This window comes from Nomia melanderi, chromosome 7 (assembly GCF_051020985.1).
Source record: "Nomia melanderi isolate GNS246 chromosome 7, iyNomMela1, whole genome shotgun sequence".
NCBI classification, from domain to species: Eukaryota; Metazoa; Arthropoda; class Insecta; order Hymenoptera; family Halictidae; genus Nomia; species Nomia melanderi.
In genome coordinates, this window is record NC_135005.1 from 10,329,419 (window position 1) to 10,463,273 (window position 133,855).

Here is a 133,855-nt window from a genome sequence, read left to right on the forward strand (position 1 = left end):
GCGAGACCCGGTGTGTCTTCCTTATAACACTTCGATGAGAGGACAAAGGGCCCCGTGTTTATTGAGCGGAGCGGCTCGGGCGCCGGGAACCGCGCACCCGAGTCTCATCGAACATCCTTCAAAGGGTTGAACTTCGTCGTGTAATTTCGTACCCTGCGGGGTCACCAACCGACGACGTCTTTCCCTAAGATCCTATTGCTCCTCGCTAATTTCGCGTGTCCTTCCACTGCAAACTTCTCTGTATCGCGTTTGATTCGATGAATGGAGTATTTCGTTGATTATGGTGAACTTCTGATACGTTCACCGATAGATGAGATAGGCGCAATTTTTCCGGTGTAGTGGGGACTAGAAGGTCCAAGGGTTTCATGGAGATTGTTTTCTGAAGCTATTTGTATATTAGAGATGCGATAAAGATTGATTTGTTTGGGTGTTGTTGAGAAAATTGAATTTTAATGGGAATAAAAGGCTATGGCAGTCGAACTTGGGTGATGTGGAGACTTAGTCTGAAGGAGTTGATTGATTTGTGTTTAAGATAAAGAAATGTCGTGTTAATGGTGGATAGTTTTCAAGATTTGCGAGGAAATTGTTTGAGATTAATATACTGAGAGTTAATACTGTTATATCGACGAGGTGATTAGAATAGTTTCACTGTAGTTCAAATTATTGTAAAGAAAGATACTACTTTGTACATAATTCTAGAATTTAATGACAAAATCCTACATCGATATGTGTTGCACTTAGTACAACTGAAACATAATTGTAAAAACAAAAAGATTATTACAACCACCCTACATCCTCCAAAAACAAACGAATCAACAGGAACAAACACCGATGAACAGAAATTACTTACAAACGCCGCCGAATAAATAAAGCGCATGAGGAAAAAATCCCCCAAAGACCGATAAACGAACATCAACGTCGCCCCCGATTGACTCGCGAGAACGCGCGCGCGACAGTATCAAGCGGGGACAAACAGAGACCGGGAAAAAAGGGGAACAAAAAAACGATCACGCGGAACCGGCTATAAAAGCGTATTCGTTGGAACAATTCTTGAAACACTTTCTACCTAAATAATCACTTATGGGCGGCGCGATTCGCTGAAAATCGATCAAAGAGCGAGAGAGGGAAAAAAACCGAGGGAACGGTCTCTTGATCGAAAATTGACACGGCGGCCATTCAGGATCAGAGAGCGTTCGTCGAAAACAAAACCGCGCCGCGCGGGACAAAACGTCAAAGCGACGCAAAATTCGAAACGGTCTGCGATCGAAAAAAAAGAAACTGATTCCGTTTTATCTGGCCGAGTTGAAAAGAGAGCCGAACGAAGAGAGAAAAGGACGGAAAGGGGATGGAGAGAGGGGTTGACCGTTGGTTTTTCGGGAATCGGATCACGCGGAGAAACGAGGCGTCGCACAGTGCGGCCAAACGGCCGTTTTCTGGACAAAACACGTTAACTTAAACAATACAAGTGATACAACAAAATGCTTCCGACAAAAGTTGTAAGGTATAGAGCTAAACATAAGCTGGTTACATTTCTTTTACATTATGGGCATATTATTAAATTTTTTCAGTGACAATGGATATTTTGCGTTTCGATTCAAACGTTATATAAATAGAGAAACGGAATTTATTTGTACAAAATTGTTATTTTTCAAATGAAAATCATTTTGTATTGTAGGGACTACTTAGCAACAGATTGGTAATCTTCAATTTTCGTTATGTGGTTAGTCGAATTTGTGAGTTTTGTCCGCAGACAGCCACATTGTGCGTCGAATCGACTGGTTTGCCTTCCACCTGTTTCGGGTCGAACTCGACTGTCGTCGCTTAGAGGGTGAGAGGGGCTATTACATAACACGAAATTAAGACGCCCCAACGACCGGCGAAATTACGTCTGGGAATTGGCCGACCTTTGAAGGAATTTTCAGCCGTGAACAACTCGGATCGGGTCCGAGGATGTCGGCGGAGATCGCGGAAACGACTGGACGGTCGATTAATCTGGACGTTGATGGCGTGTTACGGGGGTTGGAAATCTTTTCCTTTGCTCCGCCGATCGGACGGAGAAATTTGTGGACGAAGTAATCGCGTTAAAGTCCACTGATGGTTGTTCTTTAACTCGTTAACACATTGTTGATCGGTCACAAATTAACTCGTGTTTGCGTTTGCATTATAGTGAACTATATAATATATGAATAGTATAAAGTGAAGAATAGAATTGTTGTTTTCATACGTTAATACGTGTGTTTATAATTTATACGAAATTTAATATTGAAATATAAATTTGGTAATTTTGTTGTATTGAATGTAATGGCGACTATGAGTCGTCTTTCGAATGTAGAGGGTTATTAACCATTGATTGAGCTTGGTGACTGTTGATAGTTAGATTTCATGCCATGCCTTTTCGACAGAGTTTCCGTTACAGCCGCGCGACATTTTTAAACATTTTTTACGGGTTTTCCCTTTTCCAGGGATAAGGGACGAGCGATTTTTACAGTAAAAATTGCATTTTCCGGTCGAACGACCGGCGTTTTCCAAAAAGTTCCATGGTTTCAGCGCCCATCGTGGTTATCAAAGCGTAAATTACACTTTCTGCGTCCGTGGGTACAAACGGTAAGCGCCGCACGAAACGAAATTACGGAGGACCTCGCGGAAACCGAGGGCCAGTCGTTGAATTTTTGATCGCGGTTCTCGGTGAAACTTTTTTCGAATCCGATACCCGTTCCCTTCCTACGGGAAAAGTCTGCGGCGAGGAGACCCACTTGAAACTGTACAGAACCGTCTTTTTAATCCTTCGAGTGGAAATGAAGAGTCCGTGCTGCACGTGTTCTCCGCGCGAAGCTTGACTCTATAAATCATTTTACAAATCTGCCGTATCGTAATCAAGAATAATGTATTTACAAATAAATTTCATTGCGCCTATAATGTTTCAGTTTTCTTTATAACAGTTGTGCCCACAAAATTCCAACAAAATTAAACACCGTAACGGGAACATTTGAATCGAAATAGATCGTAAGGTAAGAGGTTAACACAAGTACCACCAGATAGGTCAAAATGACCCATTTCTAATTTATTCATTCAGAATTAGCGAGAAGGTAAAAGTATATACTTCTTTGAGAAATTGTTAAAAAAGCTGATTTAGTAATAGCTAAACTGAAATATAAGCTAATTGAAATCTTAAGAAATGCACACTTCTAATTTCTATAAAGATATTTGAAAAAGTCTGTTTAAGTGCTCGGTAGTTCTAGGGTTAAGCCTCTCTGGCAGAGAATCGAGAACGATGCAGCCAAGAAACATGTCTAAATACTTTCGTGGCGATAAACGAGGGAGTATCTTCGTTTTCGTTCATCCCTGGTCTCTTTTCTCCCTTTTCCTCTGTTTTTTTCGTCGATGTCGCCCATCTTTCTCCGGGAAAGGACGTTCAGAATGCTCGCGGAATATTTTTCAGCGGGCACTGTGAAGAATAAACGGTTCTTTCGAAGTCCTTTGTCTCCACGAATGGACGGAGAGGAACGTTTAAGAGAGCTCCTTCCATATTTTCAGCGAGTCGTCCCGCGCCGGGGGACAGACCGTCCTCGTTGTCCCACTTTTTCTTGTATTCCTCGGGAGTTGACGGGCGAACAGAAAGTACCTTACTTCTTTAATCACTTAGCGTCTCCGCGATTGTGTCACGTTTGCGGATCTCGGAATGGACGCAGGACTCGGACGGGAAAAAATTCCTTCTTCTTGGGAATTTAATCTTGAATTAAATCGTCGCTTGGAAATGCTTCCGCGGGATCGCCGGGGTTGAAAAGAAATTGCCGGGAATGGAAAGTTTAATAAACTTCAACGACGACTTTAAATTCTTCCTTTTTTTTTACTGTTGGTGTTTACGTTAATGTGTAATCTGTAATTTCCTTGGGAATTTGTTACAGTTGAAATTGTTATTATTTAATGTATTGTAAAATATTCGATGGAGGGTAGTGTGTGCTTTTAATTTGATCGAAACAAATATTGATCCAGCAGATTTGTTGATGAGGGAAATTTAAGTGAATTTTTGCTTTTATGTATGAATGTAGGAAATTGCTGATTGGTGTCACCTTTAATTATTACAACCCTCAATGTCTCAGTCTAGTAATATTAGTTATTACTACAGTAAATACTTTCCATTTTACGATACAAGTTTTCATAAACAAGATTTAATTAATTTAATTATGGAACACGAGTCTTTTGAGTCGTTCCCTTTGATCATCAACTAATCAACCGCGGAATGCACGACCTGATTTTATTCAACTCTTTGGAATATTACAGTGCAGTTATCAATGCATCGCTAATTAACCCATTATGCATTTTAATCAGCTGATAACCTAATTAAAATTCATCACATTTCCAAACATTTTCTTCTGCTAATGAAGCATTCAATATTTCAAATTTTCAATGCTTACACTAAAATAATGTTTACATTTGATCATTTTAGAGGCAAGTACGAATTTTACAAAATAAAATGGATTACTTATTCGCACATTTAACACGAAATTCTCCATTTCGAGGAGCAAAGAGTCTAGAGTGCCTCCATCATCGTCGCACAGAGAGAATCGATCACTCTCCTCTCGGTATCATCGTGTCTGTCCCTTCAAAGTGCATTTATCAGGCCAAAGATCGGCGCCAGCTAAATTCACAGCTCCCCACGAATCAAGCAATCAGAAAACCTTTGTCCAATTTAATCTCTCAGCGTGTAATGGTGAACGAAAGTTTCAGCAGGAATTTACAGCGCCAATTGCGAATATTCCCTACTTTATTCGAACGTAATCATTATCAATTACTCAATTCACGTAATGTAAATACATTTACAAAAGTATTGAATATATTTCCATTTTCACGAAAAAATTTGGCAAGTGGAAAATTTACTTTTCACGGGGACAGGTAGAAATTATTTTCAAGCTAATGATAGAAATTATCGTTACGTAAAAATTTTAAATAGAAATATCCTGATATGAGAGTACGAAGCGAATGTTAGTGAATAATACGTGATAAGTATTCAATTTTGCAACGAGTCAGTAGAGTGGCTCGCGCAGTCGAAGTTCCACTGAATTATTTAATCGTTATTAATATTGAATCTTCGTACAATGGATTTCTACGACCAACAAGCATTTCACGATACGTTCGGTGAACTACTTTAGTGGCCAGAGATGGGAGAAACTTTATTCAAAAGAAAAATAGCGTGTAAGGTTTTGTCTTCAATTTTTATACTTTTCAACAATCGTCTTTGAATGTTATTACAATTTAAATTACTTAAACATTCTTCACATACAAACTATAATTACAATATCTCCCATCTTTGTCTTCTATTGAAAGAAATCGCAAGGCAAGTACCGATTCAAAATATTGAGTTCTCTAAAAAATCTTGTCGCTTTTTTCAACAGAAAGCAAATCTCACTTTATCAAAATAAATTTAAGAAACCTATTCATTTAAAATATTTATTCGTATGTCACAATAGAAACGTCACATTAAAAATCGACAAGACTCTTCAGACACCCAAAAGGAAGAATAAAAACCAAACAAACACATACTTCTATTTCCATTACAACCTACGTCTATCCGCTGTTCGCCACTTTCCAAAAAATCGAACGGCTGACAAAGCCAATAGTACACAACAAAAACCATAAAAAAAGAAACAGAAAATAGAAAACGCAAGAACGAAACATAAAAAACCCCAGCGACCGATCCGACACCGAAGGGGTGAAAGTCACCATGGTTCGTGCAATTTTAAAGAATCTCTGACCCGGGGGCAGAGTGCCGTGAACGCGTACAAGCGTGCCAGTCGCCGGGACCGACGGTAATGAAAGCAACGTTTGATCATCGACCACGAAGTAATCGACTTACCGTCGCTGAATCTCTCCCACTCCCTCTCCGCACCCTCAATATTCCCCCGGCGTAGCTCTTCCCTCCTTCCTCCACCTCGAAGCGCAGACACACTCGCGAACTGCCCGGATGGCAACCACAATACTCGAAGAATCCACCCAGAACCCTCTCCAAACCAAAAAAATCCCGAGAAAGTTTCCATCCAACCCAAAATCCAACTGTACCTCCTCCACAATCCCTTATTCCCAACGCAACCGATCTGTCCGATGATCGTCCGGCGATCAGATCTCTCAAAAGAGCATCTCTGATCACGGAGAAAGTCTACAACCGATCCCCTAAAGTATCCTCCACCAGGTTAGATCCCGTGAAAATTCCGAGAGATCCACAGTATTTCGGAGCAGTATTCTAAGCCAGTATTCTAAAGGAACGATCACTGCTAGTCTCGAGCGTTAGACCCAGGTATCTAAGAGGCTCCTAATGCAGACACGTTCCCAGTTCACCGTGGCCGAAAGCGTCTGGAAGTCACTGGGTTAGGGGGACGAGGCGTTCCGCGACGGGGACACCGGGCGCGACTTCCGTTTCCCGTGGAAGCGCAGCCGCGACTGAGCCGCGGGCTCCGCGGGCCGCCCCGAGACTCCATCCCCCCCGGGGGCGAAACGCGGGGGTTGAAGTCCCGCGTCAGACTGCAGGGTGTCATCCTCGCTGGCTGCCTCGAGCCTCCGCCGATCACCGCGATGCTCCTCGTCGCCGCGCATGCTCGGCAAATCCACCCTCGCGACGCGTCTCGGGGGTGGACCACCCACTTATCCGTATGCAGACGCGGAATACGTGTGTGGACGCGGCCGCGCGCTCGTGTGCTCATCCGTTCCACTGTGAAGGTGGAGGGCTGGCAGTGTGGCTGCGCCCCTTTTCGCGTTGGTGTGCACGCGACACAGTGTCCCTGTGCCTCGAGTGCGCTCTCGATGAACGGGGGGGCTGCATCGGTGCGCTCTCGAGTGTCTGCGTTTGATTCTTTGTGTCGTTACCCGGGGAGAGTTGATTCTCTCTTTCTACCGCGCACACCCCGCGCGCCGAGTTCGCTGGTTTTCTTCCGCTCTTTGTCTTCCTTTTTCGGGTTAGGTCTGGGTTACGAGGGTGTTGATTCTTTCTTCTCTTTTTTTACTTTGCTTGGTTTATTCCCTTTGCTGCCGCCTCGCGTGGCCTCTTTGTCTGGGCTTGGCGGAGTGCGACTCTTCGAGGAGTTCGGGCGATTTGGGGCTTATGCTTGGGGGTGGATGTTTTTTGGATGTTGAGTGATGGCGATAGGTGTGACGGGGTCGATTTTGGTGGAATTTTTAGCGGAGTTTGAAGTGATTCTGTGTTCTCAGTCAGTTGTCCTCTGTTGCCTTTTAGCTGCTGATTTTAAGTTGACTTTGGCCTCTGAGACACAATTGTTGGTGGTTTCTTCTTTGCTTTTGCTCTTTCTTGGAAAGATTTACTAGCTATGTTGTGCAATTAGGGGAAGTTCAATCCTTTTGGTGTTTTTAGTTTGTCTATATATTTGAAATGTTATCGGCAACAGAAGCACGCATAGCAATAACAAGTTTCTTGTAATTTTCTCGAATGCAGGGTATCATTGAGAAAATGAGATCTAAATTTAAAGGAATTGAACAGACGAGGCGGTGTTAGAAAAGTAAAAATGTAATTGGGTCATGGAAGGCATGTGGGACGCAGCAGGGTATAAGGATTGAGAGATTGTTGTGGGTAGATGAGGGTAGAGTGTTGAATGGATGGTGTTTGATGTTGGTTATGGAGGTTGTGGTTCTGCGTTGGAATTAGGTGCTGGACCGTCTTTCTTCGACGATTTGATACTCCTTGGGGTAGAAATTGATGTTTGAACGGTTAAGTTGTTATGCAGGAAGAATATTACGTGCATCTATCTGACATATTCAATTAAGGTGTTCTGTGACAGTCTCAATAATTTTAAGAAAATATAGTGGCGGTTGAATATAGGTGAAAGTATAGAAGTACTAATCATAAGAATACAGAAATTTTGAGAAAGAATAAACTCAGGAAATCACAGGATTCAACCTGAAGTTAATGTAAAATTACGTCATAACATAAGCCAAGAAAAATATCTAAAACCATTATCTTATATAAATGAACAAGTTTCTGTTCTCTGATATCGCTTTTTAATTAACGATCTACGAAGTAATTTCAATTTCGATGTACAAAAATATTATGATTCGTGTTCCTCCCTATGGAGCATAGCATTACGACGTAACTATAACGACCACCGTCAAATTTGCTCCTTTCCAAGGGGCTTACGACTTCGGAAACTGTGAAGAAATTACCGTCCGTTGAAAGTGTTAAGTATGAATATGTATCCCGTGCGCAAAGAACAAACGACCAGGATTAGCATGAGTAGGATTGTGTCGAGTGTCTGTAGTCGGAGTTGTCAGAAGTCTACAAATGAGTTATTAATGCAGCGCGTGCTTGAGTGAGTTCTACAGGGGCGTGCGGCGGTTCAAAGATTGAAGAGTCACGTAGCGTATGCGCGTGATGGGTGTACGGTAAGTTGCTAGCGTAACATGGGCGAAGAAACGAGATACTCTGATGAGAGAATGGTCCTGGGATTCGGAAGTTGACGGGGGGACGTTGTTATACATTAAACTCTTGGAGAAATAGTTAAAACGATACGAACGATGAAATCTGGAGAGGTTGAACAACGGGAAGATTGTGAAACTCAAAAAGTGTACAGGTCGAAACGAAACAACAATGAAAAGTAGATAATCGAAATATGTAGTAGAGCCTTGTGACGAAGCTTCCAAATTGAATTTAACTAATACAAGTATCATTTGTTCCTTTTCAGTAGAAGTTAAATATTATCTTGGACTTGAAAATATATAATATTTATAGAAAGCATAAACTCACGATGGATATAGAATCTTTATTTTCTCTATTAATTATTAAGGTTTGCAGTAAACGTAGAATTCTTCTATTTTATGATTAATTACCAAGACTTACAATAAACGTAGAATCCTTCTATTTTCTGGTTAATTGCCAAAGCTTGCAATAAACGCAGAATTTTTCTATTTTATAGTTAATTGCCAAGGCCTGCAATAAACGTAGAATTCTCCTTTCCCCTGATTAATTATCAATACTTACAATAAACACAGAATTCCTTACTTTCTAATTAATCACCGAACCCGAGAATAAACACAGAATTCTCCTATTTTCCACTTAATTATCAAGTACAATACAGCTTCAACGATCGCAGTTACAAAAGAAATCGTGAATCAAGGGGTTAATATACCACCCTAAACACACGCGTCGGTCGCTATCGTTTCAATCGTCGCGTGTTTCGCGCGCAAACAACTCACGCAGACGATTACCCGCAGGTTGGCCAGTGTTTTTCGGGTTGGGGGATGGACAGGGTGGGACGGTGGGGGTTGGACACGCGCGAGAACGTGGAACGAGTAAAAAACGCGGCCGAACCGATGTACGCGATCGCAAAAACGGACACGGGGGATCGCTGATAGAAAATTCAAGGGTCCGCGTTCCCCGGGACACAAAAACGGGAAGCGACGGAAAACAGCGTCGACCGATCAATCGACGCGTGTAACCGCTTCGGCGATGCAGCTTCGGGGAGACTGACGAGAAAACAATTCGATCGCGCTGGCGCGGCAGGAGCGAAGTCGTACCGGGATTATTTGATTGATTCTCGAGTAGACCATTCACGCAAAATGGAGAATGAAAGCGAATTCTGAAACGGGTGTAGGGAGAATGAATTTTTCGTACGAGATGATTCACTGTGTCACGGAACTTTTATTTTCGAGCTTTATATTTTTCGCAGCGACGGTTTGGAAATGATTTGTTCGCGTGCCGAGAAGTTTGAATTCATTAGGTAATAGTTCCATTGGTAATTTAGAATGTTAATTGAATGTTGATGAAAACTTTGATTTTTAGAATGTTGTCTTGGCAGATCAGTTTGTTCAAATTGAAATTTATTGAAAATAAGAGTTCCGTAGATGAGTTGAAACCTTTCTTTAAAAGGATTTCATGTGGTTGTTGCATACTTGTTTATACGACGACATGAAATTTATGATTCAATTGTAAGTTGTAAAAAACAGACACCGTGTTTGTGATATCAGTTTAATTATCCTTGGTTCATTGTATTCATGAGGATTTTTGAATATTTTCGTTATATTCTCTCTGTGTTGAGTAAAAGTGTTGAGACGAGACTAGACACGGTCGCTTCTTTAACGCGATGTATCGATCACCCGGCCGCGGGTGTACCAAATCGATCTGTGACTCGTGAAACAATTTGGCTGGCGTACCGCGTTACATAACATCTGCGCGGTAATTCGATATTGATTCGAGGCAGCCCGCTAGCACGAATATTATTATCCGCAGGTAACAACAGGCTCCGCGATCGACCGTCAGTCTTCAACCGGAAGTAATCTTCATTTTAACAAGGCGCCCACTACGTTATCAGTGAACCGACAGAATTGACGATGCGGCCACATAAAAGTTTATTCCACCCCATTATCAACTGAGATAATTATATTTATACACAAAGGAACTGATGCTTCATGATATTCAGAAACAAACAAGCATCAAACGATTTCACACCTTCGTTAAAAATCTTCAACGTATACGATTACACTCATTCTACTACGAAGATAACATTTCGTATATTTCACAGTGGGTTGAATCATATTATCTCTGCATTCATAGAGTAATAAAGAACTACAGTCCCTCAGTATCAATAAAGACAATGGAATTAAGTGCAAACACACAATTTAAAGGAATTCGTAAAATTATAATCTCAAAATTATCAAAACAACATAACAAATTCAATACCGCTAAATTGTTTCAATTGTGGTCTTCACAATAATATTTTATTAAAAGCAACTCCAAAGAAATGTCTGAAGTCGATACACAAAGACCAAGACTCATTAATCATCAGACTATCATCTGACGCGTAGGAACGTTCGACAAAAACTTGCGCAAAGTTAACTTCACTTTTCCTGCGCAAAACCCGAAATTAGTATAGTCGCGAGTGCGTAACGCTGGCAGCGAACGTGTTAAAGCTCGACTATCGATAAAGAAACGAACGCGGCGGAGTTCCGATATTACTGGTGGTTCAATTTCGAATTCCGACTCGAGCGAGACGGAAATAATTCATCCGGTTCCGGCGTGTTTTCGTGCGACCCGCGGATTTATCGGGTCGCGTCCCTGCTCCGCGGCCCGTGAAACGTTTCGGCCGCGAACACGGTTCGGCCGAACCCTTAGTATTCAATTAATTACGGCTGGAATCGAAAATGCAGAAAGTCCGAGCGGCTTCGGGGTTCGCCTCATCCGTCAAACGTCCCGGAAAGTTTCGCTATCGGAACGGTGGTTAATGCAGTTTAAGCGGCGCGTCCAACTACCGCGAAAGTTTTACTATCGTCGCTGCTATTACACCGGATGGAAACGAGGATCCGTCGGCTGGGGAACGCCGGTTCTATTATTCCGGGCAAATACGTCTATCCGACGATCAAGTGCTATTCAACAATTGGTAATCCATTTCTCTCGCGCGCGAGCATTTTTCTAGGAAACGCGATATTCTATCCAAGTATAATGAAGATAAACGGTAACACGTAGAATCAGATCGGAAATCTTAAGATTCTATCGATTTCCCAGCGCTTTGTTTGGTCCTCAATAGAGAAGTGTTTTCTTGATCCTGAGGTCTTTCGACTTTACAAATCTACGTTTATTTCTTGAAGACATCTACGCATAGTCTAGGACAATCTAGAGCTGAAGATTACCATCTTTGTCTCTTGGCTGGATCGCTAAAGGTCTCATCACGATTTTTTTTTTCTTACAATAGCTTCATGCGATACTCTATGAGTTGAAGCCGAAGTTATTCTAAAACTAATCATTTCCACCTCTAACCTCTAATTGGGTCACTAGAGGCTTGATCACGAAGAGACCTTATCCCTAGCGCATCAAGTAGACTCTCAGCTCACTTTGGCCATAATGGTTATCCAAAGTTCCACCTACCTGTCCCTTCCATGATACTTAGCAAGAACAATGTAAATCAAACCAATACTAACAATTTCAGTATTTGTTGACTTGGTCGCTAGATGAAGAAGAGACCTTAACTATTGTTCTTTACTTTAACTGCAGAACCCTAAGGCACTGTCGATCAAGAAAAACCATCTCCATCTCTATATCCTTGTCACTTAATCCAAATAGTTACAGTTCAACGATAAAAATCACTGAATATACATTATTAACGAACTATTACTCGAATATCCGTACGAAACCAATTATTCGAGTACTTGCCTGGCTTAAGTACTGAATGCAATAGGCAGAGTGCATTTGTCAGCGATTAACCTATCAATAGAAGAATGTCCGCTTATTTTCTAATAATTTCACGGGCCATTCGATACTGGCGACCGTTCCATGCATCGGCCTGGATGGAAATCGGAGCCGGTTAACGGTGAATTATATTCGATCGCGCTATTCAACGGCGCGCCCGTAATAAATACCCCCGGGACAGCATTGTCTCTGGGCGCGTTAATTAAAATGCAGCTAATTGTAACACAGCGGCGGGCAACAATGGCCGAGATTCTACTTCGGTTATTTAATCCGCCGATAAATATGCGGGCTCGATTTTCGCGGGGCCGCCTCTCACGCGCCCAGCAAACGTGACCCGGGTCCGCGTTTGTCCCGCGAAAAATAGCGAATCCGTTCCGGAAAACGTTCCCTGAATACGAACGAGCGAGGAAGAAAGCTCGAGCACTCGATGGACCGGAAATGACGGCCATTATTCGCGTCCCAGATGCAGAATTAACCGTCGTTATAAGTAATTGAGCACTTTGGGATGGTGTCCGCGGGACCATTGTCTTCGAGCGAATTTACTAATTGAACGTAATCGTCGATCCCAATTTGCGAAGTCGATTTCTATGGCTCGGAGTTCGGAGTGAAACCGAAACTTTTTGCTAACGTTTTCGCTAGTATCGTTTGTTCGAACAATACGACTGTGATGTTTTGTCAAATGAAACATATCATTTTTGTGGAATACCAAAGATATTCGAGAGGAAAATTGTCATTATGTGATTTTTATGCGTTTATGTGAAATTTGAGAGTGCAAAGTTGCATAGAATGCATACGATAGGAAGAAGCATATAAAATAACCAAAGTGTAGTACTTTTTTATAATGTTTGGTAGGGAAAATCGTTTTCTATCATAATTATGGTTTTCTAATGATATTCTTAAAAAGTTGCACTTGCATAAAGTTCCACGATCTAATGATAAGAACATTGGAAATGTTTAAATTATTTTCTTAGATTCTCTCTTTGACCTGTCGAGGTAAGGTCGCTTCTGTTCTAATATTCTGGTCAAGACGGTTCTATTTACCAGTACATGTTTCATTTGTCCGATGGGAAACAATTGTCTTACGCAATAACAGTTGTGTTCTATCAATTGCTTGCATATTCGTGGTTTCTTCTGAAAATACTCCTATTCATTTTCGTTCTAGCAGAATATTATTGTAGTGATCATCTAACATAACTGCAGTTGTCTGCTCGTGATAAGGCTGATCGTACATTGTCCTGTTCTACTTACATAAATACTGTATCGTCGTGGAATGAACATCTATGTCAATTTTATCACAGAAACTTAAAACATTTTCAACGTAATATAAAGAAGCATTATAGAAGATAAAAAGTTCAGATTTCCTCAGTACTACATTATACGGTGTAATTAAATCCCCCAAAAAATGACTCACTAATAGAAGATTCACTAAAATATAATACACCTTTCAATTACCTTTCATGAACAAACCCAGTTACAACGAATAAAATTCTAAGCAAACATTCAGTCTGCAGTTGTAGCACAAACTTTCCTTTTATTTAAAAATATCCTGTTAGCTGTAGTAAAAAATCGAACTAGTAAACTATATGTCTCGCTAAATGTATCTACTGTAAAAAAATCTATTCAAATCTCTACCTCGATGGTATTCACAAAAAAGTATCAGAATGAAACAACAATATTCACTTCGATGATTAAGCATTTCTACAATATTCCAAATGAAACTTCAATGTTATCGAAAACTCGATAAGAACATTTTACTACATTCAACGATAATATCCTCCGAAAAACGCAACAATGTTGACAAACGTGTCGCTGACGTCGTCGAGAGCACACATTCCACTCGCCGGCTCATTGTTCTCTTACTTACGGTCCTCGTGTACTGTTCCGCAATCAAATCACCGAAAGCAACAAGTAACGCGGAAAAATACACACGGCCATCAAGCTCGCGGATATCGGCGAAGGGAGAAGGCGAGAAGCCGCCGTTAGAGGAGGAGCCGTCGAATCGCAAGGTCCTCGAGCATCGGTTCAACGGATAGATTTAGTGCCCGTGCTCGCGACTGGGATCGAGCGATGGCCAGCCGAGCGAAACGCGCACCCCGGGCCAAGTTTACGTATAAATTCTCCGAAACGCGGCGAGCGTGCTGTAGGGGACGAGAAGGTGGGCCACCATTTCGCAAACAGTTCGATAGTGGTATCGAGGCGAGCCCCGGGAGATACTCTTCCTTCTTGTGTATCGTTTAACGTTTCACTGTCACGTTTCTGTAGCTTTCGTTTGAGTTGAGAATTAGGTTTGTTGTAAATGAATGTTCTTAGTGGATAAAGAAGTCTAATTATAATATAGACTTTTCACGGCTCTCCGATTGAACTTCGGAATTGAATTTGACGTTGACAAATTTAATTGTTATGAGGGTGGAAAGTTTAGATACGATTTCGTAACTGTTGCAGTGGTGTTCTGTGAATGAAATTAGATCGAAGTTAATGCTCCGTTGAAAAAGGAAATTTGGAATATTTTCGGAGTGGTGAGATAAACTTAATTTGTATGCTTGTTTAAGGGGATATTCAAGTGTAATCTTTATATTGGATTTAAATTGAGTAAAGTAAAGGGTGGAAATAAGAATATAAGTATGTAAATCAATCATGATAAGAATAATAAATGTATTTCCTAATTTCATATAGGATAAACTTACGGAAGAAGCTGTAGAGCTATTGGAAAATGTTTTCATTTCATGTTTCACAAGAATAATAAATTTGCCAACTTTCCGTTTCGAAAATACTAACGTTCCATTTATGACTTTCGTAAAATATTCGAAGACACACGGAGAGATCAATGGAGCGAAGACGAAATCTTTGTGAAAAGAATTTTAATCGTTATTTCCGGAAGTTTTCGTTTTCCTTTGAAGCGGACAGTTGCAATGTGTCCTCCGGGGTAGCTAAACTTTTGCCACGGCTGGCCGGTGGATTTTATCTGAAAACAGGAAGCGAACTATCCTGTAGAAACGTGGCAAGCGACTTCACAGAAGATATGTATCAATTGCGGCAGATCTGTCCGACGATATCCCTCCGCCCGCGCTTCTTCTTTCCGAGGAATCGTATGAAGCGGCAACGAGCCGCGGAGCCAGCTTTCGAGGGCACGGCTTGAGGGAAAATGAGATAGCCTCGGACGGAACGACGTCGCGAAGGTATTAGATCAATCCATTTTATCCCCTGCGCGTCACGGTTTAGTATTCAGACTTTTGCGAAACATTGTTCCCATAATGTCATGTTTTCTTAATAATAGTACCATTGCTTCCAATGAAATACAAATGTAGAATGAATCGCAGCAAACTGGAAAATGAAGACCTTCCCTTGCCTTTCAAGACAAGAAAATTTCTAACTATACCTTGCCATAACTTCGAAATTAGTTTAACTCAAGAATTCACATAAGTATTAAGTTTTAGAAGATTTACTAGCTTAAAATTGTACAATCTATAAATTAGAAGTTTTCTAATATAATCGTTTTAACATCTTAAGAACTAGAAGACAAAGCAAAAATTTCCCAAAGCTAGTTTGCACTTCTTAGATCCAAGATATTATAAATTAAATGTTTGAAATTAGTTTCAAAAGTTTCGAAATTTAAAAATTAACATTTTAATGTTCTTACGATTCTCAAGAAGATTTTATGGTCTCTCTAGAGTCACAGTCCCAAAGCTTAGACCCCAGGGACTTCGGACCCAGCAGAGAACTTACGTCGATTGCGTACTCTATTCGATTTCCTTTTAAGTTCTCCTATGTACTCAATCCCTGTGTCCCAGCGTCGATCTATATACAGTCCTCGCTATCTATTGTCGTGTACATAGAGGACTTTGCGGAGCATGACGTTCTCTGTATCAAATTCCTAGGCGTTTGATGTCCTATATACCGAGGCAAGTCGGTCCTGTTTCGCGTCTACCGTGTCCACCGGCCCACATAGCCGTCCCTATCAAATGCGCGTCCGACATGTACGTCTCCGTTGCGCGTGAACTCCACGAACTACTTCAGAACAGCCAAGACGCATCAGCGAACTTCAATATTTGTCCAAACAAACAAACATCACACGACTTAACTTGGTAGACATTGACCATTCAAGGTCGCTCGAGATCTCCTCTAATCTGACTCGCCGAAACTAGACGTTGGGGTTCCCTGATGCATCAAACATGCATCAAACATTCGCAACATTGCCAATGACCTCTTATACGCATCTGTCTTACACACATTACAGTCTTGTGACATACTAGATTATTTTGAAATGTATCACTCTATATAAAATTATTAACCTGTTAACTGTGTTTAACGAGTATCACGTCATCTTAAAGCTTGAAATGATACTAATTCTTTTAACGATGAATTCTTTATTTTTCTCAGATCAACATGTAATTCTTCCTTCTTTTGCTTTGGTTGGAGGGATTTTTGAAACTAATTCCACAGTTAACAGGTTAATAAACAAAATTAGTGTACATATCTATGTAAAACAGGCAAAGATCAAATTCTTCACTCAAGACTTCGTCAAATCTCGTTAAACTCAGTTTGGATCATCTGTTGAGCTAGCGAAGCATCTGGCTACAAATGTCCTAGTTTATTTTTTAATTAAAAATACTATTAAACATTCGAAAACTTCTCACCAGAAAGATACAACACTCTCCGATGAGATATAGACCACATTCTTAAAAAGAAAGCTACCCTATTTCAACACTTCCTACATCGATGCATTACACACACCTTAATATTACATATAAGGCTTCCTAACCTCACCATATCAAGTCAAGTAATAACTGACACAGTAGTCACCAAAATGCAAAGGTTTAATAAATCAAAACATAGTCCAGCAACTATGTCATCATGCCACTCTCAAATTCAGAACCCATCAAACTCGAAAAACAATAAACAACCAGAACCAAGAAACTAAGAATCGAGTGCAAAAAGAATCAAACCAAGCGGAGAACTTTTTGTCAGTTTCATTCGCTGGTATCGCGCGACTCGCCGTTTCCCGGCGTCCATTTTACGATCGCGTTTCCACGAGAGGATCGTCCTGTACCGGCGCGGCTGTTCGCTCGTTTTTTTCCCTTTCTCCCTTCGTTCCGCGATCGTTTCGTCCATCGAGGATTAGAAAAGTCTCGTGCCAGAATTCTGGAATAAAAACGGCGAGCAAAGGGTTGGGGGCTGCTTCGGATACCCTCCACGGTGCTGTAACTGCGCGAATCCTCCGGAGTATCCTTAGGCTTCCGTTATCTCTGCCTGCCCGTCCCCCGCCTTGTCCATTTCAGTTCCCAGCGTCGCTCTATTCCGTGCCGGATTCAATCGAGCCCGGAATCTCGCATGGAATCGCGCCGCACGGTGGCCAGGCCCTTCTGGGACACTACGTTTAATTTTATGTACGTGGATCCCCTCGCCAACCCTTTCACTAGGAGACACCGTGAAACTGCCAGGCGTACGTGCATTTTATTTTTTTTATTTTTGACTAGGAGACTTCTGTCCGAGAAACGAAACGAGTTTCGAATTTGGGGAGAGGATTTCGAAATTGCAAATGGAAAACGAAGGGTAAAAAAGGGATGTATATTTTGTAGACCTAAAGATAATTTAGGTAATGAGGTGGGAATGGGTATATTGTTTTGATGATTTATGTTTGTGAAGGGAATTTTGTGAAAAATGAGAAGGTTTTTACGTGGTGTAGATAGTTGAATGAGGTGAAGTTTGAAAATGTTGGAATTCGTGAATTGTACGTAAAAAGGAAAATGTGTAAAAGGGTTAATATATCGGAAATGTGGACATTGTAATGGCGATAATGGGTATTGTAAGGAATATTTTGATTTGAAGGACGAAAGATAAGTGTGTTCATTGGATCGTATTTGAATAATAAATATTTGTTTCGCGGGGATCGAATTTTTGATGGAGAATTACAGTCCAAGGTAATTATGCGTTTCAGGAGAACAATGAGCGTGGCGATGCGTCAGTGCACAGCGTGGCCGTATATCGTTATTAAAAAAGCTTAAGGGGGACATTCTACGCATGAAAAACGTGGTGGTACTGCATTAAACAAATGTAGGTTTCTAAATCACACGTTTTTTGGAACATTGTTTTCTTCTGAATGGAAAATATACACGACAATGGGCGTCGCGCTCGTTTTACAGGCTGCTGTTTCTATTTTGGAAGCGTTCCATAGATTATTGTATAGTAATGAACGTGTTTGACGATACCCGAGAAAAACAGTGTTCACAAATACAGGTAAATGTTCACTTAAGGCCATTCATTTTCATTAAAGGTTACTAAAAAATTAAACTAACTAAAACCAATTCAACATTCGCATTTATAATGTATTAAACAAACTCTCCGTCGATTTGTTAAGCTTCCAATATATTATAAGTTGTAAAATTATTCGTACGAACTAGAATTTCACTGACTCGTTTTTTTAATTTTATTCCGTGTATTCGAAAACCTGAAAATTCGCTATAACCTATCGAACGAACTCCGACGATGAAAGACTAACAAGCGTATTCCCGACATGTGTGCGGGAAAAACTAACAAGAACGAGGGAGAGTTCCCGGAGAATGTCGAAACGGAGAAAGTGACTCGATGCGAAAACAAGAACACACAACCCGCGATAACAGCGTCCGTTCAATTTTCCGCGCACGTCTTTATTATTTACAGTTCATTTTACGTATTATCGTGGATCAATGAGAGAACGTATTCTGAATACCAACGAGGAAACCTCTTTCAAATTACAGAAAAGTATGAAGGACAAACACTCGCTAATGACAATCCAAATAAAACTATCATTAAATCCAACTGCAAGCTAACATCTCAACCTCTTCGCGGCACGAAATTCACCATTTCATTTCAATATTAATTCCACAAAAGTATTCCGTCAACTCTAACCAAAAATAAGAATCTCCAATATTAACCAATAAACTTAACCAGCTTAAAAAATAAATCAAAATTTGAACTCTTGTAAAATACACCTAACTCTCTAGAGAACAAAAAATAATGCTCTCATACATGAACCAGTAACAAAATTTCAAATTACGCAGAATTGCGTCATCAGTACCCGACACGTGAGAAACAACTCCATCACATGAAACAATTTTTTTGTGAAGAATTCTCTGTTTTGTAGGGCTACTAAAATAAAAACTAAGTCCGTAGTCTGGTTAAATATATTTATTACGCGATGTGGCTCTAACGAGGAACGGCGACTAACTAACTTTTCCTCAACGCTTTTCTAAGAAGGAAACCTCTTCAGACGAGGGCGTACGTGACCCAGGTCCTGGTGGTCCCCTCGGTCATAAATTAGTCAATGGGCCTGGTCTATCTCTCAGGCCCCCAAGTATTGACGCAAAAAAGGGCGAACCGTCTACAGTTTCAACCCCGTTCGTTGTGTCCCTGCACTAATTCGACGGCATCCAGTACAGTTAAATCGCGTTTCGAGCTACGTTCGTCGGCTCCGCTCGATGTCGATCCATCGTAATTCGGCCGGATCGATGGTCCCGCGAGATCCGTACCGGTATATCCGTAACGGGTCGAGATCCTTAACCGGGACAGATTGTTTCAGGCAATGGAGCAACGGCGAATTATCCAGCAGCCGGGATTCACTTTCTCGTCCGGGTTAAGGGTCGCGTTCGGTAACAGCTTAACGCGTCTACGAGCCGGTGAACAGCGCCGGAGGTATTCGTCGTTATGGTGTATAGCGCACGGCCCGGTAAACCACTGTCTCGTAACTTCATTTGACGCTAATACCGTGCGGACCGCGCGCTAATGCTATCTGTCCACTTGAGAGTTTGTTCTGTCTCGAGTGAACTACGCTCTACATGGAAATCCTCGGCAGCTCGGTGCTAATTTATTAATTCAATCCTGTGCACCGAAGTTTCCGAGCGAATGTGGCGTGAGAGAAATTTTTCTATATGCAGGATTGTTTTGTGTACTGAATACCTTGGACTATAGAGTTCGAGGATCGTGAATTATTGAAAAGTTTTATAGAAATTGAGAAGAACACTAGTATTTAGAGATGATATTTTAAAGGCAACCTAAGTCTCGATTACTCAATTTTTATTCTTCATTTTTGGTTTTTCATTTGTTCAGTCTTGATGTTCAGTTAAAAGATTTTTGAATATGTATGTCTGTCAATGTATTCCAACTATTGTTAAGACTAAATTTTATTGCTAGTTGAAAACTAAAAGAAACTATGTGATAATCCGTGCTACGTGTCTACGTCGGGATAGCACCCTAGAGAGTAAACACGCTGCCGGCGGAAACTCTTCGACAGCTTACGCTCCGGTAGTTGTTGCTTCTACTTACAGTAGCGAAACTTACAGGTATCTATCCTCAAGCGGACGTAAACCTAATAACTACTGTTCGGAGTTGTACTTGTATGGACACTCTGTGCTACAACTAAGTTTCTTTTCTTCTACTTTCGAGAGTGCAACTCGCAGGTGTCCTGATTCGAGTGGGTACAAGCGTACTAGCTTCTATCAGGATTTATTTATACGGTTGCAGGACAAAGTATAGCCAAGTTCTATACACATGTTTTCGACAATAATAAGAGAACCTTTTTGAAGATTCGCTAAATTGGGTGCGACAACTAGGATTTCACGTGGAGACGCAGCATAACGCTCGAATTCAGATAGGGGCGCGTATCTTGAGCAACCCACTCCGTAGGGTAAGGTCATTCACATGCATACGTTTATAGTTTATCGATATGGTCGGTAAGGTATTAGGTTACGATAGCTTGATGTGGAGTGGTTCCTATATTATGTGCTCAGACTATTGTCGTTCACGATTAAGTTGGGCTTGTGGACAGCTCCCCGTGTATTATGGCAACAGAGCAACGTAACCCAAAATCTCCTTGCGTGTTCTACATTTAGGAGCAAAGTGATAAACCTCTTGCTATTCACGTAATTCAACCCACTTCCCTGCTCCCACAAGGAAAAGAAGGAAATACTTTGAGTTTCAAATTCAGTTCCTAAGAACTAATCTTGGTAACTTTAGAAGTAGATTCCTAGAACCAAAGAGCACTAATTCTACAAATTCTTCTAAAGCATAAACAATTCCAAAAATAGAAGTAGATCCTAGGAGTCGAACAACCCCAATAATTACAAAAGTAGATTCTAAATCCTAATATATCCTAGTATCCAGTGATTCCTAAAACAAACGCCATCCACAATAAACTTGCAGCAAGACTTCAAACAAACACACACCTACATGAACGACATCCAACATCAATCAAAACAAGTATTTTCCAGATCACAAACGCCTCAGATCATTCTCAAGCACGAGAAGAATCTCCCCACCTCCATGTGTAACACCGTCACGGAGCAGAAAGTTCGTCCCTGTCAGGGTAGCGCGCGCATTAAAAAGACAAGGAAATCCTCGCGAGAGAAACGGCAGGGAGCCGCGAGCACGGGACAATTTTCCGCGCTATTAGAGCCGCCTAACAGCCACGCGACTGGCAGTTTACAAGCGGGACTCGCGCATTTTCCGGGGGGTATACATTACAAGCCCTCCGGGCGGTCGGTGTCGCGATATGCAAAGGACCGGCAAGGATTATTCTCACGTTTTCCAAAACACCGGCGAACTGCAAGACTCGACACGGGCGATATGCAGATTCCGGCCGTCCTCCTATCCCCCGCGTCACCCACTCGACGACCCCTTTTCCAGCGCTGGCCGCGCGCGAAACTCTCTCGCTTCCGTCGACGAATAACCCTATCTCCGGCCTGGTTCGCAGCAGCGCACGCCATTAGGCTTGTAACCTGGCCATCGCGTCAAAGTGGCGCGCGATGCGGTTGGCACCTCTGCCAAACGATAACTGTTAACCGCCCACTCACCCTCTCGCGACCGAACTCGTCTCCAGAGTTCGGCCAACGGAATGTAATCTGAATACGTGTTAAGCGTAATGATTAAAATGCAACTTTCTGCTCGATGGCGGGGGTGTAGTTATTAACCCGTTTGCGACAGGCATTAGTATGTGCTGATTATATCTAAATAGAACAGGAAATAAGAATATTGTGTATACACATGGTGATGTAAAAAGATATGGTTGTAGCAACAATGAGGCAAGACGCAGCGGTACGTCGTTCGTTGTGGATAGGTTAAAATGTTGCTTGTTGGGAGTGTATATTGAAAGAGTGTATCTAGCGAAAGCGTCTTTCCTTAGCATTGTAGACTTTTAGAGTGTCTACATATAGATAAAGATGTATAGAGCTATAGATTAATTGTGGGGATCTTGGAAAATGGAGAAAAACCGTTCCAAAATTATTCAACATCGACAAGATTAATCAATAATATGGCCATCTCAATTCAGTTGTGGATTAGTAACAATTGGACAATTTGTAACCGACTCAACTGTTACGTTTGAATCATCCTCTATTCTTGCTTAACTCTGTCTCCATTTTTTCTGGAAGTATCAGCGGTTTAGATCTAGGGAACAAATATTCGGTAAGAGTGTGTTAGGGATAGGGACGAAGAAGGTTATTTGATGAGGAAGGAAGGAACCGTTCGATGATGGGCGACGAGGGTAGGAGGGTGGTAGCGGACAGCAATGTTGCGGAAGGGTGAGAGATAAATAGACGAAGACGGGGTTGAGGGTGGATTTTTTCTCCGGCAGTAGTGACAGATAGATTGACAGGGCTGGGAGAGATACGGCTGGTTCGTGGCTTGTCCGAAAAATGGGGATGGAGGGTAAGACTCGAGGGTGCATACCTCGAGGGCTAGATGGATGGATGGGTTGCTCGTCTGAAAATCGACGGAGGAAGATTCTTTTGGGTTGAGTTCGCTAGTGGATACTGTTGCTCTTTCTTAAACGTTTTCGCGAGCTGCTGATGGGATTAGTTCCCCTTAAATGGGGGCAGATTCTGTTTAACACTAGAACTACCGAGCACTTAAAATGACTTTTGAAAATTTCATTAGAAAAACTACAAACGTGGATTTATGAAGATTTGAATTGACTTAAATGTCAGCTTAGGTAATACTTAATCAGCTTCTTTAGTAATTTCTCAAAGAGATATTCGTACCTCTTCAATAATCGCAAAAGAAAAAATCAAGGAATGGGTCATCTTGATCCATTTGGTAGTTCTAGTGTTAACGTGTAGGTCGTTGTAATTGTTCATAATATTTCAATCTTTGTATTTTAGACCCATTCAGGATAATATCGAACTAAATACTCGATATAAATTTTAAAGATTATTAAATATTAATATTCTCCAGTTGGCGTTAGTGTATACAACATTGGCTTCAATGGTTCAATTAGATTCAATGGTTTATAAAAACAAAAGTTCTTAAAGCTATTCAGCCTCACCATTTTGAGCGTCTTCCTTGGTCTACGTGGATGGAAGACGCCATGACAGTTCAGTCACTTACGGCAACGGTTACGGTCTTCCAAAATTTTTACTTTTATGCAAATAACCACAGTTTTAATTACCTTATTGCAATGATAAAAAGATTGTCTAGTGGACACTGATTACTATGAACTATTTTGTAACTTCTAACGCGCAAGATGTACACAATCTGCAATGTTTAATTGAAGAGCACAAAACGTCGTCCGCACTTCACAAACGGTCATTTTGATCTGCTAATGACGAGACATGACGGAGTTTGAATGTCCGTTGGAAAGAGGTGTCGCGTGATCAGTACGTTGAACATATCGAAAGTATCGAAAATTTTGGGTCACGTGATCAACACGTTAGAGGTATCGAAAGAATACGTCTCAACAGACAAATATGTCTGCCTTTGAAGTGTAGAGAGTGTTTTGTGTTTCTTAACTCCATGGAAAATTTGAAGCAGCTGGACGTTTGTGCAAAGGTAAATGTCCTGGAACATCGCGTGTGTCTGATGAATAAGCGGAGCGTGTTCGTGCGCTCTACCAACTTAGCTCAAGGAAGAAGTTAAACCAGGTGAGGCTTGACAACCTCAACGATTCTTCTCTTCTTTATAAGATATTTAAATTGCTGATTTCCTTTTTATGCACATTGAATTTTATTCCCAGTTCTACCTTAAAACACGTATACTAGGAAACGTCTGCTGTGAGTGAAAGTAAACCGTGACAAATTTAGGTTATGTCACGATACTGGTTATGAGTGGCTATTCCATAAACCAATACATCCAATCTACCTATGGAAATACATATTCGACTAAATTTCTAACCTCAGTGATCATATTTATTAACTCTTTACACTCGGAAGTATTGTATTTCGCAAAAAAAATACTTAACATTTTCTAAGTAGACAAAGACGATATTTTTCAAAATTAACTCAAACAGAAGTCACAAGTAAATTAAGAAACAAAGCTTTCTTATCCCAATATTTCACACACCAATGCATTATACACAGTTCAGTATTAAATATCAAATTTTATAGTTGTACTGCATCTAATGAAGTGGTGACCGAGAATCACCTCTTGAGTGCAAAGGGTTAAGACAGATAAAGAGTTCTACTTTTCATTTAATTTATATTACAAAATCTGTAATTGTACAATGCCAGTCAGATGTGTACTCTCTTCTGGTACTACTAAATAGGATTCTGATATACAGGACCACCATATATCCACCAATAAGTGTCACTATATTATCTTTATCAATCTTACTCTCACAATCTTACTCTTACCCCTCAACCCTTTACCCTCAGGGATAACTCTGCCCCACTTAATTCGATACAACAAAATTCTAAACTTTTACACATAACAATACCCTCCCTTCAACTCAATATATAAAACCCAGGAACAAAGGAACTCTCAATTTACATATATTCCTCGTTTAACACTAAAACTACTGAGCACTGAAATTGACTTTTTGAAACCTTCTTATAGAAACTTCAAGAGTGCATCTATTGAGACTTTAATTGATTCACGATTCAATTTGCATATTGCCAAATCAATTCCTTTAATAACTCCCAGAGAAGTATCTATTTTTTTAATAATCGCGAAAAGGAGAAATTTGGAATGGGTCATTTTGACCTGTTCGATAGTTCCAGTGTTAACCAGCCTCAAGGAATATCATCCACATTTCACAAAAATAACATTAAATAATCCAACCGAAAACCATCCAAGCACAAAAAGCAAACAATTCCGCCAACCATATAAATTAGCCAAGTCCACCCGGTACATGGCGCAGCGCGCGTCGCGGGGCCAGAGACCCGGGGTCGTGCGAATCGTGGGCGTTTGTTCGCCGGAGATCTACGTTTACAGCGGGATCCTCGCGTCTCTGCCGCGCGCCACGCCGCGCCGTTCCGTGTTCCGTTCCCCGACAATTAATCACCGGCGTCCGTGCGCCGGTGTCCGTCGCAGTTTCTCAAGCAGCTATCGGTGTCCGGTTCCGATTTGTGTCTGACCGGTGCTGTTTCTGCTTCTGCTGTCGGCTGGCCTGTTTACCCCGCGCCGGAAATATATCTTTCGCGTGCGACCCCCAGCCCGTCACCCCTTTCGTCTCGTCGTTTTTCGATCGTCCACTGGGTCACGAAACCGGTGGTCACCCTGCGCCCGGTGCTCTCGCCGGTCATAAAGCAAATAGATAGAGCAATTCCCTTTTCGGAATTCAGTCGCGCCATCGTTCATCGTCCACGGGCGAGAACCGTGCCGCAGCCGGCTATTTTCGAGCTTTCCACCCGTTGTCCGGTTGAAACGGGACCGTTTTATCATTCGATTTAACGCCGGCCGCCACCCGTTCACCGACACGCGGATTCGGACGGCGGGAAAACGTACCGGGCAGCGGGATTCGTTAAATGTCCTTGTTAAAATAAACCTCCGCACAGTGCGGGCAATGTATTGCTCGTTGAGTGCGGGGATTGATAGTTATCTTGAGTTCCTTGAGAGTTTTTGCTATTTAAGGTACTTGACTTTTGAGTTTAGGTTATGTCAGTCGATGAGAAGTTAATGCGGTTAAGTCCAGAAAAGAAAAATTGAGAAAATGAATGGTTCGACTTCTGAAATTTGTGTACAACATATTCAGAAGCTGTAAAAAGAAAGGTTTTCTGACCTAGAAAAAACGAAAGAATAATAACTATAAAGAATGTTATTTATTCCATGAAAATTTCGAAAAATCAGAGAATATCAAAATACGGACCGCATTGACTTCTGAGCCAGAACTTTGAAAAATGGCACTTTAAAGTGGCTTTAGAACATGAAGAGTTAATATTAGAAATCCGATGCCTTTGTGTATAATATTTTCAGTGAAATTTGTTAGTTTCAGTGTCTATCGCTATTCAATTATATTGTCCACGAACTGGTCTACTACAACTGAAACCTGATTTCAATGATCGTGAAACTAGGAATTTGATTAATCTGTTGTTCGTATCACGTCGCTCGAATTTTCATGCGCAAAGTGTTTCAAAGCGAACGAACAATCGATTGCAATCTCCATAGTAGATTCCTTTCGACCCGCGACAACATTCGTCCGCATTGGACACGCGTCTCGCGACATTATTGCCAGCGCAGTTCGTCTGTCCGCGTATTGGTCAGATATTATTTTTTTGCCGGGGGCTAGATGAGATAATGGCGGCCAGCGAGGCGAACGAAAGCATAACTCTGTCCGATAAAAAGCTTTTATTACCGGCAATTAGGATAAGCTTGCCCTCCGCCGCCTCTCGCCACCCCCACCCTCCCTTGTCCCTTCACTTTTTACGTTTTTATACACATTTCCTCGTTCTCCCGGCGTTCGACGAACACGTATCCGGCTAGCTTGCTCAAATACTTCGGGGGCACTCTCTATATTTTCCTCGCCACTCCAATCCGTGGATTGTTCAAACATCCAGCCATGAACGAGGAATTTTCAGACAATTATGGGAAACAGAACAATTTTTAAAATTGATAGCTCAGGTGGAGTTCCTGGACACTGAAAACACTTGGATTATTTTTAGAAGTGTTTAATGGCGATGAAACGCTTTATTTGATGCTTTTTATCGTGTCAAGAATATTTCTTCTATTCCAAACAGTTGTATTGATAATCTATTTAATTTAGATTGACACACTATTAACCAGTTTTCATTATTTTTGGATACTTGTGTTTAAGAATATTTTTAATGGATGTTATTAGAATATTTATCAATTCAGCCTTGTAGCTGGAGATTAAATTAATTCTGAACTAGACTCTAAGCTAAAATAATTCCAATAACCCTGCTGCGCCGAAATCTTGTAAGTCCCGCCGACTCTCGTTCGCCGCGCCGATAGTTACCGATCCGGTCTAGTCAATAAAATTGTTCGAAGTTCTAACTGTTCCTGCTGCAATTAAAGTTGAACGAACTTAGAAAACTTTCCAAGTATGTTGAAGCCGATGACGCTTGGAATATTTCGACGAGCTGACAGAATCGACGGAACTCCGTGAAATTTCCAGGTTTCATCTATTCCAACGGCTTTCTGAAGTATCATAAGTTCCATAGGTTTCGAACATAACCACGATGATTTCTAAGCTTCGTGCAACTCGAATTGCATCCGAGAGAATTAGAATTTCGAACGACTGTATTGACCCCTGAATATACTCATTCCGAACACGATAAAACAAAATTTATTTAAACATGCCTTAAGCTATATAATCTACTGCATATTGTAGATACCACAACATCAGCTCACAATTCCAATTTTACATTACAATTACAATATTAAACTTCGCCCCTAAATTTTCTCACAAACTCAACATTGTGGAAAATACCATACTTAAGCTACAATACAACAACAAACTTGGGAAACCTGTTCCATTAAATTTCCGAAACACTACCACAGCATCATCAATAAAATTTCACTTAAAAACCATCCCTGCAAACTATTCCAATTCCATAAATTCAATATTCAATAACAATTCCCATATTCCAATACAGAAAAGTAGCTAAAATCACTCTAACGGCCTCCGCAGTTCCTCACTCTCGTCCCGCTCCAAAAATCTTGAAAATAATGAAACTCGCTACGTAACTTCAGAAAAGAAATAAATTTTCATGAAATTATAAACAAAACTCACAGCGAGAAACTCTTCTTGCCCCTGTGCTCATCTCTTGTGCAACGAAGTGTACACATTTCCGTGCGCTACGAGGCGTCGTTATGCAGTGGATATGCCCGCCGTAATCGTTCCGGAATAATATTTTTGGCCCTGTTCCGAGATCAACGGGCCGACCCTCCAGAAACGCGACTGCAGGTCCGGTTCTCCTCCACGTGCGCCATCCGATGGCGATCACCGGTCCAAAACGGCGACGCCGAGACGTTACACGGGGAATTTCGCCGGTGTCTCCGTTAAGTAGGCCTTACGAGGCCCATTACCCGCCGGAACTACGCGTAACGGGCAAACGTTACACCGATGCCACTTTGTGTTAATAAGCCCCCGTCTTCCCGTGGACATCACCGGGGATGCAGTGTCCTGGGACACTTAGGGCGATAGGCTGTGGATTTGATTCTCGTTAGGGGACGTGATTGATAAGCGTCTTTGACGATGATGAGTGGGCAGGTGGAATTTTGTAGAGTACATGTTAGCGGTTAGGAGTGATTTAGGAGTTATGGGATGGGTTTGATTCATGGAATTCTGGTTGCGAGGACAGTGGCAACGGTTTGCGTGAGTTTTATTAATTTTAATTAAGAGTGTAAGTTCGAAATACTTGTTGAATTGACCCTTTGCAGTTGCGAGGTGACTTCCTTCAGTTGATTTAATATAGCAACATTCTAAAGTCGTATATTTAATATCAGTCTTCCTATAAAACATCGGTAAGTAAAATATTTGTAAAAGTTTCGTTCCTTAATTTCCATATGTTCGCTCGTTAGTCGTAAAGAAAATCATCTGTATCTCATCAGAAACATTGAACGTTTCAATTAAAGAACTTTCGAGTTCAGATCTGACAGCATCACCTCCACAAATCAAAGAATCCCTACAAAAGCATCAGAGATAGTACCAAACGGAACCAACAAACTACCTCTTCGCCCTGCGCCAGCCAACTTGTCATCTCCGCAGCACAGGGTGGAAACGAGAAAAGTGTTCGCGAGTGTACGGTCGAATCGTTACGGCTCGCACGGAGCTTAACGCCCGCGCATAAGTTAGCGGGCTTTAACAACAGCCTGGTCCTGTGGCGGACACTAGCAGTAGTCGGATCTAATAAAAGTTGGTCAGCGTGAAACCGCGCCTTTAACGAGACAGAGAGAAACCCTGGCAAAGAGAAAGAGGGGTGAGGAGATTTTCCGGTACAGGCGGCGGCAGAAGGCGGCAGCCCCAGTTCCAGCTTATTAAAAGTGAAACGGCCTTAATAAACAAGCTTGCAAAAGGTCCGTCGGCCGTTCGACGGGGGTCGCAGCAACGCGAAATTTCGAGCGACCCCCGGACCAACCGAAAACGGGCGTGAAAAGCACTCGATACCGGCCGACGATTACACCCGGCCCCGCACCCCGTGTTAGCGTCCTTTTTCGGCGGCCCTTCAGCCACGTCGGGTTCGAGGGCCGAATAAATGGCAACGATCATTTCGCCGCCACCTTTATGACGCTCTACGATTTGTTTATTCCTCGGCGCCACTCGCCGGTCCGTTTAACCTGCCGGGCCAACCCCTCGATTATGGAACGATTTAATTGCGCGGGTAACGTTTCCGTTCTTGTTCCACCCTTTCCCCGAGATCAAGCTTGTGTATCTGTATTGCGAGGGTTAGGGTTCGAATTAGAAGAATTTTTACAATTGCTTTACTAGTGAGTTGTAATTTCATGGACGTTTCAATTGGATAAATGAAATGTATGCTAAATTTTATTGTAGATTTTTTGTTATTTTTGAAGATATTCTGCTATTATAAATATTGTTAAGGACATTGTATCATTCTAAACTTCGTTGAAAATGTCGTATTACTCAAAATTTTATTAAAGATGAAATCTTGAACCTAAATCGGTAGTACCTAGTTGAAAGAAATATATTTAGCGTTTCAAAAATCTTCCTCTATTATAGCTTCTCCATTGCACAAAACTTTCATCTATAACCACCAAATAATAATCGGAACATTCATTTCACATCCCAATCAAAGCAATACTCAAATATTATTATCTATTCCCTTGTTGCCGGTTTATCGTCACACCGTTCCAAGGCAAACTAAAAAATCGTATTTACTCAGGAACGCGGCAAATCGGCCAGCTTGCAACTCGATCGCAGTTGGTCCGCAAACGCGGCATTTGTACCGCGGGTAACGGAACGTTAACGGTAGCGTTGTTAAGCGGCGTGCGGGGGACGGCAGCGTAGTTTCACGGGCTGCGAATACACCGCGAAATCGAGGATTTTATGGACAGAAAAAGCTTCCTGGACGCGTCGCGGCCCATAAGTCAGCCGATACATTCACGGCGGACGCTTAGATAAGTTAATTACCTTCAGCGGCATAAATAACGACAATCGCGGCGCCGATAACGAGGATGCACGACCCTTTTATACGTAACCCCGGCCTGCCCTGTCCTGCGCGACACTTTTATATTTTCGAGAATCATTCCGTGGTTTATACGCGGTGCGTTATCTGATACGCGTTTCATAATGCCCTCTCCCCTAATCGCACCGTTCTTTTTCGGCCGCTTTTAAACGGTCATTGCCAGGACAATTCTTTTCTCCCTTTTTTCTCTCTCCAGTTTTTCTTTTTTTCGAGGGTGGGGGATAGAGGTTGTTTATCGAAGCAAGCGAGCGTTGGCCCGATAAGGAAACGTTAGAATTACTGGAAATATCCGTGGATGATCTGTACAGTGCACCATGAAGTCCAGTTCTCGAGGGGCATTGCGCAGTATCCACTTATTCATTAGAAGTCCCGCGAATCTAATCTATTGCGGATTTGCTTTAAAACTTGGCTCGTTCCGCCGAATTACCGTTGTTTGGATCTACAGGGAAACTCCGATTTCTAATTGAACGTATGGGGCAGCGTTGTTTGAGATTCGATTTTTGATTTTCGATGCTCCGGTTGATAGGTTTCGATATCTAGTGTAGAGTGATGTTCGAGCTTGGAATGTTAGCGAACGTAAATATTGTCTAAATGCTTATCTGCCGATTATTACATGTTTCACCATTAATAAAGATTTTGTTACAAACTTAATATTACAAACCTTTTCTCAAACTTGATTAGTATGTTTAATTAGTCTGCATTTTTGTGATTTTTTAATCTTGCTATAGAAGATTTAGGGATGGAAGGTAGCATGAATTTTAATATGTTTATACGCGAATAAAGCAAATGTAATATAGATTTGTTTGCTCGTAATTTCAATGTCAACAGAAGAAATAGATTGTGAATTTAATCGTTTTTTATGGGTGTAATGTATTTTAATTTGTAGCCATTGCCGTAAGAACTGAGTAGAAATTGGAACCGTCCGCAGAAACATAAAGCCTTTCATTACTGTTTTGCAACAGTTCCAAGACCATAAATTCACTCTATATTTATCCATACATCGCTGTGAATAAACACACCAAGTCTGAAGCGCTCGGAGCGTCTCTGGGGCTATTGCAGAGACCGTGCGCGTGCTCGTGTGGACCCTGTTTCAATGTAGTCACAATTAGTTGCGGCAGAGCACGGACGAACTACTGTTCTTGTTAGCGTGTATTTACATAATCAAACATGTCGTTCGAATAAATAATGCGCGGACTTCGTAACGAATAATTAACTCTAAAGAAATTCACGTAAGTTCGTACTTGTAGGAAATAATTCCTTTAAAAAAATCAGTTTCTCATTTATTTCTTTTATGAAAATCATCATATTTTCCATATATTAAATTCTTCTCATCAAATCTTAAATATTATCAAAACATGCTTCCAAACAATCAAATCATTGTTCCAAAAATTACACAAAATACTTTCTCAGTATTACAATTGTTTTACAAGAACGTTATAAATTATTTATTATCAGTCGCAAATGGAAAACAGGATATTCCGTGCTGTCGATGTTAGCGCATTGATTTCAAAAGAAAATTTTCGGAACCGCGCGAAGAAGATATATCGAGGCGACTTTATCGTGATCCAACGAGCGTTATCAACCCTCAGACTCCCTCGAATGTTCATCCCCCGCGGGTTGCTGCATGATTAAAGGGCCTCACGCCGAACGAGATATGCCCGAAAGACTTTTCAGCCGCCGCCCGATATTTATGACGTACCGTTCGCGCGGCCAACTCACGTAAACGCGTTATAAGTATTCCGCTCGTGTGTCCTAGCCCTTCCACCTTTCTTCCCTTCGCAGCCCTAACTCCGTGCACCTTTTCACCCCCGACGGTCCCTTTTTTTTGTTGAACGAAACAGGAACTGCTGGCCACGGGAAAATCAAGCTTCGACGATGATAAACTCCTCTTTAATATTAAGCTGCGACTTACGCGCATTTCTGTAGGGTAAAACTAGGGAAATTTTCATTATTTGCTTGAGATATGTTTATTTGAAATTTAGATTAATGAGTGAGTCGATAGGAGAATCATATTTCTTTTAACCGTTATAAGTTGTTATCAAAATACTTATTATTACCACTATTGTTAAGTTTGTAGTATAATATATAAGTAAACTAATTTATTTTGTGTTTACCATTATCATTACTGATTACCTTAATACATTTCCAAACTAGAATATTTTAAAAGCTTAAATTACGTTTTCCATAAACTCCATACATAAATATTATAATTTATCGACCAGTTCCTGATATGTTCTTTTGTGTAAAGTACAAATCAGTGAAAATGGGAAAGCAATTTTCCTAGAAGAGTACCAAACTTCTAACAACCTATTGAAAATAGGTGATTCTTTGAAGTCTAGAAACATCAATCAAAAATACAGAAAGCTAAGCTACGCAATTGGTTCCAGAGCAACCAAAGGAAAGTTAAATAACGAAGTAATAGACGACCGTATTACAAGCATTCCCTGTCTGCGCGGTAATAACACATTATATGAGAACGTTTATATCGACGATACTTGCGTCAACGAGTTTTCGTTGAACGTTCGACGGCCGCGTCAAGAGCCGCAACGGAAGCAACCTATCGCTAATGGAAGTCGATGGCTTAATTGGTGTGTAACGTCAATTAGCCGGCCCGGCACGATTATTCCAGGCCCGATTTTCATTCCGCCTATGATAATTCGTGCGTCGCTTTGACCGTGTTAATTACCGAGGTGCGCGCGCGGTGGCCACTTCCAGCGTTTCCTGTTCGGTCGCTTGAAAGTGGACGGAAAAACAGAATCACTTCAAAGCTGCGACATATACTAAGTGAAAGAAAATGCCATAAAGGGGCATTACTCAACCGCTAAATTCGTTACAGTAATGTACTCTCATCAACATTTTATAAATTATTTCTTGAAACAGATAGTGCTGCAAGTAACAAAGTTTCGTTAAAATTTGTCGAAGCTGCACTACTATTTCCACGTACACTAATGTTCCCAACCAAGAGCTGGCAATGTGATTGCGTGACCGAGGATTGTTGGTAGCAGGGAAAAATCGAAGATGGACCAGTGTCTTTTTCGCCACTGGGTGCTATGATCGGAAACAGGAATGATTTTGCTTCGTAACTCTTAAAAATTAATGAGGTACATTTTGAGTGGTAAAACTGTACTGTTGTAGGGATGTACTAATACTGCGATTTCAAAGGATGTGATTACTAAGTAAGGGTGAACTTCAAAATAGTCAATTGTCAATGTGTGTCGATTTTGAAAAAATTTATTAAGAAAACCTGGAATTCTTCACATGTCCTTGAATACCTGCCCAACATAACTTAACAAAATTTATTGAATACTTTTTAGAATACTTTCAAAACATCTTCGGGTTACCACTAGATTCTAAAAAATATTCTCAACCCGACTCAGTACTTCGGGTTCTGACCTCTGCCAATTACTTCAGTCGTCGAGTTATATCGAGAAACGTCGAGCCGCGTGCGCCGCGGCAGCCGGAGAAATGTCTCCGCGCGACCCGCAATATTTTCCGGCGATAACCGATCGACCTTCCCGCCCCGTGCGCCGTTGATACACGATCGGTGCCCACTTTTCTCATCGCGCACACGTCGCCTCGTGAAGAGTATACCCACGAGTATCGGGGGCGGAGAAGATAAAGAGCGGGACCGGGAACGGGACGTCGCCGAATGGACAGAGCAGGATGCCGCGGAACGGGAAACCGATGGGATACGGAAGACCGGAAGTCGGTGGATTGACTCGGACGTACGGAACGTTCAAAATATTATCGGACCGCTGATTTAGGTGGAGTATCATCTGGGAGCAAACAATCATTTCGTTGCTCATTTTGTGGCGTGTACGTTATATGTTCTTTGAAAAGTATTTTAACCTTTTGAGTGTCACCAGTTTTCGTAAAAACCTGATCGAAAAGTGCCAAGCGCGATCAGGCTTATTTTGTTTCAACTGAAACTATTACGCTTCTCTATTTTTATACAAAGAAATATTAAATAATGCGATTGCTCCATTTTTCCATTTCTAAGCGGGAAATAATGAAAATAAAAATAAATAGAAGGAAAACAGATAAATAACCAGATTCTATGATAGGTTGGCGCGTTTAGGCTGTGCTACGGAGAAACATGGTCGCACCGCTTGGAATTCAAACGGTTAATTAATATTAGAGTTTTATTTAAAGGAAATTAAACTGCTTAGACCTTTCATTGGATATTAGTTTCTAAGAAGGGACCATTGAAAGAAATTACATACCAGTGCTAAGAAGAGTCCAACGAACACACAAGTCATTCTCCAATTACCAATGAAAAATCTTTTACTTAAACCCAAGAGTTTAACCCCGTAAAATCTTCAATCACATTCAACTTCTTCAAAAAAAAAAAAAAACTTCACGTTCACATATCAACAATCGAAACGATCAATTAATTACTTTCCTAGTGGAGAACGGTCACAAGAAACGTGTCGATTGAAACCACGGGAATTGATTTTGCCAGCGGAAACGTCTCCGAACTGCGGCAGCCTCTACTGTCGAGCGGCCGGGTCCTGAAGATAATTAAGTCAGCAGCGGGGAAATTTATTTAGAAGTCATTCCGGAAGCCAAACGAGCATGGTCATTAACCGGCGCAAACATTTTTCCGCGGTGTCCGACCGGCAGGAGCGCGCGACCCTCTAGATACGGTTTAAGTGCGGCCAGGAGGCGACCGGGTGATCGATCGTGAAAAGAACCAATCCCGTGGAAACGTTGGAGAGGAGAGAGAAAGAGAGAGAAGAGAATCGAGCGCGGCCGTTTCCGCTCTTCCGCTCGAACGTAATTTCGATCTATATACCGTAACAACGTATATAATGTAATCAACGGTGAATCGAGTTCCTTTAAAGTCGGCAAACCGCGCCGCAACGCGCGCCGTGGAACGGTCCGCTGCCTTCCACCATTGTTGCTCTCCGACCGTTTTGCTTCCTCGGCCGCTTATATTCCGAAGAAAGTCGTTCGCGTGTCGAATATCAATTTCGGTAAACGTTCGCCGTCGTCCAGCCTTATTCGAACGCCGTAGTAACGGCCGAACTGCCGGCGTCTGTACGAGCTAATAAACAACGTGACGTAAATGGAAAATATGCTTTTGGACATGCTTCTGTTCGCGAGTCGTTTAACGCAGAACACACTGTTGCATTGTGTTGGAATTTTAGTAAACGTTCTTTTTGCAGGATTTGATAAGAACATAACCACCATGTCGTCCGTGTGAGTTAATAAATAATGAAATGAGTGGAAAATATAGAAATCTTGATGCAAACTGAATCTCTTGGCAAAGTAATGTGTGAATCTAGAGATCGGAGCTAGATAACACTAGAATGTCAAATTTTCAATTTCTGTCTCACTCGTAACCTTCGATGAAGATTCTGATTGGGTTAACATGATTCTTTCTTATCCCAACCACTGTCACGTCGAAGTACAGACCCAAAGCTTCAACTTCACGTGCCGGCAGCCGTAGAATCTTCGGACTGATAAATTTCCAGCAAGCATCGCTCAAATATTTGCAAGTCCCGGCGCGCATTAACCAGTCCGGAGTAATAAAGAAGACGCCGAAGTACAGATTTCGATTATCAGAAATTGGACACGGCCATTTGTTAGAGCTAGACCTCTTTGCGCTCTTAATATTCCGTAGCGGCGGAATCGATCCGAGCAATCTTCCAGTCCATCAGACAAAAGAGACGAGCCCGAGAACGAGGACGGGGTGGCTGGCAAGGAAGAAAATCCTTCCATAAACCGTGCCATCAAGCTTGGCACCGGGTATACAAGCGCGACGAGGGACGAATTCCTTCACAAACGAGAAAGTTAAGGTCGGACGCGGTATCGTAATGATTATGGCTCGTAAAGCGTGCGAACTCGCGCATAAGCTCCGTGGCCCCGGTGAACAGACAAAACTGCCGGTAGGAACAGGCCAGACCAATATCCGCGCCGCGCCTCCTAAGTCATGCGTTTAAATTACCTTATTATGAGGAAGGGCTGTCATAATTACGGCCGGGCGAAAGAGAGACGAGAGAGAGAGAGAGAGAGAGAGAGAGAGAGAGAGAGCGGCCGCCGCCGCCACCGCCGCGGATGAAAAGCGGGGGCGGGCGGGATGGGCCGAGCGAGCGAGGTAGAGTGATAGAGTAATTAACATCCAGTCAACTCCAGACCGTGCCAATAATTCCCTACCATTCCGACCGACTGACTCCGTGTGTCTCACGGTGTTTCCTGGTGGGGTGATACGCATGAAAATGAATGCGTATTGGTGATTTTCTTCTGGGGAATCTTTGTGTTTAACCTGTTGGCCACGGCGGGACTAGCCGCGAAGCTATACATCTGTACGCCAAAATAGCACTGCGATTTGAGACTGATAGAATTTTCCATTGCGCAATTACTGTAAATTTGACTATAATGTGCACAACTATCGATGACAGAGAGAATTGTGCCATTATAGTGGCGTACCGTTCAAAAAGATGATAAACACGGAAGCCATTATAGTGGCGTATTGTAGCTAAAAGGTTCAAGGTGTTAAATTTGAGTATTGTCTATGGCATATACTCTGAACTTTGCGTAATATCGAAGTGAAGGAGGAGCTGGTGTAGTAGAAGAGTACGTATTATCGTTTAGGAGTTCGAAGACAGGTGTTTGGAGTGACAGTGTATTTGGGTAATATGGAAGAGTGCAAAATTGAATGTTGAGAGGTTTGAATCTGTAGTTTGAAGTAATGTGCATGCGTGGAAGGAACGATTGGGGCTGAAGGTTTGAGGATAGGCTGGTTTTGGGTCGTAGAATTCTAGAATGCTCCAGTTTTTGTATATGGGGATTTAGATGCTTTGATTGGAGTCTCTAAACGGCAAAGAGCTTTCCTGATTTTAGTTCTCTTGTCTTCAGACCCAAATCTCTGGATTGAGTTCTGAATACTCTAGAAGTCTTCCACAGTTCTAAAATTCAGGTGTACTGATTTACGTTCTTAGAAATCCAGAAATGTTTCATTCTGAGTTTCTGATATCACAAAACCCCGACATTTCGTCCACAAATTCTGTAAAAATATTTTGCTTCCAGTAGTTTCAATTACAGTTTGCAGTTTGAACTGGTTAGTTCTGATTTAATCCGAGAAACATGGCCGCGGAAATGAGCGGAACGAAAATTGTTTCATCGGATTTATAAACTTTATGAACCGCGAATATTGCAAAACGATCTGTGTATTTTGTTGATCGTTTTTTTCACTATTCGCTGTTCACTGAACTCCGCGCAACAATTGAGCATGTTTTTCCAGATGTATAGCATACGACGCAAAAGTTCGCGTTCCGCGTAACGAAAATTCATGCGAAAACGAGGTGTACCGTTTCGGAAATTTTATCCTCTTCTCCTTTTTTATCGAATGCATTAAACAGGCCCATTTACATGGTCACGTGAACGGAACGTATGTTACAAACGAGGGAACAACGGGTTTAGTTTTTACGCCCCGGGTCATCAGTATCGACTTTTTCGACTGCGCACCATTGCCAACATCGAGCCCCGAAACTCTTTAAGGTTATATCCTCGTACCTTCAAATCATCGATATTGGATTTCCTGAATCCGGCTCAATCATAGGTATTTCTTTATAAAGTTAATATTGAAATTAAGGAATATTTCCATTTAAAGAATGCAATTTTCTAAAGCAGAAATTATTACTGTTACTGGAATAAAGACTGCTTCATTACAAACATACAACCCTCCATGTAAATACATACACATAATAGGCATAAAAGAATGAATTAAAAACAGTAACCGATCGATTACTCCTTTCCAACTACTAATTAACAACATCCAACAGAAAATTATATCCTAAGTTAATATATATAATTCCCTACAACAATTTTTATTTCCAATTAAAGATCAACAAACTCTTCAAATAAAATATTCACCAAATAAAAACCTCCAAATTCCCATCAATCGGAAAAACATACCTATGAGAAACCAGGAAATTTCTCCTAAGAAAAACAAGACACCACCTTCAGCCATAAGCATCGAATAAAGATGACGCGAGTTGTATATTAATTTCAGGTTCAGACCGCGCAGCAGCGTCGCGCATAAACTCGCCGCGAGTTCCTCTGGCTGTACGCTAACTGATACGAATGGTTTTCGTGGTACGTCAGTATGCTAATTTTAACTGCCCGAGCATAATACGGCCCCGGCCATACTTTCCATCCGCCGTTTCCGTACGGCCACTAATTCCTATACCTATTTCGCGGGCCCGTTTCGTCTCGCACGGCGAACGGGTTGGAAACGGGGGTCGGGGTTGGTGCACCGCGCGCAATTGATATATATACACCCCCGCGGAGGCCGCATAACGTGTTCCCTTATCCCCACGGCCCGCCAGCCATCCTGGATGGGAACAGATACAAGTTCGAGGGCCGGGGAAGTCGTCGGGCAGACACGTAGGTATGTCCCGGTGAGTTTATGAGAGCATAACTTAGGGACAAGTATGCGACGAAGCTCGCGGAATTCCGAACTTCCTTCTCGCCCGTGCTAGTTCCGCCTGTCCTCTTCCTTGCCACGAGCTCTTTTGACCCGATCCACGGCGGTTCGGATCGAAAAATGTCGCGCTTCGCCGAAAAAACATCTTATCGTTATCTATGTTACTTCCTGAATATGCCTAAGTCTTAAAAGTAAAATGATAAAGTCATGTTAATACACATTATCATTGAAATGAGTGATTATAGCTGGTTTGCTTGATATGATCGTCTTTGTTTGAAAACTCTGCTGATGTTCGCCCGAGTTCTTTCACGCATGGGCTCATCAAAAGATTCTTTTCGTGTGTACTTCATCTGTAAACATCTGAATTTACTTATGAAGGAAGAAACACAAGTTCCAATTTTCATTGAATTCAAGTCTAAATTTGTTTGTTCACGTAATATATTTATTTAGCGTTGGAGTTAATAATTTTGCTGTGTAATTAATGGCTGCCTTTTTTAAGCAAAAAAACGTTTCAGATATTCACGTGTATTTTCATATTTCCCTCGCGGCCTGATAATTTCAAATAAAACTTGCTATAACAAAAATATAACGGTCCATATAACATCATCCAAAATGATTAAGGATTTGCAATTTAAATGAACTGCTCTCCTCCAAGCTTTATTTAAACTACATTCAACACAGCTTCATATAATGCAAACGTTATATTCTCGTTGCAACAAATTTCTTTGTATTCATTCTGGCTTCTAAAATATATACGTGAATCAGAGAGCATACGTTGACCTCAAAAATTTGTCACGATTGAAGATTCATTCTGCAATTTTATAATAATAAATTCTACAATGCACGAGGCTTAAATAACAGTCTATTTCATCCAACAAATTTCGAATTCCGTGTTACATTATTTTTACTCGAACAACAAAGCCGCATTACATTTCTGCCAGGACGGAAAAATCTATAGCCGCTTCCCGAACTATCCTTATCAGTCAAAAATGATGCAAGATATCGGAAAACGATAAGAACTATTTACACAGCGGGTCGGATGCTTCGCTACGTCGGGAACAAAAATAACTAGAAAATTTATCAAACCCCATGGAATATTTATCGATGCAGTAAATAACATTTTCAAAAGATTTTGTTTATTCCCGATGCAACCGGAGGACGAAGGAGAGGATAAGAATAGAGAAAAGTGCGGCAGATGGAAGAATCCGCCCCACAGGATGCGCTGGCTGTTGTCTGGCAGAAGTGCATTAGCTTTTGTTTGTCGCCGAGGGAGAAACACCGGGACTGGATCTCGTGTGTCGTGAATAGAGCTTATTCTTATTCCCGTTCGTCCGTCCGGCACTTTCGCACCTGCCGTGTTACGGTGTGGAAGAAGAATATTTTAAAACTATCTAGATGATTTTGGAACTGTCAAAAATCAAACTTTCTTCAATCATTAATTCAAGATGCATTATGATTAATATTCTTTAACGTAAAAAGAGTCTGTCGCTAGAAGTTTTGTTCATAGTTTTCATTGATTGCGTGTTCCTAGCTGTACTAACTAATTAGTATCGATAATGAAATGAGGGCAAATGAAAATTCCCACCCTCCTTCTTAGTCCAGTCGACTCGGCGGATCTTCCTATTAAATTTAAAATAAATATGAAGGAAATTAAAATTTTCAGAATTAAAATTTACACGTTCAATATTTCTTAAATTAAAATTAAACTTCAAAGAATTTATATTTGCACGATTAGGATTTTAGAAATTAAACTTAAACAAATTTTAATTCATCAAATTTTGCTCTAGATCGAAGCGAACCATCTTTGTTTTTAATTCCTTTTTATTACGAAAACCAACAGGTTCGTCTCGATTCCCCGGAAATCGTCGAAACGACGAAAATCACGCCGCGACTATCCGTCAGTGGAATCCACGTCGTTCCGCGGAGTAATTCGAACGGATTCGTCGCATTAACCGGCGACAATGGCCGATCGATCGATCGTAACTCGGACTATTCGTTACACGGCGAATCCTCCATCGATTCGACGGACGAACGCATTCGCTTCCACCAGCGGCGGCCACCCGACCCGGAAGTCCGGTTTTCCATTTCCGTGCCGCGGACGAGACGCCGCGGACCCGCCGAAGGAATTAATCGCGCGGAATTCTCTGTTTCGCGCGCGAAAAAACGAATGAGGAGGCCGGGATGAGGGGAAAAAAAGGAATGTGTCCGATAATAACGTGTCACTTGCAAAACTACCGGCGCAACGTTTACTTCCGGCCGCGACAGCTCGGAACGCGTCGCATTGTGCGTTCGTTAACGCGTTAAAGGCACGTATTCACTGAACACTCGACGAGCCGCGCGGATAGAATGCGCGATTTTCCAGCGGATCAAAAAATATTTCTGCTGGCCTCGTCTCTAGCTATAAACGTGTTATAGGGAAATGGAGAATTCGCTGTGGTATGAAACGTGATCGAAATACTTATCCTCTTGTTTTTCAAATAGAATCTGATTCTTTTCAGAATTTCAACAGCTGTTTGGTTTATAACGTGGAATCGTGTGCAGTGAAGTTCGTTTCTATCCAAGACTTACAATATAAAAATCCCCAGTGCTCCCTTATTCAAGTCATTAACGAAATCAAGGATTAATTAAGTTTGAATATTCCCAAATTGTCAGCTGTTTTGATCTCAGCTACTTTCAAATACGGTTGTCGATAATTTGACAAAATCAACTTGGATAATTTAAAATTCATCATTAATAAATTATTAAAAGTAACAAAAAATAGTACCTATTACTTATATTAACCGAATACTTCGAATGAGTAAACGTCAACCCATGAAGTGCATGAAAGAAGGGGACCAGTGAATTTGTAGTGAAAGTATGTAAAATGTAATTCGCAGAATTATTTTCCATGATAAACGCCTTCGGTATACGAATATTCATCAAATGATCGTGCGAGTCGCGGGGCACTTAAAAAAGCGTTAAATTGAAGAGTTTCCGGCGCGTAATTACGTGTCGAAAATACTGTTTGAAGGGCGGTGGAATTAATGGGACGTCGGTGAGATATAATCAGGCCGGTTCTTCCTGTGCCCGACAGTCCGCCACCCTATATTAACCACGGCGAAGATATTGAGGAACGATAACGCGGCGAATCGGCACGACAGTCGTGGAATAAAGTTCCGGGTAATCGTCGCTTTCATAAAACATATTTAAACGGCGTTACGATTGCTGGCCCCGCCGGCGAAAGAGATTTACGATTGGCGCGGATAAAAATATACGCGTGTCGAAATTTATCGTGATGCGTATTGGCCTGTTCCTACCGGCGACAAATGACCCGCGCGCGTGTACTAAAGCATGCGCAGGGCGTTCTGGAAAAACATAATAATTCCTAATGGAGAACCTAAAACAATCGCGAGAAAAATGTTCGTTTACAAATGGATAGGAAATTGTAATATTTTCTTTTAATCTGTACCTGTTTAAACATTTCATAGATTCTAAGTTTAATTGAACTATGCACGGTATCTGTGCACACGAACTGTGTACGTTTTGGAGTTCTTTGGAGAAGGAAATTGGTGATTGATGAATATTAGGATTTTATGAAAAAAAGAGTTAAAGAAATATGAAATGTTTGTGAATTTTTAAAGTCTCACGTGGATATGTGTAAATTGGTGGAATAGTGATTTTAGTTGTACAGTTGACGATTATTTTCATATTTTATATTCTATTTGCAAAGAAATATTTTGTATTTTATTGCTGACAATATTGATAATTCATTTAATTAGAGTTTTTTTAATAATAATTTAAAAACTAAATTGATATCTTAGAGAAACGATTTTGTTTTTAAGCACAGCACACATCAACACAGTCAATACAGCTTCTAATTAGTTATCGGTATAGCTCTCCACGCCGCCTATCGCTGAAACGTTTTGACAGCAACTACGACACGTTTGCCCGGCGATAAAGATCGCAATTTTACTGTGACAGTGTATGGGTCACACGACTGTCGAAAACGGGTGTCTTCGCCGTAAATTGAATTACAGAGATAGAGGTTATAGCGAAGCCTTATACAGGGTGTTCTGCAACTGGAATTATAACTGAACAAATTGGAATAAAAGAACGATTTTGTATGAACATTTAACGGTAGAATTATTTTGTGAAAGATCTATGTTTAGCGGCCATTCAGGATTCATGAAGATAAAATTGATGCTGGAATGAATTCGGACGCTTCAATAATATCCGTGGGAACCGGAAAAGTGACCTAGATCATGTCCTCATTCTCGAAACCGAAAATTTTAATTTCAAACTTTCAAACGTGAATTTCATCGAGTGTAACGATAAAAATGCCAACGTTAATAGGTACTTCAGTCCGCTGTTCTTTTTCAAAAAACATTCCATTTTACTGTAATCCATATGGATATAGCTCAAAGTGCTCGACATATTTAACTTTCATTAATCACTTTCCCACGAAGTTCAAGAATACTCTCCAACTGATTATTAAACGATTGATCAATGGTATGATCAACACCATTGTAAGAATACGCGTTCTAAGTTATACATAGAATCCCCAGTTCTCTATTTTAGAAGCCCCGATTTCCAAAATACAGGAAATTAGAACAATACTATACCATACAATATCAATACACTAATACTACCCGACATCACACAGTATTAATATAATACCATTAATCACAGTACTGCAAAGAATTACAATCCAAAAAACCGAAGCCCCGCGCAAATCCAATTTTTCCCTGAGCATCGCAATAAAACGCAACGAATACCCATAAATCCGCCGTGAAACGCTTTCATCAACCACCGAAAAACGGATCAACCCCCAACATCCAAAAGCCATCCAAGAAAATCTCTGTTCCGACCATATTCCATAAAACACAGTACTAGCGCGAGGCCACGTGTCGACGATCGATCACCGATCACGCTGACATTAACGGGGGTGGGCTTTCATTAACGCACGATCGGGGAAAACCGATTTCCCGAAAACTTCGTTAAACGCTGTATAAACTGTATTATCGTTGCTTTCCATCGACGATGGCGGCCGGCGATATATCGATGCCCCTTGTTTTTCCGTATTAACTCTCCATATAACCGACTCCCACTCCCTTCACCCCAGCCGGCGTCGATCGACAACGGTTAATGCGGAATCACCGTTTTCAGGTGCACCGATAAATTAATAGTACGCGGAACAGGACACAGAACGATCGCAAACTAATATCGTACGACATTATTTACAAGCAGGGGCCGGCGTCAATCGGCCTGCCGCTTTATCTCCGCTGTTTGCCGAGTGACAGAGGCTTACGCTGACAGGAAATGGGTTCCTGTCCCACTTTTCATTCGTCACGATCGATCGTGTCGCGCGCTAAGTGCGTATTACGGGGTGATTAATTTTACGCCTCCTCTGTCTACCGACTCCCCCTTCCCCTCGACACCCACGCTCCTATCCCAACTCCGTTGTCTGCCTCCTTTTCTTTCCCTTTTTCTTTCTCTCCTGTCACCTCGCAACCCCCTCTGTGCATAGTAACCCCGTTCGCGTACCGATCCCCGGTTGAAATCCAGACTGTTTCAACTGTTCCATATTTTCCCGTGTTTCTTTGCTCGATTAAGGTGGACGGATGATTTTGGTAAATTTGAGGGGTAACTAATTATTTATTGAATAAAGAAAGTATTTATTTAGGAGGAATCATTTGGTTTGGAATGTGACGTATGTTATTTTCTTAGTGCAGTATCTGTATGTATAATGAAGAACTTCTCGGTTTTCCTTTCTTTTGACTTTGGTATTATTGTGGTAGCTGCTGTGTTGAGCGTTTTGGGTAACGATTATTGTAAAATGTTTGCGGTGCTGCTTAAGAATCTATTATATTGTTTTGGCAAGTAGAAAGTACATATAGATGAAATGGAAATGAATGTTTGATTTTGTAAGTAATATTTTTGATATATTAGTATTAAAAATGATGTCTTCAAACTTCTTTAGTTCCATTTCGTCGAAACAACTTCCTTCTTCTTGAATGGATACCATCCCTCCCTTTTATTTTCTGTTGGCCATCGACATTCTTCTCCTCGTTGCCAAAAATCTCGAACGATAATACAACGTCGGCGAGGCCAGTGTTCATCGCAACACTCATTGGCGAGAAGTAATCAGCTAATGCCGCGTCGAATACCAATCGAAACATAGGCGCTACTGAAATTCGAGAAATTTCCGCGTGAAGCAAAACGAAATGGAAAAAAAGGAACAACGCGAGTCTGTTTCTCAACTAATTACATTCAGCGATTCGTATTATCGGTGCGAGCAAAATCCGTTTCCGAGCGTTTCTCCTCTCGTGATATTCCGGACACGTTCTCGCAATTTGTACCTCGAATTCGTTATCCGCCGAATTCCGCTCGGATCCGCGGACAGGTTGTTCGCGAATGTACCGTGCACAGTTGCTCTGTCGAATTTATGAGATCGTTTTGTAAGGTCGCATTGCTTCGATTGGTCCTTAATATTCGGTGAAAATTATTCGGTCGTCATTTGCCTGTCTCATTTATTCAATTTATTACATTGTTTCGTGAGTCAGCATTGCATCACTCGATCTCTAATATTCGATGAAAATGATTTACATTAATTATCATTCGTTTGCTTCGTCTGTCGGGTTTATTAAATTGTTTGCGTGTTGCGTTTATTGAATTTATTATGTTGTTTCGTAAGTCATTACTTCACTTGATCTTTAACATTCGATGAAAATTATTTACGTTAATTATCATTTGTCTGCTTTGTCCGTTGAATATATTATATCATTTCGTAAATCCCCATTACTTCGCTTAATCCTTCATATTCGATAAAAATGATTTCCTTCAATTTTGCTATATTTAGCTGGATATGCTTTCAGAAACATAACTATGCTCGTTAAATTAATTCGTATATATATAGCTAATTAAGTTAATTAATATATGGAGAGCTTCTTGGAATAGATGGGATCCAATTTCCCGCAGCATCGCGAGTAATTTCATCCCGTGCTTCCTTTCAACAGCTTTCAAAAGACTTGTGCCTGATGTACGCTCAATCAAATTAGGGTTCTATTTGTAAACATAAACTACACTGCGACGATCTTTACTGAGTCACTTATTTTAGCCTAGACTTAAATGCAAGTTCTGTCTCGGCTTTATATTATTTTATTCATTTGTGTCTTCAATATCTTGTGTCTATACATTTATCTTCATTTTCCTGTACTTATATTCATTTCATTCCATTTCATTTACACTTGTTTTTCTTTTCATTTTTGTATCTATTTATTTACTCCTTTTCCTTCGTCTTTCTCCGTATTAACAAAGACGTTTATTACTGTCATTACGTGTGCAGTTCAATGGGCGAGCAAGAATCGCCGATGCGAACGGAGGGAATTCGAATCGAACAAAGCGTGCACGAGCGAGGCTAGTCACTCCACTTTTTTTCTATGATTCGGCGACAATGAAGTTGAGCCAAAGCTGCGCGAGGACTCACGGGGATTCGCGGAATCCGAGGCAGTAAAACCGGCGGCCGGAGAATATCTCATTGCAGCTGAATTTACATGGTTCTCCGTGCGCGAATTAGAGAACGTAAAAACAGCCCGTCCCGCTGTTGATCCTTGTAAAACGTGGACGTGGATGAAATTGACAGGTCGTGGATCTCATTAAAAATTGATCGCGTCAATAAGAAACGTCCGTTTTCAACTGAGGTATTGGGGGCATCGTTTTCGAGCAAAAAATACGTTACACTGTTACCATCTTTAAATAATCAACACATTGAAAACAACTTCACTCTAAAGTCTGCCGACTGACAACAGAGAAAATAGTATTTAATTTGAACTAAAAAAATTAAATAACGTTTTATAATTCTTAAATTTTGCTTAAAATCTTAGGCTCAAATCTTAAATAAAATGTCGTATGTACTATACAGTATTTAATAGTTTACGTGCCATATTATTTGCCATTTTATTTAATATTAACTTTTTCATTTCACATTGTAACACCAGAATTCCCCACAAAGTGACTAGTTCCCGAAAACTCACCAATCAGAAAGAAAACTCATCGGTTATTTCCAATTTTCCCAAAACCGAGGGAACTTACCGTAAAACCTCCCCGAACATTCTGTGCGGAAGGTCATCGCTGAATACAGCTTAATAAGCGACGTATTTAATATCGCCGAGAGATTTTATCGGTCCTCGTTACACTGGGATCCACCGGGGACGTTGCTTCCGATTGCCAATTAAAGATGCGCCGTCGATCAAACTAGTGGGTAAGAGCAAGACGGAAGACGAGCTAAACGTCACAAAGAAACTACCCCGACGGAATATATTGGGAAGTCAGTCAGCATGAGCCACCATAAAAGTTTGAGTGCGTTCCTTAATGCGGTATTCGCATAGGAGGAAACCCCTAGGGTGGTTGTTGCGAGTCGAGTCCCACGATGACGGGGAGAGAAGACGGTTCCAGAGAAAAGTCGTAACTACTTTGGTTCACGACAGTTCGTTCCGCCATGCTTCTACCAGTGTTGGGCAAAAGTTGCTCGAAATAACGAGTGAAGAACGGTGAATAAATTTAGTCCGATTGTTATTCGATAATAACGAATAATTAATATGTTCACGGGTATTGAATAAATTAAATTTTAGAAATCTTAGGGATTTTAACAATTTTAGGAGTGTTATCAAACTTTCACGAGAACATAACAAATTAGATAAAAATTCATTAAAACTCTTTCTCCTTTGCATCGTTTATCCCACTACTTCCTATAATACTTACCATGTCATTAATTTCATCTTACGATAGTACCATCCTTCGTCTGATTCATGCCTCACCTATACTACTCACACCTCACATTGCCATCCTACCATTGTATAACTTCCAAATTTTACAATCCTAATATCTACCTAAAAAGACTGGTATTGTCAAAAACCCAAGATAGATTATTTCCCCGAAAAACTTCCCTCGCAACAAGCCACCCAACACAAACACCATTCATCTACCCTACACCCTTCATCTTCCTCATTCAAACACTTCCCCGAAAAGGAAACGGGCAGAGCCATTTCGATCGCGGCCCGTTCATCGGAAACAAACACTCGGTAACCGATTCCGGAGGAAGGTGGAAAAACAATCGAGTAAGGAACGTGATCGATTCACCCGTCCTTATCGTCCCGAACGAAAGAATAATACAATTGGGAGCGCCTCGGATGGTTCAGCCGGGCGTCCCGCAACAGCCCCAGCGGCGCGTGTTAATTTATTTCGAAAGTGTTTTTACGAGGGCGGCAAATGATCCGCGAGGAAGCTCGACAACGGCCGCCAATGACTGGAACCCGATCGATCCTTGCCGCGCCCGAGTTTCATTGCGAAAGTCCCGATCGCGTAAAACCTCTTTTACGACGGGACTTAACACCGGGGACTCCCCGCAGCTCCCTTCGGTCCGTTCCTTTCTCTTCCGCGGACGATCGCGAACTTCGATTACGCCCTTACGATCCGCGTAAGGCCTCGTAAATTTCGCGCGTGGTCGGCGCGGGAAGATTCGAAACGGGACGATGCGATGGTTTCTCGATATCAAGGGGTGCAAGTAAATTACTGGCTCGGTCCTCGGATCTACCAACGGGAAAGTTCGTCTTCCCATGGATCCTTTAGCGTGTTCCTGTGACGGATATTTGAAACGGTGCAGCTTTGTCTGGAGAACTTTTTATCGAGCTTTTGTCGCGTAAGGAGTGAAGTGTGTTGAGTGAAGATTTGTAGATTAGTTTAATAGAGATTAATCGCACTTGTTTATATATAGCTTGTTGTTATCAGTGATTTGTGCCTGAAGAAAAGAACTATTAGCTGTGGCTTGTGATAAATAGATTTCTTTGTCTAGTCGTGGATTATTGATAGTGTAATAAGTTTAACGAGCGTAGTCGCGAACAGAGTTGACACCAGATTAAACGATAAAAATAATTATTCTTGTATTATTTTTAGAAAACAAGAACTTTCAGGAAGACACTATTCAATTGTCATAGCGAAGTTTAATTCAAACGAACCATTTAAAAATCCAGTTTCATCACGCTGAACCAACATTTCGCTGAACCAACGTCAAATCCAAAAGCAACCACATTCGAATCAAGCAACGACAAGATACCAAACAATTTCATACAAACCCCTGCACAAAGCCAATCAAACCCAGCAAACCTAAAGAACAATCCCCACACCGAAAATTCCTAATGCCAGCAAAACCGTGCGCCGAAAATCACGCGAGCACCGAAACACCTCTCCTGGCTGCCCCCATTCCCCAACCCCCATTACCAGCATCGCAACCCCTGTCGAAACGTGCATCGCCAGCAACTTCGTTACGAACTCACGAATCCACGTCACCGCTACCGCAGCGTCCCTAATTCCTTATTAATCACCGGCTGCGGGGATCGCCCGATCCTCCACGCCCCAGTCCCCTCCGAGGCAGGCTGAACCCGGTCGCATACAATTACAAAACATTTCAGAAGTTGCCGTGCTTCGATCCGCGGTGGCTTCGTTACCTTCCGCCCCTCACGCCGTTTGGCTAAGGCTAGACGGTATAGCCTGCCTACCAGAAACTTCTGGCAGCGTTTATACGGGCCGGATGTAAGCCACCCCCTTTGTCCACCCTTCGCCCCACGCCGTTGCCAGTTTCTTGGCCGGGCCGAAATTCGCGGCGATAAAATAAATCCACGACAAAGAGCTGTGTGTGTGTGTGTTTGTGTGTTTGTGTGTTTGTGTTTAGGGTATGGGACCTACAAGCCGAACAGGGGATAGAGGACGCGGTGAGTGAGGACTGGCGAAACGGAACCGTGCCTAACCGTTTAAATATCGTCTTAATCTCGCGCCGGTTCGTCTAAAGCCGCCTGACCCCCTTCCATCCCTTTCGTTTCCGCTCTCTAACCTCCTTCGACCCCTGTTTTCCTTGCGCGAGAGTACTTCTATCGGTTGGAAGAGGCCTTAATTCCGGCCGCGTAAACTTCCAGTCCGGCTGACAAATCGCCCGGCACGGATTATCCGTCGACGAAAAACTAATTAAGCCCGGAATACCGGCGCGGTGCGGCCGGAACGGCGTCTTCGTGGAAATATTCGCGCTGGATGTGTAGGCCAGGCTCAACTTTCCCGTCCGATGCTATCCCTAGGGAGGCAGGGGTGCAGTCTGCACGAGAGCCGGCTGCTACCCACGAAGAATATGCGAGCACCGAAGGAGTGGGGGAGTGGTTAGACGATCGTACTACCTTGGCAAAAAGCGAAATCGCTCGACTTCTATCCGCCTATCTAAATAGTTGGTCGAGTCCATAAATTTTACCGCTTAATACCGACTCGTGCTGCGCCGCTAGTGCCCCTCTTTCGGCCGTGAGTTCAGGGTGGGGACGGGATTCGGCGTGTCGCTATGGATCGTGGGGCAGGTGAGGAAATGGGAGAGGATACTGGAGAGGATGGTTTGGGGATGATTATATTTGAGTGAATGAAGGATGTTATGAATTTTATTGAGTGGAATATTCAAATTCTTTATTTGGTTTGCGTATTATCCTTGTGAAATGTAAGTGTATAAATGTATAGAAGTAAAGTTTGAAGATCCTATTGAAAAATAGGTTTTAAATTGTGAAGAATGAAGATGTTTTTTGGAATTCTTTATGGGTTAGTAATGTAATTTATAATGGGAAATGAATGTTTAAACCGCGAGCTGTGTGGTGACGTTAACGACGCCAACGCTGTGACCAAGTTTTCCAAAGATGTTCGGGATCGACCGATAACGAGAAACTCGTGAGCGTTCTCGGTTTCCAGTAATTCCTATTAGCACCTTCCATAAACCTCGAGTTCGTTCATTAAATCCGCTCATGCAGCAGTTTCACCCTTCAATCCGGTCTAACTTATTCGCAACGAGACATATCTAGATTTCCATCCGGTTTCGTGGACGTATTTAGTTCGTGTATTATCAATATTTTTGCACAATGGAATTAATTGTTATGTATCTGTATCTTTATTCGATTTCCGAAATTTCCTGTACCTCCCAATGACATTTTACCGCAATTGAACGTTACTTTATTGCAATGAAATATATAAAAGGGTAATAATATACAGAGAAGTTCATAATTTGTTACTATGGTACAAATTAAATTATAATGCAAAAAAATTGAATCATTTTCTGCAAATATTCTTCCAAACTGTTACGTAATTCTAACCTACCACGTATTAGACCTCGTAAGAAAGGGAACTATTACGAAGTCTCGTCTTAACGAATTCCTTAACTTGTTCGAATGCCGCGATATTAATTATTCAGTAACGACAATCCGAGATCGCGTTGTTTTTCTCTGGTTATCGCTAAAGCAGATTAACCAAAGCCCGGAACTTCAGTTAACGCGCGAAGAGGTGTGGGGAGGTCACGACGGAAAGAGGACACCCGATCCTCCTCAGAACATTCCAGGACTAGCTCGAAGACAGTCTCGCGTCGTCGAAGATTAAGCTAAATCCTGTGGACAAAGTGGCTCATTGTCTCGCCCTTATCATGCCAATCGACTTCCTTGTGTACAAACACTAAGCCCCGCGAGAACGTTTACGCTAATTTCGCCCCGTTTCCAACTGGAGACCTTTTTTAGGGACCTCTATCTAATTATGCCGAGACGCTGCGGCTTAGAACCCTTCATTCGCAGACACCATTTAGAAGATGAAGTACCGCGAACCTCAGCTGCGAGTTTCGCAAATTTCAGAATAGTTTAAATTCAAAAATTAAATTTAAAATCGTAGGCGGATTTTATATTTTTATTAAAATTCCATTCAAGTCGAAGAGAAAAGAAATCGTTTAGTTTTCTCTAGAATAATTATATTGTAGATACTTACGCAAATTCTCGGTTTCAAATACTAATTAGTGAAAGGAAAGGAATAAATGATGGTTGTGTAGTAATATTTAAAAGCTTCGTGAAGTAACGGTAACGAATAGTTTCTCTTTTCAGATACTATTTATTTACAGCGAATAAAAAATTCTCCCGGCGCCGATAATGCACAGTCCGTCTCTTTATCTGGACCATTTTGTACGATGCTTTAAAACCTCTGGAGGCCGCGATAACCGACAGCTCATTTATTCATTCGGAATCTCTGAACAACATTTCAAAATACCATGTAACCCAGCGATAAGGGCGGATTTTTCGGCACATTCGAAATCCACCGACAACCCTTTGTAAAATCCTAATGCAGACCAAAGAACTTACTGAAAATCTCGCGTTCGAATTAGTCAAGCGTTTTTTAATGAAAATTTCTAATTTCGACAACTTGACCAACATTAATATCAGAAGAAAAATTACCTAATAATATTATCTCATATATTTGAAATTCTAATTATGAGTCTGAGAAGTATTTTTCAATAATATTTGACTATAAATATTTTTTAGAAATCTCTAATAATATCATTGAGAATTTAGATGTGAAAAGAGAATGCTCTTCTAATCATTGAATTAAGGAAAGGACTCCCGGTAACGTTTCGAATTTTCGGTATACCTACCTACTGCGATTCGGTGAGCTTTAACAACGCTTGGCCAATCTTTCAGAAGCAGCGATAATAAGATTTAGGAGAGACATGGGGAAATTCCGGGGGTCCGACCGGGCGGCCGGATTCGACGTCCTACGCGTCTCGATAGAAGGGAAAATCAAACGAGAAGAAAAGGGACGGCCGGTTCCGTTCCTCCCCCTTCCGCGATACTAATAGGAGTGTCACGAGCAGACCGAACCTATAATCCGTTCGCGCTAATTTCAGAAAATACCGGGGACCGTCAGATTTTATAAGCTTATCAGTCTCGCGGTCGAACGACCGCCGCTCTTTCCCCTCGCGATTTGCGTTTTCGGTTTGCTCTGGAAAATCCGATGGCATTTTATGTCAGTTTCTTTAAACCAAATCTTAAACAGCCAATCCCCGTGAAAAATATAAAGTTACACGTTTCTTCTATACCTAAGGTCTTCAAGGAAATCAACAAGATTCTAATTCATATATACACACAAATATTCCATCATCGAACACTATTTACGTCCCGTAAACAAAATCTAAAAAACAACACACCTCAAACATCCCCCAAGCTTCACTCCACCCTCAAGTTTCATCGAAACCGAGGAAAGTGATTCATTCAACACTCCCACCGAGTTTCTAATCCACTTACAAATACATCATCACAAACATTGCATCATGAGAAACCTTCTTTCACACCCTCCACTTACACCCTCCAAACAGCAGCTTTCTTCAAACATCCCCCAAGCATCGCACAACCCTAAAGTTTCATCAAAATCAAAGACGATGATTCGAACATTCTCGTCGAGTTTCTAATTCACCTATACAAATATCCACGTCTTAGAGGGTCGAGTTCGAAACTGGGCCAACAACCCTGAGTCGCGGCGGGTTCCTGCAAGTCATCCGCGACGACCGGGCAGCCCTGTAATCTCGAAAGTTTTCCCGACTCGATCGCCGAATGGCAGAGAGGGACAGAAGACAGGCTGGTTAATGAAACACGAAATAATTAGACCGAGCAACCCCCGTCGCGCGCACGCGCATCTCTTTCCTCCCCCTCTTTCCTCTTCGCAGATAGTTATATCCGCGGTTAGCGAGTCCAGATCGTTTCCCTGGCCCTTAAGGCGATTAAGATCGGCCCGTTGAGCGCGTAACGATAGGACGGGGAGAGATAATTAAAAAAGTAATGGGTAAGCCGAAACCTGTCCGCCTACGACGACCATGTTTCGGTTATAACGGCTAACATCGCGCGGACTTCCGGGATAAGCTTGCTTTATGACCGGATCACGGGATAAGTGGCCATCTAAGGAAGTTTTTACGCGACACTGGTTCGTTTAGTCCCGATGTCGTTAATTAATTATTAGACGAAGAGATGGGGCACTGGGTGAATGTGTATTTAGTAATGATTTTCGGGGGAGAATGCGACGATTGTGATAGATGGTAAAAATTGATGTTCATTGGATTATTATATTGAATTTCGTTCGTTTTGTTAGAATTTGTATGCCGTTAACTTTATTATCTTCGATTATTATATTACTCCGTACTATTGTCTTATATTATTCTATTCAGAATATCTCTATTATTTTTAACAGTTACCCTAAAGCTCGAGATAGATAGTAAAAATGAATTCCCTCAATTTTGAAGCTGACTCTTCTCGTTAACAGATGCAAGGCAAGAGAATAATGATAAATACTATTTCTCGCCTCACAGTTCCAATTTTTACATTTCCAGATCGCAAAAATCGAAATAAAGTACCTCGCTTTTTCACATTTATCAAACCCTACTTGAAAGCAACAGCTCCTCAGAACCAACTCTACAGAGAAAAATGAATCCACTTTTAATTCCAACGAATTTTCACGAGCGAACTCCAACTCCCGGCCACAAATAAAACATAAAAACCGCGTTCAGGAGTGCCGGACAATTTTTCGGGGGTAGCACGGACGAATAATTAGTGCAGCCAGTTGCCCGTGGTCGCAAGATTGTAGAACGCGCCGTGTCACGAGCACTTAGCTTCCTCGAGCGACAACAAGATTAATCTCGCTCGAGGGTTCGACCAAAGCCCTTCCTCCGCCCCCTTCAACCCCGTTCAACCCCCTTCAACCCCCGATGGCTGGAGCCACCTCGTCGGTGCGGCGAGAAACTTCGTCTTCCACCACGTCCAATCACGTTCCGCTTTTTCTTCGAACAAGCTGCTTCCTGAATTCCAAAGGCTGACCCCCTCACCCCCTCGCGAAGGAGCCGACGACGACGACGACGACGCCGGCTCGTCCTTGGTGGCTCGTATATATTCGCGGCGGGTATCTGATCGCGATAACGCTGCGAAACGGCCGTTCCGTCGCGGGAAAAACTTCCTGCCGATCGACGAAATTATTTTCAGGGGTTCGCCTAGGTAGGCGGACTTTAAATCAAATCCTCCGCCGAGCCGGATTAGGAATCGGGTCAAACGAAACCTCTAGTGGTTCCGAGAGGAAACGTCGATAGAGGAATTTGCATCTGATTCGAGGCTGCAGCTTCGACTTGTGGGTGGCACAGTGGTATTTCTTTTGTGTTGAATAGGTAACTGGGAATTAAGTAGTTGGGAGATTTGGGGAATAAGTTTATTGTTGCATAGTTGACATAGGTGGCAAGGTTTGGGGCTAGTCTTTTAGATTGAGGAGATTAGTTTCTGTTGAGCGCTGTGTTTTGTGTTTGTTTTGGATTACGGAAATTAGAGAGCTGGAACATTGTGGATTGGTTGAAGTTCAATCTTTGATTGTAATTTTGAATGGGTTAACGTGATTCTTTTTTATTGAGTTATTTGTTTGTTAAAGTGCAGACTTTGAGGTACAGTTTCTAGGTGCCTTTGTTTATTACAAAATATTCGTTCTTTCTAATTAATTCCAGTAATTTTACGTGTACATGTTTCTGACTGGACGGAAGATTTATATGACAGTGTGATCACGATAGAAGTGGCAGGAATAATGATCCATTCTAGCTGTTTTGTTTTAGTGTTCGTTACAATTAATTTGTGCACCTGTATCGTTTCGATATTTTCCTTTCATTTATTTCAATGCGTTCCGTACACAGTGGCCAGTTAAAGTAACGAGACATAATGCTTTTTATAATACGTTTTTTAATAAATATCTAATATTACAGTTTCGTGAGGAACATTCATTAAAATACAAATTCATTGAATCGTTCAACAGAATTTATCGTCACGAAATTCGTATAATAACCAAGAAAACTGGTGGCTCCAGTGCAAACGAGCTCATCAAACAAGTTTGTATTTACAAAATATTATAAAACAACGTTGTAACCCAGAATCTTATCTCTAAACATTCGAAAATTTATTTAAATAATTCTGTATTCATCTTCAAGAATGTTCAAAACATCGTCTAATAGATTCACACTTACATTATATGTTACAAATGATTATCTTAAATTAAATTTCCTGCGAACGAGTCCTGTACAGTCTCTTTCATACACAAGAACCATTTAAGCCCTTGCCTTATAATATCCTGTCAAACTCGGGACAATTTCAAACAACATTTAACGATCGTAATTATTACTCATACCTTTCTGCCACAAATGAGTTATTAATTTATTGTCTGTAAATAATAATCATTTGTCTGTTACCAATTATTGTACTTCAGAACACAAATGTAGACATAGAATGTACCTACAATTTACTTTTTCAAATAAACTACGAATGTTAATGCGCTAGTATCGACCAAAGTTGAGAAAGAAATCACAGGGCAAGGGGTTAAGAATGATTTACATTCTTCTCGCAGCTTGTTAGTTATTAGAAACAATTCCGCATAGAGGCCAAACAACGCGACGCCATCGCCGCGAACATCTGCGATCCGATTGATCAGCAGGAACTCCGCCGCAACGAAGTTTCACGATTTTCGAGGGATGCGCGCCCCTTTCTTCGGCGGCGGCAAGTTCGTTAAGAAGTTCCGCGGCGAAGAAAGCCTCGGCCGGCACGGTAAAATTCTCACGACCACTCCGACGCCCCCCCTCCTGCGCAACGAACTTAACGTCGGGAAGGAAATGGCCGAACGAGTTGGTTAACCTTCGCGCGATCGATCTCGCGTACGACCGGCTGGAAACTACCCTCTCCCCCGTGACCCATTAACGATCGACCGTACTTGTTCAGATTTTTGTTGAGATTTTTTCTTCATTTCGTCGCGTTCAACGGATTTCTGGTCAGTGGATTTAACTAGAAAATCTTCTAGCGGATACTTTTCTTAAGGAAGTTCACGGACTAGTTTCACTCGATTGGATCGAGGTTCATTAAAATTGAAAGTTTGTAAATTTTATTCGTGTATCGAATACGGACGATATTAGAAAAGTAGGGAAAACTTTTATATCGATCACAGTGGGTATTACTGGTTCAGTTTCCTTTTCATTGTATTTATTTGATCTAACGTGATTCAGATTCTATTGTTTGCACACGTAATTAACCTAGCTTATTTTTACATTTGAGACGTGAGTCCAGACCCAACACTGCTCTGAATCAAAATGTACATTATAGAATCCATCGTCGAGTCTTCAACGTGTCAAAACATTTCAGCTTCAAATAAAAAAATACCATCTGACAAAAATAAAACAAAAATCCCATCGAATCTCTAAGTATTCCACAAACCTTCAGATGCCACAGACGCCACAATCTACGTATCCCCACTAGACATTCCAAAAGAAAACCACTGCCAACATCACACGCAAACTCGTACTCAATCAATGCCTCCAATAAATTCTCCACGACACGAAAATACGTCATCGGCAGTGACTGTGTCAGAAAGTCACCAAAAATCGACACCGAAGGCGATCAAATCAGCCTATCATTGAGATAACTTTCAGCCACAACGGAGCCATTCTGCATCTCCTCTTTCTTTCCCAGACTCCTGTGCCTCCTTCTCGGCGGAGTGGGAACATCGGTCTCGTCCTCCATCAAGTCCTCCATGTTTCTATTCAACCTACTCGGCTTCTCGGGCGGTTGGTCCGCAGCCCTCCGTTCCTCGTTCCGATGAGAAACGGTGTTCTTATCTAAATCCTGCGGACGTTCAGTGAATTCCCGATCGTCCTGGTCCTCCAGCGTCTCTTCCCAGGCGCAGAACGAGACCTTCCTGCTGGGGACCGGCTTCCTGCTCCCTAGGATCTGTCCCAGCGACACTGGTCCCTGATCTGTGGATTCCTGCACAGAATCCTCGGAATCGACCGACTTCGTCCCGACATCATCTATCCTCGAATCATGAACAAGACCCTCCTGTCTCTGGGATACTCCATTGTTCATCCTTCCCTCATCCTTAACTTCCTGGGTCTCCTCTTTCTCCAGCATATCCGACAGCGCAGCCTCCAACTCCGTCAGACTAGGTGTCATCGAGCTCAAATTGCTTTCCTCCGCTGCTTCGTCTTTGAGGACTTTAAGCAGCGTCGAGTGATCAGCGTCCAGGACCTCGGGTTTGGCCCTAGGCTCCGGGCTAGGCGGAGGCGTCTTCGTCTTCTGGTCGTCCAGGTTCTTCCTCAGCTTGTTGTGCGCGTCTTTCACCAGCTTCTCGTCGAAGAAGTCTTCCATCTCCTGTTGCTCCAGCATCTCTCTCGGCAAAGACTCCTCGGAGATGGTCCTGATCAAGCTGCTAGGTCGGTCGGCCAGCTCCTTGGACTCGTACGCGTTCACCTCCGGCTCGCTCTCGTTGGACAAGCTCCTGCGGAAGATCATCCTCGTCTCCTCCGATCGATCGGGCTCCGTCCTGCCTCCGATCGTATCTGGGGAATGGAACGTACGCGGTTTAACCGGTCACGTACGGGAATAGTTGGATCCTTTCGGCGCGGTCCGTGTCGGAAGCGAGTCGGGTATCTTCGGAAGCGGGACGTGGGCCACGTAGGACCGCTAATTTCACTCTTCGGACGGGTTTACGGAGTGCGCACGCGAGCCCGAGATTTACGGCGGACATCGGGGCGTATTGGTCCGTCGGAGGAAGTTTGGAAATACGGGAGAGTTGATTTGTGGTCGCCGTATACATAGATTGGGGTTTCTGGGTATTGTCCGTGCACGGTTTGTGACTCGTTTAAATCGGACTTTCTAAAGCGTTTCCGGTGGTACTGAAAGTGGGAAAGAATTAGTAGAGTTTGGTGAATTCTCTGGGGAATTGAGTTTAGGAGAATATTGAGGTTAGGTGTATTAACGAATTCTCGTTCTTGGAACAGTGGATTGTCTAGTTGGGAGATGTAGAATTTTTCGAGATAATAAACGGTTACTGGTAATCAATGGACTGCGGATCTTTGTGCATTTATGGGAAATTTCGAAGTGCAACATTGCATAGAATGAATACGATAAAGAAGCGTATGACATCTGGTATGTAGTACTTTTCTTAACATCTGTTAGGAACTAATATTCTCTACAGGAATTCCATTTTTTTCATTGTATTCTTAAAAGATTAAATCTGCACGAAGATCTAGTAATCAGTTTTACGGATTTTGTCGAACTAGAGTTCACGAATCGGATCTATTTACCAAGAGCAGAACGATGTTTCGCCTCGTCCAAGTAAAATGGCTCTTTGGAAACGGAAGTCTCGCAGGCGGTCGAACTCCTGCAACTGTTCTCTATTGTAGGTGGATCAAAGTACCTCAAGTGGGCCCTATAGAAGCAATACGTTTACATTTATTCGATTGTAGAAAACAGAGAACTTCCGAATGTTAGTTTAAATAAGAATTTTCTGTGAATATCGCCAATTTACAAATCAGATGGTAAATGTCGTAAAGAAGTATATCTTCTGCGAACTGCAGAGTACACTAGATAAAAATTCTTTATAGTAGAGTCACGCTAAAGATCAGAATATGGGCTAATATCGCTTGGCGTCGCTGCGGCCCAATTAAATTCGGTTAATCTCCCGGACACTGGCCGTGGATTATCTTTACCGACCTATTTGGATCCACTTCAGAATATTCCGGCTCGCCAAATGCCGGGGACGGTGTTTTTCCGAAAGACTCCGGCTTCTGTATGTACACCTTAGCGTCCTCGCGATCAGTCAAATATTTCCGACCAAAATCGACGAGGTCCTCACCCACGTTCTCTTTGAAATCGTCCCCATTACTGATCCTCTGAGAGCCCTGATGAAGAAAATTCCCCGATTTTCGTACCTCTTAGCCAGCTTTAAACGATCCGTTTTATTCCTTAAATTATTACCTCTAAGGATTATGTCTCGTAAAAATCCCCCAAAAATTACGTTAGATTAGTCAAATTCGAACGAAAAATGAAAGACGTATCTTCCTACGTTAATAATTATAGAATTCAATTCTTCCGCCTAAGATTACATATTTTAACTTTCAACTTTCAATGTCAATTAATCTTAAGTTATTAAACAAAATTCCCTTTGATTCTAATTTCAAATTTTCAATTTTCCTAAAATTAAACACGTAATGTTTCCATCAATAATGACAAATATTATCCACAAAAACAAAAATTACAGATCAAATTTGCTAAGAATACTGAGGCCTCAAAACAATCAATTTCATCCACTGTCTTCACTAAAAAATTTAGCCCCCGCAAAATGACATTCGAATATTCTCTCCTCACGCTCCCGTTCCAAGACCCCATTCCATTTAACACGCCAAACATTAGGACAAGGATCGATCCTTTACCTCGACCGAGATCCGCTGGTGGTCACTCGACTCGCAGTCGTCTATGCCAGCGGCCAGCTCCCAATCCTCCGATTTGCTCGGGTCGTACTTAACAAACTTCACTTCACTGTCCTCGTCGACACTTCCGGTCCCGCAGTCCAGCTTCTCTAGGACTTGATACGCTGACAGCTGCTCAGGGCTACCGGGCCTTGGTATGTAGTCCTCTAGCCGCACGCTCGTTTTCTAGAAATTAAAGCAAAGTCGTTGATCTAAAACACTCTCACTAATATTCAACTACTTTTCTCATTTTAATTCTTGAAATTAATATAAGTTTCAGTCCTTCTTATATTAACAGAATCATCAAGACACCTTAAACTTCCAAATGCAACCATAAGTATCAATTTATCGAATCGCCGAAACTGAAAACTGAAATAGCATTTTTAGTATATTTATTTATAACAGTGATTAACCTATTATAATCCTGAATATTACAATCGATATTAGAATCACAAAACTGAGAATACCTTCTTGCTTAATCGAATATTACAATAAATTCACATGAATAACCAAATGGACCAATAACTAATGTTCAAAATCAAACTATCGCTGCAATAGAAACACTGTTTTTCGGTTGCACTTGATAGCAAAAGTAGAATTCTAATCTCTTGGCTAGAGGAATAAAAGGAGGAACCGCGTACCTCCGAGAAGGGCGCGAGGAAAGATCCAGCCGGAAGCGATCCGGTGCTGCTCCTGACGGGTCTTCGGGACTTTGTTCTCTCCCCATCCCCCTCCTGTCCTTTCGTCCCCTTCGTTTGATGCCTGGCCACGTCCAGCTCGTCGTAATTTGGCAGACTGACGGTGCTGTAGTTCTTGGTCCTCGCGTGGCCGTTCGATTTCCCAGTGTCCCTCGAGGTATCCTTGATCTGGCTCCCCGGCACCATCAGCCACCTTTTGTCGTCGCGATTAGGAGTCGACGAGTCCTTGCTCGTCCTGCTGCTCGCGAACCTGTCGTACTCATCTGGCTCGTGAGCCTTGCGATGATTTTGATCGGGAACGCAACCGGTTTTCTTGTCATCGATATGCGACGACCTCTTCCCAGACACCATGTCGCTGGATATTATTCTTCCGGTACCATTAACCTGTACCCGGAAATAGGAATTATTGAATTGTCAAATCAAATTCGGTTACATCGAATATTTTCTTTGTCTTCCTTAATTGAAGGAAGTATTGAGCTATATTTAATCTATCATATTTCTCCATTATTATTTTCAATAGTATCCTATTTTAAATGATTCATTTGCAGCGGATTAAAATCAAAATGACAAAATTTGTATAATTCTATAATTAGGATCATCTAGATCAGATATCCGACATACACAATTCCATCAATTACAATTTCATCGATCACAATTCCCTCGACTCTATCAGTTAAACGTCCAAACAAAACGAGAAAAAGCAACGATAAAATAAACTATACAGAAATATAAACCAAACACGCGTCTTCATGCAAGAGACAAACGACGCGACAAGCAATCCAGAAATATTTCCCGATTTAAAGTCAGCATCGAGCAATAAGAGGAATTATTCCCGCGCCGGTACTCGACATTGACAACAGGAATAATCCCATTCTTCCGAACCGGTAACCAGCCGCATAACAAACACGGATTCCCGGTTCCCGCGTCTCGCCGAGATTCGTAAATATTTTTTAATGTCGCGGATATTTGTTTCACAGATTCGCATCGCGCGGACGTCCATCCCCTCCGCGCCCCGTTTCTCGCGTTCCGCCCTCTATTTGCCCAATCGCGGGGGCGAGTTTTACACGAGTGTAAATATTCTCGTGAATATCGAATTCGAATTTACAATGGAAATACCGGGTCGACGGTCGGCGACGTCGTTCTACTCGCCTTGTGCTCATAAATCTCCTTCGCCTTTCTTCCGTCCCGGTGTTTGTCGTGTCTGATCTCCTCTTCCGCGTCCTGCTCGTCCCCGCTGCTCCTCGGCGACCTCACCGACGAATACAACGGCTCGTCGCCCGTTTCCGCGCGCCTCGAGCCCGCATTCTCCGCGACCTCGTCCGGCTTCGGCGGCAACGGCCTGCCCTGGTTCCTCTTCTTCCGGCGCGGCGGAGGAACTGGCGCTGCATCTTTCAGATTCGAGCCTAATGAAGGTGTAAAGAAGAAAGTTGTTATTGTAGATTTTATTTTAACGTGAACCATGTCAGTTAAAGCCTGATAACGACACTTCAGAGCCACCAAAGTTAATACTATTATCTACTCTGCGTCTGCCCCTACAGTGACATATTCTACTTACACGTCACCTTAGATCTGTTCTATTGAGCTGATCAAGAACTTTTCTCTTACGTTTCCACAAGGACAATAACTTATCAATAATCCAATTTCAACGTTAAGAAATTAACCTTCGAACACCCAACTCCAACGCAAACCACGTACACACATCATTATTACATTACTATTGTTATATTATTACATTATCATCGTTAAATTTCTATATTACTATTATTACATTCCCATACCATTATCACTGTAATTACGATCATGTTACCATATCATTATAAAGCCAATAAACCAACACCGAGTTCCCCGTGCCAGAACGCGCCAGCCGAAGTCGCGCATTCAGAAATTCCGTCGGCCGAAAACTTTCCCGTCGCGTTGACGGCACGCGCTCGCGTTTTTGCTCTCATTCCCGTCGGCGGTAAAGCCTGAAAACCGCTTATTTACAAAACACGGACAAATACGGCCGTGCATCCCGGCGTAGTCGTCGTCGTTGTCGTCGTCGACGCGAGCACGGGGTCACGGCCTTATCAGCTGGCACGTCGGAACGAGGCATGTTCTCGTTAAGGATACAGCTTGCAGTACGAGCTAACGATAAATTGTGAGCTTACAGCTGGACGTCGGCGTGGTGGCGGGATAGAGGCTCGTGTCGACGGTTAAATTCGTGAGGGCCGAGCCGGGCCTCGGCGTGCTCGGCACTTCGAGGTTCACGTCGACCCACTCGCTCGGATGAAAAGGCCTGTCCACGGAATCTATGCTCCTGCCCCTCGTGAGCACCTCCCTTGGCGGCGAACCAGCGTACCCGATCTCCGAGCTGCAAAATTAACGCGGAATGCATCGCCGTGAGTAAACTCGCAGTGTAATATCGTTAAATTTTCTTTCCCTTCCGTTCTGTTTCTCATGTCTGGATGAACGGGCGTCTTTTTCTTTTTGTTTCCAACGGACGTGGGAATTATAAATGTTTAAACTCGTTCGAAAGTTTCAGGTTCGATTAGATGCGGTAGTTAATTTGAGAGTGGAGCAAGGGTTCGTGTAAATAAGAGGTTCCGGCGATGTTATTAACCTTTGTTTGAATTAGATCGGAAGTTTTGGGGTTGATGTACAGTAGTTATTTTGAAAAGTTGAGCGAAACAGTTTGGAATAAAATGGGTTCGGTGGGTTCGGGAGTTGGTGAATCTATGATAGAGGCGTATGGAGCTGTATGGTTTCTAGCGAGATTCGATTGGTAGAGAGTTTAAGGTTTGAAATTAGCGGAATGGTGTTCGAAAGAAGCACTTCGTATCCTGACTATAGGAACAATCAACTCCGAAAAGTCCTCTATTCGAAAAATTCGAGGGAGCTGTTATCTTTTATACGTATTCCGCAGGAAATCCAATCTAGAGCCTTCGATTTGTGATATTTCCCTCTACACGCCGAATTTTTAACTTCTGCTAAACCTTTGATACCTAACCTGTAATTGGCTTCGCTGAAAAAGAATCCTTTCGTCGCTCAATTCAACGTATATCGAACGAAAAAAAGGATTTTCCTTTGTACGGAATAGCAATTTGAAATCGTGCATTAACGCCGCAAAAAAATTGTTTAATCATGATCATACGATTCGTTCGACGCGAAAAATTGGAGCAAAACGAGTTTCTGGATTCTCCGTTGCTATTAATGCGTGATTACGTTGATTACTCGTTCAAAGATTCCAAACAGAATGTGAACGTAATTACTCAATTTATTAAAATTCAAATTAAATATTATTAAAAAATATATAAAACCTTGAATATACAACTCTTTTAATACTATTCATTACCAAAAATCTTTCCCTATTCTAAGTTCATTTTCCTAATAATATTATTAAAAATTTGAATTCGATGAAAGGTCCACAGTCTAGTTACCAACCATTACACTTCAGACCAAACACAGATACAGAACATCCGTAAAATTTTCGCCTTTTCAATAAATTCTTAACGACGAAGTAGCTGCATCGATCGCAGCTGAGAAAGAAATCGCAGGTCAAGGGGTCAAATGCAAAACGCGAAGCAATTTTCCTCACTGGCTCGTTGCGCTGCGGGTGGGTTCGCGGGACCCGAGCCCGCTTCCGGCCCGATCCGGCCGCGGTTTCTGTATTTCGAAAATTTTCCGGCGTTGACCCCGGGGCCGAAAATTATTTGGCATCGCTACAATGCGGCTCTATTATACGGTTACTCGCAAATGCATGCCGTGTTTCTTCGTGTCCCCCGAGCCATAACTCTTCGGAGACGCGGAACGTTGCTGGAATTTCTGCCGCTACCTACAGTCTCTTCCTTTTATACGAAAGTTCCTTTTAACTTCTCGTAGAACGCCCCCGACGCACGCGAACGATTCGAGAATATCGACGAAAAATCGTGGAATTCCATCGATTAACTTCTTCCTTTTTTCTCAATCCTATCCCGTGCTCGAGGAATTCTTTCTTCCGTTCGGAGAATCGTAGCACACTGCGAAAAAGATGGTCAAAATAAAAACGACGCTTGAATTCCTTGTCCTTGTGTTTCAGCTGCTTCGCTGTTTGCTTCTTTGTTCTCCCTCGACCATTCGTCTTTCAGTCTTTTACGTTTTATCGTTTCCTCCGGGAACTGCTTAACACTGTCGATTTCGAAATTAATTCGAATTCTGGTGTGGACGATAATGTTTAAAGAACCTAATAGAATATTAATCAACGTGAACTTCGAATAAATCGAATCTAAATACCACAGAAAGTGTATACAATAAACGACGAAAGACCAATATGTTCCTCAATGTCAACTATCTAAAAGCTCTATATCAAATTCACTATTTTATAAGAAATTTCGAACTCCGACAACCTCCCTCCACGAAGTATAAACCTAACAGAGTCGCACGGAAACAGTTCATCGATCCATCGATCGTTTCCAATGGTTGCCACTAGCCTACTGGGTTCCTCTAACTCGGCGAGGAGAGTTTGCCGAACGATGCTCCGCTTATCGGTGCACGCCGCCGCGTAAATTAGGTCGCGACGGATCGCATCAGGCCGACTTAACGCCGGCGCATAAATAGAGCGCACGTGTCGCGCGGACGTGCGTGTGCTAACCCTGTCGATCCACCAATCGCGCGACCGCTACATGTTGATACACCAAACAGGGATCGTTTATGCGCATGGAGTAGCATAATAATCGGTTAGGCGGGCATTACTGGGATCAGGGGTGTATCGTGCACCTGATTCGAGACCGATAGTTGCCATATTGCGTTTTCTAGCCAACGAGTGTCTACCGAGATTTCGTTTAAAATCGGCCCCAATGATAACGTTCGTTGAAAAACGCGGAAAACTCTTGAAATTAGAAGCCCGCGAATGTAAATAGCGGGCTCCGCATTTGAATTTCAGATGAGGTTGATTAATTAGACTCGAATTTTAGAGCCGGCGTCGGGGTAATTGATAGGATTGAGATTTTAATTTGGGATAACGCTAATTAATAGGTTCGAGACTTCGATTCGTCTCGGAGGAACGAGGATTCCGAAGTTTATTTGTTTTATTTGAACGATTTGTTGTTGCTTTTAGCGCTTTTGTGAGATGGTAGCGTGGGATTTTTTTTAAATTACAGTATTTATTGGATCGTTCTATATTGTACTTTTTTGGATGATATATTATTGATGTTTTAGAAATAAAAAGAAGGTATTATATATTACAATAGCTAAGACAATATAAGTTTATTAATATAATTTTAATAAGTCAGGTGTTAGAGAAAGTATTATAATCAATATCATCTCAAGAAATCAAGTATTACAAAAACTATTAATTTAGCTATCACAGAAAGTATCCAAATCAATGTAATTCTACCAATACTCAATCCCAAAAGTAGAATTCACTCAAATTATTTCCAATCTAAAGTTAATTTATATATATAACAAGCTAAAGTTAGATTCCGCTGAAAAACTCGAGCAGAGGAGATTGCGAAAGAGTTGAAAGAGGCGTCGAAGACCGGAATGAAGTCGAGAACGAAATTGATTACGGCGAGTAAATACACACGCTTGTTACGCAGCTGTCCGCCGTGTTGGATGTTTCAAAAATTACGGTGCCCTATAAACACGGGTGCGTCGCAACAATTTCAATTCCGCGCTGGCCGAGCGGTTCATTCGAGGTGGCAACGTTACTCGGCTGCATATCGTGACACGTAACGAGACACCGGAGGAATTCCGGTGTAATAACTGCGCGAAAGATCTATGCGTAGATAACTACGCTCGCTCGCTCGCGGATCGCTTCTGGCTCGCACGCACGTGAGCTAAGATTATTGCGCGGCGCGCCGTCGAAAATCCATTTGACCGGCGCATTAATCAATGCGCTACCGGAAACGTCGCTGGGTACAAGTGGAAAAGGAAATTAGTTTTTCTAAGATAAAGAGTTGACCGATTAATCTTTCTTAAGTATCAATTCATAACGCGACCTACGGAACGATATTCGTTTTACGTTTTGAGTACAGTATGTCTACAGTGGAAGATTAATTTTTCTGTCGATTTTTTAATGGTTTATCATTTTTTTATTATTTCTACTTTTATTCTTCGTTAGTCGTTTCTCTTTTATCTTCGTTTGACACTCTGCCCGGTTGCCGGATAGTTTTATGATACACCGGTATCATTTCAATCGTGATTTAGTCAGCGAACAAATTTTGAAATTTATTATTTTTAAATTGGTAGTGGATGTTTTCAGGACACCTGATGCATACATTGTATCGTAACACGCAGACTTTATTTATATCGCCAACCGGAAAATGAATTTCGTTTTATTTGCGTCCGTGATGTTTTTAGGACACCTGATGTATGTTACATAGAGTTTCACAATATTAAGATGTAACTTGAATTGTAATTTCGTCGTAGAATAGTAATGAAAACGGATTTACGACATCCGTAAATTACTTTCTTCGCAGCTATCATATAATATTTTTAGAACAGCAGTCTCTTATACAGTGTGTCTCGTGATATGCATAACTTTTCGCTGTAAATTGGTCGGAGAAAAATAATAGAAAGCCACTGTCTTGCTTTTTCATAGGAACTACCGCTTATAATGTTCCTTAAGAGATCAAAATCGGCTTACGGTTCACGCAAATCAATATTGCATAATAAGCAATAATTACGCGTAACTTTGCAGTAACAATATTTACGCGACTGTATTTGAAGAATACGCGGTACACGGCTTTCGGGAGATCGTAAGGAACGCCGGAAAATCTCGATAACAGAAATCTTTTTCTTTCCTCTCGGAAAGAGAAACACGCAAATCGTATTGGCAGCAATCGAATAAAACGCCGCTGGGGAAAAAGGAACGGGACAAAATAAAACGCGGAGGCAAGGAGAAAGTCGAACGTGGGCGAAGCGTAGCGATGAAATTAGAAAAATCGGGGTTCCTCCGCAGAGGAAAATGACGGTGAAAAATCGGAAGGTGTCGGTCAGAGAAAAACGGCCGCGATTTGCAAATGCGTGCAACGGAACTTCGAATATTTCACCTGCGAAACGGAATTTTCGAAATTTCACGCTGCTGGAAACGAATTTCTGTTCTTCTGGTAGAATCGAATTTAGAAATCAAAAAGCGAGAAGCGCATTTATAATTCGCATTAAATTAGAGCGAATAAGTATTTCTGAGTTTTCGAGAGAAACAAAGCTTTGTGAAATGTTTTCGGATTAATTAAGTATTAATATCGTAATTATTGATATTGATACTATTAGAAATCAATCCTATTAATAGTATCAGGAATTAATATTGTTAATAACATTTCTGAATTTTCGAGATAAAAGAACTTTGGTGAAATGTTGTTGGATTAATTAAATACGAATATTACAATGCTTAATATCGCTAATTACTATTGGTTAATATTAATAATAAGATTGTAGTATTAGTACTTAATTAATCCGACGACATTTCAGGAAAGCTTCTCTTCCTCGAGAACTCAGAAATAGAAATTATACCACTCTTATCCCGATCCACTCAATTGTATGTACATTCACCGATGCTTTCTTAAAATCACGTCCGTTCCACTTTACATCAAGGATAGGAGTAACTCCAATTTAATACAGATCTTTTGCATCGTTTTCGAAGCAGATAATTATCGCGCTAATGCTTAACGCGTGCGATCCACAGACCGTTGAGGATTACCTTACGATGATAATAGTTAATTTCGAAACAGATCGCGATGCTTAAAGATCCATTCAGCGTCCCGCATAATTTCAGGCGTCCGGATTAAGCTTCGAAAATAATCACTTAATTACGAATTCGCGTGAGTCACTGTAATTCTCGACTTTCATTGCGTCGGAGACAAACTGCCTGTTCCTTGTACATACAAAAGAGAAACTGAATCTTTTTCCAGAACTAAAACAACGGAACATCATGGGGAGCAAAGGAAACCGAATAGAAATTTAAAAAATTCTCTCTCCGTTTTAAAACCAGGAGCTCGGCTCATCCTCTACATAAAACACGCGTGTCTTAACAAGAAAATACCCAATGAAAAATAAAATTCATCCTTACTATTGATGTCAACTTAAGAAACAAAGAATTATCCTTAAATTATATCTTACGAGATAAAAAACAAAACACCTCAATTGTGGTGCTCAAAGTGTTTTTTTACAAAAACTTGTTAATACCGACGAAACAGGCTTACGCTCGTCGTAACGGAAATTGAATGAAAATCGTGGTTTTCCAAAAGGAAGGAGAAGCCGTGCTGCTTCGACACGTATCGAGAATCGTTTTTGTTCCAGGGAATGCTAAATGAAACGATACCGGAGGTATAGAGGGCGGAGGAAGGAGAGAAAAAATGGTGCACCCGAGGACGGCGCACGGCAAAGGTCGACAAAAACGAGGAAGGTGGAAAGTTCACCGAAAATAGCTCGATGGTCGTAACGTCCGCGTATAAACATGTTACTGTACACCTGTGCTTACACGAGATGAGATTCGCGATCGGAATATAAAACAAGTGCATCGTAAATGCGCGTACGCGCCGCGCGCGGGGTCGGGGCGGATTACCAAGCAGGCCGGATCCGCTTTGAATCCGAAAGCGAAGCATTTATAATGCGCGGATTTTCAAATCGAATTACAGCGCTTCGACGGATTCTCACGGAATCTGGGAAGATCTTGTTTTCACTGGCATTTTCTTGGCCGAAAGATTTTCTTTAATTGAAATGCATATAATTTTCCCTTTGGCAAACCTGTGATTGGGTATCGAAGAAGTTGGAAATAATTTCTTGGATAATAAATGTTACACTTTAGTGAATATAGTAAATTAATATTTAATGCTCCTGTTTTCAATGGAATACTTATAGTAGTGTCTTTCTCGCAGGAACATCGAAATTTTCCAAAAGAAATTCTTTTTCAAGATCTTATTTTCACAATGGCTTGCCTTTTCTTCGCCAAAGAAACTTCTTTTTAATTTAAATACATACAATTTTCTTTTTGGTAAATCTGCAACTTCGTATCAAAGGAATACAAAATGATTTCTTGGATAATAAATGTATTCTAGTGTAAATATAGTAAATTAATATCCGATACTCCTGTTTTTTAATAAAATATTTCTAACGAATGCCGAACAAGCACACAAAATATTCAATACGAAAATAACAAAAGAATACATTGTCCAATTTCTTATCTTGCGCATTGTTAAAGCAACAATCTTATTACACCGATAATCATTGCAAAATCACTCGTCGAACTCGATTGAATCAAACAACTGTTCCACAATCAGTTTCTCCATTCTTCAATTTTCACGCGATAAACCATTCCCCTTGACACGGTGATTTTTATTTAAAACTTTCCGCCGCGTTGGACAGATCACGGCGTGGCCGGATTCGAATAAATCACCGTGCGCATAAATCAGTATCGTCGACCGCGTGCGCGGGGATAAAGGCGCCTATAAAAGACAAGAACAGGGACAGGTTTCCGTTATCGCGAATGAAGATCTCCGGATCGCGTGACAGCTTTTCTTCCCATATACAGAGAAGTTTTAGGTACGGCTGCTCCGAATCCGCGGCGCGGCCGTTGCGTGGGCCATGTTTAGGCTGTTTTTTAACGCCCACGCAACGGCCGCGGCGCGATTCCTTTTTAAGGTCAGTGGAACGAGCGCCGCGGCCGCAGGTGTCCAAAAATAAGATGGCCGTAAGAAGCTACCGGCCGGACGCCATTTCAGGAGTTCCTGTTCATCGGAATCCTTAATTTGGAATCCCCTCCTCCGAATTTACGAAACGCCAAATTGTTTGCGTTAACTCTTTGAAACACAAATTTGAAAAAAAATACAAATGAAACTATAATGTATTCTATAATGCATAATTTCCTTCATTCACAAGAGACGCAATGGACGAATTATTGAACTTCCAATATTCTGAGTATTCTCGTTTCATATTCAACTGACTAAAATTCTTCAGAAGAGAATCAAGTTTTATTCAACACCTATTCTGCAAATCGAAGGATCTTCAATTCGCCGAAAAATCCATTGTCAAGTTACAACTTCTAAATTCAACATCTATACTCCAGATCCGCGATGATCAACAGCTACGATCATCGACGCGAGTATGCAACACATCCAGAGAAAGTCCTAGTTTCTCAAATCAGTCTTGCACAGAACTAATCATCGAACGCTGAACATTTCGACACGCGGCTACGATATTTTCCATCGGCGTTTACGGTGCCGCTCTTAAACCTCCATTCAAATTGGCCCCGATGTTATTCCAGTTTCCCGGGGAAACATCAAATATTGACCAATTAGCCGTGCTCCGCGTCACATCTTAAATTACCTTCCCACTCGGCGCCGCGCGGAGAAATTACACGCTCGCGGGCTTGGGAAGGGGGAACGCCACGCGCGTTCTCGCGTAATTGGGGCTCGACGCGCGGTTCTTATCGATCGGCCGGATGATAATTCGCGCGCGGAACTAATTCGCGTTTCCAGAACGTTTTCTTCGTTACCTCGAGTGTCCCCTTCGCCGCGGAAAAGAAACTCGACGACCCGTGGATCTTTTGCTGCCGGTGAATCGGAAATGAGGCTAACGGCCGCCATCTTGCCGTGGCTTGGACACTGTATACACTTTTGAGCAAAGGTTGGAAGAAATTTGTAATCCGAGCTAATCTTTTCATTGAAATTAATTTAGAAATTATTGTCGATGGAATTCATTTCATGTACAATAGTTCTTTGATGATTGTAATTCAAAATACTATTTGTGAAACTTTGAGACATGTAAAAGAAACAACTTGAATTAGCCTTTTGCTATTGCAATGAGATATTAATTTTTGCATTTTGTTGTAATTTTCTTGTTCGAATTACTTGGCAATATTTTATTTCTCAAAATCGATACTATTTATTATACGTCATAAGGATTACATTAGTACGGCACAAAAATAGAACCGAGAGTTTCAGGACAAGAGTACAGACATAAGGAATCCCAGATATGTTAAATACAGTAGTGGAAAGGTAGGAGAACCGAAGTTCAAACAAGATCTTCACGTTTTTCTAGAAAAATTCTCAAGAGCTTCGATCTTACGAAGAACAAGGTGGTTGATTCGATCTATTTCCTGATTGTGTTCGTGTTTCGAGACAAGATTTCGAGGCAAGGAACAGGATCCTTTAAGCAGGCGATCCCTGTTCAGCGTCCGTCGTACGTGAATCCAATCTAAACAATGACTCGAGGTCGAAGAACGTCGGTCAGCCGCGAAGTCGACCTTAAATGGTCACATTCTGGTGCGGCTAGGTGCGACGTGCCACTCGGACCACGTAATTTCTGCCGCGTTTCGGCCATTCGTGTCCCCGCCGCGTCGCCACGAATTGGATCGCCGTGGGACTAATGGCGTTTCACGGCGACACGCGAAATAACTTTTGATCAACGAGCATGACGGGACACCGTATCGGGTTCCATGGTATTGGCTGTGCAATGGTATCATCCGTAATTATAGGAGCCGCGCCCGGTCAAAGAAGTCTTTGCGCGACGCGCTCGGCGAACAGTTTCGCAATTAACGCCGGAACTACCGATCGCTCTGTGTAATTGACACGTGTCTTATAAAAATTGCGGGAATACATTTTTTCATCGTGTGGTCTTTATCGTAGCCCGAACCACTTTTCTTCGCTCGATTCTTGCGATATCTTCAAATATCAGAGAATAAAAGATGAAAGTTAGCCGAGAACTACTTAAGACAAAATGATTAGACTGTTCCTATAATCCTACGAAAGATATCGAGGAACCTTGAAAACTAAATATTTCTTCGAAAGTAAAGTTTATTTGATAAAACTGTGAAAGATATTGAAGTATCTTGAAAGACGAATATTTGTTTGGAAACATTTATTTCGTGAAACGTTTTGATCGAGAACTTGAAGGTTTCTCAGAACTTTATAGAGCTTCAATTGAAATTTTCAAATTACTATATCTTCAAAAAGCTGCGTTCATAGGATTTGCTGACAAGGTTCTCCGCGAAATGTCAAAATTTTCTCAAAGCTTTCACAGAACCGGGGCACGAAGACGCGCCGACAGAAGATCATTAAGTTACGCCCTGAAAGGAGACTTCAAAAAGGCTTCGAACGGAATCATTTCCTTTATCGAGTCGAAAAAAATAAAGGCACCGCGTCAGAATCGCTGACAGCGCGAGGGGTTTCACCAGGTAGACTCCGTTTGCTCGTGGAAATCATCCGTGCGTTTAAAGAATATAAGTCCGGGCGCGCAGGCGGTCGGCTCTCTTTTTCCGTAACACGTCAACTTTTTCGTGGGAATTCGTGGGATTTCAAATCCCTGTGTCTTTTTTCCTGCGTTTTACGCCGACGCCGCGTCCATTTCTCTCCGCCGTGCCCGGAATTCCAGTTAAAGCGGAACGAATCAAGCGATAGTCCGATTACGAGCGCGGAAATACTCGCGGAAATGATGACGGCCGGGAAAGGTCGACCTGTTAAACACCGATGAAAACCGATTTCCGCAGCTGAAACCAATTGGTGGCGCCGAATACACCGAATGATTAGCTTTCTCTAAGTACGTTAGTGCGTCACCGCGGAATATCAACTTTGCACGAGTAAGAGTGCTCCTTAAAAAGATTGATCACGTTTTTGTGGGTGGATATGATCGATAGTATTGAATATATGATTGATAGCACCAACGACAAAATATATTGGTTCCTTTATCATGATCAAAGAGCGTAGAAGGATTACAAAGTAGGACGCGATTGATTCTTGATATTTTAGAAGTCGCGGCTTGGTAATGATGGTATCCTAAGGATAGAATCTAATGGAGCTACAGTGAGTCAGTCAGTGAAATACGAAATGTACTGATAGTTTAAATTTCAGAGGATCCAGCAACTTAGAGAATTTAAAACACGTATGTGCCTAGCACTTGTCAGACGTTAGGGTAGAGGTCTCAATAAGTTATAGGTTCTAATTAAGTAACCAATAAGTCGTTTAAGGTGCTGATGATACTGATCTAGTGTAGACAATGAAATTCAAATATTAATGAAGGAAACTTAAGGATCCGGTTGTTTGGGAAGTTGTTAGAGGCTGAGGTACCTCTAAGTCTAACACGCATAGGATGCTAGGATTGAAGTCCCATTAATCCAAATGTTCCAGTCATTCGATAACGAGGAATCCATGAGTATAATATTTAAATGTTGAATAATGAAGAATCAAGCAATCCTTTATAAACTAAGTACCACGAAACTCATCAGTTGCTTCTGGATATAACTCAATACAATTCATGTGGCAAGACCATTTGCTCCCTATAATTCCCGTTCAATTAACGCTTCCACTCTGTATATACACGGCTCCATAAATAATGTCGGTGAACTTCCGTTGGCTAACAAGCTGACACCTATTCCCGCTGTAACGTGTTCATTATCGATCGCCGAGGCGGGCGGAATTCGCGAAAAACAACAATCGTTGACGAAACGAATCTCCCGGTTACTATAAAGGATACCCAAGAGCGAGAATAAAGGCGTGCAATTAACGGACAGCCGAGCCAAGCTATCCCGAATTCTTATTATCTCCGCTTGTGCTAGTCCTCGGGTGTTATTAACAGCGGCGCAATTCCAGCCGAGGTGCGGGCAACTTTCCAACGGGCGGGCTCTTAAAAACGACACTTAAATCCTGTTTCGCGCCACCGATAAAGCTCTCGTACAAGCCACCGATCCACTTAATTGTCTACGTATCCGCGATATTTTAAACGGACACGTACAACGCCGGAGAAAACGCGCGACAGTGTGATTCATGTCGCCGGGGGCGAGCCTCGGCGAAAAGTGAATGTTAATAAGATACTAAAATAACGAAATAAAACCCTGCGCGAAGCTACGCGCGTCATGACGCGCGTTTCTTGAGTCGGTCCTGTTTTCGCACGGTTTCTCTGCGCGCTCTTCGAGATTAAAGTGCCGCGAATTAAAAATTATACTGCGCTGCCGTGACACGCGGGGAAAATGTTTAAAATAACACGCGGCGCGAACGCTATTCGTTGTAAGCTTGACCACCTACCTTGTTACCCTCTGTGTGGCACTGCCGAGCACTGACCCTTCTTCCTTCAGGCTGGGATAGATCTGAAAAAAAACCAGTTGAATTACGTCAGGACATTTCAACTAAAAAAACATGTATTTCGTGATAATTCATAATTAATTATGTAATTTTCTTAAGATATAAAATACAGCATATATGAAATTAATGAATCATTTTTCTAAACGTATAGTATATAGAATTAGAAATATTTAGAAGAATTTAAGAGCAGATGATTCTTAAAATAGATTCTATATTATTAAACAATCTTCGTGGTGACGCAATGAGTTCTAAAATATACGCGGTTCAAATATTATTTCCATTCTCTTACTCCTTAACATTTGAACAATACAAAATGTCGAAATTATTCTTTTACAAGGAGAGCATAGGAAAACTTTCTTAATAATAGAATTCTACAGTTCGTGAAATTTTATTGATTTCTATTGAGAAGACAAACTGCTCTAATATTTCTGGTACTTTTCTCTTGATAAAAATTGAGACGCAACACGCAGAAGACTTTCCATTTCGCAATCTCCACTTTTCAAAACGTGATTCGAAGACGTTCCGAGAACGGGGCCGGCAGTCTCCGGTCGCTCGTTTAAATCTCCCGACGGATGCCGGGCGTTCAAGAGCACCAAAAGCCCGCGTAATTTTCTTCCGTGTCGTTGCGTTTGAAATATTCTCCACTGGCATCAGCTTCCTCAACCTTTTTCCCATTTGTCGGGCGAAGATTACACGGGCATCGGTTGTAACCGACGCGGAGCTGCGCTCGATCGGTCTCTTAAAGATGGCGGGGGCCGAACGTAGCTAGTAGACAAGTCATTAAGAACCCAAGACGGTGGGGCGTGCACTCAGCCCACGGGAATCCTCGGCCAATTTCCTGCGGAGATACGATCGAGGAGAGAAATCGCTGTAGCAAGCACATTTCTGACCTTTGCTAACGCTACTGGGACCAATTTTGGGTCCTAATGCCGGCCATTTTGTAACGACGCTGTTCTCCGTTATTTTATGTGTTGTATTTCAATGGAAATACTTTAACATGATTTTCTATGTTCTTTTATTTTAGTGTTTAAGGTAATACGATAATCTGTTAATTATGACTGTCCAAAATATTTCTATTAACGACATTTTCTTTTGTTCTTTGTATATTATTATCTTTTATTTCTATATCTTAGTTTTCATTTTTGTATTTCTATTTGCAATACAGTTCGTCGATAGTCGATTCAACGAGACGCTTCGTGGTTTCAACAATCGAAAGAATGTCACTGCAACTATGACTCATTCGAACACCAGTCACACATGCGTTTGTTTACACCCACTGACTCACATACCGATAAAACACTGACAGAAGTAACAGTTAATTGCCGATCCCACTGGAAAATGAAGGTGAGTAAGCTTAGAACACACTCTTAATAACAACAGTACGACATTCTCTAATTTATTACAATCCACAAACTAATTAATTTCTTATATTCTATTAACGCGGAAGTAACGCAACCGGCATAATTACAAACGAAGACCACATGTGTCCTCCCCCGATCGCGATAAATAAATAACGAACGAACGCAAATGAGTTCGCGATAAACAAAACAGGGAACCGATGGCATACAGTGCGCGCGATGTTTATTAACATTGGTACAGTTCGTACGGCATCGGTATAGCAGGGAGTTCGGTTATCCCCGGCCGAAGCCGATCATAAAGTTGATCGGCCGCCATAAAGACAAAAAGCAGTTCGATAGTTCACCGTCGACGTTGCGTAAAAGATACGGTTATTGCACCGCGGTCCGGGCGAGCTCTGAAATATTCAGCGGCCCGGGATTGGTACAGCCGCCGGTATGAATATAATTCCAAGTATTGTCCCGCAAAAATTGATTCCTTCACGCGTGCCGCTCCTCCATCCACCCCCTGACAAACAGGAACAAAAAAAAACGGAAAGAGAAGAATTAAATCCAGCGGCAGCCGCGGATCCCCGGGCACACGTTCAAATTAAATTGGACTTACAGGTGGCATTGACGGACGGACACGGATAATTTAAATTTTAAAGTGGACCCGCGTGGCTGCCGCGGAAATTCGAGCGTCCTGCGGAATCAGGCAGCGGCTCTCATTCCTGTGTTTCCTCGTTCTGCGATCAGATTCGAGATTTCTTCGAATTTTCCTTCGTTAACGGTAGACTTACGGAACGAGCCAATTTGACTCGTATTCAGTCTTATAAACATTATTTGGTAAATTTTTGGGTCTTGATTGGTGTAGACACGCAAATGTATATCGCCATTGTGCACTTTTGAACCTCTAATTTCCAAAATCCAAATGAACAGATGTCAATTTCTCTTAAAGCGATTAGAAATTTGAGACACTTACGGTACAGTTTATTCTCTGTCGATAGTCCAAATGAATAAATATCAATTTCTCTAAAAGCGATAGAATAAACCATAAGTGTCCGCGAATCTTAACGACCCTGATTCTTGGAAAACAAGATTTTCAACAAAGTTTATGATCATTTATTAAGCTTTTAATTATTAACACTTCAAAGCCGACCTGTCCCTTTTCATTTACCAAGAAATAGAACCATCAATTTAACAATAGCATTAGTTACGTCTCATCTTTCTACTGTAATGTATTAATATATTTCAGTTTGTTGTCGCTCCGAGTTGTCTCACTATTCCAAAAGTTTTAAATCTCCGATCGGCGAACGGAAAAGTTAAACAAAAATTCCCTTTCAACCATGAATTGCTGTCTACGTTAACGTGAAAGCGTGAATACTATAAAATTCGATTATACTACATACACGTTACATAATACTTCTTGCAGGACTCTACAGTCCGAAGACCAACGGACGAGAAGGAGAAAAAAGGTCGCAGACTTATGACGCGAGCTGCACGGCGCTCGTGAAACGTTAACTCCGCGGTTAAGTGCGCCTCGACCGCGTGTACAGGAAACAGAAACGGAGTTGCGTCTGATCCCCGACGGTCTTGTCGAAGGATTGCGCAATCACCGACACACGTAGCCATCCCGCGCGAGTTGCATAATTCCCTTTTGTGTGCTCGCGAGCGCGGAAACGCTGTTACAAGCGAGCCGTTGCTCGCTCCTCGCCGTCGATCTCTAACAGGATTTCAGCGTCCTCGCGATCGACCTTTAAACCATTTTCACCTGCGATCACGTGGCCGATGGGCGTAGAACGTGACCGTTCCTCTAGCTCCGGCGCTACGGAGTCCGAGCGCCGCCATCTTGAAGTCGGAGGAAGTCTTTCCAACCGACGCGAACTACAATAAAAGATTTCTCATGATTATATTGACTAATTGGCCGACGGCTACGCTGCGATTAAGCCTGCTTTGGCTCGCGGGAACCGATGAGAAGATAATGAGCAGTTCATAGACGCATTAGTCAAAATTACACTTGCGTTTGAATGCTCGTGGCTACCTTTTACGAAAACAGGCCTCGATTTCATGAGAGAACTCTTAGAAAGTTTTAATAAAAAGTTCAACGTTTCGATCCTAGTTTGGTGCAGCCTTCGTCAGAGAAACTGAGTTCTCGGGATTACATCTATCATTGCATCAATTTTCTATATAAGCATTAACATTGCTAGCGAGCATAATTCTTGGAAACAATACTGTAGTCAAATCTGTAATCATCTACCAACCTCCTGAAATTACCAACGCTTCAAATTCAACTTATCCTTTCTTCGCCAAGAAATGAAACCTTCGATTCCTAAACCAAAGTATCATTAAATATTATTAACTATTATTAAACATTATAAAAATTAAATACCAAAAACCAATAACTGTTCCACATCTTCCAGAGCCATTAACAATTTAATCCCACACCTATAAATCCTGGAAACATAAAAACCAAAAACAACGTCCAATCAACTCTCGCGGAAGTCTCCGAAATATCGTCCCTTCCACAGGTCCCACCCATAAAAAGTAAGGCACGCGAGTGTCGCGGAGTGTTCGCTCGCGGCAAATTGTCCGTAACAAAAATCCAGCGCGGAAAGTTGCCGGGGACGGAAGACAACGCGCCGGAAGCGAGGAAGGACGGGGTTGGAGTGTGTTCCGGCGGCACAAGAATTTTTATCGACACCCCCGCTTTCACGCGCACATAATCGCCGACGCGCGTCTCCCTTCCCGGAATCGTACACGTGTCGTTCCGACGGGCGACGGTTTACATTGCAAATTCGTCGGGGAAGTTGTCGCCCGCGACACGTTGCCTCGATCCTGAGCAGCAAAAGTTGCCTGAACGATTAAATTACCAGCCGCGCCACCGGTCCCCGGATTAGAGACATTGTTTTGATACTTTGCCGGGGAATTCTCATTGTCTTGCCGCTCCTCGCGATCGGTTAATCCTCTCGTGATGAAAAAACTGGGATAATGGAAGCTGTCTTCCTTTTTTCACTCTTTGTGCGCTGAATTAATATTCTTCTAGATGTCTTTTGGACGTCTTTGTTGGAAATGTTTTGAGACTTTGTATAGTATAAGTGTGAATGATATTTGATATTGTCGAACTGTGAATATGTAATTGTTATTGAAATTAAATTGGACTGAGGATGGGAATTTAACCTTTATCGGACGATGATTCTTTGAAATATACGAAGAGCTTCAGCAGATGAAGTTAAATTATATATTGATTGCTTAAATCGTAGAGAAGGAAACTACGTGATCTCTTGCTGTTCAAGTAATTAAATCATTTGTTTGACATAGTGTTCCAAATATAAACACTTAATCTCGCCAAAATGACATTCGTTTGCCAAAGGCTTAAATATATTAGGTTTGTAATAGAAAACTGTGATTTAAGTCTGTACGAACTGATTAACCTCTTTTTGCAAATCAATGTAATTAACGTCTAAGTCGATCTACAAAAGTCTGAATTTACAGTTAGCATCAGTGAACACTAAACGTTCGACAATTTCCTTTTTTCTCACCAAATCGATCAAATATTCCAGCACCAAAAATAACAAGATACTAAACATACAGCTATTGACAATGCCTACTTCTCACCTCATCTACTCTACTTTTACAATCATCTTACATTCGTCGCGAGAAAGGAACTATACGTGAACAGTAAATTCGACAAGCATTCTCGTACAGATGGAAAAAATTCGCCACGCGTGTGTCACGTAGAATATAATAAATTTGAAGTAGTAACCGGCCGAAGGAAAGGTGTCGGCGGGCAATAAAATGGCGGCGACGTTCCGCGGGATTAACGTGGGACGTTTACGTCCGGCGATCGGGTCGGAGGAACGTTTTTACTCCTTCCGGGACGCGTTATTGTGCCGGCGATTGATCCCGGCCGGAAGCTGGAATTCCTTTCGAAACGCTTATCCCGCGAGTACACGTTCCCCGGTACGGAACGTTCGCGCGGGACGTGGAAAGTACTTACGCGACAGAATCGCTCGAAAGCGATAAGTCCCGCCGCCATAAAACTCGATTATTTACCGAGAAATTTCGAAAGACGTGGAAACTCGGCGCTGTAAAATTTTCATAGAATGCCAGGCCGCGCGTTCCTCACGGCGCGAAGCGGTTTGCCCTTTGATACCGGGAATGCAAAGGTATGTGAAAGATGAATTCTCGTTCATCGGTGAACGTTGTTGCCCGGTGCACTTTAAAGAGAAGAAATTGAATCGTTGTTAATTTGAATACAATCGAAGCGGCTTGGCGAACGGGGAACGGTGATTTTTTCGTCTCGTTTTTGTGAGAACCGCGTGATTCACGTTTGATTCTTATTGTTTCGGAACTGATGCAAAAGAAAGTTGTACGAGTTATATTCTTGTTGATTATAAAAAAATATGTGCAAAAGGATAATAAAGTAATAACAGTCGCTAATGTCCAAAGTAGCAAGTTCAACGGTAAACCTTGATAAACCTGATAAATCTTAAGAAATAACGAAAATAATGATTTAAATATGAATATTGCTTAAACGATAATATTATTTTACTATTTTTGTTGTAATGGCAGTTGCTCATGATTCCTGTAAGATTATGTAAATGTCAGGATGAAAATGTATCCATTTGTCACTTGCCAGTTTAACTTCAACAGATAAAGATTACTGTACGTAAGTCGACGGCGTTTCGTCGCTGTTGCACAGTGAGCAATTTTCTTATTAGTCCCGAGAAGAATATTTGTCGGCCTCTCTATAAACGAGTGTGTAATCCTCGCCTTACGTAATCGATGTTTAACGAAAGGTATACAAAGCCGGTGTCTTGACGACCAGCGTCTGAATATTAATACCCGTTGAATGTTTCTACTTTCATCGCCGATTTATAATCCCCCCTTACTGCTAATTAATAAGAGAAACAAATCGACCCGGGAAAAGGAAAATTCATCATGTTCTCTCGAGGATAATTATTTTGTCTTCTCAAACTGGGAACTTCGTTGTGTTTTGTCGATCATTTATAATAATGTCAGTCAGTCAGTTATTCATTGAAAATAGGAATAATACAGTTAAAATTTAGTAAAATTAATTTTTCATAAAATTTTCAAGATTTCACTATCTCTTTTACAAAAATCTTCTGATCTTTTTAGCAGATACGTAAAAATCGCTCATAGATATTCGAAAGATTAAACTTTTCTCATATTCAATAAAATAACGATAAATCGTGGCGTTGAATATTAACCAACCATTGCCCTCCTCTTTCCAGACGAATATTAACTTCAAGAATTTCTGAACCCACCGCATTAAAAAAACAAACAACACACTTATTTTCAATTTCAAAATGCATATCGTCATACTGACTTCAATTCAATCCTCCCTGGATTTCATTAATTTAGAGTAACCAACTAAAACCAAAAATAACATTGACAATTAACCCCCTGGACTTCAACAACTCCTTAATCTAATATCTCTATAAATTTAATCTACTTATTGGTCACAATTAAGTGTTAAAAATTACGAAATTCTTCGGTTCGTTAACAGATTGTCTGCCAATGCTATTTCTGCTTCAATTATGTACACTGATCGGTGTGATCGACAGTGACTCTCTTAATTTTCTCACTTAATTCTCCCGCGACCGATTGGTTCCAGCAATCAGCCTTCTATATTCGGCGTCCCGCGACGCGAGGAAAATGTTGTCGGAAATAGACGTCGCGTCAGTGTCATTCCGGCGTGGAAAAGAGCGAAGTTGCTTACCTATCCAGAAATACGCGGAATAGTTAAGTACATGTTTACGCGATCTCCGCGTTACCGAGCAATAAGCACGGGACACGTCAGTAGCACGCGTTCCTTCTCTCTCCTGCAACTTTTGCCACCTTTCGCCACGGTCGCGAGGAATATTAACATATTTCTTGGCGTCTTGTGTATTTAACGGGTTCCCGATGCGTAATATTCTGCGAAAAATACGATGTCGGCGAAAAAGAGAGCACGTCTGCTGAACACTCTGTGTGACCTACTAACCGCCGCCATTTTGGAGAACGAAGCAGTTTCTTTAAACGCTACACTCAATCATTCCTTTTATTCTGTTTTTCGATGTACTGTTGATTTTGAATAGAAACTATATGTATTGTGTGAAATCAATTGAAAAGTTTAGTTCTCTTATTTAGCTTTTTGAAATGTTTAAATAGTGTATGTGTGATACGCAAAATTGATTTGAGAGTTGGCAGCATTCATTGAATTATATGGTACGAACGATATTTTTATGTTAAGTGTGAATACCTGTTTGTATTGTATCCTCTAACCAACTAATTAAAATCGATGTCTGTTTATTTATTTTCTATGGTATTCAGTGCACAGCATCGTTTCATACTGTGTCTTTGAAGCAGTCTTTCAGGCTAGGCCTGGGTCAGGCATCGCTTACGGCACAGTCTTGTGTAACAAGAAGCTCGTTCTTGAAACCTGTGCCCATAGCTGATTCGTTTCTTACACTTGCTGCGACTGGCTTTCTTAGAAAATGAACGCCAGAACGTCGACGCGATGGCGACATTGGGTAACAGATTTCCATTGCTATTGTCACTGTGGCCTCTATACCAGCTGACCGTAATCTAAATTCGAAAATCTGAAAATTCAAACTTGAACGCCTTGGGAACCGAAATGTTTAAATAACGTAATATTTCATTTTTCATTTACTCGATCCCGTAACATTCTAAATCCCGAAAGAAGATAACAGTAGAAATTAATAATTAATATACAAAAGATATTTAGAAAATCTTTATTTCCATAATAATCTTCAGAATGCCAACCGTCGAATAATTTCAAATAGAATCCTACCTCGAATATTAATTACAAAATAGTTGGTATGATCATTTATAAACTGTCCTTCCACATACAAGAAACGTGTATTCAAATCTTGTAACACTGATTAATCACCTCGCATAATTACAACGTGTTCAATACACTTGATATTTTCTCTCCATCTGCATATACTCTAGATGATTCTTGCCGCTCGAGCGTTCGCCGCGCAGGTTCGCGCGGCAAGAATCAATCGCACACGGTCGTGTAGAACTCTCAACCTGTTTAACGTCGAAGCCGAGCTAACAGAGACGTGATGCAAGTCCAGATTACTTACGCTGTCAAGATTCAGTGTCAATTGCAGACCTCCGACCAATTGTTCTAACCGAGTGTGCATACAACGGGGTAGTCGTATTTACATTCAATCGAGCACAATGGGATAGTATTCATTTTGAATATTTATAGGGACGCGAATGCCTTCCGCGCATGCGCCACCGGTACGTTTACCATTGTTCTTTTGATTGCATCGAACCTTTCCCTGCGTTAATCAATATCTAGCCGACGGTCTGGTTGATTGATCAATTGATAGGCATCATTAATACCTGCGTTTCGAGTTGGCAATCAATGTTTAATACTCTTTAAATTATTTCCGATTTATACAGATTAAATTCTTAAATATTGCTCACTTCACCATGCCGCCAATGTTGATTGGCAAATCCTTGATTATAGTCGCTTTGTTAACAAATTATTTATACAAAAATGTTACAGAAGTTCATTTGCAAATTCTTCTGTTGAACACACTTATATTTTTGACCGTACAAAACATTACGAAAATTTATTTGTAAATTCTTCCGTAGGTTATAGTTGTATTCTTGAATATTGTTTATGTAAAACAGTTGTAAAAGTTTATTCATAGAATTTTTGTCGGCGGCAGTTACGTAAATTTTCTTGAACAAAATATTGAAGTTCAATTCAGACTTTGCCTCTTGCATAATTGGTAAGTGCGACAAATGTCGCCAAGACGGCGGACGCTAAATAATAATATTTGCGTGTGCACGGCACGTCGACACGTTAACAGCGTTACGCTAATGATCCGAGCGAGGTCGGATCTAGATAGATCTTCCGTCGACGAGGACTCGATCCTGTTTCCACGTGAGCGTTACATTCCAAGGAGATGCAGACACCGATGACGTCAGTGAATTATTCAGATCGTGGATTTACGACTTCGTGAATCACGAGTTCCCAGTGATTTTTACATCGAAACTGGGAATCGATGAAATTTACATAAGAATCGGAAAACGACAATTCAAAATCCTAAAAATAGTAGAAGAATCACATTGTTGCGCATAATTTCGTGAAACCATTAATTGTTGCTCGACAATAGCACATAAAAAAATATGGCTGCCACTTGAGAGACAAGTCCTGAATGCAAATGTGAAAATTTCATTGAAGATTTACGGGGAATAATTGAAAAGTAGATAATCAACGGTTAACGATAGTTAAGCGATACTTCGTAGCAATTAAATATGTAAAATGAATTCAGTGAATTTAAATCGATCGAAAGACTTTGATAAGGTTTGTTGAAATTGAAAAATTATGTAATCGGAGACACAGGTGCACGGAGTATATTTAGTTCATGTAGACTTTCTCGTTCTTCTAATTACTAGTTTGTTAATGATACAGTAGGGTCGAAGAAAATGGAGATTATTATTCTTACCGCATCCTCAATGAAACGAACACATGAAATTACTAAATCACATACAGCCGGCTGCTAATTGTAGCGTATCCGACGATAACCACTGATAGCTATTCAAAATAATTATACAATGCTGGCAATAATTATCAGCATCGAGCTATTCATCTCTTGAAACAAATTTTCACTTGATCAGTACTGAACAATCTTTACCTTAATACGCACTTCCAGCGAACAAAGCAGTATTCCATGTAACCTACATATTTAACTTCGCTTCTGATAATTCGTATTCTGCGCTGTGTTTAAAATGCATACGTAGAAAATCTACAGAGCCGGGAAGAAAGAACAAGAATATGTTTCTCTTTCGAATCCTCTTATGGAAATTAGCTGAATAATACAACAGAGTTGCATAATTTCAGGAGAAACACGCAGCTCAAATTCTTTCGCAAGCTTCAACCCTTTATAATCCCCAGTACTGTACTTCCATATCGTGCACCTTCGACCCTGTATACCTTGAAATATAAATTCAACCTTTAATTTCTCAATAAGATACTCAGAAACACTGAATTCTCTGTTTAAGTAGAAAATTGTCAATTAATCTTTATCAGTTCTAAACTGTATTTATTATAATATTTTATCAGATTACATTATTTGTTTTTTAGAAAATTTCAGCAATTGCTAATATTTTTACAAAATACTACTTCACCGAAAGAAAAATTGTAAAAAGAAAACTTAACAGGAAACATGTTAACCCTTTGGAGTCGAGAGGTGACTCACCACTTGATTTCATACAGTAAAACTATAAAATTTGACATTTATTATTAAACATTCTGTAATACATCAATCTGTAAAATATTGAATTTATAGGTATTGACTATAGATATTAAAATACTTTTAGTAAAAACTACCGAGTGCAAACGGTTAATATCATTAAACTGCAAAAAAAATAGGGTTCCTTTGAGCTTCAAGAATGGCGTTCTACGAAAATATTCATTAAAAACTTTTTAATGAAGGTCGACGCGTTACGTGTTCCAACGATTGGAACGCTGTTTCACCGTTTTGTGCCTCGGGATTGCAAAATACACGCGTGTGAATCAGCCTGGTGTAAAACGTGCAGTGTCTCATGTGCAGCGCGAATGTCGGACGCGATAAGGCGGCTGGCGAAGACCGGAAATGGGCGCGCCCCGTGGCGATCGGCCGTTGTAGATTTCGAGCAATCTTAACGCGTCCGCGGCAAAGATAACGGGGAATTAAAGCTAGCCGCGACGACCCCGTCGATAAGTAGTATCTGCGCGGTGTGTTTGATGGACTGGCATCGTTTGTCTCTCCCCGTAATGTCGTCACCTGAAATATATCCGTTGCATTCGTTTCGTTCTCCGTTTCACGGGAACAAACGAAAGATCAACACTAATAACCGTAAAATGTCTTATTTGATGATGATAAAATACAATTTAAAATCGCCGACATGCCGAATTATGAGGTAAGCGAGCGGAATTTGTAATTGCGAGTTCAGCACAGCGTTTCAACAATGTAATTTAAATTTTATGAAGATGCTTCGCGTGGGAGTTGCATATTATTGTGGCAGATGCGTGTATAAGAGAAGAATTTCATTATTTTAGGAACGATTATGAAGGTAACAAGAGTCATAAGGCTATTAAGATACCATTTCAATTTATTTTCAAATTAGAATAAATTTCGTATCTCCTAATTTATTTATTCTTCTAAAGCGTATTGCGTCTTTCATAAAATTCAACGTTCGACAAATGACGAATACTGATTTAATATTGCTGTATTATTAATCAATTGCTATTATTCAAATTTTATTTCAGCAAACTAGATCACCAAAAATCTCATCCTTCCGAAGACCAGGCTTCTTTCACTTACTTTAACCTCAAGCGAGCATTAAGTTCGTACTCTTAAACGAGTTTTCTTAAATTAAACAATTATCTATCAAAGGAAAGTGAATATCTAAAACTTCCACATGTACTTTCTCTGCTACTCAAGATGTTCGAATCGCATAAATGCAAAGTACTTCCCCAAGTGGCCAGTAACAAATCGATTTCACAATTCCGCGTTATTTCGCGCGTCTGCGAGTCGCCGCGGTCTGTCGCAGGCCGTTAGTCATTCTTATATAATTCGCACTTAACGCCGCTCGCAGATGTTGCTGCGAGCCTCCGCGGAAAAAGTATCTCTGCCATCCTCCCCACGTTAAAGGTTAATTACGCGTCGGTGCCGTTCTACAAAACAAACTTTAATGTTGCAGTTTTTAATCGGATTGCACGACGCTTTTCGCGCAGATGCTTTTCCAACGATTTATGAAGCGTTCATTAACGCAATTCGCTGCTGCCCGGGGAACATAAGCTGAGCGAATTTCTTTTTTCACGAAGACACTCCTCGAACCGGAATAGAATTGAATGTAATCTGATTACACGTTGCCGATGGCGATCGAGAAATATCTCAATACCAATCATAATAATGGGTAATATGATTACAAGTTGTTGTGCACCGTTAATCGTTAACTGTTACTGATTTGCAATTGAGATTAAGGTAATTATAACGAGTGATAATAATAATAGGAAGTAGCTACTAACTTTAATCGTTAATCTTAAGTAAATTGTTCAGGAGAACGTAATTATGTTACGAGTCCAATATTTTTCGTTAGGCTTTAGTGGTGAAATAATTGCCTGTAAATCATTGGACCAATTGATATTTGCATTTGTGATTAATACTTAAGGTCTAAGTTAGGTCATGAAGTCAATGATGCGTATAGAATCTACGGTTGATGGTTAGACTTGTTGTAAACAGAGACAAGACTGTTTTTCTTTGTAAAACTCCTTCCGTCTCTTTAATTGATCCTTTTATGCCACCGTTCGCGCGACCGGAATGGAGTTTCTGTAATTCGTTCTGTTTTTCAAGTTTCTTTGATCTCGTTTCGTGATTAAGAACCGTGCTTTCCTTCGAATTAATTTAAAACAGTTTGTCTTGTAATTTTTTTCACGACCTCGTTCGTTAAGCGAGAACTCGACTGCGTGTCCAAATGCAAATTTATGTTCCCAGAAATGAATCGATGGAATCGCGGATTCGATTGATGCTCGATAGTTTGATGAAAAAGTATATTAAATTTCGCTTTAATTTTGTTGAAATTTGTGCTTTCATCGACTTCGATAGAGTTTGAAGTCAATCGTGAAAACTCCCCGTGTAATACTCGAATTTCATTTTAGTTCAAATTTCAATTTAAATTTTAATTTCAATTCCATTCGAATTCCTATTTCAATTCGAATTCCAATTTCAATTCAAATTTCCAATTTCATTTCAATTCGAATTCCATTTTCAATTTGTAATTTCCAATCTTCAATCTTAAATTTCATTTCAATTCCAATTTCGAATTTCTAATTTTCAATTCCACTTCAATTCAAGTTCCCACCTCAATTCCGAATTCTCAATTCCATTTCGAATTCTCGTGATTCCATTTTATTCCAGTCGTATCGCCCCGAATTCGAGCGTTTACGTAGCGTTCGATCGATCCGGAAGACAATCGAGAACGTTTCCTTGACGCGGGCGCTGTTAAATCGTTGCGAAGACGGGAAAGCTTGTTCATCGGGACAAGTCGGGGCCCTTCTCGTTTCCGGCGGTGATCGATGGATCGACGGATCGAAGCGCGGAACACCGGCCTTCCCCCGGTGTTCCGCGGGGCTGCGCGCAGGATCAATTAGACGCGGCGCGATAAGTTCGCTGCTAAATGAGAAAACGCGGCGGCACGGACCGCCGTCAAGGATTTACGATTGTGCAAGCGGCCGGCGAAGGAGGAAAAATCGAGCCCGAGGCCGGCACATGTTTATTAACTGTTCACCGTCGCTCCTCTCCTGTTTTTATCTGCCCCACAGCCGGAAAACGTGCACGATTTTTCCGCCCGACGATACGTTTATTTACGCTTTTGTGTTCCCCGTTGGCTAATTCAGCGAGCTTTACGGTTCCACGGCTCTCGCCGGCGCAAGCTAGAGTAACGGACCATTCTATAAGCAATTTTCCTTCTTATTTATCACGCCACGCGCGAATATGCATTAGTTACTTACCCTTTAACTGCGTAACTCGTGACGTTCAAGAGGAGCAGTGAATCTTGTTTCTTTGAGTTCGGGTTTCAGTTTTGTTCTTGTATAGAAACGGAAAGCTTTCGATGTTAGGAATTGAGTGGCAATCATTTTATGTTCACTAGTGAATGAGGAGAAGACTAGTATTTCATTGGTAGTCAATTAACACTGTTTATCGAGGAGATTTGGTAGTTAAAGGTTTAACTTCTTGTCCAGAGATTTCTCTTGCAACACTCGATGGGATTACTTTGTTGTTACTAATTCATTAAAGGAGAAAAGATACCTTATGTCTTCGTTTATTGTAAATTGTAGCAATCGATGGCACAAAAGTAATGTTTGATTTAAAGTCAAAGGGGGCAAATGATGTTTTACACCTTCGAAACTCTTTGAAATGTTATCCTGAAGTATAAAAAAACCGAAGTCAGAAATACTTCGACAGAATTTTTGAATACCCAGACGAATTTCCAGCGAAAGAAATGCGTAAAAGCACACGTGGCGGACGAAAAACCTGGGAAAAAAGAAACAATGTCGAAACGGATTGCGCGGGGATAAAAACGTCGGCCCGCGATTACTGTTCCCGCGGCGCGGTGGTGCGCGCGCATATATTTAACGTCGGAAAAAGGAACCGGGAACGGAATGCGTTTGGATCAGAACGAGTCTGTTGTAAAACAGCCAGTGAACTGCGCGATATGTAAATTCATACACGAATTAACCAAGCTGCATTCGAAGGGTTATCGAAAAGCTAAAGTTACTACTGTATTCACAACGTCGCCAATATATACTATATTTACAAATTAACCAACATTTGATTAATATTTAATTAATGTTTACAAATCCCTCTTTCAACAGCAACATCCTTATTGCCAATTAAAAATTTGATAAAACTGTAACAACAGGGAAATATTCATCAAACAGTAACCCAAGGAGTAATAAAATTAAAGACTTAAATATTATCAAACCGTACAAACAATCAAAGTTTTCTTTCCACTCGCAGATTAAATGATCCATAATCTTGTTAAGATTCTCCTCGCGAGTTATTAGCATGTATTTAAATAGAACACGCGTTGAAAACGAAGCCCTCAATTCAATTTCCCACCTTTTTATTCACATTTCCCAGCAACTTTTTGAACACTCCACGTATTTCGTGTAACCGGGCAAAAAATCATCGCCCCCCCCCCCCCCCCCATTTTATGAAACGAGGAAAAATAACGAAATGGATTGTTAATGGCGGTCGAGTCGCGCATACATCGAGCGCAAAACAAGCCCGGGCTCCTTAGAGCCGCTAATCAAACCGATACACGTGATAATTAATTACTTTTCATTTGCAACCAGGCGGAGGTGGGGCAGCATTATTCCCGGCCTGCATTTCGCATGACGGTGGGTTACGTAATGGCGATCGTTACGCGTGTGTTGGCTCATTAGCACGCTCGTTACTCTTGCATTAAACTTTTAACCACTATTAAATCACCGCCCGTAAATGGAGGGCAGAAATGTTATTTTTTAACCGGGGCAGAGGACGGGGTGGGATTAAACAAAATTACCGTCGAGTTTCGGGTACCCTCTGTATTCCGGGCGTTGTTTCACCGGTGGACGTTAATGGGTGCATTCTTTGACAACTAATCGTTGCTTTTGTAACGTGTTTCCGGTGACTTCGCATGCCATTTATTTGCCTGTTTTCGGATTCTCGTTTCAATAAGCCGTTGGTGGTTCTTTGATTACTTGAACTGTGTTGATCGTCGATACTGTTCTTCAACGTTAACTTCATTACCAATAGATTGTATATATTTGTGCCCGTATCGTCCGAGTAATTTTGTAAATACGAGAAACTACTGTTTTACATCGTCAATATCTTTTTCATAAGAATTTAGCCATGAGAGATCCAAAAGTCGAAATCTTCTATTCGTCATCTACGTCGCCTTAATTTCCCTTATTTATTGAACACAAGTTTTTGAATTCAAATATTTCTTTCGTAAGCTCGTGTATTCTATCAACTAATAAGAGACACAAGACCACGAAGAAAAAACATTCGTCGTATTAATTGCCAGCGGTATCGTCTTTCACTTTCGATTGGTCAAAACAATAAATCACAGCCGACTTAAAAATAAAATTGACCGTGCATCCGCTTGCGGACTTCATCGACAGCACGTGTTTTCGCGAGTTCGGCTACTTTTTGCGGACGCTCGCGTCACGCGTTCGCGTACATCATGCAACGAGGTGAGAAGCAGGGGGCCGTCACTTGGTTAATTAGCAATTACACGCGTATCTGCGTGTCTCGGATACCAAATTGGAGCGACGTTCGTGTCCGATGCACAATGATAAATCCATGGGAGCGCGCGCACGTACGTAAGTGCCCGTCGAGTTGTACAATAATGAGTTATTTAAATTGTCGCCGCGACACGCGACGCTAATGCGCGAAATTGCCGTGTAAATTCCGCTTTTTCGAGCCTCCCGACGAGAACTGTGGCCGATAAAATCGATGATAACGCGACGATCGACGCGAATCGCCGTGCAAATCGCGGGTCCTTTTAATATTTGCGCAGCGTTCGCGACGAAGGGAATATTTATTTTCGTCTACTCGTTGCGCTACGCCGCCGCGGACGTTGTTTTTGCGGCGGTGCGTTGGCGTTGGGGCTACACGAGCTTTCTGTTTGGAAAACAAGACGTGGTGACGCAAAAGAAGTCCGTGGACACAGAATGAAACAATGATCGTATTGGGTATTCTAGTCGTTTATGTGCACTTTATATGCTTCACGATGTTGTCGGATTTGGTAGTTTCCATAATTTACTGAGCCATAATAAATTATTGAATAATTTCGGATTACTGATTTTTGAGAAATAAAGTTTGATACAGTAACTCAGGATTCAATCATACAATAATTCAAGAATTTAAGATTTCAATAATTCGAAAATCTAATAACTAAATCATTCAATCATTCAAGAGTTCAATCACTCTATGACTCAGCAACTCGACAACTCAATAATTCAATTTTTCAATTATTCAAGAATTCAATAACTCAGTAATTCAATTCTAAGATCCTAAAACTCCAAAGATCCAAACTAATGAACACTAGACCCCAAGAATTCAAAACAATAGATCCTACATTCCAAAAATCAAAATTACTCGACTCTTAGTCCCAAGAGTATATACTCTTGATCAAAGATTTTTTATAGGAAGATTTTCACATACCCGGTGTGCGCATCGCACGAAGACCCGATCCAAGGGTGACTTGGAGTCCTCAGCCTTCGAGGTCTTCTCCTTGCACCAGGCTTGCCCCATATTTCTTCCTCTGTCCCGGTACTGTCTCGTCTGCTCTTCCTATCCTCTTCGTTCCCTGTTCGATCCGAGCGGCCCGGTTGTCTCACCGATAACGCCGGATAATGTAGGCCATCCCGAAGACCCGTTCCTCGTGACCTGCCGCAACCGGCACGGCTCTCTCGCCTGTTTTTAGCCCCTCGCGCGCCAAACAGCCGGCCGTTCCTCGCCGTTGACCTTTTCACGGCCACCTGGTCCTGAATAAGAAAGGAGATTCGGTGAAATCGTTGGATCGCTTCAGGCTCATCCGGATATATAGCGTAGAACGCCGGAAATCGAATGGTTCTAGCCACTAACCGAATGAAACTGTTCACCCTTCAGTTAGTAGAATTTTTTCAAGAAAAACTATTTCTGTGAAACATACTAATGAAGAAGAAAATTATATATCGGTCTTCTGTTATCTGAATAATGAAATTACTTGGAGCATTGGATTTTTGATAGTGAAGTCGTCGTTACAGCATACGATCGCAAAGGGTTAACATTTTCAGTTAGTTGAGAAGCAACTGTAACTTTATGACTGTTATATTTTCTGTTGACTATTCTATACTTTCTACATGACTATTGTATATTATAATATTCTCTGTTTTGAGAGAAGTGTTAGAAAACACAGTGTAAGAAGTTAATATCACGATGAATATATAAATGCTGTAGAGTTGAAGCATCGAATCTTCGAGAGCCATGCTTATATTTCAAAGCGTTAACGTACAAAGTGAACTAAAAGCGGAAAAGACACGATTCAAAAGTTAAAGGTCCCATAAATAACTTCCATTTACACGGGTTAATGTCATTCACTCAAAGTGGATGCTTCAACGTAAGATGACATACATGTTTTTATGTCCCTGAACCGAGGCTTCCATTAAACTCCATTTCTGTCCTCGAGATGAAGTCGCAGCGTTCATTACGAAAGGCTTATCGAATCTTTGGATTACCGTGACCAATTAACGCAGAAGCAATAAATCGGCAACTCGTCCATTCGAGGATGAAGCGTACGAGTCTTATCGAAGTTTTAGCGGTCGATTAATGTCGAGGGCCGTAAGACCAAGAGTCGTTTAGCGTTTTAGACGTGACACCTTGCTCACTGCCGAGAAGTGGATTTAACGCTCGGCGACAATGAAAGAAATTTATGTGAGCGTGCTGTCTGTTTGACCTCGCTTCTGAATTATGACAGGTTTTCTGGCATAGCGACCTGTATTTATGATCGTTCACCGGGGCTACGGGAGCTGCCTTGCGTGTTGCTGCGAGCTTGAAACCTTGTTGTCATTGATCCTTTTATCCTGCAGTCGTTTGTTTATCAGTGACATATTATTTTCGGAAAAAATGTCAGACCGGTTACAGTCTATCTTTATAAGAAGCGTAATAATTCTTAATTCATCGTCTTCCTTGTATTCCCCAACAGATCCAATGACATAAATTTTGTCAAAAAGAACTGACGCTTTAAATTATATTTCCATAGAACCACCTCCAAAAAAGAGATGAATGTTATAGAGTTACTAATTTCTCAGAGAATAATGGCACTTTTTTAATAAACGAATGTCCATTTAGTTTGAAAGTGACTTAAAGTACATTTTTCTAAAAGATTAGCTTGATGATTCTAATTCCTACAATTCTACATTGTTATTTCATTTTCAAACGGTCCTTTCCTCTTAAATGGACTTAAACCACTGTCAAAATGAACAGTTCCACTACATATATAATTAAAAATACACCTAAGTTACGATATTTGTTAGGACTGGCAAAAATAAAATGCTCGCTTCGCAAACTTAACGCCAGAAGTTTCGTGAAAGAAGAATAAAATTTTCCATTACGATTGCGCTCAGCCATCTGCTTGAAAAGCTATTCGCGTTACGGGTGATCATACTTGTCACAAGAACTGACAAAGTATGCGGCTTATCGACGGTGAACATTATCCCGAAGAATCGCAGCGCACGCCCAGGTATTCAGTCGAGGCGCGCATTAAATCTTTTCCCCGGCCGGATGACCTTCTACGCCAATAATCATCCGGGGAATGCCGGCTACACACCCTTTAACGGTGCACCGGGCGTAACGTCATCGCTCGCCCACGGTATTCACCGATTCCCGTGACTAATTAAGAACGCTAAACCGCGGACGCTATCAATCGGAGCGACGCCGAAGACGCGTGACGTGCGTTGATAGAGATATTGCACCCTTCATAGCAAAGGGCAGCGATTTTCAAACTGGAAGGCGTGAGAAGTTTAACAGAAACGTAATTTACCCTCGTTCTTTGTATTAATAAATTTTTGACCATCTAAACATGTGATTGTATTATTTGATGAAATATTAAATTGAATATAATTCTTTAACCACGTAATACATAGTACAGTCGAACTTTGACAACTGAAATCGCAAGGGAAGGCGTAAGATCTTCGAGTGACCGAAATTCGACTGTACCATGCATTACGTTACTAAGCAATATTTAATTTAGAATGAAATTCATTGAAATTCAGTAAATTACATAGTAACTAGTTTAAATTAATAATTCAACTGTAGTAGAGTCTCCGTATCTCCTTAATACTAGGATGATCATCATGATTTCCACAAAGACTCAATTGACAACCCTTACACAATTATTATTCCCTATGCATCCCACTTTCTCGTTTCGCTGAACCTTGTTTCACTTGCTCTTTTGTATACGATTCAGTCAGTAACAACGATATATCAAAACAAAGATATTAATTCCTACAGCTACTCAATCTAGCACTGACAGTTCCCTTGTCCTCTGCTGTTAGCTTGTAAACAGTCGACCAACTTCTCGTCGGCGTCTAATACACACGCGCACATCGGTCGGCCATAAAATCGCCGATGTGCGGAGGATTTATCCGGGGACGGGCGGAACAATGGCGTGAAATCGCAGTGGAGCCCCGAGCGGCCGTCGTAAATCATCCGCGGCGCATTTGAAAGTCGCGCGCCTCTCGTTGCAACGCGAACGGCCAGCGCCGGTGCGCTGCTCCAAATTCGTGATGCCGGATTCGAAGCGTGACACTGAAAAACCCGCGGATCCGCGGCGAACGGTGTTTAGCCGGTTATTCCCGCATCGCGATACGACGCCCGACGATGCGAATCTCCTCGCTGAATGCGGAATAAACGGGTTGCCGGTCTTTGATGCGTTCGGAACGAGCGGGCAGGTATGCAAGATGCTCGTCAAGAATGTGAATCAGATGAGAAATTCCTTTTTTACGAAGCTTGCCATGTGTTTGAATTAGAAATTCCCGTGGTATCCGTCGTTCGCGTCTAAACCTTCGGCAACCGAGCGTCACGCATATGTAATGGAGATTTAACATCAGTTTTCTTAGGGATTAATAGATGAAACTTTGATTTTTATCTATTTAGTATATTTTGATACTACAACATGTAAAATTAAGTAACTTCGGGTACTTCAGGTACTTCAGGTACTTCGGGTACACAAGGTACAAAGAGTACATCGATACGATACCTAATTTTGGTACGCAAAGTACTTTGCATGTACTGAGATATTTCTAGTGCAACGAATGTGTCCAATGGTGCAGGCACCTCAGGTACATCGCATAGTTTGGGCGTAGTTGGGTATTTCTAGTGTTAACTGTATCAAATTTTCGGATATCCCAAATGCTTCAAGTACCTAGATTGAGGACTTAAGATACATTAGGAATGTTAGGTACTTCAGGTATACCGGGTATTCCTAGCGCATTAAGTACCTTAAACGTGTATATCAAGATTTTTGGGTACCTCGGACACTTTCGATACCTATATCGAGCATTTCAAATGTATTACAAATTTTAGGTACAACTGGTACTTCGGGTACATCGGGTATTTCATACATCTACCTACCCAGGTGTACTGTATATACAAGTATATACTTCGGGTACCTGAATTTATTCGGCACTATGTTTCGGCACTATCTTAAACCTAATGGTGAGATGGAGGAGCACGAGGAACGCATGTTCTGTCGTCATAACGTCCTCGCCATGAATGGACAGGTATGTGAGCCTCCGGTATTCGTAATGGGAACGCACACGTGTAGCGGCGCCTACGACACTGCGGTCACGTCATCGGCAGTCGCGAGAATTGGTGAATACACGCGATTGTGTGCAACGCGTAATCATGTTATTACACGTGAATCTTGTTCGCTGTGCACCCGGCTCGGCCGCTCTTCATCTGGCCGTTTATCGGCATCGCTGAATCTAGAGGCTACCGTTTACGTACCCACGTGACAATGAGCTTTAACCCCTTTACGGTTCAAAATGACTCTCGATTTTCTGTTTCGAAACCTGATCCTTCTTTCCTTTAACCTTTCTCTATTCGACTGTAGTTTAACCTGGCACTACGATAGATTATTTTTTGGTAGACATTTTGCAAACAGTAAATTTGCAATTATAAGGTTAAATATAATGATATGTAACTTTTTCTCACGAAGATTAAATGTGCAAACAGACAAATAAGAATAAATAAATATATTAAACACAGGTTTTCCTATTCAATATATGAAATATTCGTTTTTCGTTCATGGGTTTACGAATGTTGTGCAATAGGTTTCCCAGTAAACCACCAGGTCAAGACTAGCGGCAACGTGAAAACTGTCAAAGTGTTAAGGTAGACTACCGCGAGTTTTACTCTGGAGAATAAAAGCGACAGCTATTGGATAGCGAACTGCATGTCGGGTCGAAAGTGATTTGTAGCGTAGTGGGCACAGACTTGGAAACAATACATCGGTGGCGCGGTTCTTAACGAAATAAAATGAATAAATAAATTGCTTTCCACGTTCATCCTCTCGTGTAATCGCCACTAATTTTACAATTAATCTTTCACGTTCTGTTCGAGTAGTAATCATTTGTCTAATAATAAAGAATACTACGAAGTCTTCTCGAAATTGGGTATACCTTAACGAGTGTAATGTATCAATCACGGTTCCCATATTCTTCAGCTTGTCAACGTCTTCGAATCTAACGAGGAACGTACTAGCTGACGTGTATTACGTAATTTTCCTCGTTCCAGTTTTTCCAAGTCGGGTTTATTGTCGAGACCACGCGAAGCTACGTTCCAGCCAGTAAATAGAGAGTTCGAGGTTGCGTAAATAGTATGTTAGTTTAGTGCAGCCGGCGCACTGCCATGCAAATTATTTAGTGCCACCTTGTCTGCGACTATTGACGATCATCTCTGTTAGTCCCGCAATTTTTATCGCACTATGAAACGACCTAACGCACTGGACGTACTAAACGCACTAAAATCTTAATGATATTGACACGTTAAGCGATGTCAGTCACCGATGACTACCGCTTCCGAATTTCTTAAAAACATGCAAGATAACCGATATCGAACGATATCGAATGAAAATTTTTAGTAACGTAACGAAAGTCGATAATAGTGTAATTTAAGGATTGTAACGCTAAATGATTAATATCTTCTAGTTAAAATTTGTCATATATAAAATTATAAGTTGAAGCAAGAAGCAAGAGTTAATCACAATCATCCAATAAAGAATTTCAATATACAAGAAATTAGAAATACCAATTTCAATGAATATACAATTAAATCGAATTCTTCATTAATCTATTTTACCACGAAAGTATAATTTTCTTTGTAAAGAAGTTTCGAAAATTCAACGAAAAATTCTATTCCTTCTTCTTTACCCGTTACCCCAAGCAAAAGTTTTGCCCAACAATCTCCAACGACCTTCTCCGTTCCCATCAAACGCGTTCAAAGAAAAACGCAAGGGACGCAGGAAAACAAACAGAAATTAACCGCACGCGAGCGATGCGCCCGAAACGCAGCGCCGTTTCCGGCGTACAGTCGGCTGCTCGCGGGGAAAACAACGAAAGAAAAAACTGCGGGACAACGCTGCTGGCCCGTCGCACTTTCTAACTCCTCTAAATCGTGCATCGAAAGTTGCAGCTGCGAGACGCTGCCTACAATCGGGAACCTTGTAGAAACCCGTTGAGAATTCGGAATTTCCGAATGAGAATCACCACCGTAATGATGTCAGATAAGATTACCTACATATCGAGTTACAATTGTGTTAACCCGCTAATTGGTTAACCTATTAGGATCCTTTTGAATGAACAAATTAGTATAGACATTAGAGTCAATCTACATAATAGAACAAATTAATGTTTTTTCGAATTATCAAACTATTATAGACATCAAAATTTTCGAAATAATTAAATTACCCTTTTACACTTTTCGATTTTAAATATTAGACCTTAAAATCATCACTACAGTGACATTCGACCTGAAAGGTTTCAAATTTCCAATTACTTCCAAAACGACTATAACTTTATGACTATTATCTTCTCTGCTCAAAAGAAACTGTCGTGAAACGCAGTGTATTAATTGAAACTTCTATTCCATAGATCGTTCTATGAATAAGAAGCGATTCCTTCAAAAGCAATAAAACATTCTATAAAAACTCCACAACACAATAGTAATTTTTTATGATTAACGTTCTAAAGGACGTTCAGTGGTGACGCACGATCAGAACACGATCAGGCATAATTAAGATTTATCGAGGGATGATTTTTGGCATTGCAGCAACACTGCTCGCGCGATCGTTGCACGGCGCGGACGCGTTCAACCGTAGTCCCACGATCGCCGGGATCTGTGAGAAAATCGTAAATCTTTTATGGAGGCCGTTCCGGAGGCCCAGATGCCTGAAGAAGACGCTGCGAGTATTTGAATGTGATTACAGGAGATTTTATTCCCGGCGGCCACTGCTGGGCCGCGAGCCGGAAAATTTACAGTCCAATATGGCGGCATTAGAATCGCGCATGGTAATTGTCGGGTTAATTACGCGGCTGCCAGTGATCATTCTATGGCAGGGGATACTGTTTTAAGTGGCTATAAGTGTTAATTAATATCGCGAGATGGAAAGATAGAATGTATGGTTTGATTCGTTGATACAAACACGTTTCTGCTTTTAAGAATTTATGTTATATGATCAAGGATGAAACAGACAGAACGAAAATCTTTTAGCTGATGTTAGATCGAAAATAATCTTGAAATATTTAACAGTGGAATTGTTAAATATTTCGAATGTTCGATACTTGAATTGTTTAATTTTATTTTAAGGATGTTAATGCTGATAATTGCAAGTTAGATAATTGTGGAGTAGAGAAATTGAGATCGATCGTTTTGATAAATGTAATGACTCGGGTGTTAGAAAAATGAGAGGCACGTGTTTGTACGTGAATTAATTAGAAGAAATGAGAACGGTTCGAGAAGAAATGACGAGAAGAGAGTGGAAGTCGTTTGAACTGCAACAGCTTGAGCTAATTTGCATGTTGATGCCCTGATTTAGAAGAGAAGAAAGTACGTTAAAGCTTCGATACTCCGCCAAGGTGTCCACTTAACCGCAAATCAAACGAAAACACAGCCAGTCTCTCCGCTACGATACTCATCTCAGTTTTCTGTACAGTCACATAAGTCGTAAGTGCACGAGGTCAACAGTTTAATAATCACGTAAGTGTGTCAAAGTTTTTGAGACGATGGGAGTGCTACTTACAGAAAGGAAACTCGGGTCCAGGCGCAACGACAAGAACTTGTCGTTAAATATTAATAGAATGGAAACTTCGGATCTCCAGTGGCACAGAAAATAACGCAGCTAGCGTTATGCATATTTAAGATGAAATTCATTTAGATTCAGTTTGCGTGCTTCGATACATGCAAATCATATCGTTTAATTTGTCGTACAGGAAAATCAACAGGAAACGTCGTAACCGTCATTCAGTTATATTCTAAAAAACGCTCTTGCGGCCTGCTTTTTTACAATACTGTTTCACAATAATTACTTTAAAAAAATGCGACACCTATACTTTAACTCATTCAAGATTCCATATTTCCATCTCTTAAAATACCAATTACAAGAACTACCTCTGATTGCAAATTTTCCAGTGCTAACCAATTATATTTTCCACGCAACATCTCTGTTATAATCAATACCTTGAATCCTACACTGACAGAGACTCATCTACAAAATTAAAAGATTCATATACCTATAAACGACACCTAATCCAAGTATCGAATAGTCTTACACTATTCACCTTCAACCTTCCACACTACCAGCAACCCAGAAATTACCACTAACATGTACCCTAAACATCAGTCCACCGATCTTTAAAAAACCATCAACCCCTGTCAAACACACTTCAATCATCGACACCCACCGAAGCAACTCAACGCCCATACTCGGAATCAACATACATATCCAAAAGACACAGTTCACGGTTCAAAAACTCAACGATTCGATCGCCGAAGGCAGCAGCAGGAAGCACAGTCCGCAAGCATCAGGAATGCAAGCAAAAATCCGAGTTCACCGAACGGTGTTAAAGTGTCACGGAGGCTGCTCCTACCGAAACGAAGCCAGAAATCGCACCGATCCCAGCGGGAGCATGTAACCTCAGTAGGTTCTCAGGCCCTGGCCACCACGTACCTCGTCCTCTAAGTCCTCAGACTTCCGGAGGAATCCCCGGAATGTCCCGAGCGGTTGGTCCGGCGGTCGATCCGGCGACTGGACCATTTATCGGTGAGAGTTTCGGGTACGCGCGTACGTTCGGAGAGCCACGGGCACACGCGGGCAGCTGCCTGGGCAACTGGTACCGTACTGGTACCAGTCGGTCAAGCGTGCGGCACTGTTAGTACGCGGGGACCAGCGTGCACGCCGGACAGGTTGCGTGGTGTCGTTCAGCGTAGACGGTCAGGTGGTATGCCGAGCGGGATTGCGTCGCGAGCTGTGCACGGAACTTAAGGCTTTCTAACCGCAGCCTCCGATACGGTGCACGTACACCGTCGACCGAGGAATAGGCTTCCCCCACCACTCGAGCGGTCCCCGCCACGCGGACCGCCGTGATCCCCCACCACGCGACGCTCTGGCCCCTTTCGGGGCCCTCTTCCCTCACTCCCGCTGAGTTAATGCCTAGCAGGAATCCGGACTCTCCTGCGGCTTCTCTCTGGAACCACGAATTTTCGTGTATACAATATTGCTTCGGGTTTGAAATCATTTTTAGCTTACGGTTTGGATATTTTGAAAGATTTTTTTAATGATGTTTTGGACGATTGCAGTTTATTCTCCTTGGAGTATGGAATTAGGGATAGGACGCTGGAATTTTTTGATTTTCGGATGTTTCGGGTTTATTTATGAGTGAATTGGTGAGATTTGAGAGTTTGTGAGTTAATTTGATGTTTGATCTTACTTGATATTTTGGTTAGTGCTTTTTTAAATTTGTGTATTGTTTATTGAATGCGTTGAACGTCCAGTAACTCGGTGATTATTGAAAATAATAACGCTGGGAGTTAGTTAATTGGATATTTGTTTCTCGTATATTATGTTTTGTAGAATGATGACTTAAGTTCCTGATCGCGGAAGAATGCTGTATAGAATGAATGATTATAGGCGGACATCAACATTCAAAGTCTTGAACAGCAATCCTTGTTCAGAGAATTCCTCGCGTCTTGCCAGGGACTCTTTTATCTTCTCCACTTTGTTGCCCTCGGTCGTGGTGATCGTTTTGTTCGACCCGGGATTTTCGGTGACTCGACCATCTCGGAAGTATTTGAACCGGTTGCTTCGCTGGGTGCACCGGTGTCCGTGCTTTCATGGGGGAATAGAGATTAGGGAGAATTTAAATGGATCGATTCCCGGTATCTCTTCCATTCGGAGTTCATATATTTGGTTGATACATTTCCCTATTTCTAATATATCTCTGTAACTCTTTCTTTCTATTTGTATACTCTTTTCTTTCTGATAGCTTGTTGATTAACTACTTTCTATATTTTATAATCATTATTTCCTAATTATTCGTTGAACTACTCTTGTATAAATAAAAACATACTTTATCGATAGGTAATTCCAACATTATTATAATGTCAATATTTAATTACATGTACTAAGGTAATAATATTATGTTAGTGTACACAATGTACCAAAGAAATACTCGAAAGATATTGATAACGGAACCACGAGAATACAAAGAAAAATGTTCTCGCTGCTCCCAGAATCCGTATGTAATTAATCACATGGAGAGATTAATTCATCACAGCGACATTCACCGGAACACGGAATAGTTCGTGACCGGTCAACAAGGTTTCGCTGATGAAACAGGAGCTTTCACCTGATTGGTCAACAAAGTGTTAATTATACGTCTACTCTTTCTCGATTGGAGATATAATATCCAATTATCTTAATTGTACTGGTATGTTTATTATCATATAATATGTTTCGAGATATACGACTTTCACTGTATAATATTTTAATAATTTGAAGTGATGATATTCCCGGAGGATTCGGAAAATATAGGATTCTTTAAAGGGAACATTTATGAGATGCCCGCGACGCTCCATATTACCATGTTTTAATTACTTCCATACATATCACTCGGAACGTGCAAATCCTTCATGAATATTAAAACACCGGCAAGAATGTATCGTTAAAAAAAAATATTTATTAAACCGGAAGATTCTAATGTGGTTCCACATGGAAATTATTCGTTGGATTATAATAATTATCAATGATTGGGGGTCTCTACTCCTCTATAATAATATTTGTCGTAGAAAAATTCACGAAAGCAGAATTAACCGCGCCCAGAATATGTACAATGTGAAAGCACAAGACCCGGCGGAGTTGCGTGTTCACAGGCACTTTGGGGCGTAACATTAACTATGTAATACTCCTTAATAGCATCAACACTTGACGACCTTATTAAGAAACTGTCCTAATTAATAAGCCGAAAGAATCGTTGCGAAATCACGAATTTTTGTAATCGATCTTAAAAGAACATCCAGTTTGTTGCCAAGAATTCACAATTCCTCGCTTACCAATTACCAAAATTGCAAAGACCTTGTACAAAATTACCAAGTAATTTATTCGTAATTATATTGCAACATAATTACCATTAAATGTTAAGTGGATCATTCTTATAACTTCTACAAGAAACTGGATGTAAATTAACTTATCTTACACGAAGTCACTGAATAATTTAACTTAACCTGGATGTATTTCAATAAAATTCGAGCAGAATTTCAAGAATAACATTTTCGCAATTTCAACCGGATATTATAAACTAGTAATTTCTTTTTCTCGTTACTTCCAAGGATAAAATCGAGGAGGAAGAATTTTGTTGAGCGTAGTCGATGATAGAAGCAATACAGGTTCAGTAATGGACCAACATCCAGAAATCTTTGAAAAACGCTTCTATTCCCTCTCGAACGTCCCTCAATTGACCCGGCCAGTTCAGGTAGTACATAAACGGTACGGTCCCTTAAAGGTAATTAACGCGACGTTAGTGGCCGCCAGTAAAGTGCACTAAAATTGGTTTCGGCTCGGATATGCCCGACGACTCGCCTAATCGGCGGCCAGGTCCAGACGGGCACAGAGAAGGTCTTCGCTTTATCCAGAAAGGGAACGGACCCCTCGAAACGCCATATATTTCCCACCCTAGCCAACGGTGGTAATTTTCCGACTATAAATGCACCTGCACCGCTCGGAAACGCTTTAGTCCGCCTCTCATCGTCTTCGAGAAACCCTGGCTACTACAAAATCAGTGAAACACCGGTGATTAGACCCTGAAGTTGCCCATAAAGGATTCGAGTACTAAAATCTCAACTCGAAATCGGTGCAAGAAGGTTTTAGTAACGGAATTTAAAATTATAGTCAGTGCAAGAAGATTGAAATACTGAAACTTGAACTCTAAATCGACGCAAGAAAGTTCTAGCAGGTAAATTCAAACTTACAGTCGGTCCGAGAAGATAAAAATATTCAAATTCAAGTTTCGAAATCGACACAGGAAGATTGAAATAATTACGTCAGCGCGATCATGAAGAATATAATCACAGCTTTGCTCCTCCTGATGTTATTCTCTAATTCACTGACAGTGGACCTACGTAGATTCTGGGCAATAAATCAAACCCCGGCACAGATCGAAGAGCCACGTCCCATAGAGATAGTGAGATGGCGTCAACCGGTGTGCCTGATACCAGCGAAAGAAGTATTGCCCTGCTACCTTAGCCTTCGAAAATTCCAGAACGAATACGAAGAAGTCAGCGGCAAAGGTGTCTTCGGCAAGATTAATGATCATCTCGAACGTCCTAGCCTAAAGTCTACATTCCCACAAGACGAAGAAGAAGATGACAGTATAATATTCTCAAAAATCGCTGCTGAGGTACCATTCGGTAGCCTCCGATCATCCGAAGTTACTGAAGAATCATCAACAGATACGTCGGTAGATCCTAAACTGAAGACACCAGAACTGACTGAAGATCTAGGAGACATCATCAGAGAAAGAGGATACTTAGGCAACAGAGGAGAAGCTCCTAAGCCACAGATCTACGTTACTAAAGTCCTAAACTCACCAATGACTGCCACTCTAGTGGCCCACAATTGCCTACCTGATATTGGTATTCCTTTGTGCGACGGTTACCAAAGTACTGAACCTTCTAGACCAGCATACACCCAGCAACCAACCTTTGGTACAACAGTAAAACCTACATTTGGCAGCGGGCCTAGCAGCAATTGGCAGAAACCAGCTAATCCCAATTCGAACGTGAACCAGGACTCAACTGGACCAACCAACAAGCCAGTAATCCAAAAACCAGTCGTCCCAGCCAGACCAGAGAGCTTAAAACCAGAAGTCGATAAACCTAGCATCAGCCAAGTGAACTGCAACGTGTGTGTTCAAACTACCACGGACAGGTCAACTTTGCAGCACATCGTGGTGATAACGAAGAACAAAACTGTTGTTGAACAGACGCCTGAAATTACTGTCAGCCATCATTATTTCGACACGGTGTCTCAGAAAGTGAGTCCAGGTCAAAATGTCGGAACGGAGATTAACATTCAATTATCTAGGAACTCGGGGGCTGACGAAATAGAGGATCGCGAGGATGTTACAGGCTCTAGTGATGTCTCTTCGGAGTTTAAGAGAAATAAGCACACTGTGTTCCAAGCGATTCATGGTATAATGAACAAGACGGGATCCTCTGTGCAGAAGCTTCAGAGCTTTCTGCAGAGACCTTTCGGTGATCATCAGGGATCGAATGGATCGTCGCCGACGCAAGCTGCTGGTTTGGGTATTTTCAGTAATTTGTTTAGACCTATGAATTTATTTAACTATAAGGGAGGGAACAGCACTACGATTGGACCTGAACTTTCAAGACATCATGCTGAAGATGGCAAAGTGTCTGCCTTGATCGGAGATGAGTCGGTGGAAGCAATGAGGATAGAAATGGAGGAGACACCGGCGATCGAGGATATTCTACATAAGCCGAAGAACAATATATCAAACAAGCCGGGTCCGCTTGATATTTTCGAGAGCACTCGGGATAACGTGGATCCGAAATCCTTGGCAAAGCCCGCGGAAAAGCCGGGATTGTTCGGTGACCTATTCGCGAATCCTGTCAGTCCGATCGGGGATGAAAATGGAAAAGTAGGCGGCGAGATCAATTGACAGTGCGAGTAAATGATTGTAGGGAATGATCAATAAGGGAGGAATATTTTATTGTATATTCTATTGTATTGATTGTATATTCGCTTTGGACTGATTTTAATTTCTATAATGTAGAAATTGATAATCTGAGAGTGTTCAATAATTAAAGGAATTATTATATAATATTATTATATTAAATAATAAAGGAATTATTTCTAATTGTCGAAATGATTTGAACTTCTATAATGCAATTCGCAATTGTCATAAATAAAGAACGTCTGATCATTAAGTTCGCAATGTACTTTATTAAAATATTATACATTGAATCCGTCCATTAAAAGAAACATAACGTTATGATAACATCAGAGAAAGTATTCTAATAATCTATAACTTAACATTACTCCTAATCAACATCTTAACGTACGTATCACATATATAATTTACATTTATAATTCAACGGAGATGCGAACAAAACAATTCTGCATCTGTAAACATTGAAATCCAGATAGAACATCTCTGTTTCTTGAGATCAATGAAGATATTACGTGTTGAACGTTGTCGAACGACGGGACGATGATCAATTAATAAATCACAGCTCAATGAAACTTTTCGAAGAATCCAAACAATTGCCTTGTAAACCAATAAATTCAAGAGTAACCGTTTGACCGATCTCAATAAGTGTGTTAAAAAATTGAACTCTGCGGACGAGAATTCTTTGAACCTCCAAAAACTGTTTCCATGAAAGACTGAATTATACATGAAAATCTCAAATACAAAAAAAAAAAAGAAAGCCACGTGTCAGTCTCTCATCGTTCAAATAATTAAATTATTCGTTGGCAGCTTTCAATTTCAGATATCGAAGCTCCAAGTCGCGCTATTCGACCGCGGAAGGTTAAAAATATTTCTCGCAGTTTATAATCCAAGCTATAAACTCGGGTTCAAAGTGTTTGAACGTTTGAATTTTGGCCGCGCTGAATTCGTATCGGTGCCTGGAGAGAATAATAATATTTCCGTGGTAAGATGGAGGGAAGTTCGCGCGATTTGTCGGAATAAGGAATCGAGCCGGGCCGTTTTTCCGTGCTTCGGCGGGATTGGAGGGCGTGCCACGGAGAAAAGGGGGAAGAAAGAAACGAACGCGCGATCGGTTTGGACCCCACCACTTTTCAATCTGTCAGCTTGTCTTCTCTGACAAATTTCGTTCCAAATTTTCAAACAGGATCGAGGGACGTAGCGAGCCCGACAAATTCTTCGACTCTATTTACTACATTATTCTCGTAACGGTGACATGCAATCAACAAGATCCGTACTTTTATTTCTCGCCTCTCCTTCCGTTCTTTCTTCCTTTTTTTCCTTTTCAAGTCAAGTTGTAGACGAGATATCTGCGACAAAGATATTCTGATTTCTTCTACAACCTACATTTCTAATTAAACAGATGCATTATGAAGGATATTGAAAATCCATATTAATATCTAAATAAATGAAACGAATGCTTATAAATAACATCACTGTAAACATTTCAAATTTTTCATTTCAAACTTCAAATTCCAACTTTTAACTATCAACTTTCAAATTTCAAATTTCAAATTTCAAATTTCAAAAATAATATTAATGTGACTTCGATGACGTGCAATTAATCAGAGAGTTACATTAGCTCGAACTCCAGTCACTTCTTTCGATCTTACGATACTGTGCCCGACAAAGTGTTAATCCGATGCTCGATTTTTAATCACACGGTCCGTTCCAAGTGTCAGCAATGGTAACGAGACGCGAAACAAACGCCCAGAACAGCGAACGGATTCTCTAACGGCTCTAATTGTCGCGCTTAATGAATCAACTCCGCCCCAGCGAGTTTCCGCGCTGCCCGCCTTATCTCCACTTAAGGAAATGAAAAGTCGCGTCGACGACTGTCCCCCGCAAACAGCATTCTTTACCTTTTTATAGTTTTTTTTATATTTTTTCAACATTCAACGCGTACCGCATCCCTATATTTCATTTCCGTTACGAAATTCGTTTAAATTTGACGACAGCCGAGTGAGTTTGACGCTGTTTGACTGGGTTTGAGATTGTTTGATTCAGTCACTGATACAATCTTTATTATTGAAAGATACAATTCTGATTCTGTTGTAAAGATTTGATAGAACCTATGCACGTTTGACTCGGTTTAGTACAGTCTGATATAACACACTCATCGCAATAACATCACAATTCCATAATTTTCAGCAAACTGTTTGAAAGTATTTTAATCGCGTCCGTAGATACTTTAACCGTAGGTATCTCTAAACGAATATAATTCACAGTTACGCTATGCAATTTCTCTTATCAATAAAACAATGTTTATTTCAATTTGCAGTAGTTTGATCAAATCCAACTCAATCCCACAGCGTCGAACCACAATCGACCGCTAAACTCAATCCCATGGAACCCAAATTTAACATTGTTCGACGATGTTTGTCAATGTCGTCGGTTCATAGAATCGCAAGCTTTCCTTACTCCACAATCGATTCTCCATTCTTACATAAATCCACCGACAAATTATTCGAATTGTCACGATCCTCGTTAACCGAGTTTCCAACAATGAAATTCCCAGTCAATTTCGACACGTCGGAGGAATCTGAAATTCTCGAAGCCTCAGGAATCGTTAGAGTTGAGGGTGTCTTCTCGTTTTCGACTTCCTCTTATCGTGGACGATCATTTTCCAGCGGCGATTCCCCCCGAAATTTTTCGGCTCGTAACGATGCAACTTTTTCCCGCGTGATTTCACTTTATCCCGCCGATCCTGGACAATCGTCGCGTCGCTGGGAATTCGAGAGCCCGCCGCAGGATCGCCGCTCGTATTTTCGATGCTCGCCGAGGCGGAAGGCTTTCGCGACTCGTTTCGCACGATGTCCGCGATCATTTCGCCCTCTTTGTCCATTGTTCCCGCGGGTTTCGGCCAGCTGCGAGGAACGAGCCTGCTCGAGGAGCCGTTCGAGACGCTCATGCTGACGGCGATCGCATTCGGCATCGAATCTTCCATTGCTAAGGGGTTTATGAGCTTGTCCCTGGGATTCGGAACGCGATGCTTTCTCTAGAACCAAAATGTTTGGTCGATTGTAGTCTTGGAAAGGTGACTGTAAGTTTTTCAATTTGATTTTCACTCGATTTATTTGGTTATGTGTTTAGGATTGTAAAAGTGTTTTGTTAAATATTTAGGGTTTTAGAAGTATTTCGTTAAGGAATAGTTTATTGTTTTTCCTAGGAAATTTGGTATTCATTTTGAAATTGTATTATTCTAGGTGAATGAATGAAGAAGTTGGATTACATTTAGGAATTGATTTACGTTTGATTGGATTGTATTGTTTAATTAGAGAATAAGTAATTGTTTCATGTTACTTACGCTAGACGCAGTTGGCCTGCTCGGAAAGTAATACGGCGGTGTCGTCACACCGTCTATTACGAATGGGTCGAACATTTCTACACGGAGGATATTGTCTAAGTGATGGGAGCGCATAATTTCTTCGCAGAAAGGCATCAGCGCACGCAAGCTAACGAAAAAGTTCGATAATACTCAAATTTCTACGAATTTCAAATTTCGAAGTTCAAATTTTTCGATTGAAAATAGTATGACTGAAGGCTTACTTATCAGGCTCGGATGGTAAACAATTCTTAAACGCATAGACGACGAAACGTGTGTCAAGCGTGAGTTCAACGTCTCTCCTCTTACGATGAATGTGCCTATCAATGTGTTTCTCTAAGTCTAGTCTGTTTTGGTCATCTGCCGATTCTTCGCTTAAATCGAACCCCCTGCGATTCAAATATAAATTATTCGTTATTAACTTTTAATATTTACATTATAAGGAAAACTTACCATTTCGGATCGCAGATAGGTAGCTTTTTATTCACGAAGAGGCATTTGACTTCTTTTAAACCCGATGCGTCGGATAGACTGTTTCTTTTCGAAGAGCTTTCCTTGTTGTATGGAAGAGCTTGGATAACCGAAAGTATCAGCATAAAAAGCACAAATGTTCCGACAATATTGCTTCTGCTTATTCCCATTCTTTTGTGATTAAATCTCCTTGCTTCCACGAGAACGTCTGCGAAAGAAATTTCAGTGAATTGTATTAAAAGGATATATTTAAAAAATGGAAATTTCAAAATTACCTTCAGATAATTCCGAACATTTGAAACAATAGAAATATTGTGCATTCTAAATAATCATGCTAAAAGTGAGATCGACGATTGAAAAATGTTTCAAGTTATGATTAACAATTAACGAGAGCGCAGAAAATTAAAATCATAAATTTGTCTAGAACGATTAAACGTTCGAATGACTGAAAAATTGAAAGTCGCCCGGAAACTTAAGAAAAACGAACGCCCACGACGCTGATTACGAATTCAAAATCAGTTCATTCAGCAAGTTTCTCCGCCTTGACGCTTAATTTCACGGTTTCTTAATTGTAGTGAAATTACGGTACACTTTAATAACGAGGACAGTAATGGGAGCGTTTCGAGTGATGTTTCCAACGAGTAATAACTCAGTTTTCGTACAAATTCCGCTGTTAAGGAAGTAAATTGAAATCTTCGGAATTCACACGGAACTGTCGAGCCGTAAATACGAATTAAAGTTTCGAACGCGGTTCTTCCGCCGGATTCCTTTATCTTGTTTCTCTTCGAGTGGAACAACCTCGACGATAATAATAATGCCACTGGAATCACCCGTCTCTTTCAGAACAAATGAATCATGTTTACAAAAGCGGCAAGGAACAAGCTTGAAAGTAAAAAGTTTTATCGTCGTCTAGACTGTAAAATATGCAACTGCAGAACTTCTTTTCAGAAATCCAACAAATAACTGCGAGCCTCCATTTAACCCTGCATTTCTGCATTTTCCTTGATTGACTTTTTTTCTATTCCCCATTTAATTTACTAAAATACAATTAAATCAAGTATTTAATTCTTCCCTCATAAATTATACTTTTCGTAATGCTAATCTTTAAAACAACATCACATAAAATGAAATAAGAATGAAATAAAGTTACATAAAATTAAATAAAATTAGATGAAATTAGATAAAATTGAATAAGATTGAATAAAATTGAATAAAATTGAATAAAATGAAATAAGAATGAAATAAAATTGAATAAAAATGTAATTACTTATATTACAAGAAAACAAACTCGGAATTCTAGTAACAACATCATTCATCATCCATTTCTTATTCTAATTGGGTTATGTTTCCCAAGTAAAAATAGCGTCGCGATGCGATAAGGGCGCGGTGACACACTGATTTTAATTTCGCCCTGAAACTGAAAGACTTCTTCGCCGTGGAAGTTTTTTACGGCGACGGCTACAACCTGGCAATCTTTTCGAGATCAAAGAACCTCGAAGACCCGAAAGGACCTCGTTAGGGGAAGATGGCGCGCTCGCGAAAAATCCCTCGTAAATCGTCGAGGGAGCCGCGCCGGCGAGTCAAATGCAAGCCAGCGGATTCCGAAGAAATTCTCTGACGACGGCTTCAGCGATTCGACGAGGAATATTTTTGAATACCGGCTTCTTTCAATGGCCCGGGCGTCGCGCGCTGCTTTCTTCGCCGAGAAAATTAAAGATTCCCCGTTCACGGCCGGCTTCCATTAGCTGTGCGTGCGGTACCGTTAAAAAAATACGGAACAGGTGCGTAATTATGTTCGATAAATTCACGCTCGTGTATCTTAATCTTGGAAACACTGTGATACATATGCTGTCCGTTTATTTCAGAAGAGAAACATTGGTTTCGTGTATTTCATGGATGGTCAAACAGGATGTCTCGATCAGAGGAGAATCACTGTCTCATCATTAGGACTGTAAATGGTACTAGAGCTAATAAATTTGCCATTAATATATATTTTATAATAGTAATGAAGTAAGTGAAGCTAAAAATAGGAGGGCGGTGGAAATTTAAGACAATAAATTAACAGAAATCTTGCAACGTAACTCTATTCGACAATTTCATTAAAATAATCGATCTATTTTATATTATAGTATCCCATTATTTCAGCAGAATCAGTAGACGATAGATCTGTTGAGTTCGAAGCACAATAAAATGATATTACAAACTGTATAGACTGCGATAATAATAACATGATTTTTCTAACAACCTATATAAATAAAAATATTCTAACTACAAAATAAATTCGCAAATAAAATCTCGCATAAAATAATCTGAGAAATCTCCTGTAAATCATCAATCATCAAACGAACACCGATCGGTCGACTCCGGAACACCGCAAAAATCCTCTGGGTTCACCGACGTGGCTAATTCTACGCGGGAAATCAGTTGGACATAGATTAAACGGCGCTAGGTCGCGCGCGGTATTATTTAACGTTCTGCCGTTTATAATAAACAGAAATCGTGCGGGCACGAGCGTAAAATGAATTCGGCCCCGCCGCCGATTAGTTTCGCTGTGCTGCTGTTTGAGCGATTTTTAATCGACAGCCGGCCCGGGCACGTCGACGCTCGCCGATGCACTTATATAATAAATAATTAAAACGGTGGGTCGTTCTGCGCCGATGGTTTATTAATTCCGGCAATTAAACGACGGCCGACCGGTGTTTAAATAAACGCGGGGCCGGCCGGTGGGAGGCAGCTAGACGATACCGCGATGTAACGACACCGCTAATAGCGAGTTAACAATGATAATTTGCCCGTTATCGCGACCGAAGTGGTACAGCGCAGATAGATCGTAGGAAAATGGGTGGAAAACAAACCGGCCGGCCCGACACGCGACGCTGACCCCTTTTAAATGTTAAATGGGGTAAATACGATTGATTTCGACGCCCGCGGCAGAGAACAAACGTATCAATATGGACGCCCGATTCTTTCCGCGGCTCTGTTGCCGATTAAACGCCGGATATTTGCGCGTTATTGAACGTTGAACAGTGGATCGCCGCGAAACTGATAGGTTATTGTGTACATGCTTGTTGATGTATAAGTATTGTTTGTTATATGATGATTCATTGTATAAATTGTTGTTTCTATGTAACTATTGTTTATTATACGACGATTTATAGTATAAATAGTTGTTTATATGTAAATATTGTTTATTATGTGACAATTTATCGTATGAAAAGTTGTTCGTATATAAATATTATTTATTATACAATAATTTATTTATATACATAAGTGTTTGAAAATTTATTCCGCTTATTATAGCTGCGATTTTTTAATGTATGGAAATGATTTTGAGTTTTGAAGTTGTTCACTTTATCATATCCTGCATGTTCGTCGATATTGCAATTGTGCTATATGAAAGTCGTAAATGAGGAGTTTCTTCTTTTTCTCATTAGATTCGACTTTTCTCGTGTATTTGTGTATTTTGAAAATATACACAATGCAAAGTAGTGTCTTTACGAAGGGATACGCGCGCGTTTCGAATCTAATTAGCAGTTTACTTCGGCAATATGCTAATTAGAAGGATCGTAACGGTCACGTGGCCAAAAATTCAGAGCCGCCATTTTGTCTGCTGCCAATTGCAGCCATCTATAATCGGAAACGGCAGTATAATCAGCCATAAAACCGCGACACCGTAGCAAATGGAACAATCTACATTCAGTTACGATCTATAATTTGCGGCTAACGTATCGTAATCGAATTCGAATTAATCTATTTCGCAAAATTTAGGTACCCCGCCGCCCCTTCTGTGTAATATTTCGGGAATCTTGTTAACTAAAATTACCTTTGAAATCAAAAACCTTTGATAATCAGGGGACAAAGTAATCAAGAAATATATACATTTCTAGATATTTTATGCAATAGTTATTTACATAATTATTAACAATATCATAATTATATCACATAAAACTACCGTTTCAGTGCTTCCCAAATTTTCCCAAGGAAATGATTAAAGTGCCACTAGCTTATTACTAAATAATTTTATTAGTTATATAATTATTTGTAATACCATGTCACATAAAAGTAACATTTCAGTATTTTTAAAATATTCGTAAATAGAATTAAAGTCAACCAGCTTTACAACGATAAACTAAGGACACTTCGGACGGCAAAGGGATGAAAGGGGTTAAACCAGCACAGAAATAATCTGCACGTGAAAAGGGATGGGCCAACACGTGACCCGGTGAACAGTGTCGTTATCGCGCTGACCGGTTGTTGCAGATGACATAATGATTCTGTTTACACGCCGACCGAGCGGAACAATCCTCGTTTCCGATTGCGACAGCCGATTGTCTGGCTGCGGCTGGTGTCAAGGAATCCTCGGGGGGAACGTTCGCGCGGTTTCCTCTTTGATCATCGGGATTCGGAGATTGCATTCCGAGATAATATGCATCAATTTATATTTTAATCTAATTTAAAATTCAAATCTATAAGATTGAACAGATGGTTTTTAGAAGTACATGGATAAAGCATTCGAGTTGTCAATTTTGCTCGTCATTAGATTAATGGAATCAAATTGCCATTGAAATTTCAATGAATTATTTTATTGAATAATGAAGGAATTGTTTACAAGATATAGTAAATGAAAGTGCTAATACCATTAAAATATTACTATGAATCATGTAAGCTGAAAATAGTAGTGAAAAGAAATGCATTGCTTTCTCTCTTAAAAAAGATTGCTTTAAAAATTACAATGACTTCACGTAAGATTTCGAAATATCGGTATCTCCTCGACGATTTAAAATTCGTAAAATCAAGTTTATGGTTCTTCGATGTTTTGAAGCACTTCCGCAAGGATGATGGATAGTGCAACGAAGTTTTCCCTAGAGCTTAATCTTAACAACTGGTAGAAACATATGGCGTCAGTTGTCAAGGGAATTTAAGCCAGCAAATTGTTTACAAACTCTACGCAGTGCTGGGATTTACAATAACGATGTAACAATACTATAGAGAATACACCGTGGAATGTTGCAATTCGACAGAAACCACACGCAATTTTATTAGAAACTTTACAATTTACATAAATTATCCGACATAGCGAATTAAAATGTAGGTTACTTCCCAACAGGGAAATTCAACATAGAAACCTTAATAAAGCTCAATAAATCAATCTACAAATGTTAAAGTTACATAAACGTCGAAAGGCCTCTTTTAATTATAAATAAAGAACAATCGCAAAACAATGAACGTTTAAAACAGCATAACCAATTAACGCATTAACCAATGCCAATAAATTAATTCCAAATTTCAACAGACGAGTAATAATCGTAATAAATCAATACTGATTTCAATAAATTAACAGCGGTTCCCAAAATATCTATGAAACCATCAAATTCAAGAAACTTTTTTTAATCGAACAACAAGCTTTCGCTAATCGAATGAAAGATACGCGAAACAAATGGATCACATCGGGAATTTCTTCGATAAATCGTGGGTCGGGTCGATTCAAACGAACTTTTTTCCCTCGGCCAATAATGATTAATTAACGCGCCGCCGCGATCAATGTGAAAAATCGGCAACGACTCGGAAGAATGGCCGGCGCCCTATCTGACGGGGATATTCCTCGAATAACAAGCTCGTGTTTACCCGGGCTTGCCACGCGGCGGGCTCGAGGAGGAAGCGCCGCCGCCATGATAAAACGAGAAATCGTATTAATAGGTCTGCATTGTTTAGATACAAACGGTCCCCGATATGAACACGCTCGCTGAAACGCGAATTCGATTCGCGTTCGTAATCGTCACGTTCCCGCCCACAACGTCCTCGACAGCAACACTGGCGCCACATCGTCGAATTCACAAAGAATAACATGATTTACATACGAATTCCATTTTTTCAGAGAACTTGCAGAGCTCCGATTGAGCAGAAAGATACTCTAGAAAGTGGTGAACGGTTTCCGAAATTGAAAATCGATGGATCATTTGTTTAAATATGCGTTTCTGCCTGAAGATACGCGAATCTGAACTTGGCAGCCATTTTTAAATGGTCGTTCCGATAGATTTAGCTGAAATATTCAGTCTTTCGAGAAAGTTTCTTTTTTCGAGATAATAAATTTATGATTATATGAATGTTACACTGTTGATAATATTTGAAAATACTGGAAAATTTCTTTAATATTTAAATGATCGCGTTACTTATTGTAAAAACTATTAAGCACTTCCAATAGTTTCTCAATAACGTTTCACACGACATTCATAGAAATAAACGTATTTATTGTTAGGAAACGAATAAAATCGCTTCATCCGTAAAATCCGGCGTTCATTTACTTTCAGTGTCAAAAAACATTTAATATTGTAACAGTATATAGATGGCATTTCTTAAACGCAATGACTCGATCTAAGGCATATAACCGTTTAACAAATTACAACCGACACTCAATTCTCCACTAACCTGACGATATTATAATACAAGGTATTTACTACCTATTGATTAACTATTTTAACTATTTATTATTAACTACTGTCCCTAAATCCAACTGCTACAGAAACAATTCCACAAAGCAAGTTACTTTTCGCAACGCAAGTCTAAGTCGTGTCGTCGTTCCGTTATCTCGCGAAATCTCGGCGGAGGAACAATATCACGGCATTGAGGCGCAGCCGTTGGATCCTCCGGCTGAATCAGTGCCTTCGGATATTTCGTCAGCTGTTGAAGGGGTCGTCGCCACGCCACCCTCGGAATCGTCATCGTTTAATCGTTCCGGGCTCCCGCGTCGTCGGTATGTCAAGCCTTCCGTGTACACACGGAGCCCGTTCTCCACCCCTGGCCGCTCCTCACGGGGTTGGAACACGTCTCGCGGGCCTCCCTGACAGATTGCCGCACGTCACCTTACACCATTGCCACCGTGTTACCGTAATAATGCCATTATTAACGACGACGACTATATCGGCACGGAACGGCACAGCGCGGGGAGGACCTCTGACGACGGATCGATTATTGTAATTGCGTTAATAATACGGCTACCACTTATTGGCAGGTTGGGAGAGGATGGAAGCTCTGTTTGAAGTCGACGCAGGTGATAGATGGAAAGATTCTTGGCTACTTAGGGCTATTAACCTTTCGCATTTGAAAGTTCTTTGGGTATTCGTTGGTTTCTGATGATACGGTTATTGCATTTTTTGTGACTGTGATAAAAGGAAATTAGAGTGAATGGTGGATATTTTGGCATTGTCAATGGTGGCTATTTTTGAAGTTACTGTGGTTGATGGAAAGAATTTTGGGTATTTGGGGCTCTTAATCTTTTGAATTGATACGATGATACATGATATTTTTGCAACTAATATAAAGAGAAATCATTGTAAGAATGGAATTATCAATGACAATTCTGTTTGAAGTCGATCGAAGGCGATAGAAGGAAAGATTCTTGGGTACTTACGGCTGTTAACCTTTTGCATTTGAAAGTTATTTTGGAATTCGTTGGTTCCCCTTAACTGTCATTGATGTCAAGACTTTCCAAATCTTTACTAATGAACACAGTTTACACTGGGAAACTTCGAAAACCAAAAATGTTATATGAAATTTAATGTTAAACATCTAACATGAGAATTTTACTGCGTCGAACCAAAAGTGCGAAGAATCGATCAGCTTTTATTATTAACCGTTAACTATTAATCACCGGCTAATTGATATTTCACCTGGTTTAGGGAGACTTCAAGGGAGATTTGACGCCTTTGGTAGCGGAAATGAAGGCTTGAGAACGGCAAGGATTGATTATTTGGGAAAAGTGCGATGAACGGGAGAAGAAAAATGGATACCGTATTGTATACGGTTCTTTGATGCTGTACTTGTTTGAACAGCAAATTGAATTTTAGAGTAGAAGTATATTTACTTTGATGATACTAATTATTTCAATGCTCAACGATATTAGGTATGTTAATGAATATTCTGTCAGACGTGTTGGTTAAATTCTGTATGCATCTGACGGAGATTAATATTACGGAGATTCTACGTTAATAGGAGACAAATTACGCAAGGCTTTAATTAGAGGACTTGAATGCACTGAGTCTACATTTCCGTAATTGTCGGCGTGACGTTATACAAGTTAACGAATGCAGTAGATAATCAAAAGCAAATGAACAATTCTTAATTACAAAATTTATATAATCGGGTTGCGAATAAAATCTTTTCCTTAGTCGAGTGTTAACTTAGACCAGAATCTTACTACCTTAACCCCCCGCAACCCAAATCAGAATAAAATGCAACCCGTTACATAAGATGACAGACAAATCTTATATCTTTATCAAATTCATTCGTGAAAGTTAATCAACATTTCAAAAATACATTTTCACAGAATCACAACAGCCTGTTCACTGAAAAAGGAAATTAAAAAATATACAAGACAATCGGTATTCGAGAAGCCTTATTTCCGAAGTTTCCAGTTAAAATTAATCATCATTACCCAAGGCTCAATCAATGAAAATAAAAAATTCCACAATCTTCAGACAATACGTTAGATTATTGGAAATCTGTCAATGTTCAAAGCTCAACGACTCAAAGCAGAATTATCCAAAATCAAAAATGCAGCAATCTCTAGGTTATACCTTAGATGATTTAAAATCTCCAGGGACGTTCAGAGAACAAATTACCGACAAGATGGCAGCTGTTTAACACGTTCCGTGCCGCGTGTACTACATGTGGTATACTCCAATTTTTGTAAGAAAATATTTTTAACGGATACACGTTCACGGATAGCGGTATACGTTACAAAGCAGCGAAAGCATAAAGAAACAATATCAAAATACATAAAAATTACCAAAAACCTGAGTATAACTTATTATTTTATTGAAAAAATCGATACAGTTCATAAGCAAAATATAACCGAAGCTCCCGTGGCACGGAACGTGTTAAGTGAAGTTACCGATCTTTAGCTACGAAGTTAGAGGATGGTAGGACTTCCAATTTGTAGGATTGTTTTCGCAAGGAAGCTCGACGTAGACGGTAGTGGGCGTAGAACCGGGACGTGACGGTAATAAGCAACCCCAGTAATAGCAACAAGATCGGTAGTGAGTGGCGGTAGTAATAATACCGATACGGAGTAGTGTATTTAGGGTCACGGGAGTGCGACCAGAACGCGGACAACACGACCAGACCGAGAAAAGAGAAAGAGAGGACGGGTTATCGGCACGGCGTACTATTTATAAAGCACGCCCACGGACCATTAAAAATACGTCTCGTCGCGATGCAGCTATATCGGACAGACCATTCGAGTATAAACAATTAGCGGCCGCGAGCTGTGTGGCCGGTAATCAGAGACCGGCCGTGCAATTAAGAAAAAAACGATAGGAATCACTTTTGATTCCTCGGTTTCTCCGGTGAACGACTCGAATGGTTTCTCGATCCCGCAGAAAATCGAATAGGAATATATGACCTGATGTTTGGAAAGATCTACTTTATAAGCTAGATTCACGGAATTCGTCAATTTGACGGACACTGAATTTGTTAAAGATCATTTGGTAACAGTTTAAGTCGACTTTGATTCGTACAATTATGCGAATACACATTGTGATACAGCTTTGAAGCTACGATTTTCGCGATCTATATAAACGAACGCGCAGTTTTGTAGAATCAATAGAATAAAGTGTAGGTTGAACGTTCGTACATCTAGCGTTAAGTAAGGGGTTGATTGAGTTTTTGTGAGAAAGGTGCTGCTAACACTAAAACCTATTAACACTGAACACTGACCTGTTCCTGGTTTCTTCGTTCTACAATGATTAAAAAGATAACAGATGTTTCTCTGAGAAATTTTTATAGAAATTGATTTAGCAAAATTGAATGGATCAATTAGAGTCTCAATAGATGCACTCTTGAAGTTTCCGTAGAAAAACTTGAAAAAGTCAATTTTACTGCTCGGTAGTTCTAATGTTAATATTATTTCTGAGCCACGTCGAAACGATTATAACGTATCGAAAATTAGTTGAATAGTTCCTCGATCCCACAGAAAATCAGCTCCTCTCAACCAGTCAATCGCAGTAATTGACGCCATGAATTCTAAAACAGCGCAAGTTAACCAATCGACATTTCGAGAAAAGCAATCTTCCTTTTCGTCTTCGTTCATTCATTCATTATGTATATAGATAATGTTAAAAAGCGAACTTATGCTATTTTGGAGCTCATAGGTTCAATCGTATTTCGACGCTAGAACTACGCAGCCGTCAAAACGACGGGTCGCAGTTTTCTCATTTCGCCGTCATTGATATCTTAAAAGTGTTGAGTATCTAAAATAATTATAGAAACGAATAGTTTCGCTTGAATGCTTAACTAATAGACGAAGAAACCGACAAAATTTACTTCACGCAACGTGAAATTATAACAAAATTAAGTAACTTCCACACCAACGTGTACCAAACCTTTCGAAATTAATTTTGAAACATATAATAACGCGAAATACCTAGAATAACTCAAAAAGTATAGATTAACTCAAGATAAAAAAAAAACGTTCAATTATCCAATATAAAAAAATGTTGAATTATTCTATATAAAATTAAATCCATATACAATACGAAATAACAACCAAATGTATGGCCTTTGAACCCAATAGTTGCCCAAACATTTCATTGCAACTTCAAGAGTTCAGAATCCGTTTTCTTAAAAAATCCCGGGCCACTTCTTTTGCAACCTCCGGTACGCGAATAAATCGAGTGGAAAGTATGAGCGATTCGAACGGCGGCGTAAAAAATTTCAAAATCTAGCGTCGGTAACCTTTACGAGGCAGCGCGGGATATTTTTCTGACCCCGAAGTGACAAGACCCGCGCGGAATGCCGTACACGAGGCCCGATTAAAAAAAAAATGCGGCTCGATAAGACTCGTGGAAAAGTTCGTGTTCCTTAACCTCTCGCCGCTGCATTTCTATTAAGAGGCGGGCCGGCGCTCCGCTGATCCAATTTAGTTTTCATTCACTGTGAAACCAAGAGCAATTTGAAAATTCTTTCAGCGACGCCCGCTTTCGCGTTCAATCAAACCGCAATTTATTCTGTTTCGTTCTGCCGGTCGCGGAGCTTTCCGTGTCCCAGCGACGGTGTTCCGTCTCCTTTCTTTTTTATTTCGTTTTGCTCCCGTTTCCTCTCGCCGCGCGATAAAGAAAACCACAAAAGAAGAGATAATTGTTTAAAGCGGGCAGCGGGCTTTATATTATAAAAGTAATTTCCATCGGGATTGATTGATATTTACCGTAAACAGTGGCCGGCCAGGGAAGGTCCTTCTGAAGGAAATTAGCCCGCGGCGCGTACGCGATAAAATTCAACGTTCGAGAAACTTTAACAATGATTTATGGGCCTTTTGTTCTCATTCGGGGAACTGGGTGAACGATATTTTATTGTCGCGCTGCAATTGGCTGTGGAAAATGGGAATTTGCGTAAACGATTGTAATATTTGATAGGACTGTGTTCGAGCAAATTGTAAGTTAATTGTTGTTCGATGATAGCGTGGAGGATGTGGAATTTTAAACGAATTTTTTAATGGGTTTCAACTGTTCGAGGTATGTTTCTGGGGTTTTGTATATAGGGAGGTGTATGGTTCGACGGCCATATTGCGAAGAATTACTTTCATAGGAGGATCGATGTACCTTCAAAGTAGAGTTGTAAAATCTGTGTTCGACTAGAAGTTGTTTGTTAAATTTCGAAGTTTCTGTAATACAAATTGAAACTTATCTATTCGTGTCACATTTAGTTACACTTGACAATTTTTGTTAACGTATTAAATTAATGTGAAGTTAATTTATCGCAACTAATACTGTTCGTAAGCAATTTAATACAAGCTTCTACAAAATCGAAATCCAGATTACTTTTCATGTATCTAGATTATTAACATAGAAACTGCAACTTTACTTATCTCCATTTTCCAATAGAATTTCTCCACTCAGACAATAATAGTCTATTTATTTGTTTATTACTCACAGACCACACAAACTACGCACGATTTACATCAACAAACAAATAAATAATCACGAAGTCTCTTACCTTGCCAGTTGCTCCAAACTATCAGCCTTCCTCAGCGTCTTTCACGTAAATTCACTGGACACAAACGTTCCTCCGCGTGTTCATACTCGAGTTGAAAGTTCAAATCGTCGGAAAATATTGCAACCAACCCCCAAAGAATTATTTACTCCCAAGATAAGTGATTTCGTCTAAGAGAATGGAAACAATCTTCACTTTTCAATCGATCGATCGTCCTCCCGTGAATTTTGACATCGATCAGCCAACGATTTATGGATTAGCAAACGATGTTCGATATTTCGGAAGCAGCAGGCAACGAAAGGGTGAAGACGAAGGGATGGTAGCCAACGGAGTAGAAGGTGGTAGCTTGCTAGGGAACGTCGAACGTCCACGCTGACATCGAGCGTACTACTACCGCGGTTGAACTCGCGATATGCCAATCGAATGAGATTAGAACAACTTGCTTCCAGTTCGTCCCTACCATGAGGTTCATCGGTTTTTGCACCGCGTCACCGCAGTACTATCGAAATTAACTATTTCCCAGTGATCCATCTATCCTAAGCTTCATGGAAATTGCTCTGAAAATAATGTGATTCCAGTTAAGTATTCTTGCAACGTTTATAAACGACTACGAGGTTCTTTGGTTTCTGCATTGCCTTACCACAACTCTGTCGAATGATCATTTGTCAATAATTCAGCTGTCCTAAGCTTTTCTTTTAGTTGTTTTGGCAATTCTTTATAGTTAAAATATAATTCTAGTAAATTTTACAAATGGCCGAAAGATAGACTTAGTTTTTGCACCTTGTTAGAGCAGTAGCGTTGAAAGTAATCGTTTGTCAGTAATCCATCTGTTCTAGATCTTTTGTCAAATTATTCTGCTGTTTTTTTATATCTATAATATAATTCTAGCAAATTATTCCAACAAAGTTCGCAAACCACATTGACGAAGATCTCCATCGGCAGTCCTCTCGGTAATCTTGATTTTCTCTCAACTTCAACTTCGTTGGAGATCGATTTTCATCGAGATGGTCAGACGACGGTTCCTGGGAAATAAAATTAATCTTCTGCGAGGAATCTGAATGCTGCAAATTTCTTCCGGAATCAATATACAATTTCCACTAAAACATTGGATAAACATGTTTTTCGTTATTCAATATTCTGCTGTGTTGCAGGTTTAAAAATTGTAAATAAACTACGTTCAATCTGGACGAATATTATTTTGCCAGTGGATCATTTCACATCATCAGAGTTTTTGTTTGTGAGATTTTGTTCGGTCGTGTTGATTGAAATTCAGATGAGAATGTAAAAAAATATTACCTGTGCATATTCTGCTGTGAAATTTCATTGTTGTCGAGTTGGTGAAATTTTTACAATGACTATTTTATTATTAAAAATCCTCTAATATTCTATGAAATTTGAGATTTAAGGGATTAGATTAAAAGAAATAAATGTATGGTTACTTTCGAAAGTCTTTAATTATATAATTATCACCATTCGACAGTGGAATTTTGTGAATAAATACTAACAAGGTATTTTTCAGCAAACATTTTTTCAGCTTATCTAGTTGTACGTAATGAACGATCAAGTTGAAATTACAGAAAAGTGGACAAATTTTAATTCGCCTCTTCATTCGAAATTGCTAAAGTTGCAGTCGTTACTCACAGCGATAATGTATCGATAATGATAATTCAAAGAAAATTCCAATTCACTTATGTCATTCCTTACATTAGATATTAGAATGATCTGCGCACATAAAGTTGCGTTTCGTTGTGTAAACCAGAAAGAAGCTCATCGATCATCGTCTCCCAATTTGTATTAAATCTCCCAATTTGAATTTTCCTTCTTCTATTAACAATTTTAGCCAATGAGAAACGAGTTCCTGTTGAATCTTGTTTTTTCATTCATCTTTCAATAACCTCGTAATTCGTTAAATTGATAAATGCAAAGTTTACTAGGAAGAAGCTCAACTCTGAAGTTCAAATTGAAGATACATGGGCTGACAACACTGAATTTCATAATTTTCAAACACTCGACGCGTGAATCTGAGTGCAGCTGAGCCACGATTAAAATGACGAAGCGAGAGAGTGTGGTCGACTGGCTACGTCACGACGGATTACCGTGACATTGTGCGATATCGAAGATTAATAAAATAAAGAGAACATTAAAAACGTTTTACACGTGTTCTCTTCTATCGTTTCAGTGACCCAAAGGTCAATTTCAAGCTAGTGCCCGTTGATTTAATCTGGGGTCAAGAGACACTTGTATACAGGGTGGGTCAATAAAAACAGGACAAATATTCTTGTTACTATTGAAATTTAAAGAGAATCATTGTAATTCATTAAATTCACATTTAATCGAGATAGATACAAACATAAAAATATCGAATATTATTCAGGAAAGTATCAATGGTCTTGAATCGACTTTCACCATTATTCTGAATTCTTAATGTGTAAAACATTGCAACATATTTGTTTATCTTCAACGACAATAGAAATATATGAGTATCGTATTATTATTGAAGCATTCTGTATAGTTCAGCATCTTCAATTTTCATGGTAAATGATTTTCATTGAAATCTTTGCTAACAAACTAGTTGAATTAAATAAATATATACATAAAATAACAGTGCTGAAATTCTATTTATTAAAAATTAAATCAAAGTGTGTGACATGATATTTAAAGAAATCCAAGTATGTGACGTAAAATTAATGTTATTTGTGAACAACGTTGAAATGATTATAATGCATGTGTCGGTATATATCCTCGTAATAAAATGTAAGGATCCATAAAGCGTAAACGCAATTTCAAAAATGAATTAATTACGAGAACGCAATAGAACGTACAGGGTGATTTATGGCATGCCAATATAACTTTTGGAAGCATACATAAAGCGTCGATGTGTACAGAGAAAGATAATGCAGCGCACAGAGTGTTTTACAATTTGTAATCGACACCACGGTGAACCAATTGGACACACAAACACGGCGAATAAATTGATCATGCAAACGGAATGAATTTACCGCGAGAAATTATGGCCAGAAGTTATTTTACGATTAGTATAATTTATCGTAATGAGAGGGACTCGTTTTGGAAATCAGTAAACAACACTGAAGGCTTGTAAAATATTAAACTTCAAGTTTGCAAACTACTTGAATTTAAAGCTTGTAAAATCCTCGAAGTAAATTATAAGTCCGTACCTTTACAGAAGACGATTGATTAATGAGGAAGCATTTAATTAAAGCGAAGCATATTACTTTCAGTTCGCATCATTTCAAAATAACAAATCGTTATATTATATTATCAAAAATGACAACATTCAGGGGCTTCTTATTTTGAATATAAAATCATTAACTTGTTACAAGATTTACGTACAAGAGAAAAATTCTATAAAGTCAAAGTTCAAATTTTCCTTGCATAATTCAGTAAAGCGTAACGAATTATAGAATTTGTTTAAGAAATAAATAAAATTATTCATTCGGAGATAACAAAAATATCACTCGATTCTTCTGAGTTCAAATTAAATATTCTATTCTATCATTAATTGTTATACTTTAAAGTAAACACGCATGCAAATGAGTATGCGAATGTCCTTTGCTTTATCATAGGACAAGGGGTTAACCCTTCGCCTTACGATTTATTTCGTCCCACATGTTAATGCTTAAGCTATTTCATTTTGTCGGAACTCTATGAACGTAACAATTACAAGGAAAACTGAAATATTATAGATTCAATCAAATTTCTTCACGAAAATAAGAAAATCATTTTGGTTACGATAGGACAGATTTGCAAAATGAACGTAAGCGACCAGCACACGTCGATTTTGATGAAACTTATGTGAGACATAGTTCTCAAGAACATATTTGACATGTATTTTTTCTTATCGACCAACATCCACTTTAAACGGGTGGAAATACTCCTCAAAGTTAAGAATGGAAAGTATATTTTTTATAGTATCTCTAAAACTGGGAGGTGAAAGAAAGAAATCTTATTGAATTGATCGCCTGAAAATGAGCAATTTAGATTTATTTTTTGCACCCCCTAGTTTCAGAGATGTAAACGATATATTTTCAACCCTCAACTTTAAGGGATGTTTTAACTTAACGTAACTTAAAATATTTTCTTGAGAGCTATGTCTCGCATAAGTGTTTCATTAAAATCGCTGATTGAAAAGGTTCCCTCGCCAGACATGCTACATCGTGATAACGCAGTTGACACGATTCCTCAAGATTGTCGAGCTTAATCAGACGGCTAACGAACAATCAACGATGCTTTTCCTTCGCACGTGATCCACGGCCGCCGCACGTGCGTCCAGCACGTGGTCACGGATGCAAAAGCCCCGTTCACGTGCGTCAGACACGCAAGCAAGTCCAGAAAACATAGCGGTCGTACTGCACACGGGAAATTAACGTCGCCATTGGGACGCGTGATCGTGATTAATCAACGGCCGACGGGATCGCGAATTATTACTTGGATCATTAACTCTCCGCGCGACTCGGGGGAAATTGAAATTATACCGCAGCCTCGTCGGCGATCTCGGAAAACTCTTGTCAGATCACTGAAACAGAAACCTTCGATTCAATTTACTTGAAATACCACTGTCAATTAATTCTCCTTTAAAATTTTAATATTCGTCAACCTTGTACGATGTAATTTGACTTTAATCGATTACCTAAATCACGAAAAGGTACAACCGTATCATGGAAAGTTACTGTCGATTACTGAAAAGGTCAAATTCGATCATTTACAAGATTTACTGTAATTAATAAGGAAACTAACTGATGTTTCATTAAGTGCGAGTTGTATATTGCAAAATTTGGAAAGAAACTATTGCGGACTGATGAACGTTAAACCTACCGAATGAATAAATGTTAGTGTCATGAAAAGAAGATTAGTTGTACGTGAAATAACTTCCCTCTTTCCGTGGGAATGCCAAGATTCATTGTCGAACGTTTTTATTTTCTCAAGCGGCTATTAAGAGTCCCCGTTTTATCGCGGGCATTCTGTTCGTTTGCATCTACGAGTACTGGAGCGACGACAGGTCTCAAAGACCATGTTTGTTCCGGCCCGACTCGATTGTTTGAAGCAGATACAGAAAGGTTGGATTTTGCCGGGGACAAGGAGCCATCTTCCGCCCGGATAGCGGCATTTCAGCGCGGCGAAGATAGGAGATGCAAATAATGTTAGGAATGTCACGTATTCTTCGGGCAGGATTGCCTGTCCAACTTACGCTGCCAGCTGGCCGTTCTTTGTTTTATGATACGAAACAGAAGATAAATTTTGCGACCCCGACATTGTGATAAATCTGGACACGACGATGCGCAATCGGCATTAGGAGAAACGCTTCGTTCCGTATCTGTAATGAACCGCCTTGGAATACGATTTTAACAGATTGAAGGTTTGACAGAAGAAATATCGGATAATATTCAGATAATATAGAAGTCGGATAATTTCGACGATATTAATGCATACAAATATCGTACATATTAACGGTAGACCTCAAACGAGTAACTAAATACGAAAATATTTCGCAATGGTGAGGATAGAACACAAATTCTACGAAATTAACGAAAATTTTAACGGATTCCATTAGAACCATGTAATATTCAATCGGTACGTCCTTCATTTGTAAATTATAACAATTAACTGTTCAATAATTCAATGAATCACGCATATTACAATCACTGGATATCACATCTTCGTTGAAAATTGCATTGGTGTCGAATTATTGTAATATCATCGTTTAGGGTAACATTTCTAAAATTCAATAACGTAATATTTTTAATACATCTACATTCAAACGCGTTTGTAATGCTTGTACATTTAAGTAACAGTTAAATCGTTACAAATTCTATTCAAACATTTTCCCCGTTTATCGACCATTATATCTAAAATGGCGTCGAACGCCTGTGAAACGGAGACCCGCAATACTAGCGAACGCGGAACAGTTGCCTACGCGCAGGGGCACTTTTTCAATGGGCTCGTGGAATTTTTAGAGCACAACGATCCCGATGTTCATTTCATTGCCCCTGAAATGCGCCACCCGGCAATTCGGCTCGCCGCGCAAACAAGGATCACTTCCGATTGCCGACCATTAAAATCCCACCACAATTTTCGCCGCTCGCACCCCGTGCGAATCGCCGGCCCCAAAAAATCACAAATCTATTTACAGAAAATTGCCGATGAAACCTCGTCAAATAAAAACTCGGCCGCTACAAATAATTCGCTTAAACTGCCCTGGTTAGCCGGCGGACGCTCCGTGAATTATATTTTCGCTCGCCGATTTTAAATTCGCCGGGTGTGTAATCCGTTTTCAACGGGGCGGCGGGAATTCCACGTTGACATCGCAGTAACGGCGTGCCCCGTGAAACGCGATACGTATAATGGAATTTATGGAGCGGTAAATATTATAATTCGGGAATCGTGTTATTCGACGTCGCGGTAATCCACGTAATTATTCCTGTGTCGACGTTATGGCGACTGCAACCATCCCTTCGTCGACGAGAGTTTTTACTAATTTGTACACTACAATTTCTTAAATAGTTCAAATAGTTTATTAATGATCTGATGAGTTTGTAGATTGGCGCGATGAAAATTAAACGTGAAATTTATCGAGTTAGAATGAGAGAAATGAAACTATGATTTTAAAAATAGTATACACGAATTTGGTACTAAATTGGAGAAACATATCCATTACAATTTAAACTGTAGCTTCCATCCTTTTGTAATATAAATTATTTTAAATTCAATATACTGAAGCCTTTGATATAAATTAAGAGAGAATTCTATTTCAAACCTACTGCACAGAAGTTTCTAATAACAAATCTTTTCCACCTACCGATCAATTTCCAAAACTCGATCATTTTAGTACTCATCAAGATCCCATAACGGTCAAAACAATTTTCTCATTGTTACAGAAACCGAAAGTCAAGATTCTTTATTAGGATCGCCCTCTCGATCTTCTTACATCTCATGGATCCAACAAAATTTCCTTCGTTACATACTCGATTAAGAAAATTCATTTTCAAATGGGTGCATAAAGCTGCATCGCCAGAATTCGAGTGACATGTCAGTCAGAGCGTTAATCGCATGATCCAGTTGATAAAATAATTATTCTAAGTGACTCCTGTTAAGAACCCAAGAGGGTACGCCTGGCAGGCCACCAAGAACAGATTCTAAAGGGTGTATCGCGCGTCAGGTTATCCAGATTCGCCGGAAACGCGCGCAACTTCCGGATGCATGGTCTGATGGGTAGGGGGTGGAACGGTTGCGTTTCGTTTCGGGACGCGTAGAGCAACGCCCGGAATTACTAGCGCAATAACGATGCAACGGTAAGCCTTACGGTCTAAAAAGAAACTAAGTCGATGTCTGGTTTGGCCAGCAGTCAAATGGCATCCGTGCCACCATTCCCGCGGACTTTATTCCCGTCGATTCTACGAGCGTCCGCCTAAACGGCCTTCCTCGTGTCGCAACCTAGGCCTAGCTCGTCTCTGCACAGAGGGTGAAAAATCATTCGACGTATAAAGCTACCTTCTGACAGTTTTCACGCTGATCAGAAACATTATCCAATTGTACGTTGATTTTAATTATATTTATTGCGATGTGAAAGTCGGAAAATATTTAATGTGTTCTCCTCTGTGATGGTAATCGATTAAAGGGGTGAGAATAGATGTCGATCACGGATGGGAACAGAGATTCTATTGATACACGTTGATTTTGATGATGTTTAATGAAATGTAAGATTCGAAAGAAATATGTGACATGTGCTTTGTATTGGTAATTGTTTAGATTAAGGGGGTGAGAGAATTTTTAAGGAGTTGAAAAATATATTTTGTTAGATATTTTGAGACCTGTTAGGTGTAGATGAGATAGTAAATTTAACTATTTCTATAGAATATTGTTTATTTAATAAATAGATGAAAAATTTTTTTGTGAATTTTCATTATGAAACATTGACGCTTTTTTTAACAAATTGAAACTTTTACTTTGTTGTGATTTATGTACCTTGCGATGAGCGTGTTACTTTGTAATGATATGATTTAATGATTGTGTCCGTCCTTGACAGAACTAGATCGAAGATGACTGATGATTCACATCGTTGCACGTGTTCGTGCATTCGCGTACGTGATATATCCACGCTAAACATGTGAAACTCAATGCAATAGGATCATCTGCAGACGCTCCAACAATTCAACTCCGGTTCGAAGTATTTTCGGAGCTGATTGCTGGAAGCAGATATTCGGGGATGCTTTCCCAATGATTGAGACTCTCCTTTGAGATTCGAGCGAACTCGATGTTGATAATCACGCCGGCCGAATAGAGCGAGCCGATGACGACCACGTTTTCGCATGAAAGATCCTTGAAGAATCATTCCTTCTTCAATAAAATCTACTGATCCAAGAACAGAAACTCGACAAAAGAATACTTACACTTCTTTAACTTCCAATAATCAGCATTTTTACAAGATTAAATTAGAACGAGATACGCTGTTACTTTCTTTCCACGTTCCGCTTTAACTTCAGCACAAAATTAGAAATCTGTTTTACCGACTGTTACCAACAACGCCACTTTGTTGATTCTCGCTAGATAAAATTCAGTTTTCAATTATCCTTTATGTCTTCGGTACATAAAACAATGAAAATGTCGACTTGATAATTGTAATTCAGTTTAATCTAATTCAACTTTAGCGATGCGGAATAATTGATATACCAGAATATTAAGCAATATGTAATATATAATGACAGAATGTTTGTTAAATTTAGTTTCTCAATTTTCCGTATCGCCCGGCGGCGAACGGAAAAAGACCCGACAGAACGGAAGGGTTGGAAACCCATAGACGTTGCCCGTTCATTGTTTTTATCTTCCACGCAATAATCGTTTACGGTCTTTTTTTCTGCCAGGGACAAAACGCGCCGCTCCAGTTCGCCAATAAAATAAGATTTTTGCTCTTGAGATTAACATATTAACGAGTTACGCGAAACAAACTTTCTGGCTGGCTTTCCCTCCCTTTATCTACCCTTCCTGGACTCTCGTCGAAGAGATCACCAACTGAAAGAAGACTTACCGCATTCTTTTCGTTTATTACAAACGAGAAAAAGGAGGAAGCCCTGATTACACGGTATTAATCGCTTTTTAATGAAAAATTTCATTCGCCGATGCTAAATTACTTAGCTTCTTTATCCCTCGTTTCTTTGCGTTTTTTCGTCTACACCTTAATCGCGTACCTGTCTCGCAAGTAAATATTCGAGTAACAATTAAAACGTACAAACGGACACACAAACGATTTCACTGAAATCCAGTTACAGTCGCTTTTAAATGTTGGTTTTATTAATTATCTGTCTCGCAAGGAAATATCCGGGTAAACAAATGAAAAACGACAAACTCATGAATTTTATTTAAATCCAATTGCAATTATATCCAGATTCAACCAGATCGTAGTATTATTTCACGTATCATTTTTATTCTACCTACCAACGGAACGTACTTAACCGAATTACATTTTTCGTTTGTACAACATCGATATTCCAATTTATACAAGGGCGACAACGGTTCGTTTCCTACGCAACGCGTGAAACGAATTAAACAAGATTACATTTACTTTCGTTCGCACGAGCCCCACGGCGACGTGCACATGTAAACGAAATTCTCTAACCGTTCTCTACTCCCACATAGTTCGCACATTAATAATTCGATATATTAAATGAAACTTGATATATCAACACCAGAACTACCGGGCAGTTAAAAAGAATTTATTTTAGATTTCTTCTTTAACAGTTTAGTGAAAAAATACATATATTTTTGTAGAATGTGATTACGTAAATTAATATACTGATACTCGAACGAAAATATAATTGAATCTAAAAAAAAAATGTAAAAGAATCGATTTGATTGTTCAGTGATTCTAGTGTCATTAGTTCGAGTAATACGAACTGTCGGGTTTCTTATCGCAGGGCAATCATTTGAGTGATTAATCGCATGTTGCAAAGTTACGTATTCTATGTTCATTTACTCGTCAAGAATGCATGCAAACAAACAGTGTGTATTTTGATTAATCAAATATTTACCTGATTTAACAAAATATTTCTTTTTATTTGAATAATTCAATCTTTTACTTTACACGATCTAATACAGTAGAAACTTAACTAGTAATTCACTATTAATCTACTAATAATTTACTAGCAACTCACCAATATCTCGCATTTACAAAACATCGTTAAATACTTAATCCAAAATCCAGCAACCTACTAAAACTATTTATAAACCTCAAGTTATCTCGTTATCTATCCGTAACGCCTTAACACTCCAACTACCCAGCATCCAATATAATCACCATGTAATCCTAAAAATTGCAACAACGTTTTTCTACTACTTCATATATTTACCATGCCAGACTAAACCTATTTACCTTTAAGATCAATTCCAATATCGAACAGCTTTAAAACATCGATCATTCGAACATAAGGAAAATGAAATCCGCCATCTCGACTTTATTAGAGTTCTAATATTAACGCGAAATCCCCATAATAAGGACCCTACCATAACACTGTACCCCGTAACCCCTGTTTGACGAATTCCCTAAGAGAGCAGGGCAACGAGTCCTCGAGCCCTTACGCCGGGGGTGCATTAAGAGGTCCCGACGCCGCCAGCCACTGATTTCCCTCACGAAAAGAAATAATTTATCCGAGTCGAATCGCGCGTGACGGCGATTTATCTGTCCCCGTGACGCGAGCTTTCCGCGCCGGAAAAATATTACGCCGCTTATCGCGGTATTACTATATTGCCGACGTGTAGTATATCAGTACAGGTGACGCGTCACTGCGCCCCTTATATCATCCCCGTTCTTCCGACGACGCGAATATTCTCGCAGCCGTGTCGGTCCGCGATTAATTAGGCGCCATGAATCACGCGCGTGGAAGACGCCTCCTCCTCCTCCCCTTTCCCACCACCCACACCCCGGGAGAAACTCGTCATGAATTTCCTCCGTTGATCGATCACGATTCACGTGCCCCCTCGGCTCCTTTGTTTTGCTCGTTTCACTTGGCGCGGAGAATAGGGCGAGAACACGGGACAACGGATTTATTTCCCGATATCGGGAGCCTTGGAATAGCGAATAAACAATTTAACCCTTTGCGGACGAAGATTCTTTGAAGTATACGAAACCTTTAGCAGATGAAGCTAAATTCTATATCGATTGTCTAAATAATTAAAAGGAAACTATGTACTGATCTCTTGCTGTTTGAGTAATTGAATCGTTCGTCTGCTACGTACTGTTTCAAATAGGAAAATTTGATTCGTTCGCAGAGGGTTAAAGGGGGAAGTTGGAAGAATATGTGAACGTGCCGTTTAAATGTGGATTTTGTGAAATTTGTGGAACCTTTAGGAAACAAATCGAAAATTTTCCAGTGTTAAACTCGGAATTGGACTAGTAGAGGGAATATGAGGCACTTTCGAGGAAAATAAGTTGCGAAATTGCGTTAAAGTTGGTTTTTAAGCTGATTGAAGCTAGTGTTATTCGAATGAAGTTGAATGTGAAATCGAGCTTGATACAAAAATTGTTAAGGAACTTACTGAATGAAAATTTGTATTGATGGTAGAAACATTCGCGGTCGATGTTACCGTAAAGGTAAGTTGATTTTTAAATGGCACTATAAGAGTTACACGTTGTTCATCGTTAATAAAGAACTTTATTGTCCGAAACATTTTCTGCGAAGCTATGAATGGTACTCAAGTTTCCGAAAGGCAATCAGTGATTATTATCATTAGCATAACAGCTTTATAATTGGCCAACGAACGTTTATGCAAATTCCACCCCTGCAGACTGCGGAATTACTTGCGCAGTTTCGCGGCAACTCCGAAGATCGAGTGGAAATTTTTGAATTAACCAGAACGAGCGAAAGAGTGTCTTTCAAGCGAGGATAAGCGAAATTGAAGTTGGAGGGCTCGTTGGCGCCTGTCCGAATTAAGTTAATGAAAGGGTACAGTGAAGTTGAAGAGCACTGGTTCGATTGTGACTCGTTTAAATGTTTCACAGTTAAAGCATAATTCAAGGGAAGTTCGCGGACCGATTAAAACGAGTTTCGTATGACGGATAATAAATTAGTCGGGAACAATCGATTCGAAAATTTTCTAACACTGTCGTTTGTGCTTTTACGATACTCGAACGAATGAAAATGTTTGGAATTAAAAGCTAATAGTCTCATATGCAACGATATGCTAATGATATTACGATTACAGAGCGAGAAGGGGATTCATTACTTCCGCTGGAATTAACCGGTATATATTTGAATGAAATTTAAATATATCACGCACGATAAAAAGACGAAATTCAGAAGCACGTGTCCAAACGGAATTTAAACCTGCGAATATTCCATAAACGATGGGAAATGAGATTAATGGTAATTACCGGCCCTGTTTGTTTGAGTCAAACTATACGGGCCGCTTCAAAATATATGCGAACAGGTGGAATTTATGAAATCGAGCGGTTTTCGCTGTTCCTAGCTGCGCGAACGTTATAACGATGAGGAATGTCGCTATTTATAATAATTCAAACGACTTTGTGTAGAAATCGAATGTCCAATGCAGATCGGCTCCTGTTGAATGTCATCGGGTGACATTGATAAA

General features: G+C 40.6%; 2 protein-coding genes across 4 annotated transcripts; both read right to left on the reverse strand.

Annotated features, from left to right (window-relative positions):
• Nucleotides 1-55,430: 55,430 nt before the first annotated feature.
• Nucleotides 55,431-100,746, reverse strand: LOC116433123 (uncharacterized). Of its 3 annotated transcripts, none has more exons than XM_031990885.2 (10): nt 100,422-100,746; nt 91,877-92,199; nt 74,740-74,801; nt 62,917-63,119; nt 61,919-62,172; nt 60,713-61,153; nt 60,036-60,257; nt 59,317-59,504; nt 58,908-59,032; nt 55,431-58,160 (listed from the first exon to the last, which is right to left on the reverse strand). In XM_031990885.2, exons 2-10 carry the CDS (start codon nt 91,964-91,966, stop codon nt 57,223-57,225), a joined length of 2,523 nt encoding a protein of 840 aa, XP_031846745.2. In that variant the 5' UTR covers nt 91,967-92,199; nt 100,422-100,746; the 3' UTR covers nt 55,431-57,222. The 3 variants fall into 3 exon arrangements, with proteins under 3 accessions (XP_031846745.2, XP_031846746.2, XP_031846747.2); XM_031990886.2 differs by having other exon boundaries at nt 100,365-100,746; XM_031990887.2 differs by having other exon boundaries at nt 100,342-100,746.
• A 4,953-nt stretch (nt 100,747-105,699) lies between these two features.
• Nucleotides 105,700-121,696, reverse strand: LOC116433101 (uncharacterized). The gene is made up of 5 exons (XM_031990829.2): nt 121,262-121,696; nt 109,256-109,481; nt 109,027-109,191; nt 108,785-108,932; nt 105,700-108,475 (listed from the first exon to the last, which is right to left on the reverse strand). Exons 2-5 carry the CDS (start codon nt 109,441-109,443, stop codon nt 108,047-108,049), a joined length of 930 nt encoding a protein of 309 aa, XP_031846689.1. The 5' UTR covers nt 109,444-109,481; nt 121,262-121,696; the 3' UTR covers nt 105,700-108,046.
• Nucleotides 121,697-133,855: the final 12,159 nt, after the last annotated feature.

What these genes read in the sequence shown, in the direction of transcription:
- LOC116433123 (XM_031990885.2), bottom strand. Translation starts at nt 91,966, where the DNA reads ATGGGGCAAGCCTGGTGCAAGGAGAAGACCTCGAAGGCTGAGGACTCC. An exon ending in GCCACACAGAGGGTAACAAG is followed by an intron (nt 63,120 to 74,739) that starts GTAGGTGGTCAA and finishes TTAATTTTGCAG; the next exon opens with CTCGGAGATCGGGTACGCTG. An exon ending in AGGAGATTTATGAGCACAAG is followed by an intron (nt 61,154 to 61,918) that starts GCGAGTAGAACG and finishes TTCCGGGTACAG; the next exon opens with GTTAATGGTACCGGAAGAAT.
- LOC116433101 (XM_031990829.2), bottom strand. Translation starts at nt 109,443, where the DNA reads ATGGGAATAAGCAGAAGCAATATTGTCGGAACATTTGTGCTTTTTATG. An exon ending in TTACCATCCGAGCCTGATAA is followed by an intron (nt 108,933 to 109,026) that starts GTAAGCCTTCAG and finishes CTTTTTCGTTAG; the next exon opens with CTTGCGTGCGCTGATGCCTT. An exon ending in GCAGGCCAACTGCGTCTAGC is followed by an intron (nt 108,476 to 108,784) that starts GTAAGTAACATG and finishes TTTTGGTTCTAG; the next exon opens with AGAAAGCATCGCGTTCCGAA.